At 38.2% G+C, this 118,416-nt stretch overlaps 186 pseudogenes; all 186 read right to left on the bottom strand.

Annotated features, from left to right (window-relative positions):
* Nucleotides 1–18,487: 18,487 nt before the first annotated feature.
* Nucleotides 18,488–18,606, bottom strand: LOC140571912 (5S ribosomal RNA; annotated as a pseudogene).
* A 488-nt stretch (nt 18,607–19,094) lies between these two features.
* LOC140566675 (5S ribosomal RNA) lies at nt 19,095–19,213 on the bottom strand (annotated as a pseudogene).
* Nucleotides 19,214–19,398: 185 nt separating this feature from the next.
* Nucleotides 19,399–19,517, bottom strand: LOC140567800 (5S ribosomal RNA; annotated as a pseudogene).
* A 177-nt stretch (nt 19,518–19,694) lies between these two features.
* LOC140568299 (5S ribosomal RNA) lies at nt 19,695–19,813 on the bottom strand (annotated as a pseudogene).
* Nucleotides 19,814–19,998: 185 nt separating this feature from the next.
* LOC140566848 (5S ribosomal RNA) lies at nt 19,999–20,117 on the bottom strand (annotated as a pseudogene).
* A 184-nt stretch (nt 20,118–20,301) lies between these two features.
* LOC140572645 (5S ribosomal RNA) lies at nt 20,302–20,420 on the bottom strand (annotated as a pseudogene).
* A 185-nt stretch (nt 20,421–20,605) lies between these two features.
* LOC140567897 (5S ribosomal RNA) lies at nt 20,606–20,724 on the bottom strand (annotated as a pseudogene).
* A 631-nt stretch (nt 20,725–21,355) lies between these two features.
* Nucleotides 21,356–21,474, bottom strand: LOC140570025 (5S ribosomal RNA; annotated as a pseudogene).
* A 184-nt stretch (nt 21,475–21,658) lies between these two features.
* Nucleotides 21,659–21,777, bottom strand: LOC140573273 (5S ribosomal RNA; annotated as a pseudogene).
* Nucleotides 21,778–21,961: 184 nt separating this feature from the next.
* On the bottom strand, nt 21,962–22,080 carry LOC140566715 (5S ribosomal RNA; annotated as a pseudogene).
* Nucleotides 22,081–22,265: 185 nt separating this feature from the next.
* LOC140567799 (5S ribosomal RNA) lies at nt 22,266–22,384 on the bottom strand (annotated as a pseudogene).
* A 177-nt stretch (nt 22,385–22,561) lies between these two features.
* On the bottom strand, nt 22,562–22,680 carry LOC140568298 (5S ribosomal RNA; annotated as a pseudogene).
* Nucleotides 22,681–22,865: 185 nt separating this feature from the next.
* On the bottom strand, nt 22,866–22,984 carry LOC140566846 (5S ribosomal RNA; annotated as a pseudogene).
* A 184-nt stretch (nt 22,985–23,168) lies between these two features.
* On the bottom strand, nt 23,169–23,287 carry LOC140572643 (5S ribosomal RNA; annotated as a pseudogene).
* A 185-nt stretch (nt 23,288–23,472) lies between these two features.
* Nucleotides 23,473–23,591, bottom strand: LOC140567896 (5S ribosomal RNA; annotated as a pseudogene).
* A 631-nt stretch (nt 23,592–24,222) lies between these two features.
* LOC140570024 (5S ribosomal RNA) lies at nt 24,223–24,341 on the bottom strand (annotated as a pseudogene).
* A 184-nt stretch (nt 24,342–24,525) lies between these two features.
* Nucleotides 24,526–24,644, bottom strand: LOC140573261 (5S ribosomal RNA; annotated as a pseudogene).
* A 184-nt stretch (nt 24,645–24,828) lies between these two features.
* Nucleotides 24,829–24,947, bottom strand: LOC140566877 (5S ribosomal RNA; annotated as a pseudogene).
* A 186-nt stretch (nt 24,948–25,133) lies between these two features.
* On the bottom strand, nt 25,134–25,252 carry LOC140571591 (5S ribosomal RNA; annotated as a pseudogene).
* Nucleotides 25,253–25,436: 184 nt separating this feature from the next.
* Nucleotides 25,437–25,555, bottom strand: LOC140573317 (5S ribosomal RNA; annotated as a pseudogene).
* A 177-nt stretch (nt 25,556–25,732) lies between these two features.
* On the bottom strand, nt 25,733–25,851 carry LOC140567023 (5S ribosomal RNA; annotated as a pseudogene).
* Nucleotides 25,852–26,028: 177 nt separating this feature from the next.
* LOC140568191 (5S ribosomal RNA) lies at nt 26,029–26,147 on the bottom strand (annotated as a pseudogene).
* A 185-nt stretch (nt 26,148–26,332) lies between these two features.
* Nucleotides 26,333–26,451, bottom strand: LOC140568369 (5S ribosomal RNA; annotated as a pseudogene).
* Nucleotides 26,452–26,635: 184 nt separating this feature from the next.
* Nucleotides 26,636–26,754, bottom strand: LOC140567750 (5S ribosomal RNA; annotated as a pseudogene).
* A 185-nt stretch (nt 26,755–26,939) lies between these two features.
* Nucleotides 26,940–27,058, bottom strand: LOC140567817 (5S ribosomal RNA; annotated as a pseudogene).
* Nucleotides 27,059–27,242: 184 nt separating this feature from the next.
* Nucleotides 27,243–27,361, bottom strand: LOC140567749 (5S ribosomal RNA; annotated as a pseudogene).
* Nucleotides 27,362–27,546: 185 nt separating this feature from the next.
* Nucleotides 27,547–27,665, bottom strand: LOC140568291 (5S ribosomal RNA; annotated as a pseudogene).
* Nucleotides 27,666–27,850: 185 nt separating this feature from the next.
* On the bottom strand, nt 27,851–27,969 carry LOC140572919 (5S ribosomal RNA; annotated as a pseudogene).
* A 184-nt stretch (nt 27,970–28,153) lies between these two features.
* Nucleotides 28,154–28,272, bottom strand: LOC140567627 (5S ribosomal RNA; annotated as a pseudogene).
* A 185-nt stretch (nt 28,273–28,457) lies between these two features.
* On the bottom strand, nt 28,458–28,576 carry LOC140571546 (5S ribosomal RNA; annotated as a pseudogene).
* Nucleotides 28,577–28,760: 184 nt separating this feature from the next.
* On the bottom strand, nt 28,761–28,879 carry LOC140573250 (5S ribosomal RNA; annotated as a pseudogene).
* Nucleotides 28,880–29,063: 184 nt separating this feature from the next.
* Nucleotides 29,064–29,182, bottom strand: LOC140573101 (5S ribosomal RNA; annotated as a pseudogene).
* Nucleotides 29,183–29,368: 186 nt separating this feature from the next.
* On the bottom strand, nt 29,369–29,487 carry LOC140571579 (5S ribosomal RNA; annotated as a pseudogene).
* Nucleotides 29,488–29,671: 184 nt separating this feature from the next.
* Nucleotides 29,672–29,790, bottom strand: LOC140567162 (5S ribosomal RNA; annotated as a pseudogene).
* Nucleotides 29,791–29,974: 184 nt separating this feature from the next.
* On the bottom strand, nt 29,975–30,093 carry LOC140568240 (5S ribosomal RNA; annotated as a pseudogene).
* A 185-nt stretch (nt 30,094–30,278) lies between these two features.
* On the bottom strand, nt 30,279–30,397 carry LOC140566921 (5S ribosomal RNA; annotated as a pseudogene).
* Nucleotides 30,398–30,581: 184 nt separating this feature from the next.
* Nucleotides 30,582–30,700, bottom strand: LOC140571121 (5S ribosomal RNA; annotated as a pseudogene).
* A 184-nt stretch (nt 30,701–30,884) lies between these two features.
* LOC140571120 (5S ribosomal RNA) lies at nt 30,885–31,003 on the bottom strand (annotated as a pseudogene).
* Nucleotides 31,004–31,187: 184 nt separating this feature from the next.
* On the bottom strand, nt 31,188–31,306 carry LOC140573239 (5S ribosomal RNA; annotated as a pseudogene).
* A 184-nt stretch (nt 31,307–31,490) lies between these two features.
* Nucleotides 31,491–31,609, bottom strand: LOC140573100 (5S ribosomal RNA; annotated as a pseudogene).
* Nucleotides 31,610–31,795: 186 nt separating this feature from the next.
* LOC140571568 (5S ribosomal RNA) lies at nt 31,796–31,914 on the bottom strand (annotated as a pseudogene).
* A 184-nt stretch (nt 31,915–32,098) lies between these two features.
* LOC140573316 (5S ribosomal RNA) lies at nt 32,099–32,217 on the bottom strand (annotated as a pseudogene).
* Nucleotides 32,218–32,401: 184 nt separating this feature from the next.
* On the bottom strand, nt 32,402–32,520 carry LOC140567893 (5S ribosomal RNA; annotated as a pseudogene).
* A 183-nt stretch (nt 32,521–32,703) lies between these two features.
* On the bottom strand, nt 32,704–32,822 carry LOC140572966 (5S ribosomal RNA; annotated as a pseudogene).
* A 184-nt stretch (nt 32,823–33,006) lies between these two features.
* On the bottom strand, nt 33,007–33,125 carry LOC140566516 (5S ribosomal RNA; annotated as a pseudogene).
* A 184-nt stretch (nt 33,126–33,309) lies between these two features.
* On the bottom strand, nt 33,310–33,428 carry LOC140567205 (5S ribosomal RNA; annotated as a pseudogene).
* A 184-nt stretch (nt 33,429–33,612) lies between these two features.
* On the bottom strand, nt 33,613–33,731 carry LOC140571714 (5S ribosomal RNA; annotated as a pseudogene).
* A 185-nt stretch (nt 33,732–33,916) lies between these two features.
* On the bottom strand, nt 33,917–34,035 carry LOC140571589 (5S ribosomal RNA; annotated as a pseudogene).
* A 184-nt stretch (nt 34,036–34,219) lies between these two features.
* Nucleotides 34,220–34,338, bottom strand: LOC140567880 (5S ribosomal RNA; annotated as a pseudogene).
* Nucleotides 34,339–34,522: 184 nt separating this feature from the next.
* On the bottom strand, nt 34,523–34,641 carry LOC140573315 (5S ribosomal RNA; annotated as a pseudogene).
* Nucleotides 34,642–34,827: 186 nt separating this feature from the next.
* Nucleotides 34,828–34,946, bottom strand: LOC140571713 (5S ribosomal RNA; annotated as a pseudogene).
* Nucleotides 34,947–35,131: 185 nt separating this feature from the next.
* On the bottom strand, nt 35,132–35,250 carry LOC140571588 (5S ribosomal RNA; annotated as a pseudogene).
* A 184-nt stretch (nt 35,251–35,434) lies between these two features.
* Nucleotides 35,435–35,553, bottom strand: LOC140573314 (5S ribosomal RNA; annotated as a pseudogene).
* Nucleotides 35,554–35,737: 184 nt separating this feature from the next.
* On the bottom strand, nt 35,738–35,856 carry LOC140573227 (5S ribosomal RNA; annotated as a pseudogene).
* A 184-nt stretch (nt 35,857–36,040) lies between these two features.
* LOC140573313 (5S ribosomal RNA) lies at nt 36,041–36,159 on the bottom strand (annotated as a pseudogene).
* A 184-nt stretch (nt 36,160–36,343) lies between these two features.
* LOC140567892 (5S ribosomal RNA) lies at nt 36,344–36,462 on the bottom strand (annotated as a pseudogene).
* A 183-nt stretch (nt 36,463–36,645) lies between these two features.
* Nucleotides 36,646–36,764, bottom strand: LOC140572955 (5S ribosomal RNA; annotated as a pseudogene).
* A 184-nt stretch (nt 36,765–36,948) lies between these two features.
* Nucleotides 36,949–37,067, bottom strand: LOC140566515 (5S ribosomal RNA; annotated as a pseudogene).
* A 184-nt stretch (nt 37,068–37,251) lies between these two features.
* Nucleotides 37,252–37,370, bottom strand: LOC140573099 (5S ribosomal RNA; annotated as a pseudogene).
* Nucleotides 37,371–37,556: 186 nt separating this feature from the next.
* Nucleotides 37,557–37,675, bottom strand: LOC140570430 (5S ribosomal RNA; annotated as a pseudogene).
* A 185-nt stretch (nt 37,676–37,860) lies between these two features.
* On the bottom strand, nt 37,861–37,979 carry LOC140572470 (5S ribosomal RNA; annotated as a pseudogene).
* A 184-nt stretch (nt 37,980–38,163) lies between these two features.
* Nucleotides 38,164–38,282, bottom strand: LOC140567213 (5S ribosomal RNA; annotated as a pseudogene).
* A 184-nt stretch (nt 38,283–38,466) lies between these two features.
* On the bottom strand, nt 38,467–38,585 carry LOC140573215 (5S ribosomal RNA; annotated as a pseudogene).
* Nucleotides 38,586–38,769: 184 nt separating this feature from the next.
* On the bottom strand, nt 38,770–38,888 carry LOC140573098 (5S ribosomal RNA; annotated as a pseudogene).
* A 186-nt stretch (nt 38,889–39,074) lies between these two features.
* On the bottom strand, nt 39,075–39,193 carry LOC140570131 (5S ribosomal RNA; annotated as a pseudogene).
* Nucleotides 39,194–39,377: 184 nt separating this feature from the next.
* LOC140573312 (5S ribosomal RNA) lies at nt 39,378–39,496 on the bottom strand (annotated as a pseudogene).
* Nucleotides 39,497–39,680: 184 nt separating this feature from the next.
* On the bottom strand, nt 39,681–39,799 carry LOC140567891 (5S ribosomal RNA; annotated as a pseudogene).
* Nucleotides 39,800–39,982: 183 nt separating this feature from the next.
* LOC140572944 (5S ribosomal RNA) lies at nt 39,983–40,101 on the bottom strand (annotated as a pseudogene).
* A 184-nt stretch (nt 40,102–40,285) lies between these two features.
* LOC140566850 (5S ribosomal RNA) lies at nt 40,286–40,404 on the bottom strand (annotated as a pseudogene).
* A 184-nt stretch (nt 40,405–40,588) lies between these two features.
* On the bottom strand, nt 40,589–40,707 carry LOC140566424 (5S ribosomal RNA; annotated as a pseudogene).
* Nucleotides 40,708–40,893: 186 nt separating this feature from the next.
* LOC140566505 (5S ribosomal RNA) lies at nt 40,894–41,012 on the bottom strand (annotated as a pseudogene).
* Nucleotides 41,013–41,197: 185 nt separating this feature from the next.
* LOC140571587 (5S ribosomal RNA) lies at nt 41,198–41,316 on the bottom strand (annotated as a pseudogene).
* Nucleotides 41,317–41,500: 184 nt separating this feature from the next.
* On the bottom strand, nt 41,501–41,619 carry LOC140567294 (5S ribosomal RNA; annotated as a pseudogene).
* Nucleotides 41,620–41,803: 184 nt separating this feature from the next.
* Nucleotides 41,804–41,922, bottom strand: LOC140567626 (5S ribosomal RNA; annotated as a pseudogene).
* A 183-nt stretch (nt 41,923–42,105) lies between these two features.
* Nucleotides 42,106–42,224, bottom strand: LOC140569163 (5S ribosomal RNA; annotated as a pseudogene).
* A 185-nt stretch (nt 42,225–42,409) lies between these two features.
* LOC140566060 (5S ribosomal RNA) lies at nt 42,410–42,528 on the bottom strand (annotated as a pseudogene).
* A 184-nt stretch (nt 42,529–42,712) lies between these two features.
* On the bottom strand, nt 42,713–42,831 carry LOC140567625 (5S ribosomal RNA; annotated as a pseudogene).
* Nucleotides 42,832–43,016: 185 nt separating this feature from the next.
* LOC140573445 (5S ribosomal RNA) lies at nt 43,017–43,135 on the bottom strand (annotated as a pseudogene).
* A 183-nt stretch (nt 43,136–43,318) lies between these two features.
* On the bottom strand, nt 43,319–43,437 carry LOC140573081 (5S ribosomal RNA; annotated as a pseudogene).
* Nucleotides 43,438–43,621: 184 nt separating this feature from the next.
* On the bottom strand, nt 43,622–43,740 carry LOC140573096 (5S ribosomal RNA; annotated as a pseudogene).
* Nucleotides 43,741–43,925: 185 nt separating this feature from the next.
* On the bottom strand, nt 43,926–44,044 carry LOC140570968 (5S ribosomal RNA; annotated as a pseudogene).
* A 471-nt stretch (nt 44,045–44,515) lies between these two features.
* On the bottom strand, nt 44,516–44,634 carry LOC140570310 (5S ribosomal RNA; annotated as a pseudogene).
* A 185-nt stretch (nt 44,635–44,819) lies between these two features.
* Nucleotides 44,820–44,938, bottom strand: LOC140566268 (5S ribosomal RNA; annotated as a pseudogene).
* Nucleotides 44,939–45,122: 184 nt separating this feature from the next.
* LOC140572481 (5S ribosomal RNA) lies at nt 45,123–45,241 on the bottom strand (annotated as a pseudogene).
* A 185-nt stretch (nt 45,242–45,426) lies between these two features.
* Nucleotides 45,427–45,545, bottom strand: LOC140573353 (5S ribosomal RNA; annotated as a pseudogene).
* A 185-nt stretch (nt 45,546–45,730) lies between these two features.
* LOC140571584 (5S ribosomal RNA) lies at nt 45,731–45,849 on the bottom strand (annotated as a pseudogene).
* A 185-nt stretch (nt 45,850–46,034) lies between these two features.
* Nucleotides 46,035–46,153, bottom strand: LOC140567616 (5S ribosomal RNA; annotated as a pseudogene).
* A 184-nt stretch (nt 46,154–46,337) lies between these two features.
* On the bottom strand, nt 46,338–46,456 carry LOC140573095 (5S ribosomal RNA; annotated as a pseudogene).
* Nucleotides 46,457–47,221: 765 nt separating this feature from the next.
* LOC140566059 (5S ribosomal RNA) lies at nt 47,222–47,340 on the bottom strand (annotated as a pseudogene).
* A 184-nt stretch (nt 47,341–47,524) lies between these two features.
* LOC140567624 (5S ribosomal RNA) lies at nt 47,525–47,643 on the bottom strand (annotated as a pseudogene).
* Nucleotides 47,644–47,828: 185 nt separating this feature from the next.
* LOC140572012 (5S ribosomal RNA) lies at nt 47,829–47,947 on the bottom strand (annotated as a pseudogene).
* A 471-nt stretch (nt 47,948–48,418) lies between these two features.
* Nucleotides 48,419–48,537, bottom strand: LOC140570053 (5S ribosomal RNA; annotated as a pseudogene).
* A 185-nt stretch (nt 48,538–48,722) lies between these two features.
* LOC140567259 (5S ribosomal RNA) lies at nt 48,723–48,841 on the bottom strand (annotated as a pseudogene).
* A 184-nt stretch (nt 48,842–49,025) lies between these two features.
* On the bottom strand, nt 49,026–49,144 carry LOC140572748 (5S ribosomal RNA; annotated as a pseudogene).
* Nucleotides 49,145–49,622: 478 nt separating this feature from the next.
* Nucleotides 49,623–49,741, bottom strand: LOC140570259 (5S ribosomal RNA; annotated as a pseudogene).
* A 471-nt stretch (nt 49,742–50,212) lies between these two features.
* Nucleotides 50,213–50,331, bottom strand: LOC140570052 (5S ribosomal RNA; annotated as a pseudogene).
* A 185-nt stretch (nt 50,332–50,516) lies between these two features.
* LOC140566267 (5S ribosomal RNA) lies at nt 50,517–50,635 on the bottom strand (annotated as a pseudogene).
* Nucleotides 50,636–50,819: 184 nt separating this feature from the next.
* On the bottom strand, nt 50,820–50,938 carry LOC140572747 (5S ribosomal RNA; annotated as a pseudogene).
* A 478-nt stretch (nt 50,939–51,416) lies between these two features.
* On the bottom strand, nt 51,417–51,535 carry LOC140567623 (5S ribosomal RNA; annotated as a pseudogene).
* Nucleotides 51,536–51,720: 185 nt separating this feature from the next.
* Nucleotides 51,721–51,839, bottom strand: LOC140573444 (5S ribosomal RNA; annotated as a pseudogene).
* A 183-nt stretch (nt 51,840–52,022) lies between these two features.
* On the bottom strand, nt 52,023–52,141 carry LOC140571054 (5S ribosomal RNA; annotated as a pseudogene).
* Nucleotides 52,142–52,325: 184 nt separating this feature from the next.
* LOC140573094 (5S ribosomal RNA) lies at nt 52,326–52,444 on the bottom strand (annotated as a pseudogene).
* A 185-nt stretch (nt 52,445–52,629) lies between these two features.
* LOC140566922 (5S ribosomal RNA) lies at nt 52,630–52,748 on the bottom strand (annotated as a pseudogene).
* A 471-nt stretch (nt 52,749–53,219) lies between these two features.
* Nucleotides 53,220–53,338, bottom strand: LOC140573288 (5S ribosomal RNA; annotated as a pseudogene).
* A 185-nt stretch (nt 53,339–53,523) lies between these two features.
* Nucleotides 53,524–53,642, bottom strand: LOC140566714 (5S ribosomal RNA; annotated as a pseudogene).
* A 185-nt stretch (nt 53,643–53,827) lies between these two features.
* On the bottom strand, nt 53,828–53,946 carry LOC140566843 (5S ribosomal RNA; annotated as a pseudogene).
* A 185-nt stretch (nt 53,947–54,131) lies between these two features.
* On the bottom strand, nt 54,132–54,250 carry LOC140567615 (5S ribosomal RNA; annotated as a pseudogene).
* A 184-nt stretch (nt 54,251–54,434) lies between these two features.
* On the bottom strand, nt 54,435–54,553 carry LOC140573093 (5S ribosomal RNA; annotated as a pseudogene).
* Nucleotides 54,554–54,738: 185 nt separating this feature from the next.
* Nucleotides 54,739–54,857, bottom strand: LOC140570257 (5S ribosomal RNA; annotated as a pseudogene).
* Nucleotides 54,858–55,622: 765 nt separating this feature from the next.
* LOC140566057 (5S ribosomal RNA) lies at nt 55,623–55,741 on the bottom strand (annotated as a pseudogene).
* Nucleotides 55,742–55,925: 184 nt separating this feature from the next.
* LOC140568295 (5S ribosomal RNA) lies at nt 55,926–56,044 on the bottom strand (annotated as a pseudogene).
* Nucleotides 56,045–56,229: 185 nt separating this feature from the next.
* LOC140567614 (5S ribosomal RNA) lies at nt 56,230–56,348 on the bottom strand (annotated as a pseudogene).
* Nucleotides 56,349–56,532: 184 nt separating this feature from the next.
* On the bottom strand, nt 56,533–56,651 carry LOC140573091 (5S ribosomal RNA; annotated as a pseudogene).
* Nucleotides 56,652–56,836: 185 nt separating this feature from the next.
* On the bottom strand, nt 56,837–56,955 carry LOC140570256 (5S ribosomal RNA; annotated as a pseudogene).
* Nucleotides 56,956–57,720: 765 nt separating this feature from the next.
* On the bottom strand, nt 57,721–57,839 carry LOC140566056 (5S ribosomal RNA; annotated as a pseudogene).
* Nucleotides 57,840–58,023: 184 nt separating this feature from the next.
* On the bottom strand, nt 58,024–58,142 carry LOC140567622 (5S ribosomal RNA; annotated as a pseudogene).
* Nucleotides 58,143–58,327: 185 nt separating this feature from the next.
* On the bottom strand, nt 58,328–58,446 carry LOC140572011 (5S ribosomal RNA; annotated as a pseudogene).
* A 471-nt stretch (nt 58,447–58,917) lies between these two features.
* On the bottom strand, nt 58,918–59,036 carry LOC140570051 (5S ribosomal RNA; annotated as a pseudogene).
* A 185-nt stretch (nt 59,037–59,221) lies between these two features.
* LOC140567258 (5S ribosomal RNA) lies at nt 59,222–59,340 on the bottom strand (annotated as a pseudogene).
* Nucleotides 59,341–59,524: 184 nt separating this feature from the next.
* Nucleotides 59,525–59,643, bottom strand: LOC140572746 (5S ribosomal RNA; annotated as a pseudogene).
* A 479-nt stretch (nt 59,644–60,122) lies between these two features.
* Nucleotides 60,123–60,241, bottom strand: LOC140570255 (5S ribosomal RNA; annotated as a pseudogene).
* A 766-nt stretch (nt 60,242–61,007) lies between these two features.
* LOC140566055 (5S ribosomal RNA) lies at nt 61,008–61,126 on the bottom strand (annotated as a pseudogene).
* Nucleotides 61,127–61,310: 184 nt separating this feature from the next.
* Nucleotides 61,311–61,429, bottom strand: LOC140567621 (5S ribosomal RNA; annotated as a pseudogene).
* A 185-nt stretch (nt 61,430–61,614) lies between these two features.
* On the bottom strand, nt 61,615–61,733 carry LOC140572010 (5S ribosomal RNA; annotated as a pseudogene).
* A 471-nt stretch (nt 61,734–62,204) lies between these two features.
* LOC140570050 (5S ribosomal RNA) lies at nt 62,205–62,323 on the bottom strand (annotated as a pseudogene).
* Nucleotides 62,324–62,508: 185 nt separating this feature from the next.
* On the bottom strand, nt 62,509–62,627 carry LOC140567257 (5S ribosomal RNA; annotated as a pseudogene).
* A 184-nt stretch (nt 62,628–62,811) lies between these two features.
* On the bottom strand, nt 62,812–62,930 carry LOC140572745 (5S ribosomal RNA; annotated as a pseudogene).
* A 1,060-nt stretch (nt 62,931–63,990) lies between these two features.
* LOC140566054 (5S ribosomal RNA) lies at nt 63,991–64,109 on the bottom strand (annotated as a pseudogene).
* Nucleotides 64,110–64,293: 184 nt separating this feature from the next.
* LOC140567352 (5S ribosomal RNA) lies at nt 64,294–64,412 on the bottom strand (annotated as a pseudogene).
* A 185-nt stretch (nt 64,413–64,597) lies between these two features.
* Nucleotides 64,598–64,716, bottom strand: LOC140572009 (5S ribosomal RNA; annotated as a pseudogene).
* A 183-nt stretch (nt 64,717–64,899) lies between these two features.
* LOC140571053 (5S ribosomal RNA) lies at nt 64,900–65,018 on the bottom strand (annotated as a pseudogene).
* A 184-nt stretch (nt 65,019–65,202) lies between these two features.
* Nucleotides 65,203–65,321, bottom strand: LOC140573090 (5S ribosomal RNA; annotated as a pseudogene).
* A 185-nt stretch (nt 65,322–65,506) lies between these two features.
* LOC140570254 (5S ribosomal RNA) lies at nt 65,507–65,625 on the bottom strand (annotated as a pseudogene).
* A 471-nt stretch (nt 65,626–66,096) lies between these two features.
* Nucleotides 66,097–66,215, bottom strand: LOC140570049 (5S ribosomal RNA; annotated as a pseudogene).
* Nucleotides 66,216–66,400: 185 nt separating this feature from the next.
* LOC140566266 (5S ribosomal RNA) lies at nt 66,401–66,519 on the bottom strand (annotated as a pseudogene).
* Nucleotides 66,520–66,703: 184 nt separating this feature from the next.
* On the bottom strand, nt 66,704–66,822 carry LOC140573268 (5S ribosomal RNA; annotated as a pseudogene).
* Nucleotides 66,823–67,007: 185 nt separating this feature from the next.
* LOC140572697 (5S ribosomal RNA) lies at nt 67,008–67,126 on the bottom strand (annotated as a pseudogene).
* A 184-nt stretch (nt 67,127–67,310) lies between these two features.
* On the bottom strand, nt 67,311–67,429 carry LOC140573089 (5S ribosomal RNA; annotated as a pseudogene).
* Nucleotides 67,430–67,614: 185 nt separating this feature from the next.
* On the bottom strand, nt 67,615–67,733 carry LOC140570253 (5S ribosomal RNA; annotated as a pseudogene).
* Nucleotides 67,734–68,498: 765 nt separating this feature from the next.
* LOC140566052 (5S ribosomal RNA) lies at nt 68,499–68,617 on the bottom strand (annotated as a pseudogene).
* Nucleotides 68,618–68,801: 184 nt separating this feature from the next.
* LOC140567620 (5S ribosomal RNA) lies at nt 68,802–68,920 on the bottom strand (annotated as a pseudogene).
* A 185-nt stretch (nt 68,921–69,105) lies between these two features.
* On the bottom strand, nt 69,106–69,224 carry LOC140566613 (5S ribosomal RNA; annotated as a pseudogene).
* A 187-nt stretch (nt 69,225–69,411) lies between these two features.
* LOC140567256 (5S ribosomal RNA) lies at nt 69,412–69,530 on the bottom strand (annotated as a pseudogene).
* A 184-nt stretch (nt 69,531–69,714) lies between these two features.
* On the bottom strand, nt 69,715–69,833 carry LOC140572744 (5S ribosomal RNA; annotated as a pseudogene).
* Nucleotides 69,834–70,312: 479 nt separating this feature from the next.
* Nucleotides 70,313–70,431, bottom strand: LOC140566379 (5S ribosomal RNA; annotated as a pseudogene).
* A 183-nt stretch (nt 70,432–70,614) lies between these two features.
* LOC140571051 (5S ribosomal RNA) lies at nt 70,615–70,733 on the bottom strand (annotated as a pseudogene).
* Nucleotides 70,734–70,917: 184 nt separating this feature from the next.
* On the bottom strand, nt 70,918–71,036 carry LOC140573088 (5S ribosomal RNA; annotated as a pseudogene).
* Nucleotides 71,037–71,221: 185 nt separating this feature from the next.
* On the bottom strand, nt 71,222–71,340 carry LOC140570252 (5S ribosomal RNA; annotated as a pseudogene).
* A 471-nt stretch (nt 71,341–71,811) lies between these two features.
* On the bottom strand, nt 71,812–71,930 carry LOC140570048 (5S ribosomal RNA; annotated as a pseudogene).
* A 185-nt stretch (nt 71,931–72,115) lies between these two features.
* Nucleotides 72,116–72,234, bottom strand: LOC140566264 (5S ribosomal RNA; annotated as a pseudogene).
* Nucleotides 72,235–72,418: 184 nt separating this feature from the next.
* Nucleotides 72,419–72,537, bottom strand: LOC140573267 (5S ribosomal RNA; annotated as a pseudogene).
* A 185-nt stretch (nt 72,538–72,722) lies between these two features.
* LOC140572696 (5S ribosomal RNA) lies at nt 72,723–72,841 on the bottom strand (annotated as a pseudogene).
* Nucleotides 72,842–73,025: 184 nt separating this feature from the next.
* On the bottom strand, nt 73,026–73,144 carry LOC140573087 (5S ribosomal RNA; annotated as a pseudogene).
* Nucleotides 73,145–73,329: 185 nt separating this feature from the next.
* LOC140571991 (5S ribosomal RNA) lies at nt 73,330–73,448 on the bottom strand (annotated as a pseudogene).
* Nucleotides 73,449–74,213: 765 nt separating this feature from the next.
* Nucleotides 74,214–74,332, bottom strand: LOC140566051 (5S ribosomal RNA; annotated as a pseudogene).
* Nucleotides 74,333–74,516: 184 nt separating this feature from the next.
* On the bottom strand, nt 74,517–74,635 carry LOC140566612 (5S ribosomal RNA; annotated as a pseudogene).
* A 187-nt stretch (nt 74,636–74,822) lies between these two features.
* On the bottom strand, nt 74,823–74,941 carry LOC140570013 (5S ribosomal RNA; annotated as a pseudogene).
* Nucleotides 74,942–75,126: 185 nt separating this feature from the next.
* LOC140566610 (5S ribosomal RNA) lies at nt 75,127–75,245 on the bottom strand (annotated as a pseudogene).
* A 481-nt stretch (nt 75,246–75,726) lies between these two features.
* On the bottom strand, nt 75,727–75,845 carry LOC140572907 (5S ribosomal RNA; annotated as a pseudogene).
* Nucleotides 75,846–76,610: 765 nt separating this feature from the next.
* LOC140567463 (5S ribosomal RNA) lies at nt 76,611–76,729 on the bottom strand (annotated as a pseudogene).
* A 184-nt stretch (nt 76,730–76,913) lies between these two features.
* Nucleotides 76,914–77,032, bottom strand: LOC140568377 (5S ribosomal RNA; annotated as a pseudogene).
* Nucleotides 77,033–77,217: 185 nt separating this feature from the next.
* On the bottom strand, nt 77,218–77,336 carry LOC140572008 (5S ribosomal RNA; annotated as a pseudogene).
* A 183-nt stretch (nt 77,337–77,519) lies between these two features.
* On the bottom strand, nt 77,520–77,638 carry LOC140571050 (5S ribosomal RNA; annotated as a pseudogene).
* A 184-nt stretch (nt 77,639–77,822) lies between these two features.
* Nucleotides 77,823–77,941, bottom strand: LOC140573086 (5S ribosomal RNA; annotated as a pseudogene).
* A 185-nt stretch (nt 77,942–78,126) lies between these two features.
* On the bottom strand, nt 78,127–78,245 carry LOC140570250 (5S ribosomal RNA; annotated as a pseudogene).
* Nucleotides 78,246–78,716: 471 nt separating this feature from the next.
* On the bottom strand, nt 78,717–78,835 carry LOC140570047 (5S ribosomal RNA; annotated as a pseudogene).
* Nucleotides 78,836–79,020: 185 nt separating this feature from the next.
* LOC140566263 (5S ribosomal RNA) lies at nt 79,021–79,139 on the bottom strand (annotated as a pseudogene).
* A 184-nt stretch (nt 79,140–79,323) lies between these two features.
* On the bottom strand, nt 79,324–79,442 carry LOC140573266 (5S ribosomal RNA; annotated as a pseudogene).
* A 185-nt stretch (nt 79,443–79,627) lies between these two features.
* On the bottom strand, nt 79,628–79,746 carry LOC140572694 (5S ribosomal RNA; annotated as a pseudogene).
* Nucleotides 79,747–79,931: 185 nt separating this feature from the next.
* LOC140571582 (5S ribosomal RNA) lies at nt 79,932–80,050 on the bottom strand (annotated as a pseudogene).
* A 185-nt stretch (nt 80,051–80,235) lies between these two features.
* LOC140566233 (5S ribosomal RNA) lies at nt 80,236–80,354 on the bottom strand (annotated as a pseudogene).
* A 184-nt stretch (nt 80,355–80,538) lies between these two features.
* On the bottom strand, nt 80,539–80,657 carry LOC140567429 (5S ribosomal RNA; annotated as a pseudogene).
* A 782-nt stretch (nt 80,658–81,439) lies between these two features.
* Nucleotides 81,440–81,558, bottom strand: LOC140568089 (5S ribosomal RNA; annotated as a pseudogene).
* Nucleotides 81,559–81,743: 185 nt separating this feature from the next.
* On the bottom strand, nt 81,744–81,862 carry LOC140568543 (5S ribosomal RNA; annotated as a pseudogene).
* A 185-nt stretch (nt 81,863–82,047) lies between these two features.
* Nucleotides 82,048–82,166, bottom strand: LOC140567826 (5S ribosomal RNA; annotated as a pseudogene).
* A 185-nt stretch (nt 82,167–82,351) lies between these two features.
* LOC140567901 (5S ribosomal RNA) lies at nt 82,352–82,470 on the bottom strand (annotated as a pseudogene).
* Nucleotides 82,471–82,655: 185 nt separating this feature from the next.
* LOC140570972 (5S ribosomal RNA) lies at nt 82,656–82,774 on the bottom strand (annotated as a pseudogene).
* Nucleotides 82,775–82,959: 185 nt separating this feature from the next.
* On the bottom strand, nt 82,960–83,078 carry LOC140568304 (5S ribosomal RNA; annotated as a pseudogene).
* A 478-nt stretch (nt 83,079–83,556) lies between these two features.
* On the bottom strand, nt 83,557–83,675 carry LOC140573129 (5S ribosomal RNA; annotated as a pseudogene).
* A 185-nt stretch (nt 83,676–83,860) lies between these two features.
* On the bottom strand, nt 83,861–83,979 carry LOC140570970 (5S ribosomal RNA; annotated as a pseudogene).
* Nucleotides 83,980–84,164: 185 nt separating this feature from the next.
* Nucleotides 84,165–84,283, bottom strand: LOC140568302 (5S ribosomal RNA; annotated as a pseudogene).
* Nucleotides 84,284–84,761: 478 nt separating this feature from the next.
* Nucleotides 84,762–84,880, bottom strand: LOC140573128 (5S ribosomal RNA; annotated as a pseudogene).
* Nucleotides 84,881–85,064: 184 nt separating this feature from the next.
* Nucleotides 85,065–85,183, bottom strand: LOC140572091 (5S ribosomal RNA; annotated as a pseudogene).
* Nucleotides 85,184–85,672: 489 nt separating this feature from the next.
* LOC140573230 (5S ribosomal RNA) lies at nt 85,673–85,791 on the bottom strand (annotated as a pseudogene).
* A 185-nt stretch (nt 85,792–85,976) lies between these two features.
* LOC140572479 (5S ribosomal RNA) lies at nt 85,977–86,095 on the bottom strand (annotated as a pseudogene).
* Nucleotides 86,096–86,279: 184 nt separating this feature from the next.
* LOC140571594 (5S ribosomal RNA) lies at nt 86,280–86,398 on the bottom strand (annotated as a pseudogene).
* Between the last annotated feature and the right edge of the window lie 32,018 nt (nt 86,399–118,416).

The raw sequence follows: 118,416 nt of genomic DNA, 5'->3' as shown, positions 1-118,416 counted from the left end.
TCACACACACACTGTTGGGCAAATCCACTATTCGGAATATGGGGTTCATGGTGCCCTGAAAACCTGTAAGACAAAAAAGAAAGTCAATACAAGTTGTGAAACTGAAGGATCACCTAAATGTTAAAAAATCCAATTAGCCAAACACAGCTGAAGATGCATAGACCTTTGTTGGCAGGATCCACCTTTAGGGAAGGAGGTTTTAATGGGTTCCAGCAAACCTGTATGACAAAGAAACTCAATACATGCATAGGAACTGAAAGATCATCTACTTGTTACACTGTTGTGGACAAATAGATAGCGAGCCACACACAGTTGCGGATAGTAGCTTTTTGGCCGGATCCTCCATCAGGAAGGGAGGGGATAATGGTGTTTGGAGAATCAGTAATAAACAAAAAAATGTATTAATTGAAAATTCAATCATGTTTACAAATCGACATATAGCTCCAATAAGAGGTGTAGCAATATTACTAAATAGCAACCTCCCATTTATCCATAAAAACACTATCAAAGATTCACAGGGACAGTATGTTATTTTTCAAATCTCTGTCCTAAACCAAGACATTACTATTGCTAACATATACATTTCATAACCTTTTTAAAATACTGTCAGATTTTGACCATTCACAAATTCTTATTGCGAGGACCTTAATACCATTTTGAAAATACAGTCAATATAAAAGGAATCAGTCCATAGCAAAATCTTACCACATCACCTCAACATTACATATGGGACCTTGGCCTTGGAGATGTATGGAGACTACAGAACCCAACGGCCATAGAATGTACCTACTTCTCCTAGTTCCACCAGTCATACTCCCACATTCTTTCCAGTAAAACTGTTATACCATACCTTTCTAAAACAGCAATTCATCCCATAGTCATCTCAGACCATGCATGTATCAGCATGCACTTTCAGAATAAAACACACACACAGAACAAAACCTTTATGGCACCTCAACATATCACTACTCAAAGACTCAGACATTGATACCTTTTTCAGGAGAGAATGGGCATCCTTTATGGAAATAAATGATCAGGAATCTCCTCAATACTTCTATGGGAAACAGAAAAAGCAGTACTTAGGGGGAAATTATATCTTAGTGCACAAAAAACAGAGAACAAGAAATGCAAAATAGTGCAAAAGAATCCACAACCACATGGAACCAATGCAGAAAAAAACCCACAAAATGAACTCTTAAAATAATAAAAGTACACCAGCATAAATGGAACACAATCATTAACGAGAAAGTTCTTACTCTCATCACTTTGAAGAATTGAAAAATACCTTGCTAATCCACTCAAAATAAATAAAGAAAAAAATGGCCATAGCTACAATTTAGGAACCATCAGGAAATCTCACTCAAGATCCTACATCAATAAACAATACTTTTAAAATGTACTATAACAATCTGTCCTCTAACACTAAAAATGTAAAATGAGAGGACATCAATGCCTTCTTAAATAACCTACTACTACCCAAATGCAATAAATGGCAGGCAGCAGACCTAGACATTCCATTAACCCCTGAAGAAACAGAGTGGGGAGATAACTTGCCAGAAGTGTTTGTAGAACTCAGGTGGGTATCCATCTGGGTCTGGGGCTTTACTATTTGGCATTCTGTTAAGAGCTTTCTCTATCAGAATGGTAATTTAAATAAAACATACATCACATATTCCAACACAAATGAATACTGCATTAATATCAGTATTACTTAAACCAAATAAGGATCCTACTCAATGCTCAAGCTATCCCAGTATCACTCATCAACACAGATCTTATAATAAAAAGTAAAGCTCTATCAGAAAGATTAGAAACAGTTATGTCCTACTTCAGACTTCCAGATCAAACAGGATTTATTTGACAAAGTAAACTTCCTTTTAACAGCACTACAAAAGTTTGGCTTTGGGCAATCCTTTATATACTGGTTTAAACTATTATACTCCTCACCTATGGTATTAGTGGTCACCAATAACTTGCACAAACATCTCCCTACATCATGGAACCAGGCAATGATGCTCACTCTCAACATTATTATTTGCATTATTTATTGAACTATTAGCTGCTGCCATAAGACAGAATTACAAAACCATTGGTATCAAAACTCATAGCCCCACCCATAAGACAAGTCTATATGCAGATGATAAATTGCTTTATCTTCAAAATCCCACACAATCAATCAAAGAAGTAACGGCCGTCATCAACACCTAATCGCACATATCCGATTACTCTATAAACTGACATAAATCTATTATTTTACCAATATGTGGAACAAACTGGAATGCTGCATTCCAAAGCCTATTGCTTCCATCTACTACAACTCACATCACATACCTTGGAATAAAGATAAGATAAGATAAGATAGTCCTTTATTAGTCCCGCAGTGGGGAAATTCACAAACATCATAAACATCTCCTCTAGGATATCTGATTGATTTTAGCTCAATTACACCCCACTGTTAAAGTCACTAGACGATGACCTAAATCGATGGATGAACTTACCCATCTCAATTTTAGGACGCATTGCAATAATCAAAATGGCAGTTCTACCAAAGATCCACTCCCATTTCTCTATGATTCCAATTGAATCAAACAAAAAGTGGTCTGACACACTGAACACATTAATAACTCAGTTCTACTGAAGAAACAAAAATACAAAAATAAAACATAAAAAATAAACCAACTTTACAAAAATAATAAAGCTCATAGTGGCCTAGATGCTCTGGACTTTAATGGAAACCAACTTCACTATTTAATTAAATGGAGACAAGAAGATTACCATAATCAGTGGTTAGATATAGAATAAACACAATAAACACAATAAGCTGAAATATGATTAACCACTCCTTAATAAGACATTAAAGCACAGCAATATCCTCAACTCTTTCAGCCTGGTGGAAAATCAACAAATTAACAAACTTTGACATGTCCCCGGCTCGCATACACCAATATGGAACAACCTAGACTTCACAAAAAACAAATCCCCTCTAATCTTCAAGAAATGGAAAGAAAATGTGGGTATTACCCATCTACACCATCTTTTCAATAATAACACATTCCTGAGTTGTAATGAAGCACCACCATTATAAAAAGTCTAAACAAAATCACTAATCAGAAAAAAAACTCCTCTCAAAACTATATGTACTCCTCACCAGTACCAACACCACCATATCTATCACATTCAGTAAATGGGAAGGAGAACGTAGTATCAACTTAAGTAACTACCACTGAAAACAGATCTGCAAAAATACTTTCCTAATGAGTAAAAACACAAATACACAGTTAATCCAGTATAAGGTCTTACACAGAACACATACACTACACAACAACAGATGTTCCAAATGAGTTCAAATGAAACAGACATCTGTGCATAATTTACACTTCACACCACAGACAATTATTTTCATGCACTATAGGGATGTGCACCAGTGAATAACTGTTGGAAAAAAAAACTACCCAAAAATGATCTACATACTTGGAGAACATTCCAGCAACACCTGCTTTGTTTCTATTAGGAGGCCTCACAACAATAAACCTGCCAACAAAATGCTTCAAACCATTACTCTTAGCATTATCCATTGCAAAGAAAACTATTCTTCTTAACTGGAAAAAACAGACAGCATCTTTCTATTACACACTGGATAATATATTGGATTATTATCAGATCACTTAAAACAAGAACAAATCTCAGCTGCACTCTGGGATCAAATTTAACTATGTTGTCACCCCCTTAACATCTTTAAAACTGCCTCAGTAGTTCAAAACAAAGCAAAACAGAATTTATATGTGTATATATGGGTGTGTGAGTGAGAGCAGGGATGGATGTGTGGGTGTGCACTTGTAGCTGTGCATGTGTGCAGGTGTAGATGGTACGCACAGCATAGATGGTGGGTGGGGCTGTGTGGGAACTGTGTGGCCCCTTTCCCCACAGAGAATGCTATGAGTGCCACTGGCTTATCTATAGTGTCAAAGGCTAAACTGGGGGTGAGGCGGGCTACGTAGCCCTGATCAGAGGCAAGAAAGAGACTGTTTGTAATCTTCACTTGGGCTGTCTGAATGGAATTTCTCACACATTTCATATTTACTCAGGTATGAGCAGAGTTGTAGAGCCACAGCATTTTCTAATATCTTGGACAGAAATGTTAAGTTTGAGATGGGTCTGTACACTAGGATCAAGATTTGGTTTCTTAATCAAAGGTTTTTATAACAGCTAATTTCAGGTATTTGGGTACATGGCCTTAGCTAAGGAATGAATTTACTACTGTTAAAAGAGGTCTGATTATAATTGGGAGCATTTCTGTCAGTATTTTTGAGGGAATCAGGACGAGTGTACAGGTTGTAAAATTTACTGAGGAAATAATTTTTTCTAGTTCTGGCTGTGGAAGTGTGTACCCTTTGAGCCCGATATTTACTAGGGTCTTACGATAAAATCTCCAACAATGAGTGTAACAAGAGGAATAGTTAATTGTATAGTGGTGTTGTAGCATGGACCGGATGGAGTGTGACGCACTGTGTTGTATTGAGATGGAACTGAAGGCAAGCTGTTATTAAAAGAGTTCCTACAAGTTGTTCCGAACTCCTTTATTTGGTATACTAGTCTGAAGAGATAGCATAAAACATGGTGGCAGCGGTGTGAAGTGGACATTACCGAAGAGAAAGAGAGAGGGGGGGGGGTACACTCATGGAAGTACCAGAGAGCAGATGCCAGTAAAAAGGCATGGACAGCGGGCTCGGACTGAAGCCATTCCTGGCGTTGGACTGGAATGCCCCAAACCTGTCCAAAGCATAGAAGTCATGGAAAGAGGAATTTACCCTGTATGTCGACATAGCACTAGACACAATCGATGAGAAAATGAAGGTTTCGAATATCTCATAGGAGAGACGGGAAGAGAACTTTGAGAGACACTGTGTGCTTCAGTGAGGCCAGAGGAGCTTAACCTTAACACCTTAATGACTGCCTTCGACAAGCACTGCAACCCAAAGCCAAACGAAACTGTAGAGAGCTACAGGTTTTTCTCCAGAAACCAGAATGTGGGTGAAAATGTCGACAAGTATGTAACCGATTTGATAATGCTGGCAGCCACATGCAACTTTGAAAAAATTAGGGACTCGCTAATAAGGGACAGAATTGTTTGCAGCATTCAGAGCACACATTTGCAAGAAGCAAGAACGCTTACTCCATGAGTCAGCTCTGACGTTGGAAAAGTGCTTACAGAAATGTAGAGCAGCAGACCTTTCTAAGGAGAACACAAAGACAATTGAAGGACAGTGTGTAGAAGAGGTGCACACAGTAAAAGGAACAAAACAATTGCAGCCCATACAGTGTAAATACTGTGGGGGAAAAAACAAATGAAAAAAAGAGAGCCGCTCAGCTTTTTGGGAAAAATGTGCAACATGCAACTACAAGACAGACAAAAGGGGTGCACAGTGTGATGGAAGCAGAATATGAGCAGGTCCAGAAGATACTTAGTCTTCAGTCACAGCTAGAAGGAGGATGCAAACTCGGAAAGCAGCTTTTTGCAACTATGCTCATTGGTGAAATTTTAGCTTGACTGCGGAGCCAGCTGCAACATATCAATGCAGCTGCTTAATCCTGACACACAGCTAGAAAAAACAAACCAGGTCCTTGTATTGTACAACAAGAGTATGTCAAACCCCCTGGGAAAGTGTAGAATTAAGATCAGAAACCCAAGAAACAGGAAATTGTATCGCTTAAAGTCTATGGCAGTACAAGAGAGCTCCTCAGTGCCTTTACTTGGCAATAAGGCAGTGCAGGCAATGGACTTGGTTAGAATACAGAGAGAGAACATTCTTGCCATTGATGACATTGTTACTGAAGCCCGTGATGACAAAGAGCCCTGGGACATGAGCCACATACAGCATGAATATCCTGATGTATTTGAGGGTGACGGCTGTCTTGAAGGGACATATCACATTGAAGTAGACACTAGCATTCGTCAGTACAACTGTCAAAGCGCCGTATTACGGTGTCCCTCATGACACCATTGAAAGAAGAACTAAGAAGCTTGCAGGAGAGGAGGATTATAGCTCCAGTAGAAAAAAGTACTGAATGGATTAGCAGCATGGTTGTTGTGAAAAAAAAAAAACATCAGGTAAGCTCAGAATATGTGTTGACCCAAGACCATTGAACAGAGCCTTAAAGAGACAACACTTCCCTTTATTTACAATAGCTGAGGTGTTACCAGACTTGGCCAAAGTTAGAGTTTTCACTGTCTGTGATGTGAAAAATGGATTCTGGCATGTGAAGCTGACAGATGAGTCAAGTTATCTGACAACTTTTGCAACACCCTTTGGTAGATACAGGTGGTTACAAATGCCCATGGGGATTAGCCCGGCACCAGAAGTGTTCCAGCACAGGCTCACACATCTGCACTATTGCAGATGACATCCTGATCATTGGTGAGGGTGAAAATGAGGAAGACGCTGTGAGGGACCATGATGTTAAGCTGAGAAAGCTGCTGGATCGCTGCAGAGAGTGCAACATTAAACTGAATGCTGAGAAATTGAAGATGCGCCAAAGTGAAGTGCCTTACATTGGGCACAGACTTGCATCCGAATGGTTGAAAATAGACCTTGAGAAGAGCCGAGCCATTGCAGACATGCCCAGCCCAACAGACGTCAAAGGTCTACAGAGGCTCTCTCAGCAAATTCTGTCAACATTTAGCAGACGACTGTGAGGTTCTGAGGCAGCTGACACACAAGGATGCTCTGTGGGAATGGTCAGATGTGCAGGAAAGTGCATTCAAGAAATTTAAACACACAATTGCGACAACACCAGTCCTGAAATATTATGATCCGGTGGGAGACCTTACTCTCCAGTGTGATTCGTCAGAGACTGGTCTGGGAGCAGCACTCCAGGCAGGCAGGCAGGCCAGCCAATAGCCTATGGCAGCAGAGCTCTCACACCAACTGAACGGGGTTATGCACAGATAGAAAAAGAATGTTTGGCCATTCTGTTTGCCATGGAAAAAAAACCCTTGTTCAATGCACCAAAGAGATTGCAACGAATGCTACTGAGGCTGCAGAAATATGATATCAGTGTCAGATATGTGCCTGGACGACTGATGTATGTAGCAGACACACTAAGCAGAGCTTATCTACCAGAATGGGATATTGCAGGTTCAGTTGAGGCTGAAATTGAGACAATAAACATGATCCAATATCTGCCCATTTCAGAGGAAAGGCTGTGGAACATTCTGGCTGAAACAGAAAAGGACAAAGCGCTGCAGTCCCTAAAACAGATCATTTTACGGGGATGGCCGAAAGACAGAGCACAAGTGGTGGATGAGGTGAGACCTTTCTTTTCTATGCAGGATGAACTTAGTGTGCTACATGGTGTGCTATTCAGAGGGGAGCGAGCAGTATTCCCAGTCAGTAGGAGACATGAAATTATGGAGAGAATACATTCTTCACATTTGGGCATTGAAAGCTGTCTGCGCAGGGCCAGAGAATGTGTTTGTTGGCCAGTTGTGCAGTTTGTTGTGGAGTGTGCAGGGCAACAGACACAAAGCAGCAAAAAGAGACACCGCACCCACATTACATTCCGCTGAGGCCTTGGGCAAAGGTCAGAACTGATTTCCTTGCATTCAATGCGAGAAACTACCTGATCACAATTGATTACTTCTCAAACTTCTCGGAGGTCGACCATCTTCCAGACACAAGTTTAGCCACTGTCGTCCACAAGCTGAAAGCTCACTTTGCACGCCACGGCATTTCAGATGTTGTGGTTTCGAATAACGGTTCACAGTTTTCCTTACGGGAGTTCAGAAAGTTTGGCAAAGCCTGGGACTTTGAGCATGTGACCTCATCACCTACATATCCTCAGAGTAATGGTAAAGCAGAGTCTGCAGTAAAAACAGCAAAAAGACTCATGGGGAGAGCAATACCAGCAAAATCAGACCCCTACCATGCCATTCTAGACCATAGAAATGCACCTTCACAGGGATTTAGTGCTAGCCCAGCACAGAGACTCATGAGCAGGAGAAACAAGACATTACGGCCAACTTGCAACACTCTACTTCAGCCTGTTATGATGAAAACTAATCAGTCTGTGAAACAAAATCAGTCCAGACAGACAAACTACTACAACAGAGGTGCAAAAGATCTGTCAGATCTGAAAGGTGGAGACAGAGAGAGAGTGCAAACTGAGAACTCCAATCACATTCACTGGACACCCCGCACAGTGATGGACCAAGTGAACAACAGATCCTATGCACATGCAAGGACTGACACTCAGGGATAAGTCAAAACAGAACTGATCTCATTGAACAAACACAACACACACACCACTACACCACCAACACACAGCTCACGCTGGACACAGCATGCAGATGGCTGTTAGATCTAGATGTGGTAGGACAATCAAAAAAACAGCATACCTGAAGGATTGTGTATAGATATGTTTATTAGCCATAGGATGTGTTAACACATTGTTGACCTACATGTGCCTTTTATATACGCAAGTTAACTGCTTGCGTAAAAAAAAAAAACAGGGAAGATGTAACAAGAGGAATAGTTAATTGTATAGTGGTGTTGTAGCACGGACCGGATTGAGTGTGACGCACTGTGTTGTATTGAGATGGAACTGAAGGCAAGCTGTTATTAAGAGTTCTGAGTTCCTACAAGTTGTTCCGAACTCCTTTATTTGGTATGCAAGTCTGAAACGCAAGAGATAGCATAAAACAACGAGAACACCGTCTGGAGTAGTTGCCCTCGCCGCTGGAGCATGCAGAGCCATAGACAAAGTCGATAAAGGCCCAGGTGCTTCAGCGTTGACCAAATTCTCTCTCTGCAAATTTACTCCAAGAAAAAACATAAACATCAGCTCCCACCTTAGGCCTTCCACTTCCTTTTAGTTTTCCTTTTTTTCTGGCCCAGGGAGAAAGGGAATTGCACAATATGCAGAGGGGGTCGGAATTAGGGGACCTATTATGGGGTTGAAGAAAAATTGAAGAAAAACTGGATGACTTGTTTTCTGTAAATGCAGTGTCTTGTTGGCTAATGTTGCTGAAAATGTATACACCACTAAAAACAACAGCCAGAATGACAATGGTATGATGTAAGCTAATTACAAATAATGCTAATGATAGTGGGTACGATACACACACAGTGCAGCATATGGAATGATGAAGCATCTGGTGCTAAGGTGGTGGTATGGGGGCCCCAAATGAAAATCTGCTTAGGGTCCTATAAAGTCTTGGACTGGCCCTGGTCATGCTGATGCTCTTAGGGCCTCTCCATTGCCACCATGTTTCTTGAAAATAAACACAGAGGTTAGTTATTTAGTAAAGCAAAGTATGTAAACTTTTACATTTATACATTTACTTTTAAATATATAAACTTTTATTTTGCTGAAGGAGTATAAGGATACATACATTAGGAGTAAAATGATTGCACAGACTTCGACAAGGGAAAAATAGCTCTGGAAGCAGAACTAAATAGCATGGAAAAAGAGTTGGTCAGACATTACTCTGAAAGCTTATTTAAAAACATTTGTAAATGTAAGTTTTAAATTCATTACATTTTCAATAAAAAAACGGAATATGCTATGTTCAGACTTGAAACACAGTTTTGAGTCAGGAGAAAAAAAAACTGGCAGACTTTTGGCAGACAGTTAAAAGAACAATGCTCTGTCCACATCATTCCAGCAATAAGAGCAGGAGGTTCTCTTATAACATTTTCTAAGGGCATCAATGATGTCTTTAAATAATTCTATGAGAACCTGTATAGATCATATGGTGCTTTACTTTAGCTATTAGCCCAATATTTTTTCTCAAACATAAATCTTCCAAATTTATCTTCTGATCAAGCAGCTCTTCTTGATGCACCAATAATCCAAGAAGAGACTGAAACTGCCATTTTAGCCATGAAAACAGGGAAATCACCAGGATTTCCGGTGGAGTACTATAAATAATATATAGATATAATTACTCCAGTACTGACAAATGTCAAGTCAAATTTATTTGTATAGCGCTTTTTACAACTGTTGTCATCACAAAGCAGCTTTACATAATTAGTACTTAATAAAGGACAGAGACAGAGAAGAAAGAAGAAATAACATGAAGGGTCAAAGACCCCCGTGAGCAAGCCAATGGCGACAGTGGCAAGGAAAAACTACCCCAGAGCTGTAGGAAGAAACCTTGGGAGGAACCAAGACTCACAAGGGGGACCCATCCTCCTCTGGCCAGACTATTTAAACATTAATGATAAAAATTACCAAAGCAGATACAACAGAAAGTTGATAGTGGTGATATTAATAGTGTCAGACAGACACGAGTCCATCTAGGTTTCAGCACGGCCACCAAACAGGCAGCAGCGGCAGGCGGGTGAGCCATGGGTGGTGGCAGGTTGGGGGGGACCCGCTGGCCGGACTGGTAGGTGGCAGCTGGTTAGATGCAGGTAGAGGGGACCTCAGCGGGCAATCTTCCAGCAGGTCGGGCTGTGTTTCAGAAGGCTTTTCGAAGAAGCTCACTTCCACCATCTCTTAATGAAACACTCATCACTCTGATACCTAAGAAAGATAAGTAACCCAGAAACCCAGTAAACCCAGTCACTATGCACTCTCAAGAGGTCTGGGCAAAGGTTAAATAAATTGCACAGGATTTCCCACTACAAACAACATCATGCATCACTCTGGCTCAACCCAGAGGTGAAGATTGGGAAGCAGAAATTGTTTTGGAAAAGGTGGCAAGACAAGGGTATACATACTGTGAATGATCTCTATAAACAGGGGGCATTCATGTCATTTACTGAACTTGTTCAACAGTACAAGTTGCGAGAAAAAGGTGATTTCTGGAAATATTTACAAATTAGACATTGTATAATTGTTATTGTTGGTGTTGGTGTGGTAGCTCAGTGGCAGGTAGTGGTGTTATCTGTTGCGCCACACCATGTGGGAGACTGGGGTTCGATTCCCGGTCTGGGTGACTATGCTGCGCTACACCAATAAGAGTCCTTGGGCAAGACTTCTAACACTCCATTGGCCCACCTCTGTAATATGAGTAACCATGTAAGTCGCTCTGGATAAGAGCGTCAGCTAAATGCCATAAATGTAAATGTAATTAGAAAGCCTTGGTCAGTAAGACCAGCCAACCCAATTGTTAGATTAGATTAGATTACCCTGTTAATCATAAAGCATCAATATAAAAACTAAATTTATTTATTTTGTAGTGTATGTGATCATTTAAGAATAATTTGAAAGAGAGACAGTAAGCATAAAATTAATAAGGATACATAGAGTCAGATCATAGCACAAAATGTATTAGTAAAATAAAAAATATATTAGTGAAGTTAAAGGGAAATTTATACAATATAAAATTTTGCACTGGTATTATTGGACACCTTGTAGGCTCTTCAAAATAGGACTAACAAATACTAGTTTATGTTGGAAGTGTAAAAAAAGAAATTGGAACCTTTTGGCATCTTATATGCGAATGCCACATGGGTAAACCATTTTGGCATAGTGTGTTGGAATGTTGGAGACATTCTAACAAAGGGCGCATTTTGATGGTGGGGATAACCTCCGCCGCCAGAGTTATATTAAGACACTGGAAATGTCCTACACATGTCCTATACTCCAAGAGTGGAAAATCCTAGTGAGTGAGACCACATCATATGAGGCCATGTTAGCTAGAATAAGGGGCCAAGAAAAAACAAAGCAAAACAAACAAAAAAACAGACCAGGCCGCAGACAGACAGGCTAAGTCTGTGAGCTGCTTTGAGTTGTCAGGTTTTAGCGTATTGAGACGGTGTCTGTGCCCCAAGAAATTAAACCCAAACATAGAACATCTAAACCAGCTTGTTTTTGTTAAATTCTCACATTCAAACGATAACAGCACTACCTCAGACCTAAAGCTTGGTCTACTTAATATGAGATCATTACCCTAGAAAGCAGTCATTGTAAATGAAAGCAAGTGATCAGAATTTAGATGAATATTTAGCACTAGATGTAGCCACGCCGCAGTTTATAATTATGTACATATCCCTAGATTATGCATAATCTACCAGAATACACTTGATATTCAAAAACACTAACACCTTCACTTCTCTACATTAATATATCCCTTCCGGTCACAAATAATACTGCATTCACACTAATATTTATAGGCCTCCAGGGCCCTACTCTGAATTTTTAAAAGAATTTAGTGATTATGCTGCAGACTTGGCTTTAATGACTTTAATATTCATTTTGAAAAAGCAGACAATCCATTAACAAAGGCAATCCAAAACATAACTGGACCCACACATTACTGTAATCATACCCTAGATTTAGTCTTGACCCTGGGTGTTAGCATTGATGATCTAAATATTCTACCTCAAAGCGTAGTAATATCAGACCATTACCTAATCTTCTATGAGCTACATCTTAGGCAAAATGTTCATTTGGCCACTTTCTAAAGCACCCATTGGCCGCTGTACAGTTTACTGAAAACCTCCCAGATCTATTGACCTTAGCTTACACTCCATCAGACCTAACAGAGCAAGATAGATTAACAAACAGTCTTTAAAATACCCTTCAATAAACCTTAGACAAAGTGGCTCCATCTAAATGTAAAATGACAAAGCAAAAAAATCTTGCAGTGGTACAGTGGTCAAATTCGTACCTTAAAACAAACAGTGCAGAAACTATCCCAGAGTACTTTTTAGTGAGATTTCTAAACCTACTAAAAGCCAGGCAGACATTTAACCCCATATTCCAGCTTCTTTAACCAGTAATGCTTTTATGCTTTTTCCTCAGCAAATTGCACAAACTGTACATTGGACCCAATTGCCTAAAAAATGCTAGACGAAATACTCCCAATTATAATCAGACCTCTTTTAAAAATAGTAAATTCATGCCTTAGCTTAGGGCATGTACCCAAAATCCTTAAATTAGCAGTTATAAAACCTTTGATCAAGAAAACAAATCTTCATTCTAGTGTATTGTCTAATCACAAACTTAACATTTATATCCAAGATATTAGGAAAAAGCTGTGGCCCAACAACTCTGCTCATACCTGAGTAAGAATGACATGAATGAGAAATTCCTATCTGGATTCAGACCCCATTGTAGCACGGAGACAGCCCTAGTGAAGATTGCAAAAGCTCTCTTTTTTGCCTCTCGTCACGGGTACATATCTTTATTAGCCCTACTCGACCTCAGTGCAGCCTTTGATACAATAGATCACACTATTCTACTAGAAAGATTAGAGAACATGGTTGGAATCAGAGGAACAGCCCTTTCGTGGTTCTATCTAACGGAACACTATCTGTTCATAAAAGATAAAAGATTTATCTTAAAATTACACAAACTAAGATATAGAGTTCTGCAAGACTCGCTATTATTTACATTATACATGTTGCCACTGGGCACAGTTATAAGCAGACATGATGTTAATTTGCATTGTTATACAGATGACACACAGCTCTATATATCAGCCAAACCTGATGATAAATCTAGATTAAAGGAAACTGAGGACTGCGTAAAGGATATAAAACTCTGGATATCACAGATCTTCCTTCTTCTTAACAGTAACAAAATAGAGGTTCTCCTTTTAGGTCCAAAAGACACTAGAAATAAATTATTTCTATTTAGACTTAATGTTAGACTTGGCTGATTTTTCCATTATTGCTGGTCCAGCAGCTAGAAATCATTTGATTGAATAAAGTAAATCATCACTTACCTGACTGGTGTGACTGGGTAGGGCCAGGAAGTCCTGGCCTAGCACCTTCTCGATATTCCCTGAGAGCACGACAGATCCCAGACAGCAGAGGTGAAGTCTTTTCTTTTTCTGTGGTAGAGGACTCCGGTCAAACCGGCAGCCATCAGTGGAGTGCGAAGAGTCAGCTGAACGGCTTGCTCCCTCGTCAGTAGGTGAGCAAGTGGCCCGGCGACAACAATCCTGGTCACACTGACGCTCCCATGCTCTCCACAGCCACCATATTCCTTGAGAGTAAACACAGAGGTTAGTTAGTTAGAAAAGAACAGTAGTGACACAGTAACACAAATAGCAGACAGCACAATGATTAAAACTGGCTAAGATAAACAAGCCAAAGCTAGTATTAATGAACATAAAGAAATGACTAGGAGTATCAAGCAACATGAGAGCTAGCAAAAAGCAGGTAAGCAAGTGAAGACCTATCAGTCAGGATAAACAGACAGACAGAAAGGGCATCGTGGATGGACGGATGGAGAAGAGTGTTAGAGGGAGAGACAGGAAAGCAACCCATAGAAACTTACTAAGCTCTGTTAACATAGCTGTGCATAATCTCACCCCCTCCATACCCAATTTCACCACTTTCACCGGTGGTACTATTTCCACATATTTCTCAGACTAGGAGAAGCTGCATTTGCAAACACTAGTAAATGAAACTTCAGCAAAATGGTTCTGGCTGTCTTACTAATAAGCTAAAAAACACAGTCGCTTCTTTGTACAGTAAAGCAAACTTTAACTTGAGCTTGGAAAGTTCAGTCAAGTTAGTTTGATATTGGATACTAAAATCTCAAACATTACTTAAAAAAAAAAAAAAGATGGAAAACAGAGAAACTACAATCATTATATTTTCTCAACATTCCAGACTTTCCATTTTGACAAGGATATTTAATCATAATAGCCAGAGTGTGCAGAAACCAAAACTCTCACAGAGATAAAGAGCTGCTGATGTTACTTATAAGTACAATCAAACCTACTGAACAACAGAGATGAAGCGCATTTTTATAAGGAATAAATCACTACTGTGACACTGTCATACAATATATGCCTATTTTAACCATACTGTAACGTAATACTGTTCCAGTGAAACATCCATATAACATATAAATCTAAAATCAGCTGTAGTGTACAGAAACATCTGAAATATACTACTACCCTTAAAAATAGCCTGATTACAATTTGCAAAAAAGTACTTAAGAGAGCCTGCAGAATTCTGGAGAAAGGTCTTGTGGACAGATGAGACTAAGATTAACTTCTATCAGAGTGATGAAAAGACAAAAATGGTGGACTACACTCACCCTCTTATTAATGGTACTTACTTGGAGTTCATAGAAACAATCCAAAACATAGGAGTTGGAGCGCTCTCACAAAGTGGTTTGGATTTCAGACATCCTTCTTTCTTCTTTTTGGTTTGAGTTGCTGAGAGTAAATTCGGGAGTGATACCTTTGTCCTACTGTCCTCTGTGTGTAAAGTTTACCCCAGTGTCCATGCAAGGACTGCAAATAGAAAAACAAACAAACAAAAAACAAGAAAAATGAAAAGCTTACTGCAAAAGCCAAACAGCACAAAACCTCACAAATAAAACTTACACAAAGCTTGGCTGAATATATAAAGAATTAAACAATATCAAACTTACCATGAGTATTAGAACCTATAGTTCCACCAGTAAGGGACTCCATTACAGTGAGGCCTGAAGTCAGCCACAGCTAAACCACCTTGCTGCTGCAAGTTTCCCTCCTTTTGACTTGTTGGTCTACTTTCAATATACTGCCACATAGTGGATGGAGTAGGAATTACCATAAAAAAAAACCATGTTCCAACACTGGAGTCAGCTATAGCTTCAAGTAGGCCTAAGTTATTGAATTTTTTATGCAAATATAGAAAATAGACAATAATCAAGTGGCTTAAAGGTCAAACCACAACAGGCCCAATGAGACCTAAAGAACCAGCACAATAGGCCCAATGATACCTTAGGAACATCACAACAGGCCCAATGAGACCTAAAAACCTTTTAGAATAAAAGTCCTGAGTTCAGCCAACACTGATAAATACACTAATTACAAATCAATACACATAACTTATCATCAAAGTGACTGCATTTTCAGCTAAAAAACATAATTCTGTTAATGGTCATATCTCATATGAAGATTTATTAGAATAACCTAGTATGTTTCGAAAACAACAAAATCTGGCATGTGTGACTGTCTTCTATAAATATTTTGTCATTGTAAGGCAAATGTTGTGCCAAGGTCCTACAATATATATATATATATATATATATATATATATATATATATATATATATATATATATTAGTGACAAATAAATATATATAATATGATATAATATAACATAATGTAATATAATTTAATACATTTATATACATGTGTTAATTTGTTATATTTTATTTAACAAAGTTAGTGAGGTAATGTTTACATTAATCCTAATGCCCTTAAAGCCGCGGGGGCACTGTAGCATAATATCTTTTCATTAGGGGCCAAAATCCCTGGCAGCGCCCATGTGTGTTCAGAGAACCTTGTAACCGAGGGCTGGAGAAATGTCAGTTGCTTCCTCCAAATCGCTCTGAACATCGGCTGCATTTCTGGGCTGTATACAAAGGGTCCTTAACTTTGGAAAAACCTTCTAGGATGTAACGGCCGTGAAATGCAGCCTACCTCGACTGCAGCATAGACTTTGTAACGCAGCTAAAGATGCCAATATGAGTGTATTTACACATACGTGCACCAATCACCCAAAACTAGAGCTGAAACGGTATGAAAATGTAATTTCCAGATTATAGTAACATTAAATTTTGATATAGTTATCAATATTATCATGTGCTGTTACAATGTGCTGAACAGTTAAAAAATACTGAATTACATACTAAAATCATTTCAGTAACACTGCAGGCTTTCCTGCTGAATGCCCACTCTGTAAACAAGGGAATAGCAAATGTAAAATGTACAAGTTTGTGCTAGCAGTTCTCGACAAAACTGCATGCTGCACTCGATGGATTTCAGGCTTTTATAACTGTAATTGCGGCAGTAGTGGTGTGGTGGCGCTGTAACATAATCAGTACAGTGCACCGGGGAAGATGCCTCCAAAATTCAGCGTGCTGTGAGTCTTACCACACAGTGTGTCTCACCTGTGGAGCTGCGTCTCTGTAAGCAGCTCAAAACTCAAAGCTAACTGACAGTTAACCTGCATCAGAGTTGAGAAAAAGTTGCAGAAACACTCCTAAAGCTTCATCTCTGAAACTGATACTGCAGCACGCTCAGTGTTAACTCTCCTGAGGCCCAGTCTCAAATTACTCCCTCTTCACTATGTAGTGCACTTTGTGGGTCATGAAATAGGAGCAATTCCACCAAACAGTGCATGATAATTATTTCTATTCAGCAGTAGGTTCGACAATTCCTTATTTAAGCTCGCAGAATCATCAGGGACCCTTTTCACTTCCATCCGGGAGGAGATAAAGGACCAATCCTTGCCAGAACTGCTACCAGAAATCCACAACGCTGCTAATCAGCAAGCTGTCCTTCCAGCTTCCAGCAGTTCTCCTCAGTGCACAAGAACATCCAGGGCTTCAAGGGCCCATCTCTACCTCTAGATCTCCAGTCAGTCTGAAGACCCTAACCTGTGCGCTATCCACACCAAAAGAATCACCCTCATGCCTAAACACATCCAGCTTGTCGACGGAGCGTGCACAAACCAGGGCGCCCAAAATACCCAACAGCCCTGTTAAGAGCTTACGAACTTTGTCGCTATATTTAGCAACTTTTTAGACCCCGCTAGCGACAAATCTAGCGACTATTTCTGGTGTTATTGGAGACATTTGGAGACTCTGAAGTGAATACACATGTTCTTCAGTTACTGTCCTCAGCAGCGGGTGCTGCCATGAGCCCCGTCCCACAGACCACTGTGCTATGTCTCACAGTCAGAGCAGACCCACACCGCTCCATGGCCACAATGCAAAATTACCTAACCCTGCCCCCTATTTAAAGAGCGGGATGAAAATATAAATGCAGTCTTCAGAAAGACACGAAAATAAATCAATGCATGTAACTTACACAGTCTCAGTCACTCACTCAACTCAAAACAAAAAAAAAAGGAAAGAAAAACACTGTGGTTAAACGTACAATAGCAGTTTCACCCCACATCACAGTCTTTTGATTCAATTTGATTTTCTAACATTTAACAACACAGTATAACATTGATTTATGTAATTTATATAAAATGATTTATGTAATGTGGGTATAGAAAAAGCAATAAAGTCATGAAGTTATTTTGTGAAGTAGAAGCCTTTTTCAAAGGGAAAAAAATCTTTCATTGCTCATTTATTTTTTATTTATTTGTCGCTTTAACACATTTAGGGTGTTTGTACTTACTTTTTTCTCTATCCCTTTATTCTACAGGTTCAAACACAAGATGTAAATAACATGGAAATTTAAGCTTTAAATGTTTGCAGGATTGGAAAAGCTTACAACACCTGGTATTCCCAGACAGTCTCCCATTCAAGTACTAACAAGGCCCAACCCAAGGTAGCTTCAGACATCAGACGAGGTTAGGCGTTCTAAGGGTGGAATGGCCATAAGCAGAAGAACCTTGCAAACTAGAGGATTCAAATTTCATAGCTAAGACCATATTTGTTCAAAACCAAGAAAAAGCATTCCATTTCAACACATCAACATTTACAACACAAAAGACTTTCAACTACAAATTTGTGCAAAAGATGTAAATAACATGGAAATGTAAGCTTTAATTGTTTGCAGGATTGGAAAAGCTTACAACACCTGGTATTCCCAGACAGTCTCCCATTCAAGTACTAACCAGGCCCAACCTTAGATAGCTTCTGAGATCAGACGAGATCAGGCATTCTAAGGGTGGAATGGCCGTAAGCAGAAGAACCTTGCAAACTAGAGGATTCAAATTTCATAGCTAAGACCATATTTGTTCAAAACCAAGAAAAAGCATTCCATTTCAACACATTAACATTTACAACACAAAAGAGTTTCAAATACAAATTTGTGCAAAAGATGTAAATAACATGGAAATGTAAGCTTTAATTGTTTGCAGGATTGAAAAAGCTTACAACACCTGTTATTACAAGACAGTCTCCCATTCAAGTACTAACCAGGCCCACCCTAGATAGCTTCTGAGATCAGACGAGATCAGGCGTTCTAAGGGTGGAAAGGTCATATGCACAAGAACCTTGCAAACTAGAGGATTCAAATGTCATAGCTAAGACCATATTTTTTCAAAACCAAGAAAAAGCATTCCATTTCAACACATCAACATTTACAACACAAAAGAGTTTCAACTACAAATTTGTGCAAAAGATGTAAATAACATGGAAATGTAAGCTTCAATTGTTTGCAGGATTGGAAAAGCTTACAACACATGGTATTTCCAGACAGTCTCCCATTCAAGTACTAACCAGGCCCAACCCTAGTTAGCTTCTGAGATCAGACAAGATCAGGCGTCCTAAGGGTGGAATGGCCGTAAGCAGATGAACCTTGCAAACTAGAGGATTCAAATTTCATAGCTAAGACCATATTTGTTCAAAACCAAGAAAAAGCATTCCATTTCAACACATCAACATTTACAACACAAAAGAGTTTCAACTACAAATTTGTGCAAAAGATGTAAAAAACATGGAAATGTAAGCTTTAATTGTTTGCGGGATTGGAAAAGCTTACAACACCTGGTATTATCAGACAGTCTCCCATTCACGTACTAACCAGGCCCAACTCTACTTAGCTTCTGACATCAGACAAGATCAGGCGTTCTAAGGGCGGAATGGCCGTAAGCAGAAGAACTTTGCAAACTAGAGGATTCAAATTTCATAGCTAAGACCATATTTGTTCAAAAAAGCATTCCATTTCAACACACCAACATTTACAACACAAAAGAGTTTCAACAACAAATTTGTGCAAAAGATGTAAATAACATGGAAATGTAAGCTTTAATTGTTTGCAGGATTGGAAAAGCTTACAACACCTGGTATTCCCAGACAGTCTCCCATTCAAGTACTTACCAGACCCAACCCTAGGTAGTTTCTGAAATCAAACGAGATCAGGCGTTCTAAGGGTGGAACAGCCGTAAGCAGAAGAGCCTTACAAACTAGAGGATTCAAATGTCATAGCTAAGACCATATTTGTTGAAAACCAAGAAAAAGCATTCCATTTCAACACATCAACATTTACAACACAAAAGAGTTTCAACTACAAATTTGTGCAAAAGATGTAAATAACATGGAAATGTAAGCTTTAATTGTTTGCAGGATTGGAAAAGCTTACAACACCTGGTATTCCAAGACAGTCTCCCATTCAAGTACTAACCAGGCCCAACCCTAGGTAGCTTCTGAGATCAGACAAGATCAGGCGTTCTATGGGTGGAATGGCCGTAAGCAAAAGAACCTTGCCAACTAGAGGATTCAAATTTCATAGCTAAGACCATATTTGTTCAAAACCAAGAAAAAGCATTCCATTTCAACACATCAACATTTACAACACAGAAGAGTTTCAACCACAAATTTGTGCATAAGATGTAAAAAAATGGAAATGTAAGCTTTAATTGTTTGCAGGATTGGAAAAGCTTACAACACCTGGTATTCCAAGACAGTCTCCCATTCAAGTACTAACCAGGCCCAACCCTAGATAGCTTCTGAGATCAGACGAGATCAGGCATTCTAAGGGCGGAATGGCCGCAAGCAGAAGAACCTTGCAAACTAGAGGATTCAAATTTTATAGTTAAAACCATATTTGTTCAAAACCAAGCAAAAGCATTCCATTTCAACACATCAACATTTACAACACAAAAGAGTTTCAACTACAAATTTGTGCAAAATATGTAAATAACATGGAAATGTAAGCATTAATTGTTTGCAGGATTGGACAAGTTTACAATACCTGGTATTCCCAGACAGTCTCCCATTCAAGTACTAACCAGGCCCAACCATAGGTAGCTTCTGAGATCAGACGAGATCAGGCGTTCGAAGCGTGGAATGGCTGTAAGCAGAAGAACCTTGCAAACTAGAGGATTCAAATTTCATAGCTAAGACCATATTTGTTCAAAACCAAGAAAAAGCATTCCAATTCAACACATCAACATTTACAACAGAAAAGAGTTTCAAATACAAATTTGTGCAAAAGATGTAAAAAAATGGAAATGTAAGCTTTAATTGTTTGCAGGATTGAAAAAGCTTACAACACCTTGTATTCCCAGACAGTCTCCCATTCAAGTACTAACTAGACACAACCCTAGGTAGCTTCAGAGATCAGACGAGATCAGGCGTTCTAAGGGTGGAAAGGTCATATGCACAAGAACCTTGCAAACTAGAGGATTCAAATGTCATAGCTAAGACCATATTTGTTCAAAACCAAGAAAACTAACCAAGCCCAACCCTAGGTAGCTTCTGAGATCAGACGAGATCAGGCATTCTAAGGGTGGAATGGCCGCAAGCAGAAGCACCTTGAAAACTAGAGGATTCAAATTTCATAGCTAAGACCATATTTGTTCAAAACCAAGAAAAAGCATTCCATTTCAACACATCAACATTTACAACACAAAAGAGTTTCAAATACAAATTTGTGCAAATGTTGTAAAAAAATGGAAATGTAAGCTTTAATTGTTTGCAGGATTGGAAAAGCTTACAACACCTGGTATTCCCAGACAGTCTACCATTCAAGTACTAACCAGGCCCAACCCTAGGTAGCTTCTGAGATCAAACGAGATCAGGTGTTCTAAGGGTGGAATGGCCGTAAGCAGAAGAACCTTGCAAACTAAAGGATTCAAATTTCATACCTAAGACCATATTTGTTCAAAACCAAGAAAAAGCATTCCATTTCAACACATCAACATTTACAACACAAAAGAGTTTCAACTACAAATTTTTGCAAAAGATGTAAAAAAATGGAAATGTAAGCTTTAATTGTTTGCAGGATTGGAAAAGCTTACAACACCTGGTATTCCCAGACAGTCTCCCATTCAAGTACTAACCAGGCCCAACCCTAGGTAGCTTCTGAGGTCAGACGAGATCAGGCGTTCTAAGGGTGGAATGGCCGTAAGCAGAAGAACCTTGCAAACTAAAGGATTCAAATTTCATAGCTAAGACCATATTTGTTCAAAACCAAGAAAAAGCATTCCATTTCAACACATCAGCATTTACAACAAAAAAGAGTTTCAAATACAAATTTTTGCAAAAGATGTAACAAAATGGAAATGTAAGCTTTAATTGTTTGCAGGATAGGAAAAGCTTACAACACCTGGTATTCCCAGACAGTCTTCCATTCAAGTACTAACCAGGCCCAACCCTAGACAGCTTCTGAGATCAGACGAGATCAGGCGTCCTAAGGGTGGAATGGCCGTAAGCAGATGAACCTTGCAAACTAGAGGATTCAAATTTCATAGCTAAGACCATATTTGTTCAAAACCAAGAAAAAGCATTCCATTTCAACACATCAACATTTACAACACAAAAGAGTTTCAACTACAAATTTGTGCAAAAGATGTAAAAAACATGGAAATGTAAGCTTTAATTGTTTGCGGGATTGGAAAAGCTTACAACACCTGGTATTATCAGACAGTCTCCCATTCACGTACTAACCAGGCCCAACTCTACTTAGCTTCTGACATCAGACAAGATCAGGCGTTCTAAGGGCGGAATGGCCGTAAGCAGAAGAACTTTGCAAACTAGAGGATTCAAATTTCATAGCTAAGACCATATTTGTTCAAAAAAGCATTCCATTTCAACACACCAACATTTACAACACAAAAGAGTTTCAACAACAAATTTGTGCAAAAGATGTAAATAACATGGAAATGTAAGCTTTAATTGTTTGCAGGATTGGAAAAGCTTACAACACCTGGTATTCCCAGACAGTCTCCCATTCAAGTACTTACCAGACCCAACCCTAGGTAGTTTCTGAAATCAAACGAGATCAGGCGTTCTAAGGGTGGAACAGCCGTAAGCAGAAGAGCCTTACAAACTAGAGGATTCAAATGTCATAGCTAAGACCATATTTGTTGAAAACCAAGAAAAAGCATTCCATTTCAACACATCAACATTTACAACACAAAAGAGTTTCAACTACAAATTTGTGCAAAAGATGTAAATAACATGGAAATGTAAGCTTTAATTGTTTGCAGGATTGGAAAAGCTTACAACACCTGGTATTCCAAGACAGTCTCCCATTCAAGTACTAACCAGGCCCAACCCTAGGTAGCTTCTGAGATCAGACAAGATCAGGCGTTCTATGGGTGGAATGGCCGTAAGCAAAAGAACCTTGCCAACTAGAGGATTCAAATTTCATAGCTAAGACCATATTTGTTCAAAACCAAGAAAAAGCATTCCATTTCAACACATCAACATTTACAACACAGAAGAGTTTCAACCACAAATTTGTGCATAAGATGTAAAAAAATGGAAATGTAAGCTTTAATTGTTTGCAGGATTGGAAAAGCTTACAACACCTGGTATTCCAAGACAGTCTCCCATTCAAGTACTAACCAGGCCCAACCCTAGATAGCTTCTGAGATCAGACGAGATCAGGCATTCTAAGGGCGGAATGGCCGCAAGCAGAAGAACCTTGCAAACTAGAGGATTCAAATTTTATAGTTAAAACCATATTTGTTCAAAACCAAGCAAAAGCATTCCATTTCAACACATCAACATTTACAACACAAAAGAGTTTCAACTACAAATTTGTGCAAAATATGTAAATAACATGGAAATGTAAGCATTAATTGTTTGCAGGATTGGACAAGTTTACAATACCTGGTATTCCCAGACAGTCTCCCATTCAAGTACTAACCAGGCCCAACCATAGGTAGCTTCTGAGATCAGACGAGATCAGGCGTTCGAAGCGTGGAATGGCTGTAAGCAGAAGAACCTTGCAAACTAGAGGATTCAAATTTCATAGCTAAGACCATATTTGTTCAAAACCAAGAAAAAGCATTCCAATTCAACACATCAACATTTACAACAGAAAAGAGTTTCAAATACAAATTTGTGCAAAAGATGTAAAAAAATGGAAATGTAAGCTTTAATTGTTTGCAGGATTGGAAAAGCTTACAACACCTTGTATTCCCAGACAGTCTCCCATTCAAGTACTAACTAGACACAACCCTAGGTAGCTTCAGAGATCAGACGAGATCAGGCGTTCTAAGGGTGGAAAGGTCATATGCACAAGAACCTTGCAAACTAGAGGATTCAAATGTCATAGCTAAGACCATATTTGTTCAAAACCAAGAAAACTAACCAAGCCCAACCCTAGGTAGCTTCTGAGATCAGACGAGATCAGGCATTCTAAGGGTGGAATGGCCGCAAGCAGAAGCACCTTGAAAACTAGAGGATTCAAATTTCATAGCTAAGACCATATTTGTTCAAAACCAAGAAAAAGCATTCCATTTCAACACATCAACATTTACAACACAAAAGAGTTTCAAATACAAATTTGTGCAAATGTTGTAAAAAAATGGAAATGTAAGCTTTAATTGTTTGCAGGATTGGAAAAGCTTACAACACCTGGTATTCCCAGACAGTCTACCATTCAAGTACTAACCAGGCCCAACCCTAGGTAGCTTCTGAGATCAAACGAGATCAGGTGTTCTAAGGGTGGAATGGCCGTAAGCAGAAGAACCTTGCAAACTAAAGGATTCAAATTTCATACCTAAGACCATATTTGTTCAAAACCAAGAAAAAGCATTCCATTTCAACACATCAACATTTACAACACAAAAGAGTTTCAACTACAAATTTTTGCAAAAGATGTAAAAAAATGGAAATGTAAGCTTTAATTGTTTGCAGGATTGGAAAAGCTTACAACACCTGGTATTCCCAGACAGTCTCCCATTCAAGTACTAACCAGGCCCAACCCTAGGTAGCTTCTGAGGTCAGACGAGATCAGGCGTTCTAAGGGTGGAATGGCCGTAAGCAGAAGAACCTTGCAAACTAAAGGATTCAAATTTCATAGCTAAGACCATATTTGTTCAAAACCAAGAAAAAGCATTCCATTTCAACACATCAGCATTTACAACAAAAAAGAGTTTCAAATACAAATTTTTGCAAAAGATGTAACAAAATGGAAATGTAAGCTTTAATTGTTTGCAGGATAGGAAAAGCTTACAACACCTGGTATTCCCAGACAGTCTTCCATTCAAGTACTAACCAGGCCCAACCCTAGACAGCTTCTGAGATCAGACGAAATCAGGCGTTCTAAGGGTGGAATGGCCGTAAGCAGAAGAACCTTGCAAACTAGAGGATTCAAATTTCATAGCTAAGACCATATTTGTTCAAAACCAAGAAAAAGCATTCCATTTCAAAACATCAACGTTTACAACACAAAAGAGTTTCAAATACAAATTTTATGCAAAAGATGTAAAAAAAATGGAAATGTAAGCTTAAATTGTTTGCAGGATAGGAAAAGCTTACAACACCTGGTATTCCCAGACAGTCTCCCATTCAAGTACTAACCAGGCCCAACCCTAGGTAGCTTCTGAGATCAGACGAGATCAGGCGTTCTAAGGGTGGAATGGCCGTAAGCAGAAGAACCTTGCAAACTAAAGGATTCAAATTTCATAGCTAAGACCATATTTGTTCAAAACCAAGAAAAAGCATTCCATTTCAACACATCAGCATTTACAACACAAAAGAGTTTCAAATACAAATTTGTGCAAAAGATGTAAAAAAATGGAAATGTAAGCTTTAATTGTTTGCAGGATAGGAAAAGCTTACAACACCTGGTTTTCCCAGACAGTCTTCCATTCAAGTACTAACCAGGCCCAACCCTAGACAGCTTCTGAGATCAGACGAGATCAGGCGTTCTAAGGGTGGAATGGCCGTAAGCAGAAGAACCTTGCAAACTAGAGGATTTAAATTTCATAGCTAAGACCATATTTGTTCAAAGAAGCATTCCATTTCAACACAACAACATTTACAACACAAAAGAGTTTCAACTACAAATTTGTGCAAAAGATGTAAAAAACATGGAAATGTAAGCTTTAATTGTTTGCGGGACTGGAAAAGCTTACAACACCTGGTATTATCAGACAGCCTCCCATTCACGTACTAACCAGGCCCAACCCTAGTTAGCTTCTGAGATCAGACAAGATCAGGCGTTCTAAGGGCGGAATGGCCGTAAGCAGAAGAACTTTGCAAACTAGAGGATTCAAATTTCATAGCTAAGACCATATTTGTTCAAAAAAGCATTCCATTTCAACACACCAACATTTACAACACAAAAGAGTTTCAACTACAAATTTGTGCAAAAGATGTAAATAACATGGAAATATAAGCTTTAATTGTTTGCAGAATTGGAAAAGCTTACAACACCTGGTATTCCCAGACAGTCTCCCATTCAAGTACTAACCAGACCCAACCCTAGGTAGTTTCTGAAATCAAACGAGATCAGGCGTTCTAAGGGTGGAACAGCCGTAAGCAGAAGAGCCTTACAAACTAGAGGATTCAAATTTCATAGCTAAGACCATATTTGTTCAAAACCAAGAAAAAGCATTCCATTTCAACACATCAACATTTACAACACAAAAGAGTTTCAACTACAAATTTGTGCAAAAGATTTAAATAACATGGAAATGTAAGCTTTAATTGTTTGCAGGATTGGAAAAGCTTACAACACCTGGTATTCCCAGACAGTCTCCCATTCAAGTACTAACCAGGCCCAACCCTAGGTAGCTTCTTAAATCACACTAGATCAGGCGTTCGAAGGGTGGAATGGCCGTAAGCAGAAGAACCTTGCAAACTAGAGGATTCAAATTTCTTAGCTAAGACCATATTTGTTCAAAACCAAGAAAAAGCATTCCATTTCAACACATCAACATTTACAACACAGAAGAGTTTCAACTACAAATTTGTGCATAAGATGTAAAAAAATGGAAATGTAAGCTTTAATTGTTTGCAGGATTGGAAAAGCTTACAACACCTGGTATTCTCTGACAGTCTCCCATTCAAGTACTAACCAGGCCCAACCCTAGACAGCTTCTGAGATCAGACGAGATCAGGCGTTCTATGGGTAGAATGGCCGTAAGCAGAAGAACCTTGCAAACTAGAGGATTCAAATTTCATAGCTAAGACCATATTTGTTCAAAACCAAGAAAAAGCATTCCATTTCAACACATCAACATTTACAACACAAAAGAGTTTCAAATACAAATTTGTGCAAAAGATGTAAATAACATGGAAATGTAAGCTTTAATTGTTTGCAGGATTGGAAAAGCTTACAACACCTGGTATTCCCAGACAGTCTCCCATTCAAGTACTAACCAGGCCCAACCCTAGGTAGCTTCTGAAATCACACTAGATCAGGCATTCGAAGGGTGGAATGGCCGTAAGCAGAAGAACCTTGCAAACCAGAGGATTCAAATTTCTTAGCTAAGACCATATTTGTTCAAAACCAAGAAAAAGCATTCCATTTCAACACATCAACATTTACAACACAGAAGAGTTTCAACTACAAATTTGTGCATAAGATGTAAAAAAATGGAAATGTAAGCTTTAATTGTTTGCAGGATTGGAAAAGCTTACAACACCTGGTATTCTCTGACAGTCTCCCATTCAAGTACTAACCAGGCCCAACCCTAGACAGCTTCTGAGATCAGACGAGATCAGGCGTTCTATGGGTAGAATGGCCGTAAGCAGAAGAACCTTGCAAACTAGAGGATTCAAATTTCATAGCTAAGACCATATTTGTTCAAAACCAAGAAAAAGCATTAAATTTCAACACATCAACATTTACAACACAAAAGAGTTTCAACTAAAAAGTTGTGCAAAAGATGTAAATAACGTGGAAATGTAAGCTTTAATTGTTTGCAGGAATGGAAAAGCTTACAACACCTGGTATTCATAGACAGTCTCTCATTCAAGTACTAAGCAGGCCTAACCCTAGGTAGCTTCTGAGATCAGACGAGATCAGGCGTTCTAAGGGTGGAATGGCCGTAAGCAGAAGAACCTTGCAAACTAGAGGACTCAAATTTCATAGCTAAGGCCATATTTGTTCAAAACCAAGAAAAAGCATTCCATTTCAACACATCCACATTTACAACACAAAAGAGTTTCAACTACAAATTTGTGCAAAAGATGTACATAACATGGAAATATAAGCTTTAATTGTTTGCAGGATTGGAAAAGCTTACAACACCTGGTATTCCCAGACAGTCTCCCATTCAAGTACTAACCAGGCCCAACCCTAGGTAGCTTCTGAGATCAGACGAGATCAGGCGTTCTAAGGGTGGAATGACCGTAAGCAGAAGAACCTTGCAAACTAAAGGATTCAAATTTCATAGCTAAGACCATATTTGTTCAAAACCAAGAAAAAGCATTCCATTTCAACACATCAGCATTTACAACACAAAAGAGTTTCAAATACAAATTTGTGCAAAAGATGTAAAAAAATGGAAATGTAAGCTTAAATTGTTTGCAGGATAGGAAAAGCTTACAACACCTGGTATTCCCAGACAGTCTTCCATTCAAGTACTAACCAGGCCCAACCCTAGACAGCTTCGGAGATCAGACGAGATCAGGCGTTCTAAGGGTGGAATGGCCGCAAGCAGAAGAACCGTGCAAACAAGAGGATTCAAATTTCATAGCTAAGACCATATTTGTTCAAAACCAAGAAAAAGCATTCCATTTCAACACATCAACATTTACAACACAAAAGAGTTTCAACTACAAATTTGTGCAAAAGATGTAAATAATATGGAAATGTAAGCTTTAATTGTTTGCAGGATTGGAAAAGCTTACAACACCTGGTATTCCCAAACAGTCTCCCACTTAAGTACTAACCAGGCCCAACCCTAGGTAGCTTCTGAGATCAAACGAGATCAGGCGTTCTAAGGGTGGAATGGCCATAAGCAGAAGAACCTTGCAAACTAAAGGATTCAAATTTCATAGCTAAGACCATATTTGTTCAAAACCAAGAAAAAGCATTCCATTTCAACACATCAACATTTACAACACAAAAGAGTTTCAACTACAAATTTTTGCAAAAGATGTAAAAAAATGGAAATGTAAGCTTTAATTGTTTGCAGGATTGGAAAAGCTTACAACACCTGGTATTCCCAGACAGTCTCCCATTCAAGTACTAACCAGGCCCAACCCTAGGTAGCTTCTGAGGTCAGACGAGATCAGGCGTTCTAAGGGTGGAATGGCCGTAAGCAGAAGAACCTTGCAAACTAAAGGATTTAAATTTCATAGCTAAGACCATATTTGTTCAAAACCAAGAAAAATCATTCCATTTCAACACATCAGCATTTACAACACAAAAGAGTTTCAAATACAAATTTGTGCAAAAGATGTAACAAAATGGAAATGTAAGCTTTAATTGTTTGCAGGATAGGAAAAGCTTACAACACCTGGTATTCCCAGACAGTCTTCCATTCAAGTACTAACCAGGCCCAACCCTAGACAGCTTCTGAGATCAGACGAGATCAGGCGTTCTAAGGGTGGAATGGCCGTAAGCAGAAGAACCTTGCAAACTAGAGGATTCAAATTTCATAGCTAAGACCATATTTGTTCAAAACCAAGAAAAAGCATTCCATTTTAAAACATCAACGTTTACAACACAAAAGAGTTTCAAATACAAATTTTATGCAAAAGATGTAAAAAAAACGGAAATGTAAGCTTAAATTGTTTGCAGGATGGGAAAAGCTTACAACACCTGGTATTCCCAGACAGTCTCCCATTCAAGTACTAACCAGGCCCAACCCTAGGTAGCTTCTGAGATCAGACGAGATCAGGCGTTCTAAGGGTGGAATGGCCGTAAGCAGAAGAACCTTGCAAACTAAAGGATTCAAATTTCATAGCTAAGACCATATTTGTTCAAAACCAAGAAAAAGCATTCCATTTCAACACATCAGCATTTACAACACAAAAGAGTTTCAAATACAAATTTGTGCAAAAGATGTAAAAAAATGGAAATGTAAGCTTTAATTGTTTGCAGGATAGGAAAAGCTTACAACACCTGGTTTTCCCAGACAGTCTTCCATTCAAGTACTAACCAGGCCCAACCCTAGACAGCTTCTGAGATCAGACGAGATCAGGCGTTCTAAGGGTGGAATGGCCGTAGGCAGAAGAACCTTGCAAACTAGAGGATTCAAATTTCATAGCTAAGACCATATTTGTTCAAAACCAAGAAAAAGCATTCCATTTCAAAACATCAACGTTTACAACACAAAAGAGTTTCAACTACAAATTTGTGCAAAAGATGTAAAAAAATGGAAATGTAAGCTTAAATTGTTTGCAGGATAGGAAAAGCTTACAACACCTGGTATTCCCAGACAGTCTTCCATTCAAGTACTAACCAGGCCCAACCCTAGACAGCTTCGGAGATCAGACGAGATCAGGCGTTCTACGGGTGGAATGGCCGCAAGCAGAAGAACCGTGCAAACAAGAGGATTCAAATTTCATAGCTAAGACCATATTTGTTCAAAACCAAGAAAAAGCATTCCATTTCAACACATCAACATTTACAACACAAAAGAGTTTCAACTACAAATTTGTGCAAAAGATGTAAATAATATGGAAATGTAAGCTTTAATTGTTTGCAGGATTGGAAAAGCTTACAACACCTGGTATTCCCAAACAGTCTCCCACTTAAGTACTAACCAGGCCCAACCCTATAAAGCTACTGAGATCAGACGAGATCAGGCGTTCTAAGGGCGGAAAGGCCGTAAGCAGAAGAACCTTGCAAACTAGAGGATTCAAATTTCATAGCTAAGACCATATTTGTTCAAAACCAAGAAAAAGCATTCCATTTCAACACATCAACATTTACAACACAAAAGAGTTTCAAATACAAATTTGTGCAAATGTTGTAAAAAAATGGAAATGTAAGCTTTAATTGTTTGCAGGATTGGAAAAGCTTACAACACCTGGTATTCCCAGACAGTCTACCATTCAAGTACTAACCAGGCCCAACCCTAGGTAGCTTCTGAGATCAAACGAGATCAGGCGTTCTAAGGGTGGAATGGCCGTAAGCAGAAGAACCTTGCAAACTAGATGATTCAAATTTCATACCTAAGACCATATTTGTTCAAAACCAAGAAAAAGCATTCCATTTCAACACATCAACATTTACAACACAAAAGAGTTTCAAATACAAATTTGTGCAAATGTTGTAAAAAAATGGAAATGTAAGCTTTAATTGTTTGCAGGATTGGAAAAGCTTACAACACCTGGTATTCCCAGACAGTCTACCATTCAAGTACTAACCAGGCCCAACCCTAGGTAGCTTCTGAGATCAAACGAGATCAGGCGTTCTAAGGGTGGAATGGCCGTAAGCAGAAGAACCTTGCAAACTAAAGGATTCAAATTTCATACCTAAGACCATATTTGTTCAAAACCAAGAAAAAGCATTCCATTTCAACACATCAACATTTACAACACAAAAGAGTTTCAACTACAAATTTTTGCAAAAGATGTAAAAAAATGGAAATGTAAGCTTTAATTGTTTGCAGGATTGGAAAAGCTTACAACACCTGGTATTCCCAGACAGTCTCCCATTCAAGTACTAACCAGGCCCAACCCTAGGTAGCTTCTGAGGTCAGACGAGATCAGGCGTTCTAAGGGTGGAATGGCCGTAAGCAGAAGAACCTTGCAAACTAAAGGATTCAAATTTCATAGCTAAGACCATATTTGTTCAAAACCAAGAAAAAGCATTCCATTTCAACACATCAGCATTTACAACAAAAAAGAGTTTCAAATACAAATTTGTGCAAAAGATGTAACAAAATGGAAATGTAAGCTTTAATTGTTTGCAGGATAGGAAAAGCTTACAACACCTGGTATTCCCAGACAGTCTTCCATTCAAGTACTAACCAGGCCCAACCCTAGACAGCTTCTGAGATCAGACGAGATCAGGCGTTCTAAGGGTGGAATGGCCGTAAGCAGAAGAACCTTGCAAACTAGAGGATTCAAATTTCATAGCTAAGACCATATTTGTTCAAAACCAAGAAAAAGCATTCCATTTCAAAACATCAACGTTTACAACACAAAAGAGTTTCAAATACAAATTTTATGCAAAAGATGTAAAAAAAATGGAAATGTAAGCTTAAATTGTTTGCAGGATAGGAAAAGCTTACAACACCTGGTATTCCCAGACAGTCTCCCATTCAAGTACTAACCAGGCCCAACCCTAGGTAGCTTCTGAGATCAGACGAGATCAGGCGTTCTAAGGGTGGAATGGCCGTAAGCAGAAGAACCTTGCAAACTAAAGGATTCAAATTTCATAGCTATGACCATATTTGTTCAAAACCAAGAAAAAGCATTCCATTTCAACACATCAGCATTTACAACACAAAAGAGTTTCAAATACAAATTTGTGCAAAAGATGTAAAAAAATGGAAATGTAAGCTTTAATTGTTTGCAGGATAGGAAAAGCTTACAACACCTGGTTTTCCCAGACAGTCTTCCATTCAAGTACTAACCAGGCCCAACCCTAGACAGCTTCTGAGATCAGACGAGATCAGGCGTTCTAAGGGTGGAATGGCCGTAAGCAGAAGAACCTTGCAAACTAGAGGATTCAAATTTCATAGCTAAGACCATATTTGTTCAAAACCAAGAAAAAGCATTCCATTTCAAAACATCAACGTTTACAACACAAAAGAGTTTCAAATACAAATTTGTGCAAAAGATGTAAAAAAATGGAAATGTAAGCTTAAATTGTTTGCAGGATAGGAAAAGCTTACAACACCTGGTATTCCCAGACAGTCTTCCATTCAAGTACTAACCAGGCCCAACCCTAGACAGCTTCGGAGATCAGACGAGATCAGGCGTTCTAAGGGCGGAAAGGCCGTAAGCAGAAGAACCTTGCAAACTAGAGGATTCAAATTTCATAGCTAAGACCATATTTGTTCAAAACCAAGAAAAAGCATTCCATTTCAAAACATCAACATTTACAACACAAAAGAGTTACAACTACAAATTTGTGCAAAAGATGTAAAAAATGGAAATGTAAGCTTTAATTGTTTGCAGGATTGGAAAAGCTTACAACACCTGGTATTCCCAGACAGTCTCCTATTCAAGTACTAACCAGGCCCAACCCTAGGTAGCTTCTGAAATCAGATGAGATCAGGCGTTCTAAGGGTGGAATGGCCGTAAGCAGAAGAACCTTGCAAACTAGATGATTCAAATTTCATAGCTGAGACCATATTTGTTCAAAACCAAGAAAAAGCATTCCATTTCAACACATCAACATTTACAACACAAAAGAGTTTCAAATACAAATTTGTGCAAATGTTGTAAAAAAATGAAAATGTAAGCTTTAATTGTTTGCAGAATTGGAAAAGCTTACAACACCTGGTATTCCCAGACAGTCTACCATTCAAGTACTAACCAGGCCCAACCCTAGGTAGCTTCTGAGGTCAGACGAGATCAGGCCTTCTAAGGGTGGAATGGCCGTAAGCAGAAGAACCTTGCAAACTAAAGGATTCAAATTTCATAGCTAAGACCATATTTGTTCAAAACCAAGAAAAAGCATTCCATTTCAACACATCAGCATTTACAACACAAAAGAGTTTCAAATACAAATTTGTGCAAAAGATGTAACAAAATGGAAATGTAAGCTTTAATTGTTTGCAGGATAGGAAAAGCTTACAACACCTGGTATTCCCAGACAGTCTTCCATTCAAGTACTAACCAGGCCCAACCCTAGACAGCTTCTGAGATCAGACAAGATCAGGCGTTCTAAGGGTGGAATGGCCGTAAGCAGAAGAACCTTGCAAACTAGAGGAATCAAATTTCATAGCTAAGACCATATTTGTTCAAAACCAAGAAAAAGCATTCCATTTCAAAACATCAATGTTTACAACACAAAAGAGTTTCAAATACAAATTTGTGCAAAAGATGTAAAAAAATGGAAATGTAAGCTTAAATTGTTTGCAGGATAGGAAAAGCTTACAACACCTGGTATTCCCAGACAGTCTCCCATTCAAGTACTAACCAGGCCCAACCCTAGGTAGCTTCTGATATCAAACGAGATCAGGCGTTCTAAGGGTGGAATGGCCGTAAGCAGAAGAACCTTGCAAACTAAAGGATTCAAATTTCATAGCTAAGACCATATTTGTTCAAAACCAAGAAAAAGCATTCCATTTCAACACATCCACATTTACAACACAAAAGAGTTTCAACTACAAATTTGTGCAAAAGATGTAAATAACATGGAAATATAAGCTTTAATTGTTTGCAGGATTGGAAAAGCTTACAACACCTGGTATTCCCAGACAGTCTCCCATTCAAGTACTAACCAGGCCCAACCCTAGGTAGCCTCTGAGATCAGACGAGATCAGGCGTTCTAAGGGTGGAATGGCCGTAAACAGAAGAACCTTGCAAACTAAAGGATTCAAATTTCATAGCTAAGACCATATTTGTTCAAAACCAAGAAAAAGCATTCCATTTCAACACATCAACATTTACAACACAAAAGAGTTTCAAATACAAATTTGTGCAAATGTTGTAAAAAAATGAAAATGTAAGCTTTAATTGTTTGCAGAATTGGAAAAGCTTACAACACCTGGTATTCCCAGACAGTCTACCATTCAAGTACTAACCAGGCCCAACCCTAGGTAGCTTCTGAGGTCAGACGAGATCAGGCCTTCTAAGGGTGGAATGGCCTTAAGCAGAAGAACCTTGCAAACTAAAGGATTCAAATTTCATAGCTAAGACCATATTTGTTCAAAACCAAGAAAAAGCATTCCATTTCAACACATCAGCATTTACAACACAAAAGAGTTTCAAATACAAATTTGTGCAAAAGATGTAACAAAATGGAAATGTAAGCTTTAATTGTTTGCAGGATAGGAAAAGCTTACAACACCTGGTTTTCCCAGACAGTCTTCCATTCAAGTACTAACCAGGCCCAACCCTAGACAGCTTCTGAGATCAGACGAGATCAGGCGTTCTAAGGGTGGAATGGCCGTAAGCAGAAGAACCTTGCAAACTAGAGGATTCAAATTTCATAGCTAAGACCATATTTGTTCAAAACCAAGAAAAAGCATTCCATTTCAAAACATCAATGTTTACAACACAAAAGAGTTTCAAATACAAATTTTATGCAAAAGATGTAAAAAAAATGGAAATGTAAGCTTAAATTGTTTGCAGGATAGGAAAAGCTTACAACACCTGGTATTCCCAGACAGTCTCCCATTCAAGTACTAACCAGGCCCAACCCTAGGTAGCTTCTGATATCAAACGAGATCAGGCGTTCTAAGGGTGGAATGGCCGTAAGCAGAAGAACCTTGCAAACTAAAGGATTCAAATTTCATAGCTAAGACCATATTTGTTCAAAACCAAGAAAAAGCATTCCATTTCAACACATCCACATTTACAACACAAAAGAGTTTCAACTACAAATTTGTGCAAAAGATGTAAATAACATGGAAATATAAGCTTTAATTGTTTGCAGGATTGGAAAAGCTTACAACACCTGGTATTCCCAGACAGTCTCCCATTCAAGTACTAACCAGGCCCAACCCTAGGTAGCCTCTGAGATCAGACGAGATCAGGCGTTCTAAGGGTGGAATGGCCGTAAACAGAAGAACCTTGCAAACTAAAGGATTCAAATTTCATAGCTAAGACCATATTTGTTCAAAACCAAGAAAAAGCATTCCATTTCAACACATCAGCATTTACAACACAAAAGAGTTTCAAATACAAATTTGTGCAAAAGATGTAAAAAAATGGAAATGTAAGCTTTAATTGTTTGCAGGATAGGAAAAGCTTACAACACCTGGTTTTCCCAGACAGTCTTCCATTCAAGTACTAACCAGGCCCAACCCTAGACAGCTTCTGAGATCAGACGAGATCAGGCGTTCTAAGGGTGGAATGGCCGTAAGCAGAAGAACCTTGCAAACTAGAGGATTCAAATTTCATAGCTAAGACCATATTTGTTCAAAACCAAGCAAAAGCATTCTATTTCAACACATCAACATTTACAACACAAAAGAGTTTCAACTACAAATTTTTGCAAAAGATGTAAAAAAATGGAAATGTAAGCTTTAATTGTTTGCAGGATTGGAAAAGCTTACAACACCTGGTATTCCCAGACAGTCTCCCATTCAAGTACTAACCAGGCCCAACCCTAGGTAGCTTCTGAGGTCAGACGAGATCAGGCGTTCTAAGGGTGGAATGGCCGTAAGCAGAAGCACCTTGCAAACTAAAGGATTCAAATTTCATAGCTAAGACCATATTTGTTCAAAACCAAGAAAAAGCATTCCATTTCAACACATCAGCATTTACAACACAAAAGAGTTTCAAATACAAATTTGTGCAAAAGATGTAACAAAATGGAAATGTAAGCTTTAATTGTTTGCAGGATAGGAAAAGCTTACAACACCTGGTTTTCCCAGACAGTCTTCCATTCAAGTACTAACCAGGCCCAACCCTAGACAGCTTCTGAGATCAGACGAGATCAGGCGTTCTAAGGGTGGAATGGCCGTAAGCAGAAGAACCTTGCAAACTAGAGGATTCAAATTTCATAGCTAAGACCATATTTGTTCAAAACCAAGAAAAAGCATTCCATTTCAAAACATCAACGTTTACAACACAAAAGAGTTTCAAATACAAATTTGTGCAAAAGATGTAAAAAAATGGAAATGTAAGCTTAAATTGTTTGCAGGATAGGAAAAGCTTACAACACCTGGTATTCCCAGACAGTCTTCCATTCAAGTACTAACCAGGCCCAACCCTAGACAGCTTCGGAGATCAGACGAGATCAGGCGTTCTAAGGGCGGAAAGGCCGTAAGCAGAAGAACCTTGCAAACTAGAGGATTCAAATTTCATAGCTAAGACCATATTTGTTCAAAACCAAGAAAAAGCATTCCATTTCAAAACATCAACGTTTACAACACAAAAGAGTTACAACTACAAATTTGTGCAAAAGATGTAAAAAATGGAAATGTAAGCTTTAATTGTTTGCAGGATTGGAAAAGCTTACAACACCTGGTATTCCCAGACAGTCTCCTATTCAAGTACTAACCAGGCCCAACCCTAGGTAGCTTCTGAAATCAGATGAGATCAGGCGTTCTAAGGGTGGAATGGCCGTAAGCAGAAGAACCTTGCAAACTAGATGATTCAAATTTCATAGCTGAGACCATATTTGTTCAAAACCAAGAAAAAGCATTCCATTTCAACACATCAACATTTACAACACAAAAGAGTTTCAAATACAAATTTGTGCAAATGTTGTAAAAAAATGAAAATGTAAGCTTTAATTGTTTGCAGAATTGGAAAAGCTTACAACACCTGGTATTCCCAGACAGTCTACCATTCAAGTACTAACCAGGCCCAACCCTAGGTAGCTTCTGAGGTCAGACGAGATCAGGCCTTCTAAGGGTGGAATGGCCGTAAGCAGAAGAACCTTGCAAACTAAAGGATTCAAATTTCATAGCTAAGACCATATTTGTTCAAAACCAAGAAAAAGCATTCCATTTCAACACATCAGCATTTACAACACAAAAGAGTTTCAAATACAAATTTGTGCAAAAGATGTAACAAAATGGAAATGTAAGCTTTAATTGTTTGCAGGATAGGAAAAGCTTACAACACCTGGTATTCCCAGACAGTCTTCCATTCAAGTACTAACCAGGCCCAACCCTAGACAGCTTCTGAGATCAGACGAGATCAGGCGTTCTAAGGGTGGAATGGCCGTAAGCAGAAGAACCTTGCAAACTAGAGGATTCAAATTTCATAGCTAAGACCATATTTGTTCAAAACCAAGAAAAAGCATTCCATTTCAAAACATCAATGTTTACAACACAAAAGAGTTTCAAATACAAATTTTATGCAAAAGATGTAAAAAAAATGGAAATGTAAGCTTAAATTGTTTGCAGGATAGGAAAAGCTTACAACACCTGGTATTCCCAGACAGTCTCCCATTCAAGTACTAACCAGGCCCAACCCTAGGTAGCTTCTGATATCAAACGAGATCAGGTGTTCTAAGGGTGGAATGGCCGTAAGCAGAAGAACCTTCCAAACTAAAGGATTCAAATTTCATAGCTAAGACCATATTTGTTCAAAACCAAGAAAAAGCATTCCATTTCAACACATCCACATTTACAACACAAAAGAGTTTCAACTACAAATTTGTGCAAAAGATGTAAATAACATGGAAATATAAGCTTTAATTGTTTGCAGGATTGGAAAAGCTTACAACACCTGGTATTCCCAGACAGTCTCCCAATCAAGTACTAACCAGGCCCAACCCTAGGTAGCCTCTGAGATCAGACGAGATCAGGCGTTCTAAGGGTGGAATGGCCGTAAACAGAAGAACCTTGCAAACTAAAGGATTCAAATTTCATAGCTAAGACCATATTTGTTCAAAACCAAGAAAAAGCATTCCATTTCAACACATCAGCATTTACAACACAAAAGAGTTTCAAATACAAATTTGTGCAAAAGATGTAAAAAAATGGAAATGTAAGCTTTAATTGTTTGCAGGATAGGAAAAGCTTACAACACCTGGTTTTCCCAGACAGTCTTCCATTCAAGTACTAACCAGGCCCAACCCTAGACAGCTTCTGAGATCAGACGAGATCAGGCGTTCTAAGGGTGGAATGGCCGTGAGCAGAAGAACCTTGCAAACTAGAGGATTCAAATTTCATAGCTAAGACCATATTTGTTCAAAACCAAGCAAAAGCATTCTATTTCAACACATCAACATTTACAACACAAAAGAGTTTCAACTACAAATTTTTGCAAAAGATGTAAAAAAATGGAAATGTAAGCTTTAATTGTTTGCAGGATTGGAAAAGCTTACAACACCTGGTATTCCCAGACAGTCTCCCATTCAAGTACTAACCAGGCCCAACCCTAGGTAGCTTCTGAGGTCAGACGAGATCAGGCGTTCTAAGGGTGGAATGGCCGTAAGCAGAAGCACCTTGCAAACTAAAGGATTCAAATTTCATAGCTAAGACCATATTTGTTCAAAACCAAGAAAAAGCATTCCATTTCAACACATCAGCATTTACAACAAAAAAGAGTTTCAAATACAAATTTGTGCAAAAGATGTAACAAAATGGAAATGTAAGCTTTAATTGTTTGCAGGATAGGAAAAGCTTACAACACCTGGTATTCCCAGACAGTCTTCCATTCAAGTACTAACCAGGCCCAACCCTAGACAGCTTCTGAGATCAGACGAGATCAGGCGTTCTAAGGGTGGAATGGCCGTAAGCAGAAGAACCTTGCAAACTAGAGGATTCAAATTTCATAGCTAAGACCATATTTGTTCAAAACCAAGAAAAAGCATTCCATTTCAAAACATCAACGTTTACAACACAAAAGAGTTTCAAATACAAATTTTATGCAAAAGATGTAAAAAAAATGGAAATGTAAGCTTAAATTGTTTGCAGGATAGGAAAAGCTTACAACACCTGGTATTCCCAGACAGTCTCCCATTCAAGTACTAACCAGGCCCAACCCTAGGTAGCTTCTGAGATCAGACGAGACCAGGCGTTCTAAGGGTGGAATGGCCGTAAGCAGAAGAACCTTGCAAACTAAAGGATTCAAATTTCATAGCTAAGACCATATTTGTTCAAAACCAAGAAAAAGCATTCCATTTCAACACATCAGCATTTACAACACAAAAGAGTTTCAAATACAAATTTGTGCAAAAGATGTAAAAAAATGGAAATGTAAGCTTTAATTGTTTGCAGGATAGGAAAAGCTTACAACACCTGGTTTTCCCAGACAGTCTTCCATTCAAGTACTAACCAGGCCCAACCCTAGACAGCTTCTGAGATCAGACGAGATCAGGCGTTCTAAGGGTGGAATGGCCGTAAGCAGAAGAACCTTGCAAACTAGAGGATTCAAATTTCATAGCTAAGACCATATTTGTTCAAAACCAAGAAAAAACATTCCATTTCAAAACATCAACGTTTACAACACAAAAGAGTTTCAAATACAAATTTGTGCAAAAGATGTAAAAAAATGGAAATGTAAGCTTAAATTGTTTGCAGGATAGGAAAAGCTTACAACACCTGGTATTCCCAGACAGTCTTCCATTCAAGTACTAACCAGGCCCAACCCTAGACAGCTTCGGAGATCAGACGAGATCAGGCGTTCTAAGGGCGGAAAGGCCGTAAGCAGAAGAACCTTGCAAACTAGAGGATTCAAATTTCATAGCTAAGACCATATTTGTTCAAAACCAAGAAAAAGCATTCCATTTCAAAACATCAACGTTTACAACACAAAAGAGTTACAACTACAAATTTGTGCAAAAGATGTAAAAAATGGAAATGTAAGCTTTAATTGTTTGCAGGATTGGAAAAGCTTACAACACCTGGTATTCCCAGACAGTCTCCTATTCAAGTACTAACCAGGCCCAACCCTAGGTAGCTTCTGAAATCAGATGAGATCAGGCGTTCTAAGGGTGGAATGGCCGTAAGCAGAAGAACCTTGCAAACTAGATGATTCAAATTTCATAGCTGAGACCATATTTGTTCAAAACCAAGAAAAAGCATTCCATTTCAACACATCAACATTTACAACACAAAAGAGTTTCAAATACAAATTTGTGCAAATGTTGTAAAAAAATGAAAATGTAAGCTTTAATTGTTTGCAGAATTGGAAAAGCTTACAACACCTGGTATTCCCAGACAGTCTACCATTCAAGTACTAACCAGGCCCAACCCTAGGTAGCTTCTGAGGTCAAACGAGATCAGGCCTTCTAAGGGTGGAATGGCCGTAAGCAGAAGAACCTTGCAAACTAAAGGATTCAAATTTCATAGCTAAGACCATACTTGTTCAAAACCAAGAAAAAGCATTCCATTTCAACACATCAGCATTTACAACACAAAAGAGTTTCAAATACAAATTTGTGCAAAAGATGTAACAAAATGGAAATGTAAGCTTTAATTGTTTGCAGGATAGGAAAAGCTTACAACACCTGGTATTCCCAGACAGTCTTCCATTCAAGTACTAACCAGGCCCAACCCTAGACAGCTTCTGAGATCAGACGAGATCAGGCGTTCTAAGGGTGGAATGGCCGTAAACAGAAGAACCTTGCAAACTAGAGGATTCAAATTTCATAGCTAAGACCATATTTGTTCAAAACCAAGAAAAAGCATTCCATTTCAAAACATCAATGTTTACAACACAAAAGAGTTTCAAATAGAAATTTTATGCAAAAGATGTAAAAAAAATGGAAATGTAAGCTTAAATTGTTTGCAGGATAGGAAAAGCTTACAACACCTGGTATTCCCAGACAGTCTCCCATTCAAGTACTAACCAGGCCCAACCCTAGGTAGCTTCTGATATCAAACGAGATCAGGCGTTCTAACGGTGGAATGGCCGTAAGCAGAAGAACCTTGCAAACTAAAGGATTCAAATTTCATAGCTAAGACCATATTTGTTCAAAACCAAGAAAAAGCATTCCATTTCAACACATCCACATTTACAACACAAAAGAGTTTCAACTACAAATTTGTGCAAAAGATGTAAATAACATGGAAATATAAGCTTTAATTGTTTGCAGGATTGGAAAAGCTTACAACACCTGGTATTCCCAGACAGTCTCCCATTCAAGTACTAACCAGGCCCAACCCTAGGTAGCCTCTGAGATCAGACGAGATCAGGCGTTCTAAGGGTGGAATGGCCGTAAACAGAAGAACCTTGCAAACTAAAGGATTCAAATTTCATAGCTAAGACCATATTTGTTCAAAACCAAGAAAAAGCATTCCATTTCAACACATCAGCATTTACAACACAAAAGAGTTTCAAATACAAATTTGTGCAAAAGATGTAAAAAAATGGAAATGTAAGCTTTAATTGTTTGCAGGATAGGAAAAGCTTACAACACCTAGTTTTCCCAGACAGTCTTCCATTCAAGTACTAACCAGGCCCAGCCCTAGACAGCTTCTGAGATCAGACGAGATCAGGCGTTCTAAGGGTGGAATGGCCGTAAGCAGAAGAACCTTGCAAACTAGAGGATTCAAATTTCATAGCTAAGACCATATTTGTTCAAAACCAAGAAAAAGCATTCCATTTCAAAACATCAACGTTTACAACACAAAAGAGTTTCAAATACAAATTTGTGCAAAAGATGTAAAAAAATGGAAATGTAAGCTTAAATTGTTTGCAGGATAGGAAAAGCTTACAACACCTGGTATTCCCAGACAGTCTTCCATTCAAGTACTAACCAGGCCCAACCCTAGACAGCTTCGGAGATCAGACGAGATCAGGCGTTCTAAGGGTGGAATGGCCGCAAGCAGAAAAACCGTGCAAACAAGAGGATTCAAATTTCATAGCTAAGACCATATTTGTTCAAAACCAAGAAAAAGCATTCCATTTCAAAACATCAACGTTTACAACACAAAAGAGTTTCAAATACAAATTTGTGCAAAAGATGTAAAAAATGGAAATGTAAGCTTTAATTGTTTGCAGGATTGGAAAAGCTTACAACACCTGGTATTCCCAGACAGTCTCCTATTCAAGTACTAACCAGGCCCAACCCTAGGTAGCTTCTGAGATCAGATGAGATCAGGCGTTCTAAGGGTGGAATGGCCGTAAGCAGAAGAACCTTGCAAACTAGATGATTCAAATTTCATAGCTGAGACCATATTTGTTCAAAACCTAGAAAAAGCATTCCATTTCAACACATCAACATTTACAACACAAAAGAGTTTCAACTACAAATTTGTGCAAAAGATGTAAATAACATGGAAATGTAAGCTTTAATTGTTTGCAGGATTGGAAAAGCTTACAACACCTGGTATTCCCAGACAGTCTTCCATTCAAGTACTAATCAGGCCCAACCCTAGACAGCTTCTGAGATCAGACGAGATCAGGCGTTCTAAGGGTGGAATGGCCGTAAGCAGAAGAACCTTGCTAACTAGAGGATTCAAATTTCATAGCTAAGACCATATTTGTTCAAAACCAAGAAAAAGCATTCCATTTCAAAACATCAACGTTTACAACACAAAAGAGTTTCAAATACAAATTTGTGCAAAAGATGTAAAAAAATGGAAATGTAAGCTTAAATTGTTTGCAGGATAGGAAAAGCTTACAACACCTGGTATTCCCAGACAGTCTTCCATTCAAGTACTAACCAGGCCCAACCCTAGACAGCTTCGGAGATCAGACGAGATCAGGCGTTCTAAGGGTGGAATGGCCGCAAGCAGAAGAACCGTGCAAACAAGAGGATTCAAATTTCATAGCTAAGACCATATTTGTTCAAAACCAAGAAAAAGCATTCCATTTCAACACATCAACATTTACAACACAAAAGAGTTTCAACTACAAATTTGTGCAAAAGATGTAAATAATATGGAAATGTAAGCTTTAATTGTTTGCAGGATTGGAAAAGCTTACAACACCTGGTATTCCCAAACAGTCTCCCACTTAAGTACTAACCAGGCCCAACCCTATATAGCTACTGAGATCAGACGAGATCAGGCGTTCTAAGGGCAGAAAGGCCGTAAGCAGAAGAACCTTGCAAACTAGAGGATTCAAATTTCATAGCTAAGACCATATTTGTTCAAAACCAAGAAAAAGCATTCCATTTCAAAACATCAACGTTTACAACACAAAAGAGTTTCAAATACAAATTTGTGCAAAAGATGTAAAAAATGGAAATGTAAGCTTTAATTGTTTGCAGGATTGGAAAAGCTTACAACACCTGGTATTCCCAGACAGTCTCCCATTCAAGTACTAAGCAGGCCCAACCCTAGGTAGCTTCTGAGATCAGACGAGATCAGGCAATCTAAGGGTGGAATGGCCGTAAGCAGAAGAACCTTGCAAACTAAAGGATTCAAATTTCATAGCTAAGACCATATTTGTTCAAAACCAAGAAAAAGCATTCCATTTCAACACATCAGCATTTACAACACAAAAGAGTTTCAAATACAAATTTGTGCAAAAGATGTAACAAAATGGAAATGTAAGCTTTAATTGTTTGCAGGATAGGAAAAGCTTACAACACCTGGTATTCCCAGACAGTCTTCCATTCAAGTACTAACCAGGCCCAACCCTAGACAGCTTCTGAGATCAGACGAGATCAGGCGTTCTAAGGGTGGAATGGCCGTAAGCAGAAGAACCTTGCTAACTAGAGGATTCAAATTTCATAGCTAAGACCATATTTGTTCAAAACCAAGAAAAAGCATTCCATTTCAAAACATCAACGTTTACAACACAAAAGAGTTTCAAATACAAATTTGTGCAAAAGATGTAAAAAAAATGGAAATGTAAGCTTAAATTGTTTGCAGGATAGGAAAAACTTACAACACCTGGTATTCCCAGACAGTCTCCCATTCAAGTACTAACCAGGCCCAGCCCTAGGTAGCTTCTGAGATCAAACGAGATCAGGCGTTCTAAGGGTGGAATGGCCGTAAGCAGAAGAACCTTGCAAACTAAAGGATTCAAATTTCATAGCTAAGACCATATTTGTTCAAAACCAAGAAAAAGCATTCCCTTTCAACACATCAACATTTACAACACAAAAGAGTTTCAAATACAAATTTGTGCAAAAGATGTAAAAAAAATGGAAATGTAAGCTTTAATTGTTTGCAGGACTGGAAAAGCTTATAACACCTGGTATTCCCAGACAGTCTCCCATTCACATACTAACCAGGCATAATCCTAGTTAGCTTCTGAGAGCAGACGTTCTAAGGGTGGAATGACCGTAAGCAGAAGAATCTTGCAAACTAGAGGATTTAAATTTCATAGCTAAGACCATATTTGTTTAAAAAAGCATTCCATTTCAACTCATCAACATTTACAACACAAAAGAGTTTCAACTACAAATTTGTGCAAAAGATGTAAATAACATGGAAATGTAAGCTTTAATTGTTTGCAGGATTGGAAAAGCTTACAACACCTGGTATTCCCAAACAGTCTCCCACTTAAGTACTAACCAGGCCCAACCCTAGGTAGCTTCTGAGATCAGACGAGATCAGGCGTTCTAAGGGTGGGATGGCCGTAAGCAGAAGAACTTTGCAAACTAGAGGATTCAAATTTCATAGCTAAGACCATATTTGTTCAAAACCAAGAAAAAGTATTCCATTTCAACACATCAACATTTACAACACAAATGAGTTTCAACTACAAATTTGTGCAAAAGATGTAAATAACATGGAAATGTAAGCTTTAATTGTTTGCAGGATTGGAAAAGCTTACAACACCTGGTATTCCCAGACAGTCTCCGATTCAAGTACTAACCAGGCCAAACCCTAGGTAGCTTCTGAGATCAGACGAGATCAGGCGTTCTAAGGGTGGAATGGCCGTAAGCAGAAGAACTTTGCAAACTAGAGGATTCAAATTTCATAGCTAAGACCATATTTGTTCAAAACCAAGAAAAAGCATTCCATTTCAACACATCAACATTTACAACACAAAAGAGTTTCAACTACAAATTTATGCAAAAGATGTAAAAAAATGGAAATGTAAGCTTTAATTGTTTGCAGGATTGGAAAAGCTTACAACACCTGGTTTTCCCAGACAGTCTCCCATTCAAGTACTAACCAGGCCCAACCCTAGGTTGCTTCGGAGATCAGACGAGATCAGGCGTTCTAAGGGTGGAATGGCCGTAAGCAGAAAAACCTTGCAAACTAGAGGATTCAAATTTCATAGCTAAGACCATATTTGTTCAAAACCAAGAAAAAGCATTCCATTTCAACACATCAACACTTACAACACAAAAGAGTTTCAACTACAAATTTGTGCAAAAGATGTAAATAACATGGAAATGTAAGCTTTAATTGTTTGCAGGATTGGAAATGCTTACAACACCTAGTATTCCCAGATAGTCTCCCATTCAAGTACTAACCAGGCCCAACCCTAGGTAGCTTCTGAGATCAGACGAGATCAGGCTTTTGAAGGGTGGAATGGCCATAAGCAGAAGAACCTTGCAAACTAGAGGATTCAAATTTCATACCTAAGACCATATTTGTTCAAAACCAAGAAAAAGCATTCCATTTCAACACATCAACATTTACAACACAAAAGAGGTTCAACTACAAATTTGTGCAAAAGATGTAAATAACATGGAAATGTAAGCTTTAATTGTTTGCAGGATTGGAAATGCTTACAACACCTAGTATTCCCAGATAGTCTCCCATTCAAGTACTAACCAGGCCCAACCCTAGGTAGCTTCTGAGATCAGACGAGATCAGGCGTTCTAAGGGTGGAATGGCCGCAAGCAGAAGAACCGTGCAAACAAGAGGATTCAAATTTCATAGCTAAGACCATATTTGTTCAAAACCAAGAAAAAGCATTCCATTTCAACACATCAACATTTACAACACAAAAGAGGTTCAACTACAAATTTGTGCAAAAGATGTAAATAACACGGAAATGTAAGCTTTAATTGTTTGCAGGATTGGAAAAGCTTATAACACCTGGTATTCCCAGACAGTCTCCCATTCAAGCACTAACCAGGCCCAACCCTAGGTAGCTTCTGAGGTCAGACGAGATCAGGCAATCTAAGGGTGGAATGGCCGTAAGCAGAAGAACCTTGGAAACTAAAGGATTCAAATTTCATAGCTAAGACCATATTTGTTCAAAACCAAGAAAAAGCATTCCATTTCAACACATCAGCATTTACAACACAAAAGAGTTTCAAATACAAATTTGTGCAAAAGATGTAACAAAATGGAAATGTAAGCTTTAATTGTTTGCAGGATAGGAAAAGCTTACAACACCTGGTATTCCCAGACAGTCTTCCATTCAAGTACTAACCAGGCCCAACCCTAGACAGCTTCTGAGATCAGACGAGATCAGGCGTTCTAAGGGTGGAATGGCCGTAAGCAGAAGAACCTTGCTAACTAGAGGATTCAAATTTCATAGCTAAGACCATATTTGTTCAAAACCAAGAAAAAGCATTCCATTTCAACACATCAACATTTACAACACAAAAGAGTTTCAAATACAAATTTGTGCAAAAGATGTAAATAATATGGAAATGTAAGCTTTAATTGTTTGCAGGATTGGAAAAGCTTACAACACCTGGTATTCCCACACAGACTCCCATTCAAGTACTAACCAGGCCCAACCCTCGGTAGCTTCTGAGATCAGACGTTCTAAGGGTGGAATAGCCGTAAGCAGAAGAACCTTGGAAACTAGAGGATTCAAATTTCATAGCTAAGACCATATTTGTTCAAAACCTAGAAAAAGCATTCCATTTCAACACATCAACATTTACAACACAAAAGAGTTTCAACTACAAATTTGTGCAAAAGATGTAAAAAAAATGGAAATGTAAGCTTTAATTGTTTGCAGGACTGGAAAAGCTTATAACACCTGGTATTCCCAGACAGTCTCCCATTCACATACTAACCAGGCATAATCCTAGTTAGCTTCTGAGATCAGACGTTCTAAGGGTGGAATGATCGTAAGCAGAAGAATCTTGCAAACTAGAGGATTTAAATTTCATAGCTAAGACCATATTTGTTTAAAAAAGCATTCCATTTCAACTCATCAACATTTACAACACAAAAGAGTTTCAGATACAAATTTGTGCAAAAGATGTAAATAACATGGAAATGTAAGCTTTAATTGTTTGCAGGATTGGAAAAGCTTACAACACCTGGTATTCCCAGACAGTCTTCCATTCAAGTACTAATCAGGCCCAACCCTAGACAGCTTCTGAGATCAGACGAGATCAGGCGTTCTAAGGGTGGAATGGCCGTAAGCAGAAGAACCTTGCTAACTAGAGGATTCAAATTTCATAGCTAAGACCATATTTGTTCAAAACCAAGAAAAAGCATTCCATTTCAAAACATCAACGTTTACAACACAAAAGAGTTTCAAATACAAATTTGTGCAAAAGATGTAAAAAAATGGAAATGTAAGCTTAAATTGTTTGCAGGATAGGAAAAGCTTACAACACCTGGTATTCCCAGACAGTCTTCCATTCAAGTACTAACCAGGCCCAACCCTAGACAGCTTCGGAGATCAGACGAGATCAGGCGTTCTAAGGGTGGAATGGCCGCAAGCAGAAGAACCGTGCAAACAAGAGGATTCAAATTTCATAGCTAAGACCATATTTGTTCAAAACCAAGAAAAAGCATTCCATTTCAACACATCAACATTTACAACACAAAAGAGTTTCAACTACAAATTTGTGCAAAAGATGTAAATAATATGGAAATGTAAGCTTTAATTGTTTGCAGGATTGGAAAAGCTTACAACACCTGGTATTCCCAAACAGTCTCCCACTTAAGTACTAACCAGGCCCAACCCTATATAGCTACTGAGATCAGACGAGATCAGGCGTTCTAAGGGCGGAAAGGCCGTAAGCAGAAGAACCTTGCAAACTAGAGGATTCAAATTTCATAGCTAAGACCATATTTGTTCAAAACCAAGAAAAAGCATTCCATTTCAAAACATCAACGTTTACAACACAAAAGAGTTTCAAATACAAATTTGTGCAAAAGATGTAAAAAAAATGGAAATGTAAGCTTTAATTGTTTGCAGGACTGGAAAAGCTTATAACACCTGGTATTCCCAGACAGTCTCCCATTCACATACTAACCAGGCATAATCCTAGTTAGCTTCTGAGAGCAGACGTTCTAAGGGTGGAATGACCGTAAGCAGAAGAATCTTGCAAACTAGAGGATTTAAATTTCATAGCTAAGACCATATTTGTTTAAAAAAGCATTCCATTTCAACTCATCAACATTTACAACACAAAAGAGTTTCAACTACAAATTTGTGCAAAAGATGTAAATAACATGGAAATGTAAGCTTTAATTGTTTGCAGGATTGGAAAAGCTTACAACACCTGGTATTCCCAAACAGTCTCCCACTTAAGTACTAACCAGGCCCAACCCTAGGTAGCTTCTGAGATCAGACGAGATCAGGCGTTCTAAGGGTGGAATGGCCGTAAGCAGAAGAACTTTGCAAACTAGAGGATTCAAATTTCATAGCTAAGACCATATTTGTTCAAAACCAAGAAAAAGTATTCCATTTCAACACATCAACATTTACAACACAAAAGAGTTTCAACTACAAATTTGTGCAAAAGATGTAAATAACATGGAAATGTAAGCTTTAATTGTTTGCAGGATTGGAAAAGCTTACAACACCTGGTATTCCCAGACAGTCTCCGATTCAAGTACTAACCAGGCCAAACCCTAGGTAGCTTCTGAGATCAGACGAGACCAGGCGTTCTAAGGGTGGAATGGCCGTAAGCAGAAGAACTTTGCAAACTAGAGGATTCAAATTTCATAGCTAAGACCATATTTGTTCAAAACCAAGAAAAAGCATTCCATTTCAACACATCAACATTTACAACACAAAAGAGTTTCAACTACAAATTTATGCAAAAGATGTAAAAAAATGGAAATGTAAGCTTTAATTGTTTGCAGGATTGGAAAAGCTTACAACACCTGGTTTTCCCAGACAGTCTCCCATTCAAGTACTAACCAGGCCCAACCCAAGGTAGCTTCGGAGATCAGACGAGATCAGGCGTTCTAAGGGTGGAATGGCCGTAAGCAGAAAAACCTTGCAAACTAGAGGATTCAAATTTCATAGCTAAGACCATATTTGTTCAAAACCAAGAAAAAGCATTCCATTTCAACACATCAACATTTACAACACAAAAGAGTTTCAACTACAAATTTGTGCAAAAGATGTAAATAACATGGAAATGTAAGCTTTAATTGGTTGCAGGATTGGAAAAGCTTACAACACCTGGTATTCCCAGACAGTCTCCCATTCAAGTACTAACCAGGCCCAACCCTAGGTAGCTTCTGAGATCAGACGTTCTAAGGGTGGAATAGCCGTAAGCAGAAGAACCTTGCAAACTAGAGGATTCAAATTTCATAGCTAAGACCATATTTGTTCAAAACCAAGAAAAAGCATTCCATTTCAAAACATCAACATTTACAACACAAAAGAGTTTCAAATACAAATTTGTGCAAAAGATGTAAAAAAATGGAAATGTAAGCTTAAATTGTTTGCAGGATAGGAAAAACTTACAACACCTGGTATTCCCAGACAGTCTCCCATTCAAGTACTAACCAGGCCCAACCCTAGGTAGCTTCTGAGATCAAACGAGATCAGGCGTTCTAAGGGTGGAATGGCCGTAAGCAAAAGAACCTTGCAAACTAAAGGATTCAAATTTCATAGCTAAGACCATATTTGTTCAAAACCAAGAAAAAGCATTCCATTTCAACATATCAACATTTACAACACAAAAGAGTTTCAAATACAAATTTGTGCAAAAGATGTAAATAATATGGAAATGTAAGCTTTAATTGTTTGCAGGATTGGAAAAGCTTACAACACCTGGTATTCCCAGACAGTCTCCCATTCACATACTAACCAGGCATAATCCTAGTTAGCTTCTGAGAGCAGACGTTCTAAGGGTGGAATGACCGTAAGCAGAAGAATCTTGCAAACTAGAGGATTTAAATTTCATAGCTAAGACCATATTTGTTTAAAAAAGCATTCCATTTCAACTCATCAACATTTACAACACAAAAGAGTTTCAACTACAAATTTGTGCAAAAGATGTAAATAACATGGAAATGTAAGCTTTAATTGTTTGCAGGATTGGAAAAGCTTACAACACCTGGTATTCCCAAACAGTCTCCCACTTAAGTACTAACCAGGCCCAACCCTAGGTAGCTTCTGAGATCAGACGAGATCAGGCGTTCTAAGGGTGGAATGGCCGTAAGCAGAAGAACTTTGCAAACTAGAGGATTCAAATTTCATAGCTAAGACCATATTTGTTCAAAACCAAGAAAAAGTATTCCATTTCAACACATCAACATTTACAACACAAAAGAGTTTCAACTACAAATTTGTGCAAAAGATGTAAATAACATGGAAATGTAAGCTTTAATTGTTTGCAGGATTGGAAAAGCTTACAACACCTGGTATTCCCAGACAGTCTCCGATTCAAGTACTAACCAGGCCAAACCCTAGGTAGCTTCTGAGATCAGACGAGATCAGGCGTTCTAAGGGTGGAATGGCCGTAAGCAGAAGAACTTTGCAAACTAGAGGATTCAAATTTCATAGCTAAGACCATATTTGTTCAAAACCAAGAAAAAGCATTCCATTTCAACACATCAACATTTACAACACAAAAGAGTTTCAACTACAAATTTATGCAAAAGATGTAAAAAAATGGAAATGTAAGCTTTAATTGTTTGCAGGATTGGAAAAGCTTACAACACCTGGTTTTCCCAGACAGTCTCCCATTCAAGTACTAACCAGGCCCAACCCAAGGTAGCTTCGGAGATCAGACGAGATCAGGCGTTCTAAGGGTGGAATGGCCGTAAGCAGAAAAACCTTGCAAACTAGAGGATTCAAATTTCATAGCTAAGACCATATTTGTTCAAAACCAAGAAAAAGCATTCCATTTCAACACATCAACATTTACAACACAAAAGAGTTTCAACTACAAATTTGTGCAAAAGATGTAAATAACATGGAAATGTAAGCTTTAATTGGTTGCAGGATTGGAAAAGCTTACAACACCTGGTATTCCCAGACACTCTCCCATTCAAGTACTAACCAGGCCCAACCCTAGGTAGCTTCTGAGATCAGACGTTCTAAGGGTGGAATAGCCGTAAGCAGAAGAACCTTGCAAACTAGAGGATTCAAATTTCATAGCTAAGACCATATTTGTTCAAAACCAAGAAAAAGCATTCCATTTCAAAACATCAACGTTTACAACACAAAAGAGTTTCAAATACAAATTTGTGCAAAAGATGTAAAAAAATGGAAATGTAAGCTTAAATTGTTTGCAGGATAGGAAAAGCTTACAACACCTGGTATTCCCAGACAGTCTTCCATTCAAGTACTAACCAGGCCCAACCCTAGACAGCTTCGGAGATCAGACGAGATCAGGCGTTCTAAGGGTGGAATGGCCGCAAGCAGAAGAACCGTGCAAACAAGAGGATTCAAATTTCATAGCTAAGACCATATTTGTTCAAAACCAAGAAAAAGCATTCCATTTCAACACATCAACATTTACAACACAAAAGAGTTTCAACTACAAATTTGTGCAAAAGATGTAAATAATATGGAAATGTAAGCTTTAATTGTTTGCAGGATTGGAAAAGCTTACAACACCTGGTATTCCCAAACAGTCTCCCACTTAAGTACTAACCAGGCCCAACCCTATATAGCTACTGAGATCAGACGAGATCAGGCGTTCTAAGGGCAGAAAGGCCGTAAGCAGAAGAACCTTGCAAACTAGAGGATTCAAATTTCATAGCTAAGACCATATTTGTTCAAAACCAAGAAAAAGCATTCCATTTCAAAACATCAACGTTTACAACACAAAAGAGTTTCAAATACAAATTTGTGCAAAAGATGTAAAAAATGGAAATGTAAGCTTTAATTGTTTGCAGGATTGGAAAAGCTTACAACACCTGGTATTCCCAGACAGTCTCCCATTCAAGTACTAACCAGGCCCAACCCTAGGTAGCTTCTGAGATCAGACGAGATCAGGCAATCTAAGGGTGGAATGGCCGTAAGCAGAAGAACCTTGCAAACTAAAGGATTCAAATTTCATAGCTAAGACCATATTTGTTCAAAACCAAGAAAAAGCATTCCATTTCAACACATCAGCATTTACAACACAAAAGAGTTTCAAATACAAATTTGTGCAAAAGATGTAACAAAATGGAAATGTAAGCTTTAATTGTTTGCAGGATAGGAAAAGCTTACAACACCTGGTATTCCCAGACAGTCTTCCATTCAAGTACTAACCAGGCCCAACCCTAGACAGCTTCTGAGATCAGACGAGATCAGGCGTTCTAAGGGTGGAATGGCCGTAAGCAGAAGAACCTTGCTAACTAGAGGATTCAAATTTCATAGCTAAGACCATATTTGTTCAAAACCAAGAAAAAGCATTCCATTTCAAAACATCAACGTTTACAACACAAAAGAGTTTCAAATACAAATTTGTGCAAAAGATGTAAAAAAAATGGAAATGTAAGCTTAAATTGTTTGCAGGATAGGAAAAACTTACAACACCTGGTATTCCCAGACAGTCTCCCATTCAAGTCCTAACCAGGCCCAGCCCTAGGTAGCTTCTGAGATCAAACGAGATCAGGCGTTCTAAGGGTGGAATGGCCGTAAGCAGAAGAACCTTGCAAACTAAAGGATTCAAATTTCATAGCTAAGACCATATTTGTTCAAAACCAAGAAAAAGCATTCCATTTCAACACATCAACATTTACAACACAAAAGAGTTTCAAATACAAATTTGTGCAAAAGATGTAAAAAAAATGGAAATGTAAGCTTTAATTGTTTGCAGGACTGGAAAAGCTTATAACACCTGGTATTCCCAGACAGTCTCCCATTCACATACTAACCAGGCATAATCCTAGTTAGCTTCTGAGAGCAGACGTTCTAAGGGTGGAATGACCGTAAGCAGAAGAATCTTGCAAACTAGAGGATTTAAATTTCATAGCTAAGACCATATTTGTTTAAAAAAGCATTCCATTTCAACTCATCAACATTTACAACACAAAAGAGTTTCAACTACAAATTTGTGCAAAAGATGTAAATAACATGGAAATGTAAGCTTTAATTGTTTGCAGGATTGGAAAAGCTTACAACACCTGGTATTCCCAAACAGTCTCCCACTTAAGTACTAACCAGGCCCAACCCTAGGTAGCTTCTGAGATCAGACGAGAGCAGGCGTTCTAAGGGTGGAATGGCCGTAAGCAGAAGAACTTTGCAAACTAGAGGATTCAAATTTCATAGCTAAGACCATATTTGTTCAAAACCAAGAAAAAGTATTCCATTTCAACACATCAACATTTACAACACAAAAGAGTTTCAACTACAAATTTGTGCAAAAGATGTAAATAACATGGAAATGTAAGCTTTAATTGTTTGCAGGATTGGAAAAGCTTACAACACCTGGTATTCCCAGACAGTCTCCGATTCAAGTACTAACCAGGCCCAACCCTAGGTTGCTTCGGAGATCAGACGAGATCAGGCGTTCTAAGGGTGGAATGGCCGTAAGCAGAAAAACCTTGCAAACTAGAGGATTCAAATTTCATAGCTAAGACCATATTTGTTCAAAACCAAGAAAAAGCATTCCATTTCAACACATCAACACTTACAACACAAAAGAGTTTCAACTACAAATTTGTGCAAAAGATGTAAATAACATGGAAATGTAAGCTTTAATTGTTTGCAGGATTGGAAATGCTTACAACACCTAGTATTCCCAGATAGTCTCCCATTCAAGTACTAACCAGGCCCAACCCTAGGTAGCTTCTGAGATCAGACGAGATCAGGCTTTCGAAGGGTGGAATGGCCATAAGCAGAAGAACCTTGCAAACTAGAGGATTCAAATTTCATACCTAAGACCATATTTGTTCAAAACCAAGAAAAAGCATTCCATTTCAACACATCAACATTTACAACACAAAAGAGGTTCAACTACAAATTTGTGCAAAAGATGTAAATAACACGGAAATGTAAGCTTTAATTGTTTGCAGGATTGGAAAAGCTTATAACACCTGGTATTCCCAGACAGTCTCCCATTCAAGCACTAACCAGGCCCAACCCTAGGTAGCTTCTGAGGTCAGACGAGATCAGGCAATCTAAGGGTGGAATGGCCGTAAGCAGAAGAACCTTGGAAACTAAAGGATTCAAATTTCATAGCTAAGACCATATTTGTTCAAAACCAAGAAAAAGCATTCCATTTCAACACATCAGCATTGACAACACAAAAGAGTTTCAAATACAAATTTGTGCAAAAGATGTAACAAAATGGAAATGTAAGCTTTAATTGTTTGCAGGATAGGAAAAGCTTACAACACCTGGTATTCCCAGACAGTCTTCCATTCAAGTACTAACCAGGCCCAACCCTAGACAGCTTCTGAGATCAGACGAGATCAGGCGTTCTAAGGGTGGAATGGCCGTAAGCAGAAGAACCTTGCTAACTAGAGGATTCAAATTTCATAGCTAAGACCATATTTGTTCAAAACCAAGAAAAAGCATTCCATTTCAAAACATCAACGTTTACAACACAAAAGAGTTTCAAATACAAATTTGTGCAAAAGATGTAAAAAAAATGGAAATGTAAGCTTAAATTGTTTGCAGGATAGGAAAAACTTACAACACCTGGTATTCCCAGACAGTCTCCCATTCAAGTACTAACCAGGCCCAACCCTAGGTAGCTTCTGAGATCAAACGAGATCAGGCGTTCTAAGGGTGGAATGGCCGTAAGCAGAAGAACCTTGCAAACTAAAGGATTCAAATTTCATAGCTAAGACCATATTTGTTCAAAACCAAGAAAAAGCATTCCATTTCAACACATCAACATTTACAACACAAAAGAGTTTCAAATACAAATTTGTGCAAAAGATGTAAATAATATGGAAATGTAAGCTTTAATTGTTTGCAGGATTGGAAAAGCTTACAACACCTGGTATTCCCACACAGACTCCCATTCAAGTACTAACCAGGCCCAACCCTCGGTAGCTTCTGAGATCAGACGTTCTAAGGGTGGAATAGCCGTAAGCAGAAGAACCTTGGAAACTAGAGGATTCAAATTTCATAGCTAAGACCATATTTGTTCAAAACCTAGAAAAAGCATTCCATTTCAACACATCAACATTTACAACACAAAAGAGTTTCAACTACAAATTTGTGCAAAAGATTTAAAAAAAATGGAAATGTAAGCTTTAATTGTTTGCAGGACTGGAAAAGCTTATAACACCTGGTATTCCCAGACAGTCTCCCATTCACATACTAACCAGGCATAATCCTAGTTAGCTTCTGAGATCAGACGTTCTAAGGGTGGAATGACCGTAAGCAGAAGAATCTTGCAAACTAGAGGATTTAAATTTCATAGCTAAGACCATATTTGTTTAAAAAAGCATTCCATTTCAACTCATCAACATTTACAACACAAAAGAGTTTCAGATACAAATTTGTGCAAAAGATGTAAATAACATGGAAATGTAAGCTTTAATTGTTTGCAGGATTGGAAAAGCTTACAACACCTGGTATTCCCAGACAGTCTTCCATTCAAGTACTAATCAGGCCCAACCCTAGACAGCTTCTGAGATCAGACGAGATCAGGCGTTCTAAGGGTGGAATGGCCGTAAGCAGAAGAACCTTGCTAACTAGAGGATTCAAATTTCATAGCTAAGACCATATTTGTTCAAAACCAAGAAAAAGCATTCCATTTCAAAACATCAACGTTTACAACACAAAAGAGTTTCAAATACAAATTTGTGCAAAAGATGTAAAAAAATGGAAATGTAAGCTTAAATTGTTTGCAGGATAGGAAAAGCTTACAACACCTGGTATTCCCAGACAGTCTTCCATTCAAGAACTAACCAGGCCCAACCCTAGACAGCTTCGGAGATCAGACGAGATCAGGCGTTCTAAGGGTGGAATGGCCGCAAGCAGAAGAACCTTGCAAACTAGAGGATTCAAATTTCATAGCTAAGACCATATTTGTTCAAAACCAAGAAAAAGCATTCCATTTCAACACATCAACATTTACAACACAAAAGAGGTTCAACTACAAATTTGTGCAAAAGATGTAAATAACACGGAAATGTAAGCTTTAATTGTTTGCAGGATTGGAAAAGCTTATAACACCTGGTATTCCCAGACAGTCTCCCATTCAAGCACTAACCAGGCCCAACCCTAGGTAGCTTCTGAGGTCAGACGAGATCAGGCAATCTAAGGGTGGAATGGCCGTAAGCAGAAGAACCTTGGAAACTAAAGGATTCAAATTTCATAGCTAAGACCATATTTGTTCAAAACCAAGAAAAAGCATTCCATTTCAACACATCAGCATTTACAACACAAAAGAGTTTCAAATACAAATTTGTGCAAAAGATGTAACAAAATGGAAATGTAAGCTTTAATTGTTTGCAGGATAGGAAAAGCTTACAACACCTGGTATTCCCAGACAGTCTTCCATTCAAGTACTAACCAGGCCCAACCCTAGACAGCTTCTGAGATCAGACGAGATCAGGCGTTCTAAGGGTGGAATGGCCGTAAGCAGAAGAACCTTGCTAACTAGAGGATTCAAATTTCATAGCTAAGACCATATTTGTTCAAAACCAAGAAAAAGCATTCCATTTCAAAACATCAACGTTTACAACACAAAAGAGTTTCAAATACAAATTTGTGCAAAAGATGTAAAAAAAATGGAAATGTAAGCTTAAATTGTTTGCAGGATAGGAAAAACTTACAACACCTGGTATTCCCAGACAGTCTCCCATTCAAGTACTAACCAGGCCCAACCCTAGGTAGCTTCTGAGATCAAACGAGATCAGGCGTTCTAAGGGTGGAATGGCCGTAAGCAGAAGAACCTTGCAAACTAAAGGATTCAAATTTCATAGCTAAGACCATATTTGTTCAAAACCAAGAAAAAGCATTCCATTTCAACACATCAACATTTACAACACAAAAGAGTTTCAAATACAAATTTGTGCAAAAGATGTAAATAATATGGAAATGTAAGCTTTAATTGTTTGCAGGATTGGAAAAGCTTACAACACCTGGTATTCCCACACAGACTCCCATTCAAGTACTAACCAGGCCCAACCCTCGGTAGCTTCTGAGATCAGACGTTCTAAGGGTGGAATAGCCGTAAGCAGAAGAACCTTGGAAACTAGAGGATTCAAATTTCATAGCTAAGACCATATTTGTTCAAAACCTAGAAAAAGCATTCCATTTCAACACATCAACATTTACAACACAAAAGAGTTTCAACTACAAATTTGTGCAAAAGATTTAAAAAAAATGGAAATGTAAGCTTTAATTGTTTGCAGGACTGGAAAAGCTTATAACACCTGGTATTCCCAGACAGTCTCCCATTCACATACTAACCAGGCATAATCCTAGTTAGCTTCTGAGATCAGACGTTCTAAGGGTGGAATGACCGTAAGCAGAAGAATCTTGCAAACTAGAGGATTTAAATTTCATAGCTAAGACCATATTTGTTTAAAAAAGCATTCCATTTCAACTCATCAACATTTACAACACAAAAGAGTTTCAGATACAAATTTGTGCAAAAGATGTAAATAACATGGAAATGTAAGCTTTAATTGTTTGCAGGATTGGAAAAGCTTACAACACCTGGTATTCCCAGACAGTCTTCCATTCAAGTACTAATCAGGCCCAACCCTAGACAGCTTCTGAGATCAGACGAGATCAGGCGTTCTAAGGGTGGAATGGCCGTAAGCAGAAGAACCTTGCTAACTAGAGGATTCAAATTTCATAGCTAAGACCATATTTGTTCAAAACCAAGAAAAAGCATTCCATTTCAAAACATCAACGTTTACAACACAAAAGAGTTTCAAATACAAATTTGTGCAAAAGATGTAAAAAAATGGAAATGTAAGCTTAAATTGTTTGCAGGATAGGAAAAGCTTACAACACCTGGTATTCCCAGACAGTCTTCCATTCAAGTACTAACCAGGCCCAACCCTAGACAGCTTCGGAGATCAGACGAGATCAGGCGTTCTAAGGGTGGAATGGCCGCAAGCAGAAGAACAGTGCAAACAAGAGGATTCAAATTTCATAGCTAAGACCATATTTGTTCAAAACCAAGAAAAAGCATTCCATTTCAACACATCAACATTTACAACACAAAAGAGTTTCAACTACAAATTTGTGCAAAAGATGTAAATAATATGGAAATGTAAGCTTTAATTGTTTGCAGGATTGGAAAAGCTTACAACACCTGGTATTCCCAAACAGTCTCCCACTTAAGTACTAACCAGGCCCAACCCTATATAGCTACTGAGATCAGACGAGATCAGGCGTTCTAAGGGCGGAAAGGCCGTAAGCAGAAGAACCTTGCAAACTAGAGGATTCAAATTTCATAGCTAAGACCATATTTGTTCAAAACCAAGAAAAAGCATTCCATTTCAAAACATCAACGTTTACAACACAAAGGAGTTTCAAATACAAATTTGTGCAAAAGATGTAAAAAAAATGGAAATGTAAGCTTTAATTGTTTGCAGGACTGGAAAAGCTTATAACACCTGGTATTCCCAGACAGTCTCCCATTCACATACTAACCAGGCATAATCCTAGTTAGCTTCTGAGAGCAGACGTTCTAAGGGTGGAATGACCGTAAGCAGAAGAATCTTGCAAACTAGAGGATTTAAATTTCATAGCTAAGACCATATTTGTTTAAAAAAGCATTCCATTTCAACTCATCAACATTTACAACACAAAAGAGTTTCAACTACAAATTTGTGCAAAAGATGTAAATAACATGGAAATGTAAGCTTTAATTGTTTGCAGGATTGGAAAAGCTTACAACACCTGGTATTCCCAAACAGTCTCCCACTTAAGTACTAACCAGGCCCAACCCTAGGTAGCTTCTGAGATCAGACGAGATCAGGCGTTCTAAGGGTGGAATGGCCGTAAGCAGAAGAACTTTGCAAACTAGAGGATTCAAATTTCATAGCTAAGACCATATTTGTTCAAAACCAAGAAAAAGTATTCCATTTCAACACATCAACATTTACAACACAAAAGAGTTTCAACTACAAATTTGTGCAAAAGATGTAAATAACATGGAAATGTAAGCTTTAATTGTTTGCAGGATTGGAAAAGCTTACAACACCTGGTATTCCCAGACAGTCTCCGATTCAAGTACTAACCAGGCCAAACCCTAGGTAGCTTCTGAGATCAGACGAGACCAGGCGTTCTAAGGGTGGAATGGCCGTAAGCAGAAGAACTTTGCAAACTAGAGGATTCAAATTTCATAGCTAAGACCATATTTGTTCAAAACCAAGAAAAAGCATTCCATTTCAACACATCAACATTTACAACACAAAAGAGTTTCAACTACAAATTTATGCAAAAGATGTAAAAAAATGGAAATGTAAGCTTTAATTGTTTGCAGGATTGGAAAAGCTTACAACACCTGGTTTTCCCAGACAGTCTCCCATTCAAGTACTAACCAGGCCCAACCCAAGGTAGCTTCGGAGATCAGACGAGATCAGGCGTTCTAAGGGTGGAATGGCCGTAAGCAGAAAAACCTTGCAAACTAGAGGATTCAAATTTCATAGCTAAGACCATATTTGTTCAAAACCAAGAAAAAGCATTCCATTTCAACACATCAACATTTACAACACAAAAGAGTTTCAACTACAAATTTGTGCAAAAGATGTAAATAACATGGAAATGTAAGCTTTAATTGGTTGCAGGATTGGAAAAGCTTACAACACCTGGTATTCCCAGACACTCTCCCATTCAAGTACTAACCAGGCCCAACCCTAGGTAGCTTCTGAGATCAGACGTTCTAAGGGTGGAATAGCCGTAAGCAGAAGAACCTTGCAAACTAGAGGATTCAAATTTCATAGCTAAGACCATATTTGTTCAAAACCAAGAAAAAGGATTCCATTTCAAAACATCAACGTTTACAACACAAAAGAGTTTCAAATACAAATTTGTGCAAAAGATGTAAAAAAAATGGAAATGTAAGCTTAAATTGTTTGCAGGATAGGAAAAACTTACAACACCTGGTATTCCCAGACAGTCTCCCATTCAAGTACTAACCAGGCCCAACCCTAGGTAGCTTCTGAGATCAAACGAGATCAGGCGTTCTAAGGGTGGAATGGCCGTAAGCAGAAGAACCTTGCAAACTAAAGGATTCAAATTTCATAGCTAAGACCATATTTGTTCAAAACCAAGAAAAAGCATTCCATTTCAACACATCAACATTTACAACACAAAAGAGTTTCAAATACAAATTTGTGCAAAAGATGTAAATAATATGGAAATGTAAGCTTTAATTGTTTGCAGGATTGGAAAAGCTTACAACACCTGGTATTCCCACACAGACTCCCATTCAAGTACTAACCAGGCCCAACCCTCGGTAGCTTCTGAGATCAGACGTTCTAAGGGTGGAATAGCCGTAAGCAGAAGAACCTTGGAAACTAGAGGATTCAAATTTCATAGCTAAGACCATATTTGTTCAAAACCTAGAAAAAGCATTCCATTTCAACACATCAACATTTACAACACAAAAGAGTTTCAACTACAAATTTGTGCAAAAGATGTAAAAAAAAATGGAAATGTAAGCTTTAATTGTTTGCAGGACTGGAAAAGCTTATAACACCTGGTATTCCCAGACAGTCTCCCATTCACATACTAACCAGGCATAATCCTAGTTAGCTTCTGAGATCAGACGTTCTAAGGGTGGAATGACCGTAAGCAGAAGAATCTTGCAAACTAGAGGATTTAAATTTCATAGCTAAGACCATATTTGTTTAAAAAAGCATTCCATTTCAACTCATCAACATTTACAACACAAAAGAGTTTCAGATACAAATTTGTGCAAAAGATGTAAATAACATGGAAATGTAAGCTTTAATTGTTTGCAGGATTGGAAAAGCTTACAACACCTGGTATTCCCAGACAGTCTTCCATTCAAGTACTAATCAGGCCCAACCCTAGACAGCTTCTGAGATCAGACGAGATCAGGCGTTCTAAGGGTGGAATGGCCGTAAGCAGAAGAACCTTGCTAACTAGAGGATTCAAATTTCATAGCTAAGACCATATTTGTTCAAAACCAAGAAAAAGCATTCCATTTCAAAACATCAACGTTTACAACACAAAAGAGTTTCAAATACAAATTTGTGCAAAAGATGTAAAAAAATGGAAATGTAAGCTTAAATTGTTTGCAGGATAGGAAAAGCTTACAACACCTGGTATTCCCAGACAGTCTTCCATTCAAGTACTAACCAGGCCCAACCCTAGACAGCTTCGGAGATCAGACGAGATCAGGCGTTCTAAGGGTGGAATGGCCGCAAGCAGAAGAACAGTGCAAACAAGAGGATTCAAATTTCATAGCTAAGACCATATTTGTTCAAAACCAAGAAAAAGCATTCCATTTCAACACATCAACATTTACAACACAAAAGAGTTTCAACTACAAATTTGTGCAAAAGATGTAAATAATATGGAAATGTAAGCTTTAATTGTTTGCAGGATTGGAAAAGCTTACAACACCTGGTATTCCCAAACAGTCTCCCACTTAAGTACTAACCAGGCCCAACCCTATATAGCTACTGAGATCAGACGAGATCAGGCGTTCTAAGGGCGGAAAGGCCGTAAGCAGAAGAACCTTGCAAACTAGAGGATTCAAATTTCATAGCTAAGACCATATTTGTTCAAAACCAAGAAAAAGCATTCCATTTCAAAACATCAACGTTTACAACACAAAGGAGTTTCAAATACAAATTTGTGCAAAAGATGTAAAAAAAATGGAAATGTAAGCTTTAATTGTTTGCAGGACTGGAAAAGCTTATAACACCTGGTATTCCCAGACAGTCTCCCATTCACATACTAACCAGGCATAATCCTAGTTAGCTTCTGAGAGCAGACGTTCTAAGGGTGGAATGACCGTAAGCAGAAGAATCTTGCAAACTAGAGGATTTAAATTTCATAGCTAAGACCATATTTGTTTAAAAAAGCATTCCATTTCAACTCATCAACATTTACAACACAAAAGAGTTTCAACTACAAATTTGTGCAAAAGATGTAAATAACATGGAAATGTAAGCTTTAATTGTTTGCAGGATTGGAAAAGCTTACAACACCTGGTATTCCCAAACAGTCTCCCACTTAAGTACTAACCAGGCCCAACCCTAGGTAGCTTCTGAGATCAGACGAGATCAGGCGTTCTAAGGGTGGAATGGCCGTAAGCAGAAGAACTTTGCAAACTAGAGGATTCAAATTTCATAGCTAAGACCATATTTGTTCAAAACCAAGAAAAAGTATTCCATTTCAACACATCAACATTTACAACACAAAAGAGTTTCAACTACAAATTTGTGCAAAAGATGTAAATAACATGGAAATGTAAGCTTTAATTGTTTGCAGGATTGGAAAAGCTTACAACACCTGGTATTCCCAGACAGTCTCCGATTCAAGTACTAACCAGGCCAAACCCTAGGTAGCTTCTGAGATCAGACGAGACCAGGCGTTCTAAGGGTGGAATGGCCGTAAGCAGAAGAACTTTGCAAACTAGAGGATTCAAATTTCATAGCTAAGACCATATTTGTTCAAAACCAAGAAAAAGCATTCCATTTCAACACATCAACATTTACAACACAAAAGAGTTTCAACTACAAATTTATGCAAAAGATGTAAAAAAATGGAAATGTAAGCTTTAATTGTTTGCAGGATTGGAAAAGCTTACAACACCTGGTTTTCCCAGACAGTCTCCCATTCAAGTACTAACCAGGCCCAACCCAAGGTAGCTTCGGAGATCAGACGAGATCAGGCGTTCTAAGGGTGGAATGGCCGTAAGCAGAAAAACCTTGCAAACTAGAGGATTCAAATTTCATAGCTAAGACCATATTTGTTCAAAACCAAGAAAAAGCATTCCATTTCAACACATCAACATTTACAACACAAAAGAGTTTCAACTACAAATTTGTGCAAAAGATGTAAATAACATGGAAATGTAAGCTTTAATTGGTTGCAGGATTGGAAAAGCTTACAACACCTGGTATTCCCAGACACTCTCCCATTCAAGTACTAACCAGGCCCAACCCTAGGTAGCTTCTGAGATCAGACGTTCTAAGGGTGGAATAGCCGTAAGCAGAAGAACCTTGCAAACTAGAGGATTCAAATTTCATAGCTAAGACCATATTTGTTCAAAACCAAGAAAAAGGATTCCATTTCAAAACATCAACGTTTACAACACAAAAGAGTTTCAAATACAAATTTGTGCAAAAGATGTAAATAATATGGAAATGTAAGCTTTAATTGTTTGCAGGATTGGAAAAGCTTACAACACCTGGTATTCCCACACAGACTCCCATTCAAGTACTAACCAGGCCCAACCCTCGGTAGCTTCTGAGATCAGACGTTCTAAGGGTGGAATAGCCGTAAGCAGAAGAACCTTGGAAACTAGAGGATTCAAATTTCATAGCTAAGACCATATTTGTTCAAAACCTAGAAAAAGCATTCCATTTCAACACATCAACATTTACAACACAAAAGAGTTTCAACTACAAATTTGTGCAAAAGATGTAAAAAAAAATGGAAATGTAAGCTTTAATTGTTTGCAGGACTGGAAAAGCTTATAACACCTGGTATTCCCAGACAGTCTCCCATTCACATACTAACCAGGCATAATCCTAGTTAGCTTCTGAGATCAGACGTTCTAAGGGTGGAATGACCGTAAGCAGAAGAATCTTGCAAACTAGAGGATTTAAATTTCATAGCTAAGACCATATTTGTTTAAAAAAGCATTCCATTTCAACTCATCAACATTTACAACACAAAAGAGTTTCAGATACAAATTTGTGCAAAAGATGTAAATAACATGGAAATGTAAGCTTTAATTGTTTGCAGGATTGGAAAAGCTTACAACACCTGGTATTCCCAGACAGTCTTCCATTCAAGTACTAATCAGGCCCAACCCTAGACAGCTTCTGAGATCAGACGAGATCAGGCGTTCTAAGGGTGGAATGGCCGTAAGCAGAAGAACCTTGCTAACTAGAGGATTCAAATTTCATAGCTAAGACCATATTTGTTCAAAACCAAGAAAAAGCATTCCATTTCAAAACATCAACGTTTACAACACAAAAGAGTTTCAAATACAAATTTGTGCAAAAGATGTAAAAAAATGGAAATGTAAGCTTAAATTGTTTGCAGGATAGGAAAAGCTTACAACACCTGGTATTCCCAGACAGTCTTCCATTCAAGTACTAACCAGGCCCAACCCTAGACAACTTCGGAGATCAGACGAGATCAGGCGTTCTAAGGGTGGAATGGCCGCAAGCAGAAGAACCGTGCAAACAAGAGGATTCAAATTTCATAGCTAAGACCATATTTGTTCAAAACCAAGAAAAAGCATTCCATTTCAACACATCAACATTTACAACACAAAAGAGTTTCAACTACAAATTTGTGCAAAAGATGTAAATAATATGGAAATGTAAGCTTTAATTGTTTGCAGGATTGGAAAAGCTTACAACACCTGGTATTCCCAAACAGTCTCCCACTTAAGTACTAACCAGGCCCAACCCTATATAGCTACTGAGATCAGACGAGATCAGGCGTTCTAAGGGCGGAAAGGCCGTAAGCAGAAGAACCTTGCAAACTAGAGGATTCAAATTTCATAGCTAAGACCATATTTGTTCAAAACCAAGAAAAAGCATTCCATTTCAAAACATCAACGTTTACAACACAAAAGAGTTTCAAATACAAATTTGTGCAAAAGATGTAAAAAATGGAAATGTAAGCTTTAATTGTTTGCAGGATTGGAAAAGCTTACAACACCTGGTATTCCCAGACAGTCTCCCATTCAAGTACTAACCAGGCCCAACCCTAGGTAGCTTCTGAGATCAGACGAGATCAGGCAATCTAAGGGTGGAATGGCCGTAAGCAGAAGAACCTTGCAAACTAAAGGATTCAAATTTCATAGCTAAGACCATATTTGTTCAAAACCAAGAAAAAGCATTCCATTTCAACACATCAGCATTTACAACACAAAAGAGTTTCAAATACAAATTTGTGCAAAAGATGTAACAAAATGGAAATGTAAGCTTTAATTGTTTGCAGGATAGGAAAAGCTTACAACACCTGGTATTCCCAGACAGTCTTCCATTCAAGTACTAACCAGGCCCAACCCTAGACAGCTTCTGAGATCAGACGAGATCAGGCGTTCTAAGGGTGGAATGGCCGTAAGCAGAAGAACCTTGCTAACTAGAGGATTCAAATTTCATAGCTAAGACCATATTTGTTCAAAACCAAGAAAAAGCATTCCATTTCAAAACATCAACGTTTACAACACAAAAGAGTTTCAAATACAAATTTGTGCAAAAGATGTAAAAAAAATGGAAATGTAAGCTTAAATTGTTTGCAGGATAGGAAAAACTTACAACACCTGGTATTCCCAGACAGTCTCCCATTCAAGTACTAACCAGGCCCAACCCTAGGTAGCTTCTGAGATCAAACGAGATCAGGCGTTCTAAGGGTGGAATGGCCGTAAGCAGAAGAACCTTGCAAACTAAAGGATTCAAATTTCATAGCTAAGACCATATTTGTTCAAAACCAAGAAAAAGCATTCCATTTCAACACATCAACATTTACAACACAAAAGAGTTTCAAATACAAATTTGTGCAAAAGATGTAAAAAAAATGGAAATGTAAGCTTTAATTGTTTGCAGGACTGGAAAAGCTTATAACACCTGGTATTCCCAGACAGTCTCCCATTCACATACTAACCAGGCATAATCCTAGTTAGTTTCTGAGAGCAGACGTTCTAAGGGTGGAATGACCGTAAGCAGAAGAATCTTGCAAACTAGAGGATTTAAATTTCATAGCTAAGACCATATTTGTTTAAAAAAGCATTCCATTTCAACTCATCAACATTTACAACAAAAAAGAGTTTCAACTACAAATTTGTGCAAAAGATGTAAATAACATGGAAATGTAAGCTTTAATTGTTTGCAGGATTGGAAAAGCTTACAACACCTGGTATTCCCAAACAGTCTCCCACTTAAGTACTAACCAGGCCCAACCCTAGGTAGCTTCTGAGATCAGACGAGATCAGGCGTTCTAAGGGTGGAATGGCCGTAAGCAGAAGAACTTTGCAAACTAGAGGATTCAAATTTCATAGCTAAGACCATATTTGTTCAAAACCAAGAAAAAGTATTCCATTTCAACACATCAACATTTACAACACAAAAGAGTTTCAACTACAAATTTGTGCAAAAGATGTAAATAACATGGAAATGTAAGCTTTAATTGTTTGCAGGATTGGAAAAGCTTACAACACCTGGTATTCCCAGACAGTCTCCGATTCAAGTACTAACCAGGCCAAACCCTAGGTAGCTTCTGAGATCAGACGAGATCAGGCGTTCTAAGGGTGGAATGGCCGTAAGCAGAAGAACTTTGCAAACTAGAGGATTCAAATTTCATAGCTAAGACCATATTTGTTCAAAACCAAGAAAAAGCATTCCATTTCAACACATCAACATTTACAACACAAAAGAGTTTCAACTACAAATTTATGCAAAAGATGTAAAAAAATGGAAATGTAAGCTTTAATTGTTTGCAGGATTGGAAAAGCTTACAACACCTGGTTTTCCCAGACAGTCTCCCATTCAAGTACTAACCAGGCCCAACCCTAGGTAGCTTCGGAGAACAGACGAGATCAGGCGTTCTAAGGGTGGAATGGCCGTAAGCAGATAAACCTTGCAAACTAGAGGATTCAAATTTCATAGCTAAGACCATATTTGTTCAAAACCAAGAAAAAGCATTCCATTTCAACACATCAACATTTACAACACAAAAGAGTTTCAACTAAAAATTTGTGCAAAAGATGTAAATAACATGGAAATGTAAGCTTTAATTGGTTGCAGGATTGGAGAAGCTTACAACACCTGGTATTCCCAGACAGTCTCCCATTCAAGTACTAACCAGGCCCAACCCTAGGTAGCTTCTGAGATCAGACGAGATCAGGCTTTCGAAGGGTGGAATGGCCATAAGCAGAAGAACCTTGCAAACTAGAGGATTCAAATTTCATAGCTACGACCATATTTGTTCAAAACCAAGAAAAAGCATTCCATTTCAACACATCAGCATTTACAACACAAAAGAGTTTCAAATACAAATTTGTGCAAAAGATGTAACAAAATGGAAATGTAAGCTTTAATTGTTTGCAGGATAGGAAAAGCTTACAACACCTGGTATTCCCAGACAGTCTTCCATTCAAGTACTAACCAGGCCCAACCCTAGACAGCTTCTGAGATCAGACGAGATCAGGCGTTCTAAGGGTGGAATGGCCGTAAGCAGAAGAACCTTGCTAACTAGAGGATTCAAATTTCATAGCTAAGACCATATTTGTTCAAAACCAAGAAAAAGCATTCCATTTCAAAACATCAACGTTTACAACACAAAAGAGTTTCAAATACAAATTTGTGCAAAAGATGTAAAAAAAATGGAAATGTAAGCTTAAATTGTTTGCAGGATAGGAAAAACTTACAACACCTGGTATTCCCAGACAGTCTCCCATTCAAGTACTAACCAGGCCCAACCCTAGGTAGCTTCTGAGATCAAACGAGATCAGGCGTTCTAAGGGTGGAATGGCCGTAAGCAGAAGAACCTTGCAAACTAAAGGATTCAAATTTCATAGCTAAGACCATATTTGTTCAAAACCAAGAAAAAGCATTCCATTTCAACACATCAACATTTACAACACAAAAGAGTTTCAAATACAAATTTGTGCAAAAGATGTAAATAATATGGAAATGTAAGCTATAATTGTTTGCAGGATTGGAAAAGCTTACAACACCTGGTATTCCCACACAGACTCCCATTCAAGTACTAACCAGGCCCAACCCTCGGTAGCTTCTGAGATCAGACGTTCTAAGGGTGGAATAGCCGTAAGCAGAAGAACCTTGGAAACTAGAGGATTCAAATTTCATAGCTAAGACCATATTTGTTCAAAACCTAGAAAAAGCATTCCATTTCAACACATCAACATTTACAACACAAAAGAGTTTCAACTACAAATTTGTGCAAAAGATGTAAAAAAAATGGAAATGTAAGCTTTAATTGTTTGCAGGACTGGAAAAGCTTATAACACCTGGTATTCCCAGACAGTCTCCCATTCACATACTAACCAGGCATAATCCTAGTTAGCTTCTGAGATCAGACGTTCTAAGGGTGGAATGACCGTAAGCAGAAGAATCTTGCAAACTAGAGGATTTAAATTTCATAGCTAAGACCATATTTGTTTAAAAAAGCATTCCATTTCAACTCATCAACATTTACAACACAAAAGAGTTTCAGATACAAATTTGTGCAAAAGATGTAAATAACATGGAAATGTAAGCTTTAATTGTTTGCAGGATTGGAAAAGCTTACAACACCTGGTATTCCCAGACAGTCTTCCATTCAAGTACTAATCAGGCCCAACCCTAGACAGCTTCTGAGATCAGACGAGATCAGGCGTTCTAAGGGTGGAATGGCCGTAAGCAGAAGAACCTTGCTAACTAGAGGATTCAAATTTCATAGCTAAGACCATATTTGTTCAAAACCAAGAAAAAGCATTCCATTTCAAAACATCAAAGTTTACAACACAAAAGAGTTTCAAATACAAATTTGTGCAAAAGATGTAAAAAAATGGAAATGTAAGCTTAAATTGTTTGCAGGATAGGAAAAGCTTACAACACCTGGTATTCCCAGACAGTCTTCCATTCAAGTACTAACCAGGCCCAACCCTAGACAGCTTCGGAGATCAGACGAGATCAGGCGTTCTAAGGGTGGAATGGCCGCAAGCAGAAGAACCGTGCAAACAAGAGGATTCAAATTTCATAGCTAAGACCATATTTGTTCAAAACCAAGAAAAAGCATTCCATTTCAACACATCAACATTTACAACACAAAAGAGTTTCAACTACAAATTTGTGCAAAAGATGTAAATAATATGGAAATGTAAGCTTTAATTGTTTGCAGGATTGGAAAAGCTTACAACACCTGGTATTCCCAAACAGTCTCCCACTTAAGTACTAACCAGGCCCAACCCTAGGTAGCTTCTGAGATCAGACGACATCAGGCGTTCTAAGGGTGGAATGGCCGTAAGCAGAAGAACTTTGCAAACTAGAGGATTCAAATTTCATAGCTAAGACCATATTTGTTCAAAACCAAGAAAAAGTATTCCATTTCAACACATCAACATTTACAACACAAAAGAGTTTCAACTACAAATTTGTGTTTAAAAGATGTAAATAACATGGAAATGTAAGCTTTAATTGTTTGCAGGATTGGAAAAGCTTACAACACCTGGTATTCCCAGACAGTCTCCGATTCAAGTACTAACCAGGCCAAACCCTAGGTAGCTTCTGAGATCAGACGAGACCAGGCGTTCTAAGGGTGGAATGGCCGTAAGCAGAAGAACTTTGCAAACTAGAGGATTCAAATTTCATAGCTAAGACCATATTTGTTCAAAACCAAGAAAAAGCATTCCATTTCAACACATCAACATTTACAACACAAAAGAGTTTCAATTACAAATTTATGCAAAAGATGTAAAAAAATGGAAATGTAAGCTTTAATTGTTTGCAGGATTGGAAAAGCTTACAACACCTGGTTTTCCCAGACAGTCTCCCATTCAAGTACTAACCAGGCCCAACCCAAGGTAGCTTCGGAGATCAGACGAGATCAGGCGTTCTAAGGGTGGAATGGCCGTAAGCAGAAAAACCTTGCAAACTAGAGGATTCAAATTTCATAGCTAAGACCATATTTGTTCAAAACCAAGAAAAAGCATTCCATTTCAACACATCAACATTTACAACACAAAAGAGTTTCAACTACAAATTTGTGCAAAAGATGTAAATAACATGGAAATGTAAGCTTTAATTGGTTGCAGGATTGGAAAAGCTTACAACACCTGGTATTCCCAGACACTCTCCCATTCAAGTACTAACCAGGCCCAACCCTAGGTAGCTTCTGAGATCAGACGTTCTAAGGGTGGAATAGCCGTAAGCAGAAGAACCTTGCAAACTAGAGGATTCAAATTTCATAGCTAAGACCATATTTGTTCAAAACCAAGAAAAAGGATTCCATTTCAAAACATCAACGTTTACAACACAAAAGAGTTTCAAATACAAATTTGTGCAAAAGATGTAAAAAAAATGGAAATGTAAGCTTAAATTGTTTGCAGGATAGGAAAAACTTACAACACCTGGTATTCCCAGACAGTCTCCCATTCAAGTACTAACCAGGCCCAACCCTAGGTAGCTTCTGAGATCAGACGAGATCAGGCTTTCGAAGGGTGGAATGGCCATAAGCAGAAGAACCTTGCAAACTAGAGGATTCAAATTTCATAGCTAAGACCATATTTGTTCAAAACCAAGAAAAAGCATTCCATTTCAAAACATCAACGTTTACAACACAAAAGAGTTTCAAATACAAATTTGTGCAAAAGATGTAAAAAATGGAAATGTAAGCTTTAATTGTTTGCAGGATTGGAAAAGCTTACAACACCTGGTATTCCCAGACAGTCTCCCATTCAAGTACTAACCAGGCCCAACCCTAGGTAGCTTCTGAGATCAGACGAGATCAGGCAATCTAAGGGTGGAATGGCCGTAAGCAGAAGAACCTTGCAAACTAAAGGATTCAAATTTCATAGCTAAGACCATATTTGTTCAAAACCAAGAAAAAGCATTCCATTTCAACACATCAGCATTTACAACACAAAAGAGTTTCAAATACAAATTTGTGCAAAAGATGTAACAAAATGGAAATGTAAGCTTTAATTGTTTGCAGGATAGGAAAAGCTTACAACACCTGGTATTCCCAGACAGTCTTCCATTCAAGTACTAACCAGGCCCAACCCTAGACAGCTTCTGAGATCAGACGAGATCAGGCGTTCTAAGGGTGGAATGGCCGTAAGCAGAAGAACCTTGCTAACTAGAGGATTCAAATTTCATAGCTAAGACCATATTTGTTCAAAACCAAGAAAAAGCATTCCATTTCAAAACATCAACGTTTACAACACAAAAGAGTTTCAAATACAAATTTGTGCAAAAGATGTAAAAAAAATGGAAATGTAAGCTTAAATTGTTTGCAGGATAGGAAAAACTTACAACACCTGGTATTCCCAGACAGTCTCCCATTCAAGTACTAACCAGGCCCAACCCTAGGTAGCTTCTGAGATCAAACGAGATCAGGCGTTCTAAGGGTGGAATGGCCGTAAGCAGAAGAACCTTGCAAACTAAAGGATTCAAATTTCATAGCTAAGACCATATTTGTTCAAAACCAAGAAAAAGCATTCCATTTCAACACATCAACATTTACAACACAAAAGAGTTTCAAATACAAATTTGTGCAAAAGATGTAAAAAAAATGGAAATGTAAGCTTTAATTGTTTGCAGGACTGGAAAAGCTTATAACACCTGGTATTCCCAGACAGTCTCCCATTCACATACTAACCAGGCATAATCCTAGTTAGTTTCTGAGAGCAGACGTTCTAAGGGTGGAATGACCGTAAGCAGAAGAATCTTGCAAACTAGAGGATTTAAATTTCATAGCTAAGACCATATTTGTTTAAAAAAGCATTCCATTTCAACTCATCAACATTTACAACACAAAAGAGTTTCAACTACAAATTTGTGCAAAAGATGTAAATAACATGGAAATGTAAGCTTTAATTGTTTGCAGGATTGGAAAAGCTTACAACACCTGGTATTCCCAAACAGTCTCCCACTTAAGTACTAACCAGGCCCAACCCTAGGTAGCTTCTGAGATCAGACGAGATCAGGCGTTCTAAGGGTGGAATGGCCGTAAGCAGAAGAACTTTGCAAACTAGAGGATTCAAATTTCATAGCTAAGACCATATTTGTTCAAAACCAAGAAAAAGTATTCCATTTCAACACATCAACATTTACAACACAAAAGAGTTTCAACTACAAATTTGTGCAAAAGATGTAAATAACATGGAAATGTAAGCTTTAATTGTTTGCAGGATTGGAAAAGCTTACAACACCTGGTATTCCCAGACAGTCTCCGATTCAAGTACTAACCAGGCCAAACCCTAGGTAGCTTCTGAGATCAGACGAGATCAGGCGTTCTAAGGGTGGAATGGCCGTAAGCAGAAGAACTTTGCAAACTAGAGGATTCAAATTTCATAGCTAAGACCATATTTGTTCAAAACCAAGAAAAAGCATTCCATTTCAACACATCAACATTTACAACACAAAAGAGTTTCAACTACAAATTTATGCAAAAGATGTAAAAAAATGGAAATGTAAGCTTTAATTGTTTGCAGGATTGGAAAAGCTTACAACACCTGGTTTTCCCAGACAGTCTCCCATTCAAGTACTAACCAGGCCCAACCCTAGGTAGCTTCGGAGAACAGACGAGATCAGGCGTTCTAAGGGTGGAATGGCCGTAAGCAGAAAAACCTTGCAAACTAGAGGATTCAAATTTCATAGCTAAGACCATATTTGTTCAAAACCAAGAAAAAGCATTCCATTTCAACACATCAACATTTACAACACAAAAGAGTTTCAACTAAAAATTTGTGCAAAAGATGTAAATAACATGGAAATGTAAGCTTTAATTGGTTGCAGGATTGGAGAAGCTTACAACACCTGGTATTCCCAGACAGTCTCCCATTCAAGTACTAACCAGGCCCAACCCTAGGTAGCTTCTGAGATCAGACGAGATCAGGCTTTCGAAGGGTGGAATGGCCATAAGCAGAAGAACCTTGCAAACTAGAGGATTCAAATTTCATAGCTACGACCATATTTGTTCAAAACCAAGAAAAAGCATTCCATTTCAACACATCAGCATTTATAACACAAAAGAGTTTCAAATACAAATTTGTGCAAAAGATGTAACAAAATGGAAATGTAAGCTTTAATTGTTTGCAGGATAGGAAAAGCTTACAACACCTGGTATTCCCAGACAGTCTTCCATTCAAGTACTAACCAGGCCCAACCCTAGACAGCTTCTGAGATCAGACGAGATCAGGCGTTCTAAGGGTGGAATGGCCGTAAGCAGAAGAACCTTGCTAACTAGAGGATTCAAATTTCATAGCTAAGACCATATTTGTTCAAAACCAAGAAAAAGCATTCCATTTCAAAACATCAACGTTTACAACACAAAAGAGTTTCAAATACAAATTTGTGCAAAAGATGTAAAAAAAATGGAAATGTAAGCTTAAATTGTTTGCAGGATAGGAAAAACTTACAACACCTGGTATTCCCAGACAGTCTCCCATTCAAGTACTAACCAGGCCCAACCCTAGGTAGCTTCTGAGACCAAACGAGATCAGGCGTTCTAAGGGTGGAATGGCCGTAAGCAGAAGAACCTTGCAAACTAAAGGATTCAAATTTCATAGCTAAGACCATATTTGTTCAAAACCAAGAAAAAGCATTCCATTTCAACACATCAACATTTACAACACAAAAGAGTTTCAAATACAAATTTGTGCAAAAGATGTAAATAATATGGAAATGTAAGCTATAATTGTTTGCAGGATTGGAAAAGCTTACAACACCTGGTATTCCCACACAGACTCCCATTCAAGTACTAACCAGGCCCAACCCTCGGTAGCTTCTGAGATCAGACGTTCTAAGGGTGGAATAGCCGTAAGCAGAAGAACCTTGGAAACTAGAGGATTCAAATTTCATAGCTAAGACCATATTTGTTCAAAACCTAGAAAAAGCATTCCATTTCAACACATCAACATTTACAACACAAAAGAGTTTCAACTACAAATTTGTGCAAAAGATGTAAAAAAAATGGAAATGTAAGCTTTAATTGTTTGCAGGACTGGAAAAGCTTATAACACCTGGTATTCCCAGACAGTCTCCCATTCACATACTAACCAGGCATAATCCTAGTTAGCTTCTGAGATCAGACGTTCTAAGGGTGGAATGACCGTAAGCAGAAGAATCTTGCAAACTAGAGGATTTAAATTTCATAGCTAAGACCATATTTGTTTAAAAAAGCATTCCATTTCAACACATCAACATTTACAACACAAAAGAGTTTCAGATACAAATTTGTGCAAAAGATGTAAATAACATGGAAATGTAAGCTTTAATTGTTTGCAGGATTGGAAAAGCTTACAACACCTGGTATTCCCAGACAGTCTTCCATTCAAGTACTAATCAGGCCCAACCCTAGACAGCTTCTGAGATCAGACGAGATCAGGCGTTCTAAGGGTGGAATGGCCGTAAGCAGAAGAACCTTGCTAACTAGAGGATTCAAATTTCATAGCTAAGACCATATTTGTTCAAAACCAAGAAAAAGCATTCCATTTCAAAACATCAAAGTTTACAACACAAAAGAGTTTCAAATACAAATTTGTGCAAAAGATGTAAAAAAATGGAAATGTAAGCTTAAATTGTTTGCAGGATAGGAAAAGCTTACAACACCTGGTATTCCCAAACAGTCTCCCACTTAAGTACTAACCAGGCCCAACCCTAGGTAGCTTCTGAGATCAGACGACATCAGGCGTTCTAAGGGTGGAATGGCCGTAAGCAGAAGAACTTTGCAAACTAGAGGATTCAAATTTCATAGCTAAGACCATATTTGTTCAAAACCAAGAAAAAGTATTCCATTTCAACACATCAACATTTACAACACAAAAGAGTTTCAACTACAAATTTGTGTTTAAAAGATGTAAATAACATGGAAATGTAAGCTTTAATTGTTTGCAGGATTGGAAAAGCTTACAACACCTGGTATTCCCAGACAGTCTCCCATTCAAGTACTAACCAGGCCCAACCCTAAGTAGCTTCTGAGATCAGACGGGATCATGCGTTCTAAGGGTGGAATGGCCGTAAGCAGAAAAACCTTGCAAACTAGAGGATTCAAGTTTCATAGCTAAGACCATATTTGTTCAAAACCAAGAAAAAGCATTCCATTTCAACACATCAACATTTACAACACAAAAGAGTTTCAACTACAAATTTGTGCAAAAGATGTAAATAATATGGAAATGTAAGCTTTAATTGTTTGCAGGATTGGAAAAGCTTACAACACCTGGTATTCCCAAACAGTCTCCCACTTAAGTACTAACCAGGCCCAACCCTAGGTAGCTTCTGAGATCAGACGACATCAGGCGTTCTAAGGGTGGAATGGCCGTAAGCAGAAGAACTTTGCAAACTAGAGGATTCAAATTTCATAGCTAAGACCATATTTGTTCAAAACCAAGAAAAAGTATTCCATTTCAACACATCAACATTTACAACACAAAAGAGTTTCAACTACAAATTTGTGTTTAAAAGATGTAAATAACATGGAAATGTAAGCTTTAATTGTTTGCAGGATTGGAAAAGCTTACAACACCTGGTATTCCCAGACAGTCTCCGATTCAAGTACTAACCAGGCCAAACCCTAGGTAGCTTCTGAGATCAGACGTTCTAAGGGTGGAATAGCCGTAAGCAGAAGAACCTTGCAAACTAGAGGATTCAAATTTCATAGCTAAGACCATATTTGTTCAAAACCAAGAAAAAGGATTCCATTTCAAAACATCAACGTTTACAACACAAAAGAGTTTCAAATACAAATTTGTGCAAAAGATGTAAAAAAAATGGAAATGTAAGCTTAAATTGTTTGCAGGATAGGAAAAGCTTACAACACCTGGTATTCCCAGACAGTCTCCCATTCAAGTACTAACCAGGCCCAACCCTAGGTAGCTTCTGAGATCAAACGAGATCAGGCGTTCTAAGGGTGGAATGGCCGTAAGCAGAAGAACCTTGCAAACTAAAGGATTCAAATTTCATAGCTAAGACCATATTTGTTCAAAACCAAGAAAAAGCATTCCATTTCAACACATCAACATTTACAACACAAAAGAGTTTCAAATACAAATTTGTGCAAAAGATGTAAATAATATGGAAATGTAAGCTTTAATTGTTTGCAGGATTGGAAAAGCTTACAACACCTGGTATTCCCACACAGACTCCCATTCAAGTACTAACCAGGCCCAACCCTCGGTAGCTTCTGAGATCAGACGTTCTAAGGGTGGAATAGCCGTAAGCAGAAGAACCTTGGAAACTAGAGGATTCAAATTTCATAGCTAAGACCATATTTGTTCAAAACCTAGAAAAAGCATTCCATTTCAACACATCAACATTTACAACACAAAAGAGTTTCAACTACAAATTTGTGCAAAAGATGTAAAAAAAATGGAAATGTAAGCTTTAATTGTTTGCAGGACTGGAAAAGCTTATAACACCTGGTATTCCCAGACAGTCTCCCATTCACATACTAACCAGGCATAATCCTAGTTAGCTTCTGAGATCAGACGTTCTAAGGGTGGAATGACCGTAAGCAGAGGAATCTTGCAAACTAGAGGATTTAAATTTCATAGCTAAGACCATATTTGTTTAAAAAAGCATTCCATTTCAACTCATCAACATTTACAACACAAAAGAGTTTCAGATACAAATTTGTGCAAAAGATGTAAATAACATGGAAATGTAAGCTTTAATTGTTTGCAGGATTGGAAAAGCTTACAACACCTGGTATTCCCAGACAGTCTTCCATTCAAGTACTAATCAGGCCCAACCCTAGACAGCTTCTGAGATCAGACGAGATCAGGCAATCTAAGGGTGGAATGGCCGTAAGCAGAAGAACCTTGCTAACTAGAGGATTCAAATTTCATAGCTAAGACCATATTTGTTCAAAACCAAGAAAAAGCATTCCATTTCAAAACATCAACGTTTACAACACAAAAGAGTTTCAAATACAAATTTGTGCAAAAGATGTAAAAAAATGGAAATGTAAGCTTAAATTGTTTGCAGGATAGGAAAAGCTTACAAGACCTGGTATTCCCAGACAGTCTTCCATTCAAGTACTAACCAGGCCCAACCCTAGACAGCTTCGGAGATCAGACGAGATCAGGCGTTCTAAGGGTGGAATGGCCGCAAGCAGAAGAACCGTGCAAACAAGAGGATTCAAATTTCATAGCTAAGACCATATTTGTTCAAAACCAAGAAAAAGCATTCCATTTCAACACATCAACATTTACAACACAAAAGAGTTTCAACTACAAATTTGTGCAAAAGATGTAAATAATATGGAAATGTAAGCTTTAATTGTTTGCAGGATTGGAAAAGCTTACAACACCTGGTATTCCCAAACAGTCTCCCACTTAAGTACTAACCAGGCCCAACCCTATATAGCTACTGAGATCAGACGAGATCAGGCGTTCTAAGGGCGGAAAGGCCGTAAGCAGAAGAACCTTGCAAACTAGAGGATTCAAATTTCATAGCTAAGACCATATTTGTTCAAAACCAAGAAAAAGCATTCCATTTCAAAACATCAACGTTTACAACACAAAAGAGTTTCAAATACAAATTTGTGCAAAAGATGTAAAAAATGGAAATGTAAGCTTTAATTGTTTGCAGGATTGGAAAAGCTTACAACACCTGGTATTCCCAGACAGTCTCCCATTCAAGTACTAACCAGGCCCAACCCTAGGTAGCTTCTGAGATCAGACGAGATCAGGCAATCTAAGGGTGGAATGGCCGTAAGCAGAAGAACCTTGCAAACTAAAGGATTCAAATTTCATAGCTAAGACCATATTTGTTCAAAACCAAGAAAAAGCGTTCCATTTCAACACATCAGCATTTACAACACAAAAGAGTTTCAAATACAAATTTGTGCAAAAGATGTAACAAAATGGAAATGTAAGCTTTAATTGTTTGCAGGATAGGAAAAGCTTACAACACCTGGTATTCCCAGACAGTCTTCCATTCAAGTACTAACCAGGCCCAACCCTAGACAGCTTCTGAGATCAGACGAGATCAGGCGTTCTAAGGGTGGAATGGCCGTAAGCAGAAGAACCTTGCTAACTAGAGGATTCAAATTTCATAGCTAAGACCATATTTGTTCAAAACCAAGAAAAAGCATTCCATTTCAAAACATCAACGTTTACAACACAAAAGAGTTTCAAATACAAATTTGTGCAAAAGATGTAAAAAAAATGGAAATGTAAGCTTAAATTGTTTGCAGGATAGGAAAAACTTACAACACCTGGTATTCCCAGACAGTCTCCCATTCAAGTACTAACCAGGCCCAACCCTAGGTAGCTTCTGAGATCAAACGAGATCAGGCGTTCTAAGGGTGGAATGGCCGTAAGCAGAAGAACCTTGCAAACTAAAGGATTCAAATTTCATAGCTAAGACCATATTTGTTCAAAACCAAGAAAAAGCATTCCATTTCAACACATCAACATTTACAACACAAAAGAGTTTCAAATACAAATTTGTGCAAAAGATGTAAAAAAAATGGAAATGTAAGCTTTAATTGTTTGCAGGACTGGAAAAGCTTATAACACCTGGTATTCCCAGACAGTCTCCCATTCACATACTAACCAGGCATAATCCTAGTTAGCTTCTGAGAGCAGACGTTCAAAGGGTGGAATGACCGTAAGCAGAAGAATCTTGCAAACTAGAGGATTTAAATTTCATAGCTAAGACCATATTTGTTTAAAAAAGCATTCCATTTCAACTCATCAACATTTACAACACAAAAGAGTTTCAACTACAAATTTGTGCAAAAGATGTAAATAACATGGAAATGTAAGCTTTAATTGTTTGCAGGATTGGAAAAGCTTACAACACCTGGTATTCCCAAACAGTCTCCCACTTAAGTACTAACCAGGCCCAACCCTAGGTAGCTTCTGAGATCAGACGAGATCAGGCGTTCTAAGGGTGGAATGGCCGTAAGCAGAAGAACTTTGCAAACTAGAGGATTCAAATTTCATAGCTAAGACCATATTTGTTCAAAACCAAGAAAAAGTATTCCATTTCAACACATCAACATTTACAACACAAAAGAGTTTCAACTACAAATTTGTGCAAAAGATGTAAATAACATGGAAATGTAAGCTTTAATTGTTTGCAGGATTGGAAAAGCTTACAACACCTGGTATTCCCAGACAGTCTCCGATTCAAGTACTAACCAGGCCAAACCCTAGGTAGCTTCTGAGATCAGACGAGATCAGGCGTTCTAAGGGTGGAATGGCCGTAAGCAGAAGAACTTTGCAAACTAGAGGATTCAAATTTCATAGCTAAGACCATATTTGTTCAAAACCAAGAAAAAGCATTCCATTTCAACACATCAACATTTACAACACAAAAGAGTTTCAACTACAAATTTATGCAAAAGATGTAAAAAAATGGAAATGTAAGCTTTAATTGTTTGCAGGATTGGAAAAGCTTACAACACCTGGTTTTCCCAGACAGTCTCCCATTCAAGTACTAACCAGGCCCAACCCTAGGTAGCTTCGGAGAACAGACGAGATCAGGCGTTCTAAGGGTGGAATGGCCGTAAGCAGAAAAACCTTGCAAACTAGAGGATTCAAATTTCATAGCTAAGACCATATTTGTTCAAAACCAAGAAAAAGCATTCCATTTCAACACATCAACATTTACAACACAAAAGAGTTTCAACTAAAAATTTGTGCAAAAGATGTAAATAACATGGAAATGTAAGCTTTAATTGGTTGCAGGATTGGAGAAGCTTACAACACCTGGTATTCCCAGACAGTCTCCCATTCAAGTACTAACCAGGCCCAACCCTAGGTAGCTTCTGAGATCAGACGAGATCAGGCTTTCGAAGGGTGGAATGGCCATAAGCAGAAGAACCTTGCAAACTAGAGGATTCAAATTTCATAGCTACGACCATATTTGTTCAAAACCAAGAAAAAGCATTCCATTTCAACACATCAACATTTACAACACAAAAGAGGTTCAACTACAAATTTGTGCAAAAGATGTAAATAACATGGAAATGTAAGCTTTAATTGTTTGCAGGATTGGAAATGCTTACAACACCTAGTATTCCCAGATAGTCTCCCATTCAAGTACTAACCAGGCCCAACCCTAGGTAGCTTCTGAGATCAGACGAGATCAGGCGTTCTAAGGGTGGAATGGCCGCAAGCAGAAGAACCGTGCAAACAAGAGGATTCAAATTTCATAGCTAAGACCATATTTGTTCAAAACCAAGAAAAAGCATTCCATTTCAACACATCAACATTTACAACACAAAAGAGTTTCAACTACAAATTTGTGCAAAAGATGTAAATAACACGGAAATGTAAGCTTTAATTGTTTGCAGGATTGGAAAAGCTTATAACACCTGGTATTCCCAGACAGTCTCCCATTCAAGTACTAACCAGGCCCAACCCTAGGTAGCTTCTGAGGTCAGACGAGATCAGGCAATCTAAGGGTGGAATGGCCGTAAGCAGAAGAACCTTGGAAACTAAAGGATTCAAATTTCATAGCTAAGACCATATTTGTTCAAAACCAAGAAAAAGCATTCCATTTCAACACATCAGCATTTACAACACAAAAGAGTTTCAAATACAAATTTGTGCAAAAGATGTAACAAAATGGAAATGTAAGCTTTAATTGTTTGCAGGATAGGAAAAGCTTACAACACCTGGTATTCCCAGACAGTCTCCCATTCAAGTACTGACCAGGCCCAAGCCTAGGTAGCTTCTGAGATCAGACGAGCTCAGGCGTTCTTAAAGTGGAATGGCTGTAAGCAGAAGAACCTTTCAAACTAGAGGATTCAAATTTCATAGCTAAGACCATATTTGTTCAAAACCAAGAAAAAGCATTCCATTTCAACACATCAACATTTACAACACAAAAGAGTTTCAACTACAAATTTATGCAAAAGATGTAAAAAAATGGAAATGTAAGCTTTAATTGTTTGCAGGATTGGAAAAGCTTACAACACCTGGTATTCCCACACAGACTCCCATTCAAGTACTAACCAGGCCCAACCCTCGGTAGCTTCTGAGATCAGACGTTCTAAGGGTGGAATAGCCGTAAGCAGAAGAACCTTGCAAACTAGAGGATTCAAATTTCATAGCTAAGACCATATTTGTTCAAAATCAAGAAAAAGCATTCCATTTCAACACATCAACATTTACAACACAAAAGAGTTTCAACTACAAATTTGTACAAAAGATGTAAATAACATGGAAATGTAAGCTTTAATTGTTTGCAGGATTGGAAAAGCTTAAAACACCTGGTCATCCCAGACAGTCTCCCATTCAAGTACTAACCAGGCCCAACTGTAGGTTGCTTCTGAGATCAGACGAGATCAGGCGTTCTAAGGGTGGAATGGCCGTAAGCAGAAGAACCTTGCAAACTAAAGGATTCAAATTTCATAGCTAAGACCATATTTGTTCAAAACCAAGAAAAAGCATTCCATTTCAACACATCAACATTTACAACACAAAAGAGTTTCAACTACAAATTTGTGCAAAAGATGTAAATAACATGGAAATGTAAGCTTTAATTGTTTGCAGGATTGGAAGAGCTTACAACACCTGGTATTCCCAAACAGTCTCCCACTCAAGTACTAACCAGACCCAACCCTAGGTAGATTCTGAGAGCAAACGAGATCAGGCGTTCGAAGGGTGGAATGGCCGTAAGCAGAAGAACCTTGCAAACTAGAGGATTCAAATTTCATAGCTAAGACCATATTTGTTCAAAACCAAGAAAAAGCATTCCATTTCAAAACATCAACATTTACAACACAAAAGAGTTTCAAACATAAATTTGTGCAAAAGATGTAAATAACATGGAAATGTAAGCTTTAATTGTTTGCAGGATTGGAAAAGCTTACAACACCTGGTATTCCCAGATAGTCTCCCATTCAAGTACTAACCAGGCCCAACCCTAAGTAGCTTCTGAGATCAGACGGGATCATGCGTTCTAAGGGTGGAATGGCCGTAAGCAGAAAAACCTTGCAAACTAGAGGATTCAAGTTTCATAGCTAAGACCATATTTGTTCAAAACCAAGAAAAAGCATTCCATTTCAACACATCAACATTTACAACACAAAAGAGTTTCAACTACAAATTTGTGCAAAAGATGTAAATAACATGGAAATGTAAGCTTTAATTGTTTGCAGGATTGGAAAAGCTTACAAAACCTGGTATTCCCAGACAGTCTCCCATTCAAGTACTAACCAGGCCCAACTGTAGGTTGCTTCTGAGATCAGACGAGATCAGGCGTTCTAAGGGTGGAATGGCCGTAAGCAGAAGAACCTTGCAAACTAAAGGATTCAAATTTCATAGCTAAGATCACATTTGTTCAAAACCAAGAAAAAGCATTCCATTTCAACACATCAACATTTACAACACAAAAGAGTTTCAACTACAAATTTGTGCAAAAGATGTAAATAATATGGAAATGTAAGCTTTAATTGTTTGCAGGATTGGAAGAGCTTACAACACCTGGTATTCCCAAACAGTCTCCAACTCAAGTACTAACCAGGCCCAACCCTAGGTAGATTCTGAGAGCAAACGAGATCAGGCGTTCGAAGGGTGGAATGGCCGTAAGCAGAAGAACCTTGCAAACTAGAGGATTCAAATTTCATAGCTAAGACCATATTTGTTCAAAACCAAGAAAAAGCATTCCATTTCAACACATCAACATTTACAACACAAAAGAGTTTCAAACATAAATTTGTGCAAAAGATGTAAATAACATGGAAATGTAAGCTTTAATTGTTTGCAGGATTGGAAAAGCTTACAACACCTGGTATTCCCAGATAGTCTCCCATTCAAGTACTAACCAGGCCCAACCCTAGGTAGCTTCTGAGATCAGACGAGATCATGCGTTCTAAGGGTGGAATGGCCGTAAGCAGAAAAACCTTGCAAACTAGAGGATTCAAGTTTCATAGCTAAGACCATATTTGTTCAAAACCAAGAAAAAGCATTCCATTTCAACACATCAACATTTACAACACAAAAGAGTTTCAACTACAAATTTGTGCAAAAGATGTAAATAACATGGAAATGTAAGCTTTAATTGTTTGCAGGATTGGAAAAGCTTACAAAACCTGGTATTCCCAGACAGTCTCCCATTCAAGTACTGACCAGGCCCAAGCCTAGGTAGCTTCTGAGATCAGATGAGCTCAGGCGTTCTAAAAGTGGAATGGCTGTAAGCAGAAGAACCTTTCAAACTAGAGGATTCAAATTTCATAGCTAAGACCATATTTGTTCAAAACCAAGAAAAAGCATTCCATTTCAACACATCAACATTTACAACACTAAAGAGTTTCAACTACAAATTTATGCAAAAGATGTAAAAAAATGGAAATGTAAGCTTTAATTGTTTGCAGGATTGGAAAAGCTTACAACACCTGGTATTCCCACACAGACTCCCATTCAAGTACTAACCAGGCCCAACCCTCGGTAGCTTCTGAGATCAGACGTTCTAAGGGTGGAATAGCCGTAAGCAGAAGAACCTTGCAAACTAGAGGATTCAAATTTCATAGCTAAGACCATATTTGTTCAAAACCAAGAAAAAGCATTCCATTTCAACACATCAACATTTACAACACAAAAGAGTTTCAACTACAAATTTGTGCAAAAGATGTAAATAACATGGAAATGTAAGCTTTAATTGTTTGCAGGATTGGAAAAGCTTACAACACCTGGTATTCCCAGACAGTCTCCCATTCAAGTACTAACCAGGCCCAACCCTAGGTAGCTTCTGAGATCAGACAAGGTCAGGCGTTCTAAGGGTGGAATGGCCGTAAGCAGAAGAACTTTGCAAACTAGAGGATTCAAATTTCATAGCTAAGACCATATTTGTTCAAAACCAAGAAAAAGCATTCCATTTCAACACATCAACATTTACAACACAAAAGAGTTTCAAACATAAATTTGTGCAAAAGATGTAAATAACATGGAAATGTAAGCTTTAATTGTTTGCAGGATTGGAAAAGCTTACAACACCTGGTATTCCCAGATAGTCTCCCATTCAAGTACTAACCAGGCCCAACCCTAGGTAGCTTCTGAGATCAGACGAGATCATGCGTTCTAAGGGTGGAATGGCCGTAAGCAGAAAAACCTTGCAAACTAGAGGATTCAAGTTTCATAGCTAAGACCATATTTGTTCAAAACCAAGAAAAAGCATTCCATTTCAACACATCAACATTTACAACACAAAAGAGTTTCAACTACAAATTTGTGCAAAAGATGTAAATAACATGGAAATGTAAGCTTTAATTGTTTGCAGGATTGGAAAAGCTTACAAAACCTGGTATTCCCAGACAGTCTCCCATTCAAGTACTGACCAGGCCCAAGCCTAGGTAGCTTCTGAGATCAGATGAGCTCAGGCGTTCTAAAAGTGGAATGGCTGTAAGCAGAAGAACCTTTCAAACTAGAGGATTCAAATTTCATAGCTAAGACCATATTTGTTCAAAACCAAGAAAAAGCATTCCATTTCAACACATCAACATTTACAACACTAAAGAGTTTCAACTACAAATTTATGCAAAAGATGTAAAAAAATGGAAATGTAAGCTTTAATTGTTTGCAGGATTGGAAAAGCTTACAACACCTGGTATTCCCACACAGACTCCCATTCAAGTACTAACCAGGCCCAACCCTCGGTAGCTTCTGAGATCAGACGTTCTAAGGGTGGAATAGCCGTAAGCAGAAGAACCTTGCAAACTAGAGGATTCAAATTTCATAGCTAAGACCATATTTGTTCAAAACCAAGAAAAAGCATTCCATTTCAACACATCAACATTTACAACACAAAAGAGTTTCAACTACAAATTTGTGCAAAAGATGTAAATAACATGGAAATGTAAGCTTTAATTGTTTGCAGGATTGGAAAAGCTTACAACACCTGGTATTCCCAGACAGTCTCCCATTCAAGTACTAACCAGGCCCAACCCTAGGTAGCTTCTGAGATCAGACAAGGTCAGGCGTTCTAAGGGTGGAATGGCCGTAAGCAGAAGAACTTTGCAAACTAGAGGATTCAAATTTCATAGCTAAGACCATATTTGTTCAAAACCAAGAAAAAGCATTCCATTTCAACACATCAACATTTACAACACAAAAGAGTTTCAACTACAAATTTATGCAAAAGATGTAAAAAAATGGAAATGTAAGCTTTAATTGTTTGCAGGATTGGAAAAGCTTACAACACCTGGTTTTCCCAGACAGTCTCCCATTCAAGTACTAACCAGGCCCAACCCTAGGTAGCTTCGGAGATCAGACGAGATCAGGCGTTCTAAAGGTGGAATGGCCGTAAGCAGAAAAACCTTGCAAACTAGAGGATTCAAATTTCATAGCTAAGACCATATTTGTTCAAAACCAAGAAAAAGCATTCCATTTCAACACATCAACATTTACAACACAAAAGAGTTTCAACTACAAATTTGTGCAAAAGATGTAAATAACATGGAAATGTAAGCTTTAATTGTTTGCAGGATTGGAAAAGCTTAAAAAACCTGGTATTCCCAGACAGTCTCTCATTCAAATACTAACCAGGCCCAACCCTAGGTAGCTTCCGAGATCAGACGAGATCAGGCGTTCGAAGGGTGGAATGGCCGTAAGCAGAAGAACCTTGCAAACTAGAGGATTCAAATTTCATAGCTAAGACCATATTTGTTCAAAACCAAGAAAAAGCATTCCATTTCAACACATCAACATTTACAACACAAAAGAGTTTCAACTACAAATTTGTGCAAAAGATGTAAATAACATGGAAATGTAAGCTTTAATTGTTTGCAGGATTGGAAAAGCTTACAACACCTGGTATTCCCAGACAGTCTCCCATTCAAGTACTAACCAGGCCCAACCCAAGGTAGCTTCTGAGATCAGACAAGATCAGGCGTTCTGAGGGTGGAATGGCCGTAAGCAGAAGAACCTTGCAAACTAGAGGATTCAAATTTCATAGCTAAGACCATATTTGTTCAAAACCAAGAAAAAGCATTCCATTTCAACACATCAACATTTACAACACAAAAGAGTTTCAAATATAAATTTGGACAAAAGATGTAAATAATATGGAAATGTAAGCTTTAGTTGATTGCAGGATTGGAAAAGCTTACAACACCTGGTATTCCCAAACAGTCTCCCATTCAAGTACTGACCAGGCCCAACCCTAGGTAGCTTCTGAGATCGGACGAGATCAGACGTTCGAAGGGTGGAATGGCCGTAAGCAGAAGAACCTTGCAAACTAGAGGATTCAAATTTCATAGCTAAGACAATATTTGTTCAAAACCAAGAAAAAGCATTCCATTTCAACACATCAACATTTACAACACAAAAGAGTTTCAACTACAAATTTGTGCAAAAGATGTAAAAAAATGGAAATGTAAGCTTTAATTGTTTGCAGGCTTGGAAAAGCTTACAACACCTGGTATTCCCAGACAGTCTCCCATTCAAGTACTAACCAGGCCCAACCCTAGGTAGCTTCTGAGATCAGAAGAGATCAGGCGTTCTAAGCGTGGAATGGCCGTAAGCAGAAAAACCTTGCAAACTAGAGGATTCAAATTTCATAGCTAAGACCATATTTGTTCAAAACCAAGAAAAAGCATTCCATTTCAAAACATCAACATTTACAACACAAAAGAGTTTCAACTACAAATTTGTGCAAAAGATGTAAATAATATGGAAATGTAAGCTTTAATTGTTTGCAGGATTGGAAAAGCTTACACACAGTTGAAGATAGATGGAACATTGTTGGCCGAATCCATTAAACAAAATATAGGGTTCATGCGGTCAAAAAAACCTGTAAGACAAAAAAGAAAGTCAAAACATTTTGTGAAACTAAAGGATCACCTACATATTAAAGAATTTCAGAATTATAGACAGCGAGCCAAACACACCTGCAGAAGGAAAGACCATTGTTGGCAGGATCCACCTTTAGGGAAGGAGGCATTTATGGGTTCGAGCAAACCTGTACGACAAAGACACTCAATAAATGTATAGAAACTGAAAGATCACCTACCTGTTACACAATTGCGGACAGATAGAAAGCCAGCCACACTCATTTTCAGATGGATGCAACACTGTTGGGCAAATCCACTATTCGGAATATGGTGTTCACGGTGTCTTGAAAACCTGTAAGACAAAAACTAAAGTCAAAACATGTACTGAAACTGAAACATAACCTACCTGTTACACACTAGCGGACAGATAGAAAACGAGCCACACACAGATGCAGAGAGATGGAACATTGTTGGCCGAATCAATTATTCAGAATATGGGGTACACGGTCCTGAAAACCTGTTAGACAAAAAATAAAGTCAAAACATGTATAGAAACTGAAACATTACCTACCTCTTACACACTAGCGGACAAATAGAAAGCGAGCCACACACAGTTGAAAACGGATGGAACATCTTTGGCCGAATCCGATATTCAGAATATGGTGTTCATGGTGTCCTGAAAACCTGTACGACAAAAAATAAAGTCAAAACATGCATAGAAACTGAAAGATTACCTACCTGTTACACAATTGCGGACAGATAGAAAGCGAGCCACACACAGTTTCAGTTGGAAGCAACACTGTTGGGCAAATCCACTATTCGGAATATGGGGTTCACGGTGTCCTGGAAACCTGTAAGACAAAAAAAAGTCAAAACATGTAAAGAAACTGAAACATTACCTACCTCTTACACAATGGCAGACAGATAGAAAGCGAGCCAGTGTCAGATGGATGGAACACCGTTGGCCAAATCCATTATTCAGAATATGGGGTTCACTGTGTCCTGAAAACCTGTAAGACAAAAAATAAAGTCAAAACATGTAAAGAAACTGAAAGATCACCTACCTGGTACACACTAGTGGAAAGATAGAAAGCGAGTCACACAGTTGTAAGACAAAAAATAAAGTCAAAACATGTATAGAAACTGAAAGATCACCGACCTGTTACACAATAGCGGACAGATAGAAAGCGAGCCACAGAAAGTTGAAAACGGATGGAACATCGTTGGCCGAATCCATTATTCAGAATATGGGGTTCACTGTGTCCTGAAAATCTGCAAGACAAAAAAAAAATCAAAACATGTATAGAAAATGAAAGATCAACTACCTGTTACACACTAGCGGACAGATAGAAAGCAAGCCACACACAGTTTCAGATGGATGGAACATCTTTAGCCGAATCCATTATTCAGAATATGGGGATCACTGTGTCCTGAAAACCTGTAAGACAAAAAATAAAGTCAAAACATGTAAAGAAACTGAAAGATCACCTACCTGGTACACACTAGTGGAAAGATAGAAAGCGAGTCACACAGTTGTAAGACAAAAAATAAAGTCAAAACATGTATAGAAACTGAAAGATCACCGACCTGTTACACAATAGCGGACAGATAGAAAGCGAGCCACAGAAAGTTGAAAATGGATGGAACATCGTTGGCCGAATCCATTATTCAGAATATGGGGTTCACTGTGTCCTGAAAATCTGCAAGACAAAAAAAAAATCAAAACATGTATAGAAAATGAAAGATCAACTACCTGTTACACACTAGCGGACAGATAGAAAGCAAGCCACACACAGTTTCAGATGGATGGAACATCTTTAGCCGAATCCATTATTCAGAATATGGGGATCACTGTGTCCTGAAAACCTGTAAGACAAAAAATAAAGTCAAATCATGCATAGAAACTGAAAGATCACCGACCTGTCACACAATAGCGGACAGATATAAAGCGAGGCAAACACAGTTTCAGATGGATGCAACACGGTTGGGCAAATCCATTATTCAGAATATGGGGTTAATTGTGTTTTGAAAAACTGTAAGACAAAAAAGAACGTCAAAACATGTATAGAAACTGAAAGATCACCTACCTGTTACACACTAGCGGACAGATAGAAGGCGAGCCACACACAGTTTCAGATGGATGGAACATCTTTGGCCGAATCCATTATTCAGAATATGGGGTTCACTGTGTCCTGAAAACCTGTAAGACAAAAAATAAAGTCAAATCATGTATAGAAATTGAAAGATCACCGACCTGTTACACAATAGCGGACAGATAGAAAGCGAGCCATACAGTTTCAGATGGATGCAACACTGTTGGGCAAATCCATTGTTCCGAATATGGGGTTCATTGCGTTTTGAAAAACTGTAAGACAAAAAAGAAAGTCAAATCATGTATAGAAACTGAAACATCACCTACCTGTTACACACAAGCGGACAGATAAAAAGGGAGTCACACATAGTTTCAGATGGATGCAAAACTGTTGGACGAATCCCTTATTCTGAATATGGGGTTAATGGTGTCCTGGAAACCTGTAAGACAAAAAATAAAGTCAAATCATGTATAGAAACAGAAACATCACCTACCTGTTATACACTAGTGGACAGATCGAAAGCGAGCCACACACAGTTTCAGATGGACGAAATATCGTTTGCCGATTCGATTATTAGGAATATGGGGTTTATGGTGTCCTGAAAACCTGTAAGACAAAAAATAAAGTCAAAACATGTACACAAACTGAAAGACTACCTACCTGTTACACAATTGCAGACAGATAAAAAGCGAGCCACCCACAGTTGAAGATGGATGGAATATCGTTGGCCGAGTCCATTATTAGGAATATGGGGTTTATTCTGTCCTGAAAACCTGCAAGACAAAAAATAAAGTCAAAACATGTACAGAAACTGAAAGATTACCTACCTTTTACACACTAGTGGACAGATAGAAAGCGAGCCACACACAGTTTCAGATGGATAAAACATCGTTTTCCGAATCCATTATTTACAATATGGGGTTTATGGTGTCCTGAAAACCTGTTAGACAAAAAATAAAGTCAAAACATGTACAGAAACTGAAAGATCACCTACCTGTTACACACTAGTGGACAAATAGAAAGCGAGCCACACACAGTTTCAGATGGATGAAACATCATTTGCTGAATCCCTTATTCAGAATATTGGGTTTATTGTGTCCTGAAAAGCTGTAAACCAAAAAATAAAGTCAAAACATGTACAGAAACTGAAAGATCACCTACCTGTTACACACTAGTGGACAGATAGAAAGCGAGCCACACACAGTTTCAGATGGATGAAACATCATTTGCCAAATCCATTATTCAGAATATGGGGTTTATGGTGTCCTGAAAACCTGTAAGACCAAAAAACTTAAGTCAAAACCGTTACAGAAACTGAAAGATCACCTACCTGTTACACAATTGCAGACAGATAAAAAGCGAGCCACCCACAGCTGAAGATGGATGGAATATTGTTGGCAGAGTCCATTATTAGGAATATGGGGTTTATTCTGTCCTGAAAACCTGCAAGACAAAAAATAAAGTCAAAACATGTACAGAAAGTGAAAGATTACCTACCTTTTACACACTAGTGGACAGATAGAAAGCGAGCCACACACAGTTTCAGATGGATAAAACATCGTTTTCTGAATCCATTATTCAGAATATGGGGTTTATGGTGTCCTGAAAACCTGTTAGACAAAAAATAAAGTCAAAACATGTACAGAAACTGAAAGATCACCTACCTGTTACATACTAGTGGACAAATAGAAAGCGAGCCACACACAGTTTCAGATGGATGAAACATCATTTGCCGAATCCCTTATTCAGAATATTGGGTTTATTGTGTCCTGAAAAGCTGTAAACCAAAAAATAAAGTCAAAACATGTACAGAAAATGAAAGATCAGCTACCTGTTACACAATTGCAGACAGATAAAAAGCGAGCCACCCACAGTTTCAGATGGATTGAACATCGTTTGCCGAATCCCTTATTCAGAATATAGGTTTTATGGTGTCCTGAAAACCTATTAGACAAAAAATAAAGTCAAAATGCAACATGCAACACTGTTGGGCAAAACCATTATTCAGAATATGGAGTTTATGGTGTCCTGAAAACCGGTTAGACAAAATATAAAGTCAAAACATGTACAGAAACTGAAAGATCACCTACCTGTTACAAACTAGTGGACAGATAGAAAGCAAGTCACACAGCTGTAAGACAAAAAATAAAGACCTGTAAGACAAAAAATAAAGTCAAATCATGTATAGAAATTGAAAGATCACCGACCTGTTACACAATAGCGGACAGATAGAAAGCGAGCCACACAGTTTCAGATGGATGCAACACTGTTGGGCAAATCCATTGTTCCGAATATGGGGTTCATTGCGTTTTGAAAAACTGTAAGACAAAAAAGAAAGTCAAATCATGTACAGAAACTGAAACATCACCGACCTGTTACACAATTGCGGACAGATAGAAAGCGAGCCACACAGTTTCAGGTGGATGCAACACTGTTGGACGAATCCATTATTAGGAATATGGGGTTAACGGTGTCCTGGAAACCTTTAAGAAAAAAAATTAACTCAAAACATGTATAGAAACTGAAACATCACCTACCTGTTAATCAATAGCGGACAGATAGAAAGCGAAGCAAACACAGTTTCAGATGGATGCAACACTGTTGGGCAAATAAACTATTCGAAATATGGTGTTCATTGTATCCTGAAAACCTCTAAGACAAAAAATAAAGTCAAATCATGTATAGAAACTGAAACATCACCTACCTGTTACACACAAGCGGACAGATAAAAAGCGAGTCACACATAGTTTCAGATGGATGCAAAACTGTTGGACGAATCCATTATTCGGAATATGGGGTTAATGGTGTCCTGGAAACCTGTAAGACAAAAAATAAAGTCAAATCATGTATAGACACTGAAAGATCACCGACCTCTTACACAATTGCGGACAGATAGAAAGCGATCCACACAGTTTCAGATGGATGCAAAACTGTTGGACGAATCCATTATTCGGAATATGGGGTTAATGGTGTCCTGGAAACCTGTAAGAAAAAAAATGAAGTCAAAACATGTAAAGTAACTGAAACATCACCTACCTGTTATACACTAGTGGACAGATAGAAAGCGAGCCACACACAGTTTCAGATGGGCGAAATATCGTTTGCCGAATCCATTATTAGGAATATGGGGTTTATGGTGTCCTGAAAACCTGTAAGACAAAAAATAAAGTCAAAACATGTACACAAACTGAAAGATCACCTACCTGTTACACACTAGTGGGCAGATAGAAAGCGAGCCACACACAGTTTCAGATGGATGAAACATCGTTTGCAGAGTCCATTATTAGGAATATGGGGTTTGTGTCCTGAAAACCTGTAAGACAAAAAATAAAGTCAAAACATGTACAGAAACTGAAAGATCACCTACCTGTTACACAATTGCACACAGATAAAAAGCGAGCCACCCACAGTTGTGTATGGATGGAATATCGTTGGCAGAGTCCATTATTAGGAATATGGGGTTTAGTGTCTTGAAAACCTGTAAGACAAAAAATAAAGTCAAAACATGTACAGAAACTGAAAGATCACCTACCTGTTACACAACTGCAGACAGATAAAAAGCGAACCACCCACAGTTGAAGATGGATGGAATATCGCTGGCCGAGTCCATTATTAGGAATATGGGATTTATTGTGTCCTGAAAACCTGTAAGACAAAAAATAAAGTCAAAACATGTACAGAAACTGAAAGATCAACTACCTGTTACACACTAGCGGACAGATAGAAAGCGAGCCACACACAGTTTCAGATGGATGGAACATCGTTTGCTGAATCCCTTATTCAGAATATGGGGTTTATGGGTTCCTGAAAACCTGTAAGACAAAAAATAAAGTCAAAATGCAACATGCAACACTGCTGGGCAAAACCATTATTCAGAATATGGGGTTTATGGTGTCCTGAAAACCTGTAAGACAAAAAATAAAGTCAAAACATGTAAAGAAACTGAAACATTACCTACCTGTTACACACTAGCGGACAGATAAAAAGCGAGCCACACACAGTTTCAGATGGATGGAACATCGTTTGCCGAATCCCTTATTCAGAATATGGTGTTTATGGTGTCCTGAAAACCTGTAAGACAAAAAATAAAGTCAAAATGCAACATGCAACACTGTTGGGCAAAACCATTATTCAGAATATGGTGTTCATGGTGTCCTGAAAACCTGTAAGACCAAAAAACTTAAGTCAAAACCGTTACAGAAACTGAAAGATCACCTACCTATTACACAATTGCAGACAGATAAAAAGCGAGCCACCCACAGTTGAAGATGGATGGAATATCGTTGGCCGAGTCCATTATTAGGAATATGGGATTTATTGTGTCCTGAAAACCTGTAAGACAAAAAGTAAAGTCAAAACATGTACAGAAACTGAAAGATCAACTACCTGTCACACACTAGCGGAAAGATAGAAAGCGAGCCACACACAGTTTCAGATGGATGGAACATCGTTTGCCGAATCCCTTATTCAGAATATGGGGTTTATGGGTTCCTGAAAACCTGTAAGACAAAAAATAAAGTCAAAATGCAACATGCAACACTGCTGGGCAAAACCATTATTAAGAATATGGGGTTTATGGTGTCCTGAAAACCTGTAAGACAAAAAATAAAGTCAAAACATGTAAAGAAACTGAAACATTACCTACCTGTTACACACTAGCGGACAGATAAAAAGCGAGCCACACACAGTTTCAGATGGATGGAACATCATTTGCCGAATCCCTTGTTCAGAATATGGGGTTTATGGTGTCCTGAAAACCTGTAAGACAAAAAATAAAGTCAAAATGCAACATGCAACACTGCTGGGCAAAACCATTATTCAGAATATGGGGTTTATGGTGTCCTGAAAACCTGTTAGACAAAATATAAAGTCAAAACATGTACAGAAACTGAAAGATCACCAACCTGTTACACACAAGTGGACAGATAAAAAGCGAGCCAAACACAGTTTCAGATGGATGGAACATCGTTTGCCGAATCCCTTATTCAGAATATGGTGTTTATGGTGTCCTGAAAACCTGTAAGACAAAAAATAAAGTCAAAATGCAACATGCAACACTGTTGGGCAAAACCATTATTCAGAATATGGGGTTTATGGTGTCCTGAAAACCTGTTAGACAAAATATAAAGTCAAAACCGTTACAGAAACTGAAAGATCACCTACCTGTTACACACTAGTGGACAGATAAAAAGCGAGCCACACACAGTTTCAGATGGACGAAATATCATTTGCCGAATCCCTTATTCAGAATATTGGGTTTATTGTGTCCTGAAAAGCTGTAAACCAAAAAATAAAGTCAAAACATGTACAGAAACTGAAAGATCACCTACCTGTTACACAATTGCAGACAGATAAAAAGCGAGCTACCCACAGTTTCAGATGGATGGAACATCGTTTGCCGAATCCCTTATTCAGAATATAGGGTTTATTGTGTCCTGAAAACCTAATAGACAAAAAATAAAGTCAAAATGCAACATGCAACACTGTTGGGCAAAACCATTATTCAGAATATGGAGTTCATGGTGTCCTGAAAACCGGTTAGACAAAATATAAAGTCAAAACATGTACATAAACTGAAAGATCACCTACCTGTTACACACTAGTGGACAGATAGAAAGCGAGCCACACACAGTTTCAGATGGACGAAACATCGTTTGCCGAATCCATTATCAGGAATATGGGGTTTATTGTGTCCTGAAAACATATAAGACAAAAAATAAAGTCAAAACATGGACAGAAACTGAAAGATCACCTGCCTGTTACACAATTGCACACAGATAAAAAGCGAGCCACCCACAGTTGAAGATGGATGGAATATCGTTGGCCGAGTCCATTATTAGGAATATGGGATTCATTGTGTCCTGAAAACCTGTAAGACAAAAAATAAAATCAAAACATGTATAGAAACTGAAACATCACCTTCCTGTTACACACTAGCGGACAGAAAGAAAGCAAGCCACACACAGTTTCAGATAGATGGAACATTATTGGCCGAATCCATTGTTCAGAATATGGAGTTCATGGTGTCCTGAAAACCTGTAAGACAAAAAATAAAGTCAAAATGCAACATGCAATACTGCTGGGTAAAACCATTATTCAGAATATGGGGTTTATGGTGTCTGTCTAGCTAAAATCAAAACATGTATAGAAACTGAAACATCACCTACCTGTTACACACTAGCAGACAGATAAAAAGCGAGCCACCCACAGTTGAAGATGGATGGAATATCGTTGGCCGAGTCCATTATTCAGAATATGGGGTTTATGGTGTCCTGAAAACCTGTAACACAAAAAATAAAGTCAAAACATGTAAAGAATCTGAAACATTACCTACCTGTTACACACTAGCGGACAGATAAAAAGCGAGCCACACACAGTTGCAGATGGATGGAATATCGTTGGCCGAGTCCATTATTCAGAATATGGGGTTTATGGTGTCCTGAAAACCTGTAAGACAAAAAATAAAGTCAAATCATGTATAGACACTGAAAGATCACCGACCTCTTACACAATTGCGGACAGATAGAAAGCGATCCACACAGTTTCAGATGGATGCAAAACTGTTGGACGAATCCATTATTCGGAATATGGGGTAAATGGTGTCCTGGAAACCTGTAAGAAAAAAAATGAAGTCAAAACATGTAAAGTAACTGAAACATCACCTACCTGTTATACACTAGTGGACAGATAGAAAGCGAGCCACACACAGTTTCAGATGGGCGAAATATCGTTTGCCGAATCCATTATTAGGAATATGGGGTTTATGGTGTCCTGAAAACCTGTAAGACAAAAAATAAAGTCAAAACATGTACACAAACTGAAAGATTACCTACCTGTTACACAATTGCACACAGATAAAAAGCGAGCCACCCACAGTTGTGTATGGATGGAATATCGTTGGCCGAGTCCATTATTAGGAATATGGGATTCATTGTGTCCTGAAAACCTGTAAGACAAAAAATAAAGTAAAAACATGTATAGAAACTGAAAGATCAACTACCTGTTACACACTAGTGGACAGATAGAAAGCGAGCCACACACAGTTGTGTATGGATGGAATATCGTTGGCAGAGTCCATTATTAGGAATATGGGGTTTATTGTGTCTTGAAAACCTGTAAGACAAAAAATAAAGTCAAAACATGTACAGAAACTGAAAGATCACCTACCTGTTACACAACTGCAGACAGATAAAAAGCGAGCCACCCACAGTTGAAGATGGATGGAATATCGCTGGCCGAGTCCATTATTAGGAATATGGGATTTATTGTGTCCTGAAAACCTGTAAGACAAAAAATAAAGTAAAAACATGTACAGAAACTGAAAGATCAACTACCTGTTACACACTAGCGGACAGATAGAAAGCGAGCCACACACAGTTTCAGATGGATGGAACATCGTTTGCCGAATCCCTTATTCAGAATATGGGGTTTATGGGTTCCTGAAAACCTGTAAGACAAAAAATAAAGTCAAAATGCAACATGCAACACTGCTGGGCAAAACCATTATTAAGAATATGGGGTTTATGGTGTCCTGAAAACCTGTAAGACAAAAAATAAAGTCAAAACATGTAAAGAAACTGAAACATTACCTACCTGTTACACACTAGCGGACAGATAAAAAGCGAGCCACACACAGTTTCAGATGGATGGAACATCATTTGCCGAATCCCTTATTCAGAATATGGGGTTTATGGTGTCCTGAAAACCTGTAAGACAAAAAATAAAGTCAAAATGCAACATGCAATACTGCTGGGCAAAACCATTATTCAGAATATGGGGTTTATGGTGTCCTGAAAACCTGTTAGACAAAATATAAAGTCAAAACATGTACAGAAACTGAAAGATCACCAACCTGTTACACACAAGTGGACAGATAAAAAGCGAGCCACACACAGTTTCAGATGGATGGAACATCATTTGCCGAATCCCTTATTCAGAATATGGGGTTTATGGTGTCCTGAAAACCTGTAAGACAAAAAATAAAGTCAAAATGCAACATGCAATACTGCTGGGCAAAACCATTATTCAGAATATGGGGTTTATGGTGTCCTGAAAACCTGTTAGACAAAATATAAAGTCAAAACATGTACAGAAACTGAAAGATCACCAACCTGTTACACACAAGTGGACAGATAAAAAGCGAGCCACACACAGTTTCAGATGGATGGAACATCGTTTGCCGAATCCCTTATTCAGAATATGGTGTTTATGGTGTCCTGAAAACCTGTAAGACAAAAAATAAAGTCAAAATGCAACATGCAACACTGTTGGGCAAAACCATTATTCAGAATATGGTGTTCATGGTGTCCTGAAAACCTGTAAGACCAAAAAACTTAAGTCAAAACCGTTACAGAAACTGAAAGATCACCTACCTATTACACAATTGCAGACAGATAAAAAGCGAGCCACCCACAGTTGAAGATGGATGGAATATCGTTGGCCGAGTCCATTATTAGGAATATGGGATTTATTGTGTCCTGAAAACCTGTAAGACAAAAAGTAAAGTCAAAACATGTACAGAAACTGAAAGATCAACTACCTGTCACACACTAGCGGACAGATAGAAAGCGAGCCACACACAGTTTCAGATGGATGGAACATCGTTTGCCGAATCCCTTATTCAGAATATGGGGTTTATGGGTTCCTGAAAACCTGTTAGACAAAAAATAAAGTCAAAACATGTACAGAAACTGAAAGATCACCTACCTGTTACATACTAGTGGACAAATAGAAAGCGAGCCACACACAGTTTCAGATGGATGAAACATCATTTGCCGAATCCCTTATTCAGAATATTGGGTTTATTGTGTCCTGAAAAGCTGTAAACCAAAAAATAAAGTCAAAACATGTACAGAAAATGAAAGATCAGCTACCTGTTACACAATTGCAGACAGATAAAAAGCGAGCCACCCACAGTGTCAGATGGATTGAACATCGTTTGCCGAATCCCTTATTCAGAATATAGGTTTTATGGTGTCCTGAAAACCTATTAGACAAAAAATAAAGTCAAAATGCAACATGCAACACTGTTGGGCAAAACCATTATTCTGAATATGGAGTTTATGGTGTCCTGAAAACCGGTTAGACAAAATATAAAGTCAAAACATGTACAGAAACTGAAAGATCACCTACCTGTTACACACTAGTGGACAGATAGAAAGCAAGTCACACAGCTGTAAGACAAAAAATAAAGACCTGTAAGACAAAAAATAAAGTCAAATCATGTACAGAAACTGAAACATCACCGACCTGTTACACAATTGCGGACAGATAGAAAGCGAGCCACACAGTTTCAGGTGGATGCAACACTGTTGGACGAATCCATTATTAGGAATATGGGGTTAAAGGTGTCCTGGAAACCTTTAAGAAAAAAAATTAACTCAAAACATGTATAGAAACTGAAACATCACCTACCTGTTAATCAATAGCGGACAGATAGAAAGCGAAGCAAACACAGTTTCAGATGGATGCAACACTGTTGGGCAAATAAACTATTCGAAATATGGTGTTCATTGTATCCTGAAAACCTCTAAGACAAAAAATAAAGTCAAATCATGTATAGAAACTGAAACATCACCTACCTGTTACACACAAGCGGACAGATAAAAAGCGAGTCACACATAGTTTCAGATGGATGCAAAACTGTTGGACGAATCCATTATTCGGAATATGGGGTTAATGGTGTCCTGGAAACCTGTAAGACAAAAAATAAAGTCAAATCATGTATAGACACTGAAAGATCACCGACCTCTTACACAATTGCGGACAGATAGAAAGCGATCCACACAGTTTCAGATGGATGCAAAACTGTTGGACGAATCCATTATTCGGAATATGGGGTAAATGGTGTCCTGGAAACCTGTAAGAAAAAAAATGAAGTCAAAACACGTAAAGTAACTGAAACATCACCTACCTGTTATACACTAGTGGACAGATAGAAAGCGAGCCACACACAGTTTCAGATGGGCGAAATATCGTTTGCCGAATCCATTATTAGGAATATGGGGTTTATGGTGTCCTGAAAACCTGTAAGACAAAAAATAAAGTCAAAACATGTACACAAACTGAAAGATTACCTACCTGTTACACAATTGCACACAGATAAAAAGCGAGCCACCCACAGTTGTGTATGGATGGAATATCGTTGGCAGAGTCCATTATTAGGAATATGGGGTTTATTGTGTCTTGAAAACCTGTAAGACAAAAAATAAAGTCAAAACATGTACAGAAACTGAAAGATCACCTACCTGTTACACAACTGCAGACAGATAAAAAGCGAACCACCCACAGTTGAAGATGGATGGAATATCGCTGGCCGAGTCCATTATTAGGAATATGGGATTTATTGTGTCCTGAAAACCTGTAAGACAAAAAATAAAGTCAAAACATGTACAGAAACTGAAAGATCAACTACCTGTTACACACTAGCGGACAGATAGAAAGCGAGCCACACACAGTTTCAGATGGATGGAACATCGTTTGCTGAATCCCTTATTCAGAATATGGGGTTTATGGGTTCCTGAAAACCTGTAAGACAAAAAATAAAGTCAAAATGCAACATGCAACACTGCTGGGCAAAACCATTATTAAGAATATGGGGTTTATGGTGTCCTGAAAACCTGTAAGACAAAAAATAAAGTCAAAACATGTAAAGAAACTGAAACATTACCTACCTGTTACACACTAGCGGACAGATAAAAAGCGAGCCACACACAGTTTCAGATGGATGGAACATCATTTGCCGAATCCCTTATTCAGAATATGGGGTTTATGGTGTCCTGAAAACCTGTAAGACAAAAAATAAAGTCAAAATGCAACATGCAATACTGCTGGGCAAAACCATTATTCAGAATATGGGGTTTATGGTGTCCTGAAAACCTGTTAGACAAAATATAAAGTCAAAACATGTACAGAAACTGAAAGATCACCAACCTGTTACACACAAGTGGACAGATAAAAAGCGAGCCACACACAGTTTCAGATGGATGGAACATCGTTTGCCGAATCCCTTATTCAGAATATGGTGTTTATGGTGTCCTGAAAACCTGTAAGACAAAAAATAAAGTCAAAATGCAACATGCAACACTGTTGGGCAAAACCATTATTCAGAATATGGTGTTCATGGTGTCCTGAAAACCTGTAAGACCAAAAAACTTAAGTCAAAACCGTTACAGAAACTGAAAGATCACCTACCTATTACACAATTGCAGACAGATAAAAAGCGAGCCACCCACAGTTGAAGATGGATGGAATATCGTTGGCCAAGTCCATTATTAGTAATATGGGATTTATTGTGTCCTGAAAACCTGTAAGACAAAAAGTAAAGTCAAAACATGTACAGAAACTGAAAGATCAACTACCTGTCACACACTAGCGGACAGATAGAAAGCGAGCCACACACAGTTTCAGATGGATGGAACATCGTTTGCCGAATCCCTTATTCAGAATATGGGGTTTATGGGTTCCTGAAAACCTGTAAGACAAAAAATAAAGTCAAAATGCAACATGCAACACTGCTGGGCAAAACCATTATTAAGAATATGGGGTTTATGGTGTCCTGAAAACCTGTAAGACAAAAAATAAAGTCAAAACATGTAAAGAAACTGAAACATTACCTACCTGTTACACACTAGCGGACAGATAAAAAGCGAGCCACACACAGTTTCAGATGGATGGAACATCATTTGCCGAATCCCTTGTTCAGAATATGGGGTTTATGGTGTCCTGAAAACCTGTAAGACAAAAAATACAGTCAAAATGCAACATGCAACACTGCTGGGCAAAACCATTATTCAGAATATGGGGTTTATGGTGTCCTGAAAACCTGTTAGACAAAATATAAAGTCAAAACATGTACAGAAACTGAAAGATCACCAACCTGTTACACACAAGTGGACAGATAAAAAGCGAGCCACACACAGTTTCAGATGGATGGAACATCGTTTGCCGAATCCCTTATTCAGAATATGGTGTTTATGGTGTCCTGAAAACCTGTAAGACAAAAAATAAAGTCAAAATGCAACATGCAACACTGTTGGGCAAAACCATTATTCAGAATATGGTGTTCATGGTGTCCTGAAAACCTGTAAGACCAAAAAACTTAAGTCAAAACCATTACAGAAACTGAAAGATCACCTACCTGTTACACACTAGTGGACAGATAAAAAGCGAGCCACACACAGTTTCAGATGGACGAAATATCATTTGCCGAATCCCTTATTCAGAATATTGGGTTTATTGTGTCCTGAAAAGCTGTAAACCAAAAAATAAAGTCAAAACATGTACAGAAACTGAAAGATCACCTACCTGTTACACAATTGCAGACAGATATAAAGCGAGCTACCCACAGTTTCAGATGGATGGAATATCGTTTGCCGAATCCCTTATTCAGAATATAGGGTTTATTGTGTCCTGAAAACCTAATAGACAAAAAATAAAGTCAAAATGCAACATGCAACACTGTTGGGTAAAACCATTATTCAGAATATGGAGTTCATGGTGTCCTGAAAACCGGTTAGACAAAATATAAAGTGAAAACATGTACAGAAACTGAAAGATCACCTACCTGTTACACACTAGTGGACAGATAGAAAGCGAGCCACACACAGTTTCAGATGGACGAAACATCGTTTGCCGAATCCATTATTAGGAATATGGGGTTTATTGTGTCCTGAAAACATATAAGACAAAAAATAAAGTCAAAACATGGACAGAAACTGTAAGATCACCTGAATGTTACACAATTGCACACAGATAAAAAGCGAGCCACCCACAGTTGAAGATGGATGGAATATCGTTGGCCGAGTCCATTATTAGGAATATGGGATTCATTGTGTCCTGAAAACCTGTAAGACAAAAAATAAAATCAAAACATGTATAGAAACTGAAACATCACCTACCTGTTACACACTAGCGGACAGAAAGAAAGCAAGCCACACACAGTTTCAGATAGATGGAACATTATTGGCCGAATCCATTGTTCAGAATATGGAGTTCATGGTGTCCTGAAAACCTGTAAGACAAAAAATAAAGTCAAAATGCAACATGCAATACTGCTGGGTAAAACCATTATTCAGAATATGGGGTTTATGGTGTCTGTCTAGCTAAAATCAAAACATGTATAGAAACTGAAACATCACCTACCTGTTACACACTAGCAGACAGATAAAAAGCGAGCCACCCACAGTTGAAGATGGATGGAATATCGTTGGCCGAGTCCATTATTAGGAATATGGGGTTTATGGTGTCCTGAAAACCTGTAAGACAAAAAGTTAAGTCAAAATGCAACATGCAATACTGCTGGGCAAAACCATTATTCAGAATATGGGGTTTATGGTGTCCTCAAAACCTGTTAGACAAAATATAAAGTCAAAACATGTACAGAAACTGAAAGATCACCTACCTGTTACACAATTGCAGATAGATAAAAAGCGAGCCACACACAGTTTCAGATGGATGGAATATCGTTGGCCGAGTCCATTATAAGGAATATGGCATTTATTGTGTCCTGAAAACCTGTTAGACAAAAAATAAAGTCAAATCATGTATAGAAACTGAAAGATCACCGACCTGTTGCACAATTGAGGACAAATAGAAAGCGATCCACACATTTTCAGATGGATGGAACATCGTTTGCCGAATACATTATTCAGAATATGGTGTTTATGGTGTCCTGAAAACCTGTAAGACAAAAAATAAAGTCTAAATGCAACATGGAACACTGTTGGGCAAAACCATTATTCAGAATATGATGTTCATGGTGTCCTGAAAACCTGTTAGACAAAAAATAAAGTCAAAACATGTCAAGAAACTGAAACATTACCTACCTGTTGCACACTAGCAGACAGATAAAAAGCGAGCCACACACAGTTTCAGATGGATGGAACATTGTTTGCCTAATCCCTTATTCAGAATATGGGGTTTATGGTGTCCTGAAAACCTGTAAAAAAAAAAAAGTCAAAACATGTACAGAAACTGAAACATTACCCACCTGTTACAAACTAGCAGATAGATAAAAGCGAACCACACACAGTTTCGAATGGATGGAACATTGTTGGCCGAATCAATTGTTAAGAATATGGAGTTAATGGTGTCCTGAAAACATGTACGACAAAAAATAAAGTCAAAACATATACAGAAACTGAAACATTACCCACCTGTTACACACTAGCAAACAGATAAAAAGCGAGCCACCCACAGTTGAAGATGGACGAACCTTCATTTGCTGAATACATTATTCAGAATATGGGGTTTATGGTGTCCTGAAAACCTGTAAGACAAAAAAAAAAGTCAAAATGCAACATGCTACACTGCTGGGCAAAACCATTATTCAGAATATGGGGTTTATGGTGTCCTGAAAACCTGTTAGACAAAATATTAAGTCAAAACATGTACAGAAACTGAAAGATCACCTACCTGTTACACACTAGTGGACAGATAAAAAGCGAGCCACACACAGTTTCAGATGGATGGAACATCGTTTGCCGAATCCCTTATTCAGAATATGGGGTAAATGGTGTCCTGAAAACCTGTAAGACAAAAAATAAAGTCAAAATGCAACATGCAACACTGCTGGGCAAAACCATTATTCAGAATATGGGGTTTATGGTGTCCTGAAAACCTGTAACACAAAAAATAAAGTCAAAACATATAAAGAAACTTAAACATTACCAACCTGTTACACACTAGCGGACAGATAAAAAGCGAGCCACACACAGTTGCAGATGGATGGAACATCGTTTGCCGAATCCATTATTCAGAATATGGGGTTTATGGTGTCCTGAAAACCTGTAAGACAAAAAATAACGTCAAAATGCAACATGGAACACTGTTGGGCAAAACCATTATTCAGAAAATGGTGTTCATGGTGTCCTGAAAACCTGTAAGACCAAAAAATTAAGTCAAAACCGTTACAAAAACTGAAAGATCATCTACCTACTACACAATTGCAGACAGATAAAAAGTGAACCACACACAGTTTCAGATGGATGGAACATCGTTTGCCGAATCCCTTATTCAGAGTATGGGGTTTATGGTGTCCTGAAAACCTGTAAGACAAAAAATAAAGTCAAAATGCAACATGCAACACTGCTGGGCAAAACCATTATTCAGAATATGGGGTTTATAGTGTCCTGAAAACCTGTAACACAAAAAATAAAGTCAAAACATGTAAAGAAACTGAAACATTACCTACCTGTTACACACTAGCGGACAGATAAAAAGCGAGCCACACACAGTTGCAGATGGATGGAACATCGTTGGCCGAGTCTATTATTCAGAATATGGGGTTTATTGTGTCCTGAAAACCAGTAAGACAAAAAATAAAGTCAAAATGCAACTTGCAACACTGCTGGGCAAAACCATTATTCAGAATATGGGGTTTATGGTGTCCTGAAAACCTGTAAGACAAAAAATAAAGTCAAAACATGTAAAGAAACTAAAACATTACCTACCTGTTACACACTAGCGGACAGATAGAAAGCGAGCCACACACAGTTTCAGATGGATGGAACATCGTTTGCCGAATCCCTTATTCAGAATATGGGGTTTATGGTGTCCTGAAAACCTGTAAGACAAAAAATAAAGTCAAAACATGTACAGAAACTGAAAGATCACCTACCTGTTACACACTAGTGGGCAGATAGAAAGCGAGCCACACACAGTTTCAGATGGATGAAACATCGTTTGCAGAGTCCATTATTAGGAATATGGGGTTTGTGTCCTGAAAACCTGTAAGACAAAAAATAAAGTCAAAACATGTACAGAAACTGAAAGATCACCTACCTGTTACACAATTGCACACAGATAAAAAGCGAGCCAGCCACAGTTGTGTATGGATGGAATATCGTTGGCAGAGTCCATTATTAGGAATATGGGGTTTATTGTGTCTTGAAAACCTGTAAGACAAAAAATAAAGTCAAAACAAGTACAGAAACTGAAAGATCACCTACCTGTTACACAACTGCAGACAGATAAAAAGCGAGCCACCCACAGTTGAAGATGGATGGAACATCGTTGGCCGAGTCCATTATTAGGAATATGGGATTTATTGTGTCCTGAAAACCTGTAAGACAAAAAATAAAGTCAAAACATGTACAGAAACTGAAAGATCAACTACCTGTTACACACTAGCGGACAGATAGAAAGCAAGCCACACACAGTTTCAGATGGATGGACCATCGTTTACCGCATCCCTTATTCAGAATATGGGGTTTATGGTGTCCTGAAAACCTGTAAGATAAAAATAAAGTCAAAATGCAACATGCAACACTGCTGGGCAAAACCATTATTAAGAATATGGGGTTTATGGTGTCCTGAAAACCTATTAGACAGAAAATAAAGTCAAAACATGTAAAGAAACTGAAACATTACCTACCTGTTACACACTAGCAGACAGATAAAAAGCGAGCCACACACAGTTTCAGATGGATGGAACATCGTTTGCCGAATCCCTTATTCAGAATATGGGGTTTATGGTGTCCTGAAAACCTGTAAGACAAAAAATTAAGTCAAAATGCAACATGCAATACTGCTGGGCAAAACCATTATTCAGAATATGGGGTTTATGGTGTCCTGAAAACCTGTTAGACAAAATATAAAGTCAAAGCATGTACAGAAACTGAAAGATCACCAACCTGTTACACACTAGTGGACAGATAAAAAGCGAGCCACACACAGTTTCAGATGGATGGAACATCGTTTGCCGAATCCCTTATTCAGAATATGGGGTTTATGGGTTCCTGAAAACCTGTAAGACAAAAAATAAAGTCAAAATGCAACATGCAACACTGCTGGGCAAAACCATTATTAAGAATATGGGGTTTATGGTGTCCTGAAAACCTGTAAGACAAAAAATAAAGTCAAAATGCAACATGCAACACTGCTGGGCAAAACCATTATTCAGAATATGGGGTTTATGGTGTCCTGAAAACCTGTTAGACAAAATATAAAGTCAAAACATGTACAGAAACTGAAAGATCACCTACCTGTTACACACTAGTGGGCAGATAGAAAGCGAGCCACACACAGTTTCAGATGGATGAAACATCGTTTGCAGAGTCCATTATTAGGAATATGGGGTTTGTGTCCTGAAAACCTGTAAGACAAAAAATAAAGTCAAAACAAGTACAGAAACTGAAAGATCACCTACCTGTTACACAACTGCAGACAGATAAAAAGCGAGCCACCCACAGTTGCAGATGGATGGAACATCATTGGCCGAGTCCATTATTCAGAATATGGGGTTTATTGTGTCCTGAAAACCTGTAAGACAAAAAAATAAAGTCAAAACATGTACAGAAACTGAAACATTACCCACCTGTTACACACTAGCGGACAGATAGAAAGCGAGCCACACACAGTTTCAGATGGATGGAACATCGTTTGCCGAATCCCCTATTCAGAATATGGGGTTTATGGTGTCCTGAAAACCTGTAAGACAAAAAATAAAGTCAAAATGAAACATGCAACACTGCTGGGCAAAACAATTATTCAGAATGTGTTGTTCATGGTGTCCTGAAAACCTGTAAGACCAAAAAATAAAGTCAAAACCATTACAGAAACTGAAAGATCACCTACCTGTTACACAATTGCAGATAGATAAAAAGCGAGCCACCCACAGTTTAAGATGGATGGAATATCGTTGGCCGAGTCCATTATAAGGAATATGGCATTTATTGTGTCCTGAAAACCTGTTAGACAAAAAATAAAGTCAAATCATGTATAGAAACTGAAAGATCACCGACCTGTTACAAAATTGAGGACAAATAGAAAGCGATCCACACATTTTGAGATGGATGGAACATCGTTTGCCGAATACATTATTCAGAATATGGGGTTTATGGTGTCCTGAAAACCTGTTAGACAAAAAATAAAGTCTAAATGCAACATGGAACACTGTTGGGCAAAACCATTATTCAGAATATGATGTTCATGGTGTCCTGAAAACCTGTTAGACAAAAAATAAAGTCAAAACATGTACAGAAACTGAAAGATCAACTACATGTTACACACTAGCGGAAAGATAGAAAGCGAGCCACACACAGTTTCAGATGGATGAAACATCGTTTGCCGAATCCCTTATTCAGAATATGGGGTTTATGGTGTCCTGAAAACCTGTAAAAAAAAAAAATTCAAAACATGTACAGAAACTGAAACATTACCCACCTGTTACAATCTAGCAGACAGATAAAAGCGAACCACACACAGTTTCGAATGGATGGAACATTGTTGGCCAAATCCATTGTTAAGAATATGGAGTTAATGGTGTCCTGAAAACCTGTAAGACAAAAAAAAGTCAAAATATGTACAGAAACTGAAACATTACCCACCTGTTACACACTAGCAGACAGATAAAAAGTGAGCCACCCACAGTTGAAGATGGATGAACCTTCATTTGCTGAATACATTATTCAGAATATGGGGTTTATGGTGTCCTGAAAACCTGTAAGACAAAAAAAAAGTCAAAACATGTACAGAAACTGAAAGATCAACTACCTGTTACACACTAGCGGACAGATAGAAAGCGAGCCACACACAGTTTCAGATGGATGGAACATCGTTTGCCGAATCCCTTATTCAGAATATGGGGTTTATGGTGTCCTGAAAACCTGTAAGACAAAAAATAAAGTCAAAATACAACATGCAACACTGCTGGGCAAAACCATTATTCAGAATATGGGGTTTATGGTGTCCTGAAAACCTGTTAGACAAAATATAAAGTCAAAACATGTACAGAAACTGAAAGATCACCAACCTGTTACACACTAGTGGACAGATAAAAAGCGAGCCACACACAGTTGCAGATGGATGGAACATCGTTGGCCGAGTCCATTATTCAGAATATGGGGTTTACTGTGTCCTGAAAACCAGTAAGACAAAAAATAAAGTCAAAATGCAACTTGCAACACTGCTGGGCAAAACCATTATTCAGAATATGGGGTTTATGGTGTCCTGAAAACCTGTAAGACAAAAAATAAAGTCAAAACTTGTAAAGAAACTGAAACATTACCTACCTGTTACACACAAGCAGACAGATAAAAAGCGAGCCACACACAGTTGCAGATGGATGGAACATCGTTGGCCGAGTCCATTATTCAGAATATGGGGTTTATTGTATCCTGAAAACCTGCAAGACAAAAAAAATAAAGTCAAAACATGTACAGAAACTGAAACATTACACACCTGTTACACACTATCGGACAGAGAGAAAGCGAGCCACACAAAGTTGAAGATGGATGGAATATCGTTGGCCGAGTCCATTATTAGGAATATGGGATTTATTGTGTCCTAAAAACCTGTAAGACTAAAAATAAAGTCAAAACATGTAAAGAAACTGAAACATTACCTACCTGTTACACACTAGCGGACAGATAAAAAGCGAGCCACACACAGTTGCAGATGGATGGAACATCGTTTGCCGAATCCATTATTCAGAATATGGGGTTTATGGTGTCCTGAAAACCTGTAAGACAAAAAATAACGTCAAAATGCAACATGGAACACTGTTGGGCAAAACCATTATTCAGAAAATGGTGTTCATGGTGTCCTGAAAACCTGTAAGACCAAAAAATTAAGTCAAAACCGTTACAAAAACTGAAAGATCATCTACCTACTACACAATTGCAGACAGATAAAAAGTGAACCACACACAGTTTCAGATGGATGGAACATCGTTTGCCGAATCCCTTATTCAGAGTATGGGGTTTATGGTGTCCTGAAAACCTGTAAGACAAAAAATAAAGTCAAAATGCAACATGCAACACTGCTGGGCAAAACCATTATTCAGAATATGGGGTTTATAGTGTCCTGAAAACCTGTAACACAAAAAATAAAGTCAAAACATGTAAAGAAACTGAAACATTACCTACCTGTTACACACTAGCGGCCAGATAAAAAGCGAGCCACACACAGTTGCAGATGGATGGAACATCGTTGGCCGAGTCTATTATTCAGAATATGGGGTTTATTGTGTCCTGAAAACCAGTAAGACAAAAAATAAAGTCAAAATGCAACTTGCAACACTGCTGGGCAAAACCATTATTCAGAATATGGGGTTTATGGTGTCCTGAAAACTTGTAAGACAAAAAATAAAGTCAAAACATGTAAAGAAACTAAAACATTACCTACCTGTTACACACTAGCGGACAGATAGAAAGCGAGCCACACACAGTTTCAGATGGATGGAACATCGTTTGCCGAATCCCTTATTCAGAATATGGGGTTTATGGTGTCCTGAAAACCTGTAAGACAAAAAATAAAGTCAAAACATGTACAGAAACTGAAAGATCACCTACCTGTTACACACTAGTGGGCAGATAGAAAGCGAGCCACACACAGTTTCAGATGGATGAAACATCGTTTGCAGAGTCCATTATTAGGAATATGGGGTTTGTGTCCTGAAAACCTGTAAGACAAAAAATAAAGTCAAAACATGTACAGAAACTGAAAGATCACCTACCTGTTACACAATTGCACACAGATAAAAAGCGAGCCACCCACAGTTGTGTATGGATGGAATATCGTTGGCAGAGTCCATTATTAGGAATATGGGGTTTATTGTGTCTTGAAAACCTGTAAGACAAAAAATAAAGTCAAAACAAGTACAGAAACTGAAAGATCACCTACCTGTTACACAACTGCAGACAGATAAAAAGCGAGCCACCCACAGTTGAAGATGGATGGAATATCGTTGGCCGAGTCCATTATTAGGAATATGGGATTTATTGTGTCCTGAAAACCTGTAAGACAAAAAATAAAGTCAAAACATGTACAGAAACTGAAAGATCAACTACCTGTTACACACTAGCGGACAGATAGAAAGCAAGCCACACACAGTTTCAGATGGATGGACCATCGTTTACCGCATCCCTTATTCAGAATATGGGGTTTATGGTGTCCTGAAAACCTGTAAGATAAAAATAAAGTCAAAATGCAACATGCAACACTGCTGGGCAAAACCATTATTAAGAATATGGGGTTTATGGTGTCCTGAAAACCTATTAGACAGAAAATAAAGTCAAAACATGTAAAGAAACTGAAACATTACCTACCTGTTACACACTAGCAGACAGATAAAAAGCGAGCCACACACAGTTTAAGATGGATGGAACATTGTTTGCCGAATCCCTTATTCAGAATATGGGGTTTATGGTGTCCTGAAAACCTGTAAGACAAAAAATTAAGTCAAAATGCAACATGCAATACTGCTGGGCAAAACCATTATTCAGAATATGGGGTTTATGGTGTCCTGAAAACCTGTTAGACAAAATATAAAGTCAAAACATGTACAGAAACTGAAAGATCACCAACCCGTTACACACTAGTGGACAGATAAAAAGCGAGCCACACACAGTTTCAGATGGATGGAACATCGTTTGCCGAATCCCTTATTCAGAATATGGGGTTTATGGGTTCCTGAAAACCTGTAAGACAAAAAATAAAGTCAAAATGCAACATGCAACACTGCTGGGCAAAACCATTATTCAGAATATGGGGTTTATGGTGTCCTGAAAACCTGTAAGACAAAAAATAAAGTCAAAACATGTACAGAAACTGAAAGATCACCTACCTGTTACACACTAGTGGGCAGATAGAAAGCGAGCCACACACAGTTTCAGATGGATGAAACATCGTTTGCAGAGTCCATTATTAGGAATATGGGGTTTGTGTCCTGAAAACCTGTAAGACAAAAAATAAAGTCAAAACCATTACAGAAACTGAAAGATCACCTACCTGTTACACAATTGCAGATAGATAAAAAGCGAGCCACCCACAGTTTAAGATGGATGGAATATCGTTGGCCGAGTCCATTATAAGGAATATGGCATTTATTGTGTCCTGAAAACCTGTTAGACAAAAAATAAAGTCAAATCATGTATAGAAACTGAAAGATCACCGACCTGTTACAAAATTGAGGACAAATAGAAAGCGATCGACACATTTTGAGATGGATGGAACATCGTTTGCCGAATACATTATTCAGAATATGGGGTTTATGGTGTCCTGAAAACCTGTTAGACAAAAAATAAAGTCTAAATGCAACATGGAACACTGTTGGGCAAAACCATTATTCAGAATATGATGTTCATGGTGTCCTGAAAACCTGTTAGACAAAAAATAAAGTCAAAACATGTACAGAAACTGAAAGATCAACTACATGTTACACACTAGCGGAAAGATAGAAAGCGAGCCACACACAGTTTCAGATGGATGAAACATCGTTTGCCGAATCCCTTATTCAGAATATGGGGTTTATGGTGTCCTGAAAACCTGTAAAAAAAAAAAGTTCAAAACATGTACAGAAACTGAAACATTACCCACCTGTTACAATCTAGCAGACAGATAAAAGCGAACCACACACAGTTTCGAATGGATGGAACATTGTTGGCCAAATCCATTGTTAAGAATATGGAGTTAATGGTGTCCTGAAAACCTGTAAGACAAAAAAAAGTCAAAATATGTACAGAAACTGAAACATTACCCACCTGTTACACACTAGCAGACAGATAAAAAGCGAGCCACCCACAGTTGAAGATGGATGAACCTTCATTTGCTGAATACATTATTCAGAATATAGGGTTTATGGTGTCCTGAAAACCTGTAAGACAAAAAAAAAGTCAAAATGCAACATGCTACACTGCTGGGCAAAACCATTATTCAGAATGTGGGGTTTATGGTGTCCTGAAAACCTGTTACACAAAATATAAAGTCAAAACATCTAAAGAAACTGAAACATTACCAACCTGTTACACACTAGCGGACAGATAAAAAGCGAGCCACACACAGTTGCAGATGGATGGAACATCGTTGGCCGAGTCCATTATTCAGAATATGGGGTTTATTGTGTCCTGAAAACCAGTAAGACAAAAAATAAAGTCAAAATGCAACTTGCAACACTGCTGGGCAAAACCATTATTCAGAATATGGGGTTTATGGTGTCCTGAAAACCTGTAAGACAAAAAATAAAGTCAAAACAAGTAAAGAAACTATAACATTACCTACCTGTTACACACTAGCGGACAGATAAAAAGCGAGCCACACACAGTTGCAGATGGATGGAACATCGTTGGCCGAGTCCATTATTCAGAATATGGGGTTTATTGTGTCCTGAAAACCTGCAAGACAAAAAAAATAAAGTCAAAACATGTACAGAAACTGAAACATTACCCACCTGTTACACACTATCGGACAGAGAGAAAGCGAGCCACACAAAGTTGAAGATGGATGGAATATCGTTGGCCGAGTCCATTATTAGGAATATGGGATTTATTGTGTCCTGAAAACCTGTAAGACAAAAAATAAAGTCAAAACATGTACAGAAACTGAAAGATCAACTACCTGTTACACACTAGCGGACAGATAGAAAGCGAGCCACACACAGTTTCAGATGGATGGAACATCGTTTGCCGAATCCCTTATTCAGAATATGGGGTTTATGGTGTCCTGAAAACCTGTAAGACAAAAAATAAAGTCAAAATGCAACATGCAACACTGCTGGGCAAAAGCATTATTCAGAATATGGGGTTTATGGTGTCCTGAAAACGTGTTAGACAAAATATAAAGTCAAAACATGTACAGAAACTGAAAGATCACCTACCTGTTACACACTAGTGGACAGATAAAAAGCGAGCCACACACAGTTTCAGATGGATGGAACAGAGTTTGCCGAATCCCTTATTCAGAATATGGGGTTTATGGTGTCCTGAAAACCTGTAAGACAAAAAATAAAGTCAAAACATGTACAGAAACTGAAATATCAACTACCTGTTACACACTAGCGGACAGATAAAAAGCGAGCCACACACAGTTTCAGATGGATGGAATTTTGTTGGCCGAGTCCATTATTAGGAATATGGGGTTTATTGTGTCCTGAAAACTTGTAAGACAAAAAATAAAGTCAAAACATGTAAAGAAACTGAAACATTACCTACCTGTTACACACTAGCGGACAGATAAAAAGCGAGCCACACACAGTTGCAGATGGATGGATATTCGTTTGCCGAATCCATTATTTAGAATATGGGGTTTATGGTGTCCTGAAAACCTGTAAGACAAAAAATTAAGTCAAAATGCAACATGGAACACTGTTGGGCAAAACCATTATTCAGAAAATGGTGTTCATGGTGTCCTGAAAACCTGTAAGACCAAAAAATAAAGTCAAAACATGTAAAGAAACTGAAAGATCACCTACCTGTTACACACTAGTGGACAGATAGAAAGCGAGCCACACACAGTTGAAGATGGATGGAAAATCTTTTGCCAAATCCCTTATTGAGAATATGGGGCTTATGGTGTCCTGAAAACCTGTAAGACAAATAATAAAGTAAAAATGCAACATGCAACACTGTTGGGCAAAACCATTAAAAGAAAGCGAGCCACACACAGTTGAAGATGGATGGAATATCGTTGGCCGAGTCCATTATTAGGAATATGAGGTTTATTGTGTCCTGAAAACCTGTAAAACAAAAAATAGTCAAAACATGTACAGAAACTGAAAGATCACCCACCTGTTACACACAAGTGGAGAGGTAGAAAGCGAGCCACACACAGTTTCAGATGGATAAAACATCGTTTACCGAATCCATTATGAGGAATATGGGGCTTATTGTGTCCTGAAAACCTGTAAGACAAAAAATAGAGTAAAAATGCAACATGCAACACTGTTGGGCAAAACCATTATTCAGAATATGGTGTTCATGGTGTCCTGAAAACCTGTAAGACCAAAACATATAGTCAAAACCGTTACAGAAACTGAAAGCTCACCTACCTGTTACACACTAGTGGAGAGATAGAAAGCGAGCCACACACAGTTTCAGATGGATGGCACATCGTTTGCCGAATCCCTTATTCAGAATATGGGGTTTATGGTGTCCTGAAAACCTGTAAGACAAAAATTAAAGTAAAAATACAACATGCAACACTGTTGGGCAAAACCATTATTCAGAATATGGTGTTCATGGTGTCCTGAAAACCTGTAAGACCAAAAAATAAAGTCAAAACCATTACAGAAACTGAAAGCTCACCTACCTATTACACAATTGCAGACAGATAGAAAGCGAGCCACACACAGTTGAAGATCGATGAAACATTGTTTGCCGAATCCATTGTTCAGAATGTGGAGTTCATGGTGTCCGGAAAACCTGTAAGACAATAAATAAAGTCAAAACCGTTACAGAAACTGAAAGATCACCTACTTGTTACACAATTGCAGACACATAAAAAGCGAGCCACACACAGTTGAAGATGAATGGAATATCGTTGGTCGAGTCCATTATTAGGAAAATGGGGATTATTGTGTCCTGAAAACCTGTAAGACAAAAAATAAAGTCAAAACATGTACAGAATCTGAAAGATAACCTACCTGTTACAAACTAGTGGACAGATAGAAAGCGAGCCACACACAGTTTCAGATGGATGAAACATCGTTTGCCAAATACATTATTCAGAATATTGGGTTTATGGTGTCCTGAAAACCTGTAAGACAAAAAATAAAGTCAAAATGCAACATTCAACACTGTTGGGCAAAACCTTTATTCAGAATATGGGGTTTATGGTGTCCTGAAAACCTGGTAGACAAAATAAAAAGTCAAAACATGTACAGAAACTAAAAGATCACCTACCTGTTACACACTAGTGGATAGATAGAAAGCGAGCCACACACAGTTGAAAATCGATGGAATATCGTTGGCCGAGCGCATTATTAGGAATATGGGGTTTAATGTGTCCTGAAAACCTGTAAGACAAAAAATAAAGTCAAAACATGTACAGAAACTAAAAGATCACCTACCTGTTACACACTAGTGGACAGATAGAAAGCGAGCCATACACAGTTTCAGATGGATGAAACATCGTTTGCCAAATACATTATTCAGAATATTGGGTTTATGGTGTCCTGAAAACCTGTAAGACAAAAAATAAAGTCAAAATGCAACATGCAACACTGTTGGGCAAAACCATTATTCAGAATATGGTGTTCATGGTGTCCTGAAAACCTGTAAGACCAAAAAATAAAGTCAAAACCGTTACAGAAACTGAAAGCTCACCTACCTGTTACACACTAGTGGACAGATAGAACGCGAGCCACACACAGTTTCAGATGGATGAAACATCGTTTGCCGAATCCCTTATTCAGAATATTGGGTTTATGGTGTCCTAAAGACCTGTAAAACAAAAAATAAAGTCAAAACCGTTACAGAAACTGAAAGATCACCTACCTGTTACACAATTGCAGACAGATAAAAAGCGAGCCACACACAGATGAAGATGGATGGAATATCGTTGGTCGAGTCCATTATTAGGAATATGGGGTTTATTGTGTCCTGAAAACCTGTAAGACAAAAAATAAGGTCAAAACATGTACAGAAACTGAAAGATCACCTACCTGTTACACACTAGTGGACAGATAGAAAGCGAGCCACACACAGTTGAAAATCGATGGAATATCGTTGGCCGAGTCCATTATTAGGAATATGGGGTTTAATGTGTCCTGAAAACCTGTAAGACAAAAAATAAAGTCAAAACATGTACAGAAACTGAAAGATCACCTACCTTTTACACACTAGCGGACAGATAGAAAGCGAGCCACCCACAGTTTCAGATGGATGAATCATCGTTTGCCGAAACCCTTATTCAGAAAATGGGGTTTATGGTGTCCTGAAAACCTATAAGACAAAAAATAAAGTCAAAATGCAACATTCAACACTGTTGTGCAAAACCATTATTCAGAATATGGGGTTTATGGTGTCCTGAAAACCTGGTAGAAAAAACATAAAGTCAAAACATGTACAGAAACTAAAAGATCACCTACCTGTTACACACTAGTGGACAGATAGAAAGCGAGCCATACACAGTTGCAGATAGATGGAACATTGTTGGCCGAATCCAATGTTCAGAATATGGAGTTCATGGTGTCCTGAAAACCTGTAAGACAAAAAATAAAGTCAAAATGCAACATGCAACACTGTTGGTCAAAACCATTATTCAGAATATGGTGTTCATGGTGTCCTGAAAACCTGCAAGACCAAAAAATAAAGTCAAAACCGTTACAGAAACTGAAAGCTCACCTACCTGTTGCACAATTGCAGACAGATAGGAAGCGAGCCACACACAGTTTCAGATGGATGAAACATAGTTTGTCGAATCCATTATTCAGAATATGGGGTTTATGGTGTCCTGAAAACCTGTTAGATAAAAAATAAAGTCAAAACATGTACAGAAACTGAAAGATCAACTACCTGTTACACACTAGTGGACAGATAAAAAGCGAGCCACACACAGTTTCAGATGGATGGAACATCGTTTGCCGAATCCCTTATTCAGAATATGGGGTTTATGGTGTCCTGAAAACCTGTAAGACAAAAAATGAAGTCAAAATGCAACATGCAACACTGCTGGGCAAAAGCATTATTCAGAATATGGGGTTTATGGTGTCCTGAAAACCTGTAACACAAAAAATAAAGTCAAAACATCTAAAGAAACTGAAACATTACCTACCTGTTACACACTAGCGGATAGATAAAAAGCGAGCCACACACAGTTGCAGATGGATGGAACATCGTTGGCCGAGTCCATTATTCAGAATGTGGGGTTTATTGTGTCCTGAAAACCAGTAAGACAAAAAATAAAGTCAAAATGCAACTTGCAACACTGCTGGGCAAAACCATTATTCAGAATATGGGGTTTATGGTGTCCTGAAAACCTGTAAGACAAAAAACAAAGTCAAAACATGTAAAGAAACTGAAACATTACCTACCAGTTACACACTAGCGGACAGATAAAAAGCGAGCCACACACAGTTGCAGATGGATGGAACATCGTTGGCCGAGTCCATTATTCAGAATATGGGGTTTATGGTGTCCTGAAAACCTGTTACACAAAAAAAATAAAGTCAAAACATGTACAGAAACTGAAACATTACCCACCTGTTACACACTATCGGACAGAGAGAAAGCGAGCCACACAAAGTTGAAGATGGATGGAATATCGTTGGCCGATTCCATTATTAGGAATATGGGGTTTATTGTGTCCTGAAAACCTGTAAGACAAAAAATAAAGTCAAAACCGTTACAAAAACTGAAAGATCATCTACCTACTACACAATTGCAGTCAGATAAAAAGCGATCCACCCACAGTTGAAGATGGATGGAATATCGTTGGCCGAATCCATTATTAAGAATATGGGGTTTATTGTGTCCTGAAAACCTGTAAGACAAAAAATAAAGTCAAAACATGTACAGAAACTGAAAGATCACCTACCTGTTACACACTAGTGGACAGATAGAAAGCGAGCCACACACAGTTGAAGATGGATGGAATATCGTTGGCCGATTCCATTATTAGGAATATGGGGTTTATTGTGTCCTGAAAACCTGTAAGACAAAAAATAAAGTAAAAATGCAACATGCAACACTGTTGGGCAAAACCATTATTCAGAATATGGTGTTCATGGTGTCCTGAAAACCTGTAAGACAAAAAATAAAGTCAAAACCGTTACAGAAATTGAAAACTCACCAACCTGTTACACAATTGCACACATATAAAAAGCGAACCACCCACAGTTGCAGATGAATAAAACATCGTTTACCGAATCCCTTAATCAGAATATGGGGTTTATGGTGTCCTGAAAACCTGTAAGACAAAAAATAAAGTCAAAACCGTTACAGAAACTGAAAGCTCACCAACCTGTTACACAATTGCAGACAGAAAGAAAGCGAGCCACACACAGTTGAAGATGGATGAAACATCGTTTGCCGAATCCCTTATTCAGAATATTGGGTTTATTGTGTCCTGAAAACCTGTTAGACAAAAAATAAAGTCAAAACCGTTACAGAAATTGAAAGATCACCTACCTGTTACACAATTGCAGACAGATAAAAAGCGAGCCACACACAGTTGAAGATGAATGGAATATCGTTGGTCGAGTCCATTATTAGGAAAATGGGGATTATTGTGTCCTGAAAACCTGTAAGACAAAAAATAAAGTCAAAACATGTACAGAAACTGAAAGATCACCTGCCTGTTAGAAACTAGTGGACAGATAGAAAGCGAGCCACACACAGTTTCAGATGGATGAAACATCGTTTGCCAAATACATTATTCAGAATATTGGGTTTATGGTGTCCTGAAAACCTGTAAGACAAAAAATAAAGTCAAAACATGTACAGAAACTGAAAGATCACCTGCCTGTTAGAAACTAGCGGACAGATAGAAAGCGAGCCACCCACAGTTTCAGATGGATGAATCATCGTTTGCCGAAACCCTTATTCAGAAAATGGGGTTTACGGTGTCCTGAAAACCTATAAGACAAAAAATAAAGTCAAAATGCAACATTCAACACTGTTGGGCAAAACCATTATTCAGAATATGGGGTTTATGGTGTCCTGAAAACCTGGTGGACAAAATATAAAGTCAAAACATGTACAGAAACTAAAAGATCACCTACCTGTTACACACTAGTGGACAGATAGAAAGCGAGCCATACACAGTTGCAGATAGATGGAACATTGTTGGCCGAATCCATTGTTCAGAATATGGAGTTCATGGTGTCCTGAAAACCTGTAAGACCAAAAAATAAAGTCAAAACCGTTACAGAAACTGAAAGATCACCTACCTGTTACACACTAGTGGACAGATAGAAAGCGAGTCACACACAGTTGAAGATGGATGGAATATCGTTGGC

The sequence above is a fragment of the Salminus brasiliensis genome, chromosome 11 (assembly GCF_030463535.1).
Source record: "Salminus brasiliensis chromosome 11, fSalBra1.hap2, whole genome shotgun sequence".
Lineage (NCBI taxonomy): Eukaryota > Metazoa > Chordata > Actinopteri > Characiformes > Bryconidae > Salminus > Salminus brasiliensis.
The sequence above is the reverse complement of the archived record's forward strand: the minus strand, read 5'-3'. Positions and strand labels throughout refer to the sequence as shown.